A 136,775-nucleotide genomic window follows, 5' to 3' on the forward strand; every position below is an offset into this window, starting at 1 on the left:
TTGTTTGAAGTCAGTAGGTCACATGACCAAGGGGCTATTGAAATGTAACATTTTGAAACATTAATGTAAAATCGTGTGAGATGAAAATGGACAAACTAAAGAGTGTGCAGTATAGAAGGATAGGCAGTGGACATCTGAACCTTGTTTGAGTCAAGTAGGTCACATGATCAAGGAGCTATTGAAATTTGAATGTAAAAAAATGTGTGTACGTTGTTTATACTCCCTAACTAATTAAACTAGGAATACACAATGCTGCTCACATTTCCACATGTTTATTAGCTTTGGAAAGCAAATTAATGTCCAAATTGTGAAAATAAGACCTGTGTAATGTTGTGCGCAATTTTTCAAACATCATCATATTTGGAGTCTGTGGCTCAAGTGGTTTGAAAGCTCGCATATCCGTTGAATATCCAACCTGAAACTGTTTTTACCACGGTCCAGTACCTTAGGATGCAACAACTGGCAAGGAGGATAACAGAATTCTGAGGCAAAATCCTCAGACTACTGATGACCAACCGAGTGAACGAGCTAGAAAGTTAGCTAGTACTAAAGTTAGTAAATTAGCTGCTCAGCTGGGAAGAAACGGTGCGTGGGCTAATGAGAGCTATGACACTTTTCAGTAGTAAAACCTGTTTGTGTTTCCAGGAGGTGGAAATGGAGTCCCTAGAGAAAGCACAAACTAGATGGGTGTCAGGAGTGGGGCAGCAGTATTATCATAAGGAGACGTATACTTGGAAAACGGAGGAGGAATGGAGGGAAAAAGAGAGGGAGAAGAGGTCTAAGAGAGAGAGGGAAGATGCAGGTGAGCTTGAGTTGGATAAAAATGGTGGGAAAAAAGGGAGATGGTTTGTTAAAGAAGAATGGTAGAAAGTGTAAGCGGAGGGAGCTGAAGACAGGAGAAGGGTGAAGTATCGGAGGTGGTAGGTGCAGTGAAGTTATCGGAGACTGAGGTATGCTCCAAGATCAGGAAAAGAAGAGTCTGTGACAGTAGGAGTGAAGTTTATGGAAAAAGTGGACTCTTGCCTTTTGGCTGATCCATTTGTGGTTTCACGGTGGGTGAAAAAAGAGTTGGGTCATGTGGAATCGGTGAGGGTAACCAGAAGTGGTCTTGTGATAATTGTTTGTGTTTCTGCTGGTCAGAGGGAGAATGCGCTTGGAGTAAAACGAATGGGGGCAAGAAAAGTGAATTGTTTCGTTCTCAAGAAAAGGGCACCAATGAAAGGAGTGATAACTGGGGTAGCGGTAAATATAAAAGTTGACCAGCTGAGGGGAAAGATTCCCGGTGTATGTGATGATCGTCGTTTGATGCGATACAGACAGGGTGGCGAGACTGGGGAAACAGGAGATTCATTGTCTGTTCTTTTGAGTTTTGAAGTTGAGTCTTTGCCCGACAAAGTAATATTAGGATATATAAGTTATCCTGTACGAGCGTATGTGCGGAATATATTACGATGTTACAAGTGTCAAGCTTATGGGCATGTGGCAGCAGTGTGTAGGAGGGAGGGTCCAAGGTGTGAGAAATGTGCAGAAGGGCATGAGACAAAGGAATGTGTAGTATTGGGAAAGTAGTGGAATATGTTAATTGTAGGGGTGCCCATGGAGCTGGGGATCAGAAATATCCTGTGCGAGAGAGGCAGGTTGAGGTTTCCAGGGTTAGAGTAGTGCAGAAGTTGTCATATGCTGAGGCAGTGAAGAAAGTAGAGGAAGATTGGTTAAGGGGGAGGAGTGGTGAGAGTAGTAGACATACCAGAACAGAGGAATAGACCAAAAAGTGATATAAGTTTTAGGAAGATTGGATTTTTAGCATTTATAGCAATGGTTATCAATTGTACTGCAGGGATGGATCGGAAGTCTCAGAAAATGGAGGTTGTGGTGGCAGCTGCAGAGAGCTATATGGGTGTGCGAGACTTGACATCAGAAGAGTTACAGGGTTTCTTAAGTGGTGTCCCATCCTTTCAGGTTGTTGGCCTGAGGTAGGACTAAATACATTTAATTAGTGGAGTAGGGTGGTGTTAATTTTATTTGATATAATTTTGAAATGAGTGAGTGTAGTGTTAGATGGTAGGGTATTTATTTAGTTAGTTAGTTTTTCAAGCAATGTATAAGGAGTTGTACTCCAGTCTAGTAGGTGGTGGTAATGCAACAAATTGGATGCCAACCGCCGTTAAACCTCATAGAAGATGTGTTTCCAGGAGGCTAACAAGAGCTTCAGCACATACGAGATAGCTGACGATCGCAGAAGAGCGGTGTTTCCATAAGTCGTGGGTTCAAAGATGTTTGCTCTGCTGAAAGATTTGGGAGCAGTTGAGGGACCAGCTAGTTTATGGAGTTGCCAATAAGGATCTGCGTGGCAAGATGTTAAGCGCGGCATATGGGGAGAATTTAACATGGGCAAAAATATTGGACATTTGTAACGGCTGTCTGTGGAAGTAGACCAAGGTGCAGCGAAGTTAGTGTTCATCTTTGAATTTTAATAAACGTAAGAACGCTATACACACAAAACAAGAAAACCGACAGCCAAACAGTCCTGTCAGGTGCAACACTAAACAGAAACAATCCCCCACAAAACCCAAAGGAAAAACAGGCTCCTTATGTGTGACTCCCAATCAGCAACAACGAACTACAGCTGTGCCTGATTGGGAGCCACACACGGCCCAAAACAAGGAAATACAAAAACATAGAAAAATGAACATAGAACGCCCACCCAATTTAACACCCTGGCCTAACCAAAATAAAGAACAAAACCCCTCTCTATGGCCAGGGTGTTACAACATTGTCAACAACTTCGAGTGCGCAGCCCAGAGTATCCATAAATTCCAGTAGACACTGACTCAGTTGAGAACCGATCAGTTGACCACAAAACAGTGGATGTCAGACCAGAGGGGAGAGAAGTCAAAGCCCTGTTTTCACTGTTTGGGGACAGGACATTCACAGCAGACCTGCCGTTACAAGGAGTTCCAATGCGGAGCCAGAAGACTGGACGTCTTGAAAGGGCTTACAGGGGGAGAGCTTCTATTCAATTCATGGGTCTTTATTGGCATGAGAAATATATGTTAACATTGCCAAAGCCAGTGAAGTAGATAATATGCAAAATGAAATAAACAATAAAAATGGACAGTAAACATTACACTCACAGAAGTTCCAAAAGAATAAAGACATTACAAATGTAATAGTATGTATATATACAGTGTTGTAACGATGTGCAAATGGTTAAAGTACAAAAGGGAAAATAAACATAAATATGGGTTGTATTTACAATGGTGTTTGTTCTTCACTGCTTGCCCTTTTCTTGTGCCAAGAGTGTCTGCAGGGAGCAGCGCGTTTTCTAAGCAACGCTCTCAAACAGCGCACTCTAATCCAGCGAAGGGGACAGGCTACTTGACAACAAATCAAGTTGAGGAGGCAGAACTGATATTGCCTGCAGGCTCCAGCAAAGTCGGAAATCACCAGTCAGAAAAAGACTTGGGACTTTTTAACTGTGTGTAGTGATCGTGAGTATGTGAAACCGTACATGGTCATAGTGAAATGTAACGGAAAAGATAAAGATGGACGTAGATACTGGGGATGCCATGTCTGTTATCTCAGAGAAGCTGTACAACAGCAGATTTAAGAAGCATAAACTGCAACCATGTGATGTTGTTTTGAGAACTTACTCAGCTCAGCCTATTCAGTTACTGGGACAGCTGGAGATTAAAGTGAAATGTGGTGCTCAGGTGTTACCACTACCTCTATTAGTGTCAAAAGGCAAGGGTCCTACGCTAATGGGGAGGAACTGGATTAAAATCAAATCAAATTTTATTAGTCACATGCGCCGAATACAACAGGTGTAGACTTTACAGTGAAATGTTTACTTACGAGCTCCTAACCAACAGTGCAGTTTAAAAAAATACAGATAAGAATAAGAGAGAAAAGTAACAAGTAATTAAAGAGTAGCAGTAAAAACGAACAATATATACAGGGGGGTGCCGGTACAGAGTCAATGTGCGGGGGCACCAGTTAGTTGAGGTAGTATGTACATGTAGGTAGAGTTTATTAAAGTAACTATGCATAGATGACAACAGAGAGTGGCAGTGGTGTGGAAAGGGGGGGGCAATGATGTTCAGGAGTCTTATGGCTTGGGGGTAGAAGCTGTTTAGAAGCCTCTTGAACCTCGACTTGGTAGCAGAGAGAACAGTTTATGACTAGGGTGGCTGGAGTCTTTGACAATTTTTAGGGCCTTCCTCTGACACCACCTGGTATAGAGGTCCTGGATGGCAGGAAGCTTGGCCCCAGTGATGTACTGGGCAGTTCGCACTACCCTCTGTAGTGGCTTGCGGTCGGAGGCCGAGCAGTTGCCATACCAGGCAGTGATGCAACCAGTCAGGATGCTCTCGATGGTGCAGCTGTAGAACCTTTTGAGGATCTGAGGACCCATGCCAAATCTTTTCAGTCTCCTGAGGGGGAATAGGTTTTGTCGTGCCCGCTTCACGACTGTCATGTTGTGCTTAGACCATGTTAGTTTGTTGGTGATGTGGACTCCAAGGAACTTGAAGCTCTCAACCTGCTCCACTGCTGCCCCGTCGATGAGAATGGGGGCGTGCTCGGTCCTCTTTTTCCTGTAGTCCACAATCATCTCCTTTGTCTTAATCACGTTGAGGGAGAGATTGTTGTCCTGGCACCACACGGCCAGGTCTCTGACCTCCCTATTGGCTGTCTCGTGGTTGTCGTGATCAGGCCTACCACTGTTGTGTCATCGGCAAATTTAATGGTAGTGTTGGAGTCGTGCCTGGCTGTGCAGTCATGAGTGAACAGGGAGTACAGGAGGGGGCTGAGCATGCACGCCTGAGGGACCCCTGTGTTGAGGATCAGCATGGCGGATGTGTTGTTACCTACCCTTACCACCTGGGGGCGGCCCGTCAGGAAGTCCAGCACCTCAAATTAGATTGGTCAAGAGTGAACCATGTGTCAGACCCAGCAGCTGTGCGATAAATATGCTGAGTTGTTTAGTGGTGAACTGGGTGTGGTAAAGGGAGTTATTAAAGCCAAAATTCAAGTGTCAGAGAAAGCTGTTCCAAAGTTTTGTAAGGCTAAACCTGTAAGGCTAGACCTGTGAGACCTGTGCCTTATGCACTCAGAGAGGCAGTAGACAAACAGCTTACAGAGCTAGAAAAACAAGGAGTGATCACACCCATAGAATACAGTGAATGGGCAGCGCCTATAGTTTACGTTCCAAAGATACATGGGGGTGACTGTAAATGCATGGGTGGATGTGGACCAGTACCCCTTACCAAAGAACCCAGCATCTTAGGATTCAACAGACTTTCTTCTTCCAGTCAACTTCAACATAGACCATACATCCCCCAGCTCAGTACCCCTGCCTATTGTAGAGCAGAACTGTCTCCATGCATTTCTCTATGGCAGACTTAATGACCCTACGTACTAAAGCTCTCTTCCTTTGGAAATCAACTAGATTCTCAGGAGTCATATTCCTACGCAACACTCTGTAAGTCCTATTTCTTTCTTGAATAGCCGCAGTGCACTCTTCAGTCCACCAAGGAACCACCTTCCTTTTCTCACCCACTTCACTCACTGGTACATATCATTTTGCAGCACTCAAAATCAGTGGTCACAAAGGCAGCACATATATCAACCGGCCTCTCTAAAGACAACTCTCCAACAAACTTTGAGCAATGATCACCAAACTTTTCGCAGTCCGCTTTATGAAATCACCATCTTCTGAATGGTGCCCTATCTGCAATAGTAACATCACAGTTCATGGTATACAAAATCAGGAAATGATCACTTCCAACAGTAGAATCATTCATTATATTCCATTCACACATTGATGCAATAGAGTTGGAAGCCATTGTGAGGTCCAGGTAGGATGTAACCCCTCTAACATCAACTCTTGTACCACATCCATCGTTAAGACATACTAATGTTCTTGATTCCATCATATCTTCCACAATAGTACCATTAGCATCTGTATGTGTGCTTCCCCATAAACTATTGAAGTCGCAGCACCATATCTCTCTATACAAGACCTTCTCTTATGAACGTGGCACAACCACCACCCTGTCCAATTGATCTATCAGATCTGATTTGAACAATAACCAGAAATAATAAAATCAAGATGTGGTCTAAGCCATGTTTCTTGAACACATATCACATCAGGTTTGATCTCTAAATCTATTACATATTTCTTGAACTCCTGACTGTTAGCAATAAGGCATCTGGCATTCCACTGAAGGATGACAAAAACCATAACTAACTATCATCATACTGAGACATTCCATCATTACTATTATTAGGAGTCAACATATCAACCATCATGGAGACAGTAACATCTGTTACTCCTAAAAACTCTGTTGCTGCTTCCACAATGATCTTCAACTTGGCAGTTCTTCCTTCCACAACGTTGTCATGTTGATCACCTTTCCAATGAAGGCTATGAAGTCAATCTGATTAACTATCAAGGCATCCTTTGAAACAACACATTTGTGAGAGCAAGATTTCTGAGCAGGTCTTGTATCCGTGTCTGGAACAACATAAACAACATTTCCTACAGTAGGTCCACTTATTCCAGGAGTAACCCTATTATCTCCATCATTCTGCCTAATAGTTCAACTAATCTGCCTTGCAGCCTCTGCATAAGAGACATTATGAGTGATTTTGTATCTTTGAACCTCTCTAGCCTCTTTCTGCACCTGGCATCCACCAAACTTGACATTGTTCCCACATTCACCATAATCATGTTCCCCTCCATAATTGACACATCTTTTCTTTCCTTTGGACAGAGCCGCTACATGTCCCATTCTTTGGCATTTAAAACACCTTAATGGAGGTGGGACAAACTAACAGTGAAAGCCAGGAAGCCCATCTGTACTTTCTTAGGTAAAACCTTCTCAAACATGAATAATACTGACAGGCTTTCACTTCTCCGCCCCTCTTTCTTACTGAACAGCCTTTTGGCTTCAACCACTATGCCCCCCTATATATTTTATTTTACATAATCTATGGACATAGATAGTGGAACCCCAGAAATGACCCCCCTCAGCTTAGCCGAATCTCCAGGGCCATGACTTGTGATTTTCTTCCCCATGAGCGTTTTCATTTTCAGAATCTTCCCTTGCTGAAGATGGTCAGCACAGAATATTAACGGTCTACCATTACCAACAAACCGGGCTAATGTGACTTACCCTATCTCTTTCTTAATGGCATTGGGTAATCGAAAAAGGTGCATATTAGACCATGTGGTCGCATCAAACACGATTACAACTTTCCACTCCGACACGTCATTACTTTTGTTTTTCACTACCTTCACCCTCTTCACGTTCTCAACACTAGAACTGCCACTGCGTTCAGCAGCGCTTATAGCAGGGCCGTTCACTACCTTCACCCCCTTCACGGTCTCAACGCTAGAACTGCCACTGCGTTCAGCAGCGCTTATAGCAGGGTCGTTCACTACCTTCACCCCCTTCACGGTCTCAACACTAGAACTGCCACTGCGTTCAGCAGCGCTTATAGCAGGGCCGTTCACTACCTTCACCCCCTTCACGGTCTCAACGCTAGAAGTGCCATGGCGGTCAGCAGCGCTTATAGCAGGGACATTCTTTTTCCTTTTCACCACAGACCATCCAAGTCCATGACTTTCATCATCCCCACCCATACCGTCAGAACTATCATCCATGTCGACCACAGTCCAGCACAGCTGTTGCTACAACAATATAGAACAATGGATTCTATTTTGAAGTCAAACCTTGCACGTCCCGGTAGCTGCAGTTGCTATCACTGAGGTATACAGAACGATTCACTCTGCACTCTAATTACTATTACTCTACCTAGTTCAACAATTCATAAAGAAATGTGGAAATGTTCATCCTGTTTTTCTTGTTTTTCAAGCGAAACCATTTCCCTTTTAAGGGAGTATGCGAGCATGTAGAGTAGAAGTGGTGCTTCCTCTTGACAACTCTTTGCTTCTTGGTCGTAGGCATGAACATATTCTAGTAAGTAAGTAAATACATTGTGAAAATGTTAAAAAACGATATATTATTAGCTAGCTGGCTGGCTACAGCAGGCCACTGTGTGTAGGCTAATGAGCTGGTTGTTAGCTAGCAAGCCAACTTTTCATACTATAGCTAAGTGAAATATCATCAGCTAGTGCTGTCCCCGACTAAAAAAAACTTGGTGGACCAAGAGTTGTCTGTTCTTCGTATTTTTTCATATATAGACTCATCCTATGATTTCATAAAATCAACTATATGTAGACTACTGAGCTCGTCTGATGCTTTAAGCAGTACGATTTCAAAATGAAGACACGAATTACTAAAGAGGGAGCCAGAGATCAATATAGCCTAACCAGAATTAAAAAAATACTGTTCCCGACCCTCCTCCTCCCGGAGGAGCTGCTGGCCTTAGCAGATTCTGCCATTATGCTTCTGAAGTTGCCGGTGATAGGCTACACCAGCAGTCGGCAACCTTTTCCATTCGGAGTGCCAAGTTATCGTACCATTTCTATTGATCTGTGTGTTCTGCTGATTGATTATTGAAAGGGAGAGAACTGGAAAGATTTTTGAAATAGGCTACGTTGAGGAACTATTGTCATTCTCAATGGATTTAAAAACAGACTTTGTTTATTTGCTGTTTGAGGCAAAGAAAACATTACTTTGATAAGCTCTATAGTGATGGTGAGTTAAGACAATAAGAAACATTATCGGCCTTCCCTGTGGCTCAGTTGGTAGAGCATGGTGTTTGCAACGCCAGGGTTGTGGGTTCGATTCCCACGGGGGGCCAGTACGGGGGGGAAAAAAACATATGAAATGTATGCATTCACTACTGTAAGTCACTCTGGATAAGAGTGTCTGCTAAAATGACTAAAATGTAAATCCCCAAATAGGCATATTTAAAAGCCTACATTTGCGCACACGCCAGGTAACCTAGGCCTACCTGGCGGATGGAGGGGGGGGGTCAACGCCAGGTAGGCCTACTTCTATGTGTAATTAGGTGCATGTCCTTACTCAAGATTGACAGAAGCGCTCCAAACAAAAGACCTTGGGCAGGTTGTGGGATGACATGAAAATATTCCCCAGTTTTAGTCCCTAGAGAGGAGAACTAAGAAGACAGACAGAGCGATAATAGTCAGGCTGTCTAATTGTAATAAAATGAAGCCTGTTTCTTTGATGTCTGTCTTCAGATATGGAGAGCTGTGAAAGCCTGTCTGCAGATGAAGAGGTCCCAGTAAATGTCCCAATAGACTGCTTGCACATCCTTTAATGCCATGGGTTGTATGTCTACTTATGTTAGCAAATGTTGTATACAACAATACAGTTGAAAGTCACACACAATTTAATGTAGGCTACAAATGTATTACACTGTAGCAGGCCAATCCTTCTCCTGGAGGTATGCTGTGTGTGTAGGCTTCTGTTCTAGCCCAGCACTAACACACCTGATTTAACTTATCAAATCTAATGAGTTGATAATAATGTGTATTATTGTTGGGCTGGAATAGAAGTCTGCTCACACAGTAGATCAGGGAGTGGAGCAAGGTTGGCCACATCTGGTATGGACTTTTTTAGTAATAAAGCCTCCCTACTAAGATGTCTAACATTTACAAACAAGTTTGATTATTTGTACATTTTGAAATTATAGTTTGATTAATTCAATGGTAATTCATTGACGTGAAGTGTCAATGTTCATCCATGTGTCAATGTTCAGTCAATGTTCGTTTCTCTTTGCTTATTTGAGCTGTTCTTGTCATAATATGGACTTAGTGTTTTACCAAATAGGGCTATCTTCTGTACACCACCCCTACCTTGTCACAATACAACTGATTGTCTCAAACGCATTAAGAAGGAAAGAAATTCCACAAATTAACTTTTAACAAGGCACACCTGTTAATTGAAATACATTCCAGGTAGCTACCTCATGAAGCTGGTTGAGAGAATGCCAATAGTGTGCAAAGCTATCATCAAGGCAAAGGGTGGCTACCTTGAAGAATCTAAAATATATTAGATAGATTTGTTTTTTGGTTACTACATGATTCCATATGTGTTATTTCATAGTTTTGATGTCTTCACTATTATTCTACAATGTAGAAAATAGTAACAATAAAGAAAAACCCTTGAATAAGTAGGTGTGTCCAAACTCTTGACTGGTACTGTATATATTTAACAAACCAAAAAATACATTATGACCCTCACACCAAATACAGAATATGCCCCACCGCATTTGATATGATGCATTGGTGGAGGAAGCCCTGGCGTTCTTCAACATGTTCACCACATTGTCCTGAATGCCTAGACATGACAATTTAAGCCTCTCAAGGGAACAAGCCCAAAGCTGGCAGCGGCGTAGGTCCGGATGCCAGAACGTCCCCCGAGCCTGAGCGAGCAGGTCGGGTCTTAGCGGCAGCTGCTATGGGGTCCCGGAGAGGAGGGACAACAGGAGGCTTAACTATGGTCGTCTCGGCTAGCATGGGGCTATCAGGAGCAGACAGTGGCCCTTAAAACTGACCCTGTCAAGCAGGGGCGGAAATCGCGGGGGGACGGGGGGGACACGGGGGGGACACGACCCCCCCTCCATCCATATCACTGAAACATAACTATGTAATTTAAATAATATTAATAATACGCAATGAAAGCAATTGTGCTGATTATAGACACTTAATAGCGCGTTTTTAAGTTTCAAAAGATTGCGACCCCCCCACCCTTTTCCTCACAATGGTTTGATCCACTGGCAAGGTAACAGAGGGGTCGTAGCAACTGTCTGAAAGGCACTCAATGAACGTAACTGACGTGAGGTTAATCCAGTCAATCGCGCACACACACTAGCTGAATATGCAGAGCTAGCGCGCAAATATGAGCTATTAAGCTAGCTAGTACCTATTCCATTTATGTGGCCTCGTCAAAGATGGAATCTTTGCTATCGTCAATTTATTCCGAGATCAGCATGCAGATGATGTAAGTTAGTGCTTCAAAGTCCCTGTGATAAGGTTAGCGATAAACTGAAGTCCAAACTGAACAGAACTACACTCTCTTCTACCATTGTCTTAAATATATATAATGGTCTCGTTGCAAAAGCTAAATTGTCGCAAGGGAACTTTTATTTATTTATTTTATTTAACCCGGGTAGCAAAGATTTTAGCAAACACCACTGAAACTGAATTGGTGCTCGCTAGCTTTGCAAATTCAGCTATTGTTGGAAGCCAGCCAATATGAAAGAAACTATTAAAATTACAAAAGGTTGCAGCATATGTTGTGTAAATGGTGAACTCATACAGCTGTCAACTCTTGTCATTTTAATCCGTTTCACATTTGCTAGCTACCTTTTAGATCGAAGCCCAAATAGAATGATAAAAGATAAGATGATAGAAGCCCATCTCCTACTGTAAATAACCTACACACTGTGTGTGTGTGTAGCCAGCCAGCCAGGTAGAAAAATGGCAGAAAAATAAAAGACAGACATCAGAGTATTTTTCAGTACACCAAAACGCAAAGTAAGAACCCTAGTATCTCAAAGACTAGTTGATAAAATGTTCATAAGAAAGAAATGAAATTCTAATGGAAATGTTTCACAATGATGTCATTAGGCAGAGCAGGCAACAGATGGCACACAGACAGCAGAGTTGGGGACAGATATGCAGGGACAGGGAGTCTCAGGTAAGTTTGTTGAGTCTTTGTTTGGCAACATTATGAAAGGTTCTCCATTTTTTTTACTTGTAAAATAGGAACATAATTGGAAAATGCCATGGATACCCCCACTCTCAACTTAAACTGGTGACTGAACTAAGATTTGTTAAAGGCAATGGTATTGCTGTTGTGAGTAGTTGTGTAGTTTTGGGTACGGCAAACACCTTATTTCTTTGGTTCCTCAATATACATTTATACATTTACCATATTACAATGTAGGCTATGTGTTACAGCACTACTTTTGGTGTCCCCCTCAGGAATTGCTCTTGAGAAAATTTCATGTAATTGTCCCCTCCAAAGTTGATATCAGATTTTCGCCCCTGCTGTCAAGCGTAACTGTGATCAGGGGAAATGGTGGGAACGCATAACGTGTTGTTGCGGGCCAATCGTGAGCGAGGGCTTCCAAACCCAGAGGGCCTGGAGGGTTCGACATCGAGAACCAGCTAAGGCAATGAGTGTTCTCCTGAGATGTAAACCGCTCTCCTGAACCGTTCCCATAGCTGTAACACCACCTGAGGGTGTAGACTCCAGTCCACCTCCGGTGGGCCATTTCTCGAAAGCATGTCCACTGCCTGGTTCAAGATGTGTGCTGGCTGGTTGAAGATGTGCGCTGGCTGGTTCAAGATGTGCGCTGCCAGCAGTGACGAGCCCACAGCAAGAGCTCCCGAGCCATTTTGCGGAGGTGCGGTCATCTCAGTACCCCCTGGTGATTAATATACGCCACTACCATGGTGTTGTCTGATCTGACCAGGACATGGTTCCGCTCAATGTAGTGCAGGAACTGTTGGAGTGCATGGCGAACTGCCCAGAGATCCAGCACATTGATGTGCTTGCCACTCCATGGGGGCTCCAGCGTCCGCTCACTGCCATGCCTCTGAACACTGCCCACCAACCCGCTAGCGAGGTATCGGTGCACATTAGCTCTCTGCAGTGGACTCTGTTCATTATCACTCCCTCCAACAGGAAGGAGTGTGAGTGCCATTTCAACAGAGTCCTCACACACGCATTTGTCACCGATAGCGGACGATGTCTGGGTCGTCTCCAATAGAAACGCTCGTTTATTATTTGCTTTTGGATCAATGATTATGGTCTGGTTATATATAGCTACAAATTCCCTTTTGTTTGCGTTGGAAATTATAACGGTAGCGTGGCCGAGTGGTCTAAGGCGCTGGATTTAGGCTCCAGTCATTTCGATGGCGTGGGTTCGAATCCCACCGCTGCCAGAATATTTTAATGTTTTTTTCTTTCTCAACCAGGTCGGGCAATGTATTACGAGTTATATGCTTTTTATCGTCCAGGTAAACTACAAAATATGTGACAAGTGTCTGGACTGTTGCAAATACCGGTGATAGTGGTACATGACGCACCCATTTCGTGGTAGAACGGCCATGACAAAGACCTGTAGTGCCATTTTGTGGCGTTTCATAGTCATTACATTTCAAAGAGAGTCCACTCGAGGGCAGCTGCTTGTTGACAATAGCATAATTTATTTGTTCCTTAGTTAGAAAGACTTACCTCTAAGAAATAAGTCTGTATAAGAAACATATTCCCGAAATAAAGTATAGTACCTGTATTTACATTCATGAAAAGCTGTTATGATTAATATACATATTATTCATAAAATAATCCAAATTAAAATCAACTCTTTGCAAAGTTCTTCAAGTGAATCCCTCTAAATGAGAGATCAATGATCAGGGGGCCCAACGAGCAGCTCACCATGTTAGGGTTAAATCTATGCGAGGCTTCACTGGGCTCTGCTGAGAGTGTTGCCTGGCCACAAACTGCAGCTTTTGGATGGCCAGCTGAGTGTCCTCCAGTGAGATGTCCAGATGCCAGACGGCCCTGACAAAGCCTCCAATGTGGGGGAACATGAGTACCCGTACCCCCTGCCCCATAGCGGCCTGCTCGCCTTCCCCCACCCCAGCCATCAGGGCACAGAACTCTGTTGGGGTCAACGAGGCATCCCGCAGACGAAACCGCAGGATGTTGGTTTCCACAGCAGCCATGTCGACCTCGTAGAGAGGCGGGTCGCACTCCAACAGAGCTACACACACACACACACACACACACAGGTTGACAGAGTGGTCAAGAATATATGATGAAATAGAAACGTCCACGTGTGTGTCTTGCAGGTGTACATTTGTGTGTTTGTGTGCCCACCCTGTGCGAAGGTCCTGGCATGACGGTGGTCTTCCTCCAGCCTGTTGATCATGTCCCCCAATGCCAGCTTGCCAGCGGCTGCCAGAATTCCCACCTGGCGCAGCCCTCCGCCCAGGGCTTTACGACAACGCACCGCCCTGGAAATGAAGTCCTGAGGGCCAGCCAGCATGGTGCCCACTGGAGCACCCAGACCCTGCAACACACAGGATCATACGCAGGAGCATACGCAGGATCACACAGCAGGTAACATACAGCAGGTAACACACAGCAGGTAACACACAGCAGGTAACATACAGCAGGTAACACACAGTGTCTGTCTCACAAATACATAACTCCAGCTGATGGTGTGTGTGTGTGTGTGTGTGTGTGTATGTGTTCTGACCTTGGACAGGCAGACGCTGACGGTGTGTGTGTTTTGTAGGATTGTAGATGGGGCGACTTTCTGGGCAATGGCTGCATTCATCATTCTTGCTCCGTCCATGTGTACAGCCAGTCCATATCTGTCTGCTAACACCTTTACCTGAGGGCGAGACACACAACAAAGCAGTTACACCATACCTCTCTGCAAGACTCTCGAGCACTAACCTGAGGGATACACAACACACACTCACCTCCTGCAGGAAGGGTAGGGGCAGCACACGGCCTCCCTGTATGTTGTGTGTGTTCTCCACACACACCAGGCGTGAGCGGGGGTAGTGGGCGTCGGGGTAACCATGGCGAATCTTGGACTCCAGCTGATCCAGGTCAAAGGTCCCGTCAGGTAGATTGGTCACCATGGTGGAGTGGACACCAGCCAGCTGACACACACATTACAATCACATGTGTTTTTAGTGTGCACTTTAAGTTTGTGTGTGCAGTGGCTGTGTGTGTAATCTGTGTGTGTTCACTATACCTGAGCACTCCCTCCCTGCTCGTAGATGTGGAGGTGTGACAGATCTCCAACAATCATCTCATCTCCTCTCTCTCTGCAGTGCACCATTACTGGACAACATTTAAACACATCCAAAAAATATTACACAATTACTACTAAGGTGATCCACCTTATGCACAGCCATGTAGAACGATCAGCTGTAAACCCATTGCAGATCCATCTCCTCTCACCAACACAACTGAACAACACACACACACACACACACACACACACACACACACACACACACACACACACACACACACACACACACACACACAGCTGGTTATTCTCTCACCTGCTATTAGGTTTGCCATGGTTCCAGATGGGACATAGAGAGCTGCCTCCATCCCAAACACCTCTGCAGCCATCTTCTGGAGCTCTGTACATGCCCATCCAAATTTGCCAAATTAAATCAGGTTCATAAAAATGGAAAGGATGCATCATAAAATGATACAAACAGGTCCATGTCAGTGCAATCAGATCACAGTACCACACTAATGAATTATGCAGTGTGTGCACCCCATGCACTTCACTACAGAATGGGTATTGCACTGTTTTACATACTTTTATTGATCGGCCAGAACTTTGATCGGTGAAAGATCAGTATAAAATAATCAGGTCATAATGATGAGCACCTTCTTACAAATCAGATCTTCACAAATGATTGTTAAGCAACTCCATATGCTTGCCAAAACTCATGCCTCATCTAATTTCTCTGACCATTTACTGTTGGATCCTCCCCGAATACATCATCCCCAACCTCGGCCTCTGCCATGGCCTGACGCATGGCCGCTCCAGGCTTGGTCACTGTGTCGCTACGGAGGTCCACTGTCCGGGTAGAGGATGCCCCGGCCAGGGAAGGGTCCACTGGTTTAGCGGTCTCGTAGTAGAGTCGAGAGGGTCCTCGTCCAAGCCCCACGGGGAACACATGGCGATGTTTTGGTGAGATGACACCCCGGTTTACACAGTGCAACAAGGCACGGGCCAGAATCGTTAACGTTTTTAAAAACATGTTTGCTGTCGTTTTGAGCACCGCAGAAAACCAGTTCACTCATCCATTGTTTTAGCTGTGAACTTTGGATCGTTGTATTCGACAATCATTGATTCGAACTCCAGTGGCTGTCAGGCCAGAGTAATGGAAAAGGATCATAAATATACCAGAAGGTGGCGCCACAGAACATGTATTTTACTCCACCAGCCCACAACACAGAAAGCGTTCATTGCCATGATCTAACCCTGGGTTTAATGTCTATGAATTGAACTTCTCTTCATGCAAAAACAATGCCACAAAGCAAATACATGTATGCCATACATTAATCTATATTATTCCCCAAGCAGTTAACATCTCATCCAGTCGTGTGGTTAGATGTGAGTATATATTTGATACTTTGTTGTTGTAATATAGCTTTGAAACTTCAAATTGTTGCTTACTATAAGGAATTACGGATGTGCCTTTCTAGCTGAGAGAGGAGGGTTTTCCGGTCAAAGTTTCCTTTGTGAGTCGAAGTGGTGCACCACTAAAGCCAAAGGCGTTTACCCTCGTTAACATCATTAATAACAAAAATGATAAGTAGCTAACGAGAACACGCATGAATTTAAATAATAAAGTCACGACACAGAAAGATACCTTGCAATTTGGTTAAAAGCTACAGGCTCCACCGCGTGACTAGACTGACAGGTAGCTGCCAGCATTAGATGCTAAGCTAACTATTTATTGTAGCTAACTGTCTGAAGCGGGGAAGGTGGACTTGTCTACCTATCTTTACTGTCGATATATTCGCATAAAACCAATTTCTGTTTGCTGCTGTGGAAGTATTGGATTTCGTTATTCAATAGTTCTGCGTTGGACCATTCCGGTGAGCTCCCACTACGTAACTAGCTAGTTTGCTAGATAGCTAACGTTAGCTATTTTATTGTTGCTAAAGGGTATTGTGTAACATTAGATACGTTATTTGCTAGCTAGCTGCCACATGAGCCGATGACAGCTGTCGTGACATCCGTGGTTAGCGCAATAGCTAACTGTGGATTTGGTTATCTAATCATACACATTGCCCTTGATACCGACGTTTTAACTAAGTTGTCAGGCCATCATGTTGCACCATACATCTACATACACACATACATAGATAGCTGACCAGGTCCGTGTAATAATAGTTTGTATTCATGTCATGAATGATGATCTGCATCAAGATGGGGATGGAACAAATTATTGATGAATAGTAGGCCTAACTGTAGCAATGTGCTTGGACTAAAGACACTCTCTTTCCCTTCCTCTCCTAAAGCACTCATCCCAACTGTGCTGAAATGGAAAAACCCTCCCATTTGTTTTCAAGTATTTAGAGGAACAGGTAAGTTCACATTTCCTGTTAAACATCCAGTCCCATCACTAATTTCCTGTTGTCAGAACAGAGCGTAGCCAGATCTCTATTTACCTTCCACTGATGAATGTAACTTATAGATATAGCTATAATACATCACATTTCTCCTGAGACAAGCTTGTGACAGATGAAGACTGCTAACAGTCAGTGTTCCTATTCATTAGTAGCTGTTTTGCACTTCTAAGATGCAAAACCCACATTCTAGCCAGGTGGGAGGCGTGCCTGCTGTGTTACTTTGTGAACGTGATGAGCACAGATCTGCACAGAGTAGTGTAGGCGTGCAGTTGGAGGAATGCCAGAGAACTGTCCCTTCCCAATGCCATTATGTCAGCACAATGCACTACATGTTTCAACAATAACCCTCATACAGGAGAGGTGCTGGCAATGCCAAAACAACCATCAGAGATCCAGATCATATCTTTTTGTGATAATGTATCAAATGAACCTGATATTGATGTTTGCGTGTTATATAAGATATCTTTGTTGCTGTGAGAACTTGTGTGCTCAAGGATTGTGATCAACGACATGGTGACAACACATTCACCTCCAAAACTTGACTATGTTCTGAAAATACATTGTTATTATGACATTACGCCACCTATTGCATTGATTGTGATGTGTTCTATTGTGACTCTACCATATCTTGCATTGCAACATTATTCAAGTTCTACTGCTGCACCTCATCCACACTCAAGAAAGTTGAGTTCTTGACTTGCATTGTGATGCATTGCATTGTGATGCATTGCATTGTGACATTTATTGTGTTTTGCTGCATTATGACATCATCCACCAAATGTTTAGTTCTTAGATTACATTGTGAAGTATTTCTTTGTGACACACCGTTTTAGCCTATTTGAGTTCTACTCAGTGGTGTAAATTACTTTTACTTCACTACTTTTACTTCACTATATTCCTATAGAAAATATTGTCCTTTTTTTCTCCATACATTTTCCCTGACACCCAAAAGTACTTGTTACATTTTGAATGCTTAGCAGGACAGGAAAATGGTGAAATTCACACACTTTTCAAGAAAATACGTGGGCATCCCTACTGCCTATGGTCTGGCGGACCCAATAAACACAAATGCATATTTTGTAAATAATGTTGGAGTGTGCCCCTGGCTATCCGTAAATTGTAAAAATAAGAAAATGGTGCTGTCTGCTTTGCTTAATATAAGGATTTTTAAAATGTATTTATACTTTTATTTCTACTTTTGATACTTAAGTATATTTAAAGCCAAATAATTTTAGACTTTTACTCAAGTAGTATTTTACTGGGTGACTAACTTACTTGAATGACTTTCTATTAAGGTATCTATACTTTTACTCAAGTATGACAATTGGGTACTTTTTCCACCGCTGGTTCTACTACTGCATAGGGCTGGGAATTGCTAGGGACCGCACGAAACAATATTATCATGATACTTGGGTGCTGATGTGATATGTATTGCAATTCTCATATTTCTATATGCATTGAGATTCAATACTGTGATTTTATTGCAGTTCTATGGTCCAAACATATTGCTCACCATATGTCTACTGCAGAGGGATGAGAGAGCCATGAGAAAACGATTTTTGATCAGTCATGGAAATAAAAGTGCTGAAGAAAATGTGGCTCCCTATTTAAAAAGATGATGTAGAACAAGCTATGAAGGAAAAATACTGTAGTTTCAGTGCAGGTACAGCCAGCTAGCGCAAAGATGATATTGTCAAACTATACGATATATCGGCAAAAAATAATATAGTTAAATATAATTCCAGTTCGCTGCAGCTAGCGACTGGAACGAGCTGCAAAAAACACTCAAACTGGACAGTTATCTCCATCTCTTCATTCAAAGACTCAATCATGGACACTCTTACTGACAGTTGTGGCTGCTTTGCGTGATGTGTTGTCGTCTCTACCTTCTTGCCTTTGTGCTGTTGTCTGTGTCCAATAATGTTTGTACCATGTTTTGTGCTGCTATCATGATCTTGTCATGCTGTGTTGCTGCCATGCAATGTTGTTGTTTTAGGTCTCTCTTTATGTAGTGTTGTGGTGTGTCTCTCTTGTCATGATGGGTTTTGTCCTATATTTTTAATCCCATCCCCCGTCCCCGCAGGAGACCTTTTGCCTTTTTTACTACTGCATTGTGGCATCACCCCATGCTCGAAAACGTGGCCTACAATATAAGTCTTTCAATGGACTGTCTTTGTCTCCCACATATCACTAAAGGGTTAAACGTAATTCTCTCTAAATTGACCTGTTTCACTGACTTTTTGAAGCTGTTGCTGCTTGTCAAAGATCTAGTTCATGATAGCCTCAATTACATCAGTGAGGGAACCACCGGGTGAGGCGGTCGCTGATGAGGTCATTTGTGGTGCTGGGGTGGAGGGGAAGGTTCTACAGTTATGCAATAGGAGATTGGATGATTCGATCAGACTCAATGTGCTGTAATAAACCATAATAAAGGTCAATTACGTTTTGTTGTGGTAAATTGGGTGGAAATGCCTCATGATGTGAGGTCTGAAGGACGACACAGAGTGTTTCACTGTGGAAACGCTGTAGAGATTGTCCAGAAGAGGTTTTTTGGTTGGGGTGTGTCGTCTGACTGGAGACGACTTCCTCAGGCTGCTGGAACACTCAGAAGACAGAAATTCTCTCTGGCCATATGAGTGTTGTGGTTTTTCTCGAGCCAGTGCCAGGAAACTGCTCCTTATGGTCACATCAACACTTATCTCAAATCACATTTTATTGGTCACATACACATATTTAGAAAATGCTATTGCGGGTGTAGCGAAATGCGTGCTTCAACATCTGCATTGCTTGCTGTTTGGGGTTTTAGGCTGGGTTCCTGTATAGCACTTTGACATCGGATGATGTAAAAAGGGCTTTATATATACATTTGATTCCTAGTTCAAACAGTGCAGTAGTATCTAACAATTCACACATCTAAAAGTAAAATAATGGAATTAAGAAATATATAAATATTAGGACGAGCAATGTCGGAGTGGCATTGACTAAAATACAGTTGAAGTCGGAAGTTTATATACACCTTAGCGAAATACACTTAAACTCAGTTTTTTACAATTCCTGACATTTAATCCTAGTAAAAATTCCCTGTCTTAGGTCAGTTAGGATCACCACTTTATTTTAAGAATGTGAAATGTCAGAATAATAGTAGAGTAATTTATTTCAGCTTTTATTTCTTTCATTACATTCCCAGTGGGTCAGAAGTTTACATACACTCAATTAGTATTTGGTAGCATTGCCTTTAAATTGTTTATCTTGAGTCAAATGTTTTGGGTAGCGTTCCACAAGTTTCCCACAAAAAGTTGGGTGAATTTTGGCCCATTCCTCCTGACAGAGCTGGTGTAACTGAGTCAGGTTGGTAGGCCTCCTTGCTCGCACACATTTTTTATCAGTTCTGCCCACACATTTTCTATAGGATTGAGGTCCGGACTTTGTGATGGCCACTCCAATACCTCGACTTTGTTGTCCTTAAGCCATTTTGCCACAACTTTGGAAGTATGCTTGGTGTCATTGTCCATTTGGAAGACCCATTTGTGACCAAGCTTTAACTTCCTGACTGATGTCTTGAGATGTTGCTTCAAAATGTCCACGTAATTTTCCTCCTTGATGATGCCATCTATTTTGTGAAGTGCACCAGTCCCTCCTGCAGCAGAGCACCCCCAAGCTTCACGGTTGGGATGCTGTTCTTTGGCTCGCAAGCATCCCCCTTTTTCCTCCAAACATAATGATGGTTATTATGGGCAAACAGTTCTATTTTTGGTTCATCAGACCAGAGGACATTTCTCCAAAAAGTACGATCTTTGTCCCCATGTGCAGTTACAAACCGTAGTCTGTCTTTTTTTTATGGTGGTTTTGGAGCAGTGGCTTCTTCCTTGCTGAGCGGCTTTTCAGGTTATCTTGATATAGGACTTGTTTTACTGTGGCTATAGATACTTTTGTACCTGTTTCCTCCAGCATGTTCACAAGTCCTTTGCTGTTGTTCTGGGATTGATTTGTACTTTTCACACCAAAGTACGTTCATCTCTAGGAGACAGAACGCGTCTCCTTCCTGAGCGGTATGACGGCTGCGTGGTCCCATGGTGTTTATACTTGCGTACTATTGTTTATACAGATGATCGTGGTACCTTCAGGCGTTTGGAAATTGCGCCCAAGGATGAACCAGACTTGTGGAGGTCTACAATTTTTTTCCTGAGGTCTTGGCTGATTTCTTTAGATTTTCCCATGATGTCAAGCAAAGAGGCACTGAGTTTGAAGGTGGGCCTTGAAATATACTGCTCAAAAAAATAAAGGGAACACTTAAACAACACATCCTAGATCTGAATGAAAGAAATAATCTTATTAAATACTTTTTTCTTTACATAGTTGAATGTGCTGACAACAAAATCACACAAAAATAATCAATGGAAATCCAATTTATCAACCCATGGAGGTCTGGATTTGGAGTCACACTCAAAATTAAAGTGGAAAACCACACTACAGGCTGATCCAACATTGATGTAATGTCCTTAAAACAAGTCAAAATGAGGCTCAGTAGTGTGTGTGGCCTCCACGTGCCTGTATGACCTCCCTACAACGCCTGGGCATGCTCCTGATGAGGTGGCGGATGGTCTCCTGAGGGATCTCCTCCCAGACCTGGACTAAAGCATCCGCCAACTCCTGGACAGTCTGTGGTGCAACGTGGCGTTGGTGGATGGAACGAGACATGATGTCCCAGATGTGCTCAATTGGATTCAGGTCTGGGGAACGGGCATCAATGCCTTCCTCTTGCAGGAACTGCTGACACACTCCAGCCACATGAGGTCTAGCATTGTCTTGCATTAGGAGGAACCCAGGGCCAACCGCACCAGCATATGGTCTCACAAGGGGTCTGAGGATCTCATCTCGGTACCTAATGGCAGTCAGGCTACCTCTGGCGAGCACATGGAGGGCTGTGCGGCCCCCCAAAGAAATGCCACCCCACACCATGACTGACCCACCGCCAAACCGGTCATGCTGGAGGATGTTGCAGGCAGCAGAACGTTCTCCACGGCGTCTCCAGACTCTGTCACGTCTGTCACATGCTCAGTGTGAACCTGCTTTCATCTGTGAAGAGCACAGGGCGCCAGTGGCGAATTTGCCAATCTTGGTGTTCTCTGGCAAATGCCAAACGTCCTGCACGGTGTTGGGCTGTAAGCACAACCCCCACCTGTGGACGTTGGTCCCTCATACCACCCTCATGGAGTCTGTTTCTGACCATTTGAGCAGACACATGCACATTTGTGGCCTGCTGGAGGTCATTTTGCAGGGCTCTAGCAGTGCTTCTCCTGCTCCTCCTTGCACAAAGGCGGAGGTAGCGGTCCTGCTGCTGGGTTGTTGCCCTCCTACGGCCTCCTCCACGTCTCCTGATGTACTGGCCTGTCTCCTGGTAGTGCCTCCATGCTCTGGACACTACGCTGACAGACACAGCAAACCTTCTTGCCACAGCTCGCATTGATGTGCCATCCTGGATGAGCTGCACTACCTGAGCCACTTGTGTGGGTTGTAGACGCCGTCTCATGCTACCACTAGAGTGAAAGCACCGCCAGCATTCAAAAGTGACCAAAACATCAGCCAGGAAGCATAGGAACTGAGAAGTGGTCTGTGGTTACCACCTGCAGAACCACTCCTTTATTGGGGGTGTCTTGCTAATTGCCTATAATTTCCACCTGTTGTCTATTCCATTTGCACAACAACATGTGAAATTTATTGTCAATCAGTGTTGCTTCCTAAGTGGACAGTTTGATTTCACAGAAGTGTGATTGACTTGGAGTTACATTGTGTGGTTTAAGTGTTCCCTTTATTTTTTTGAGCAGTGTACATCCACAGGTACACCTCCAATTGATCAGAAGCTTCTAAAGCCATGACATCCTTTTCTGGAATTGTCTAAGCTGTTTAAAGGCACAGTCAACGTAGTGTATGTAAACTTCTGACCCACTGGAATTGTGATACAGTGAAATAATCTGGCTGTAAACAATTGTTGGGGAAATTACTTGTGTCATGTACAAGGTAGATGTCCTAATCGACTTGCCAAAACTATAGTTTGTTAACTCGAGATTTGTGGAGTGGTTGAAAAACAAGTTTTATTGACTCCAACCTAAGTGTATATAAACTTATGACTTCAACTGTAGATATGAAATGAGTAAAACAGTATGTAAAACGTTCTGCTAGAAGCAGAGCTGCAATGTCTGTCGGCACGATCTTTCCAGAGTGCTGTATGCTGCCACACCCAGACAGACATGGGGAGAGGGGCATTGAGGGAGACTGAGACAGATTAGTAGGTTGAGCCTTGGTAGAGCAAGACAACCCCCCCCCCCCCAAAAAAAACATATCAGCAATAACCTGAGGTTAACACAGAGATGGAGATATTGAGAGTGAAAATGAGTAAGTGTGTGTGAGCGAGAATGAGGGAGGGAGAGGGAGAAAGAGATCCTCAGACAACACAACCTCATTGACAGGCTAGGCCTGCTTTGTTCTAGTGGCATTCCTTGCTGCAGTCCAGGGGTAGAAAACACACTCTCATGAAAACAAACAGAATCGACCCTGTAGTGTTATCATTCTGTCTTTATGTAAACCATTCAGAGGTCAGTGTTTCTGCTCAGATTTTCTTCAGCAGAGGTAAGGGGGGTCTGATTTTGTAACATGTCATTCTGATCTTGAAAGCACTTTTCCACAGGAAAATTAAGAAACAAATATTTATTGCGCCGCTGCTTTAGTCATTCCATGTCATTTCAGCAACCCATGACTAACTGCATTGCTTTAATGGAGGACTGGCTTGAATTGTGAGGATGACCACTCAATTTATTTTGTCATGAGCAAAAGCAATTTTTTAATTTTTTAAAATGTATTTATTTATTTTAATCCAAAGTTGAGAAGGAAAGGTTTTGATCCACGCGGGGCTCCCGAGTTGCGCAGCGGTCTAAGGCACTGCATCTCAGCGCAAGAGGTGTCACTACAGACCCTGGTTCGATTCCAGCCTGTATCACAACCGGACGTATTTGGGAGTTCCATAGGGCGGCGTGCAATTGGCCCACCGTCGTCCGGGTTAGGGTTTGGCCGGGGTAGGCCGTCACATCACAGAATGAAGAAGCAATATGCCATGCCGCAGATCCATCCTACTAGTCAGACATAGAGAACTGATACTGTATACTGGTTGTTGGGGTGGGATTGAGGGTGGCTTTTGATAATTTTACTGGATTCCTTATGTCTTATTCTTAGGAAGAATTATAGTCCAAATCAGATGTTCTGTACTATATTTAATATTATATGAATCCTATAAATTCAAATGGCCAATTTTGGCACCATAAATTCTTCATTTCTCAGATTAAATAATTGAACAAAATGTTTAATTTAAGGAATCCTAATCTTATCTGTTTCTAACTACAACTATTTTGGCAAAATTTGAGATGGGGGGGTGTAAATCCTCTCTTGTGCTTTTTGAGGTCCAACGACCCTAAAGGGCAGGTATTCCCAAACTACACGCAATGCCGTCGGGGATACGCCAAATAAAAATGTGATTCACCTTGACATTTTCTAACAGCCCATTTATATTTTTGTTCGGGGCTATACATTTGGGTAAGATTTTTACCAGCATTACTACACCTGCACCTGTCGACGACACAAGTTGATCTGCTTCCATAAGCACATCCCAATGCTAGCATCAGTAATTCTACATTTGTTGTTAGCCCAGCTAGTATGGACACTGACAGTTGTGAATCTGATGCAGCCAAAGAGCTACTTCCCCCTTACCCAGGAAAGCACCGAACAACAGACAGGGACGTTGGACCATCGAAGAGGCGCAAATATGATGAGAACTACATTGATTTGTGGTTCACTTACATTGGGAGTAGTGCCTTTCCTCAACCACAGTGTGTTTATATGTGCAAAAGTACTATCTCGCAACTCGATGAAACCTTCACTCTTGCGCAGATATTTAGAAACAAAACATGCCAATTTGAAAAATAAGCCACGGATATTTTTGAGCGAGAATTAAGACGGCTTTCAAGTAGTAAGACATGTATATAAGCAACGGATACCATTAATAAGAAGGGGCTAGAAGCGTCTTACATGGTGAGCTACCGAGTGGCTAGGACAGGCAAGCCACATACTAATGTGCAGGACTTAATTCTTCCTGCTGCCGCAGATATGGCTGGGACAATGCTGGGGGAAAATGCCCAAAATCTATACAGACAATTTCTTCATCTACCACACTGTTTCACAATGCATCAGTGACATGGCAGGAGATGTTTTGAAACAATTACTGCTTCGCATACATGCCAGTGAATTCTATGCATTACAGCTGGATGAGTCAACAGACGTGGCGGGCCTGGCACATGTCTGTTACGCTTATGGGGGGTCAATTAAGGAAGACATCCTCTTCTGGAAACCAGGACAACAGGAGAGTATATTTTTAAAGTACTGGACAGCTTTGTGACATCAAATGGACTTTAGTGGTCAAGATGTGTTGGTATCTGTACTGATGGCGCAAAAGCCATGACAGCGCATGCAAGCAGTTGCTCCCGACACCACTTGGGTACACTGCAGCATCCACCGAGAGGCTTTTGCTGCCAAGGGAATGCCTGACAGCTTGAAAGACGTTTTGGACACTACAGTGATAATGGCTAACTTTGTTAAAGCAAGGCCCCTGAACTCTCGTGTATTTTCTGCATTATGCAATGATATGGGCAGCGACCATGTAACGCTTTTACAACATACAGAAGTGATCTGGTTATCAAGGGGCAAAGTATTGACACATTTATTTTTTTTATTGAGAGAAGAGTTTAAAGTTTTTTTTACTGACCATTTTCACTTGTCTGACTGCTTGCATGATGACGAGTTTCTCACACGACTGGCCTATCTGGGTGATGTTTTTTCTCGCCTGAATGATCTGAATCTAGGATTACCGGGACTCTCCGCAACTATATTCAATGTGCGGAACAAAATTGAGGCTATGATTAAGAAGTTGGAGCTCTTCTCTGTCTGCATTAACAAGGACAACACACAGGTCTTTACATCATTGTATGATTTTTTTTGTGTGCAAATGAACTCCAGCTTACGGACAATGTCAAATGTGATATAGCGAAGCACCTGAGTGTGTTGGGTGCGCAATTACGCAGGTACTTTCCTAAAACAGATGACCCAAGCAACTGGATTCGTTAACCCTTTCATGCCCTGCCTCCAGTCCACTTACCGATATCTGAACAAGAGAGCCTCATCGAAATTGCAACAAGCGGTTCTGTGAAAATGTTATTTAATCAGAAGCCATTGCCAGATTTCTGGATCCTGCCTTTGCAAATCTCGCTGTTAAGACACTGATGTTCTTTGCAACCACGTACCTATGTGAGAGTGGATTCTTAGCCCTCACTAGCATGAAAACTAAATACAGGCACAGACTGTGTGTGGATAAGGATTAAGAATGAGACTCCAATACAACCCAACATTGCAGAGTTATGTGCCTCCTTTCAAGCACACCCTTCTCATTAATCTGTGGTGAGGTATTCACAATTTTCAATGAACAAATAATATATGTAAGATGGTTAAATAAAGAACAAAATTATTATTATTATTTGTGCCCTGGTCCTATAAGAGCTCATTGTAACTTCCCACAAACCGGGTTGTGACAAACTCACACTCATTCTTATGCTTAATGTGTATGTGTGTGTGTGTATGTATGAGAGTGCGCTGTCCCTGGTGCTGGAGGGGGTAAGCAGCTGGAGGTTGAATGTTTGAAGGGGTACGGGACTATAACATTTTTGGGAACCACTGCAATAGGGGGACGACCCTATATGGTAAAGACTGCGCTGAAGTCAACCATAACTTCAACAAGTGTCAGAGGTCAATAGAAACGCAAGATGCTAATTCCTCATGATGGTTGACTTTATAATCCTTAGCCTGCAGCCATGCATTCTTAAGTTGGGTGTTCTTTCTGTGTCTGAGAGTTCCATAATTGCACAAGTGTTCTGGTTACTACCTCTCAGCCCTGAGCAACAGATAGGAGAGTAGACTACATCTATCCACCCTAACCCTCCGCCATAGTCTTTACAGATCTGGTCATGATGGGGAGGGTGGGCAAAATTGGTCTTGGACAGCCACAGATTTTATTCCTACCCCAGGTCAAATACACACCTCATAAAACTAAGTGGTCTAAATGTAAATCCAATATCAAGCTAAACGATATCATAACCACCATCGATAAAAGACAATACTGTGCAGCTGTCTTCATCAACCTGGCCAAGGCTTTCGACTCTGTCAATCACCGTATCCTTATCGGCAGACTCAACAGCCTTGGTTTCTCAAATGACTGCCTCGCCTGGTTCACCAACTACATCTCAGACAGAGTTCAGTGTGTCAAATCGGAGGGCCTGTTGTCCGGACCTCTGGCAGTCTCTATGGGGGTACCACAGGGTTCAATACTCGGGCCAACTCTTTTCTCTGTATATATCAATGATGTCGCTCTTGCTGCGGGTGATTCCCTGATCCACCTCTACGCAGATGACACCATTCTGTATACATTTGGCACTTCTTTGGACACTGTGTTAACAAACCTCCAGACAAGCTTCAACACCATACAACACTCCTTCTGTGGCCTCCAACTGCTCTTAAATGCTAGTAAAACGAAATGCATGCTTTTCAACCGATCGCTGCTCGCACCCGCCCGCTCGACAAGCATCACTACTCTGGACGGCTCTGACTTAGAAAATGTGGACAACTACAAATACCTAGGTGTCTGGCTAAACTGTAAACTCTCCTTCCAGACTCATATTAAACATCTCCAATCCAAAATTAAATCTAGAATCAGCTTCCTATTTCTGAACAAAGCCTCCTTCACTCATGCTGCCTGCCAAACATACCCTCGTAAGACTGACTATCCTACCGATCCTCGACTTCAGCGACGTCATTTACAAAATAGCCTCCAACACTCTCCTCAGACTGCATCCAATTTGCTATCACAGTGCCATCCATTTTGTCACCAAAGCCCCATATACCACCCACCACTGTGACCTGTATGCTTTCGTTGGCTGGCCCTTGCTACATATTCGTTGCCAGACCCACTGGCTCCAGGTCATCTACAAGTGTTTGCTAGGTAAAGCTCCGCTGTATCTCAGCTCACTGGTCACCATAACAACACCCACCCGTAGCACGCACTCCAGCAGGTATATTTCACTGGTCATCCCCAAAGCCAACACCTCCTTTGGCCACCTTTCCTTCCAGTTCTCTGCTGCCAATGATTGGAACAAATTGCAAAAATCACTGAAGTTGGAGACTTATATCTCCCTCACTAACTTTAAGCATCAGCTATCTGAACAGCTTACCGATCGCTGCAGCTGTACACAGCCCTTCTGTAAATAGCCCATCCAATCTACCTACCTCATCCCCATATTGTTTTTATTTACTTTTTTGCTCTTTTGCACACCAGTATTTTTACTTGCACATCATGATCTGCACATCTATCACTCCAGTGTTAATTTGCTAAGTTGTAATTACTTCGCTACTATTGCCAATTTATTTCCTTGCCACCTCACGCCAATTGCACACACTGTATATAGACTTTTTCTATTCTGTTATTGACTGTACGTTTGTTTTTTCCACGTGTAACTGTTGTTTTTTTGTCGCACTGCTTTCCTTTATCTTGGCCAGGTCGCAGTTGTAAATGAGAATTGGTTCTCAACTGGCCTAACTGGTTAAATAAAGGTGGAAAAAAAAGCTGATAAGCTAAATCAAGTGTTTTAGTGACGGGGTGGAACAAAAGCCTGGATACCCTGCAGTTTCTTGGACCAGAGTTCCCCACCTCGTTGAAATGATCTTTTCTGCGTAGGACCATTTTCAAACCTAACCAACCTCCATTTTTTAGGTCTCTCTGTCATCCTGGCAACACTGGAGCCACAGGATGGGACGGAGCCAAATACCGGCATCATGGTTGTTGCTGTAGCACCCGGCTCCGCACCTAGCCCGTGGAGCGAAGCAGTGACTAATGAGCTTCAGGAGATGACTCTGCAGCCCGCCTCCAACGACATGCCTGTGCGGGACAGGAAGAATGGTGAGTTGGTGTCCCAGGGAAAACGTTCCCTATTCCCCTATACAATTCTCTTCTTTCATCAACTTTCAGACATACCGTATCAAGCATACCATCAAATAAATTCAGAACTGATTCCATAATTTTCCTTAGTTCACTCTCCTATGTGTTACACCCTATGCAATGCACTGCCTTCTGTTTAAATTTCCATTAATTACATTTCCATTTAGAGGTGGGGGAAAGAAAATCTCACTTTTCAATGTAAACACACCAGTACATTTGCATATGTAAAAGGAACAGATTACATACAGGTAATCTTAATAGGGCTTTGTGCCATCACTAGCCTCCATAACAGCTTTAATGCGCCTTGGAATAGATTCTACAAGTGTCTGGAACTCTATTGGAGGGATGCGACACCATTCATCCATGAGAAATTACATAAATTGGTGTTTTGTGCTGGTGGAAAATGATGTCAGGCGCCACTCCAGATTCTCCCATAAGTGTTCAATCGGGTTGAGATTTGGTGACTGAGACACACACCCTTTAAACCCCCTATGTACCTTTTTGAGACCCCTCTTTCAAAGTCACTGAGATCTCTTCTAGCCATGGTAGCCATAATAATGGGCAACTGGGCATTTTTCTACATGACCCTAAGCATGATGGGATGTTAATTGCTTAATTCCTGAACCACACCTGTATGGATGCACCTGCTTTCAGTATATGTTGTAACCCTCATTTACTCAAGTGTTTTTACTTTGTTTTGGCAGTTACCTGTAAGTGTTGAGGTGGGGAAAAAACTGTGTTTTCATGAAAAGCAGAAGTTCAGTATGAGGTGTTTCTGTACAGCTCTCCCAGCCATGTACCAGTGGACAGCTTACATCTCCACAGGAGAGGGTTTAGAGAGATGGAGATTAGCTGGTCAGATGAGGATGAAGGAGATGGAGGGTATGAATGATGTCATAGGGCAGTAGGGAGTAAAGGATCATTGCTGATACTGAGACTGGTAGTGTTCATGATGATGGAGTTGCTGTATTGATTCGTTATCTGCTATTGCTGTTATTGTGACTAGGTCCCTAGATTGTATCTCATTGAGACAGCTAATTTTAAGGGGAGTGAAATGGTCTAAGTTACAATAAGTTTGCTTAACAAGATTTGCTTAACCTGTTGGGGCTAGGGGGCAGTATTTGCACGGCCGGATAAAAAACGTACCCGATTTAAACTGGTTACTACTCTTGCCCAGAAACGAGAATATGCATATAATTAGTCGATTTGGATAGAAAACACTCTAAAGTTTCTAAAACTGTTTGAATGGTGTCTGTGAGTATAACAGAACTCATATGGCAGGCCAAAACCTGAGAAGATTCCATACAGGAAGTGCCCTGTCTGACAATTTGTTGTCCTTCTGTTGCATCTCTATTGAAAATACAGCATCTCTGCTGTAACGTGACATTTTCTAAGGCTTCCATTGGCTCTCAGAAGGCGCCAGAAAGTGTCTGCTGTCTCTGGGCGAAGAACAGCAGGAGAATTTGTGAGTGGTCAGCCTGGGGACAGTGACACTGGAGATGCGTGTTCATGAGAATTCTCCATTTTTTTCTTTCAGTCTTTGAATGAATACAACGTCGCCCAGTTAGAATATTATCACTATTTTACGAGAAAAATAGCATAAATTGATTTTAAACAGCGTTTGACATGCTTCGAAGTACGGTAATGGAATATTTTGACATTTTTTGTCACGAAATGCGCTCGCGCGTCACCCTTCGGATAGTGACCTGAACGCACAAACAAAACGGAGCTATTTGAATATAACTATGGATTATTTGGAATCAAAACAACATTTGTTGTTGAAGTCCTGGGAGTGCATTCTGACGAAGAACAGCAAAGGTAATCCAATTTTTCTAATAGTAATTCTGAGTTTGGTGAGCCCCAAACTTGGTGGGTGTCAAATTATCTAGCCTGTGATGGCCTAGCTATCTACTCAGAATATTGCAAAATGTGCTTTCACCGAAAAGCTATTTTAAAATCTGACACCGCGATTGCATAAAGGAGTTCTGTATCTATAATTCTTAAAGTAATTGTTATGTATTTTGTGAACGTTAATCATGAGTAATTTAGTAAATTCACCGGAAGTTTGCGGTGGGTATGCTAGTTCTGAACATCACATGCTAATGTAAAAAGCTGGTTTTTGATATAAATATGAACTTGATTGAACAAAACATGCATGTATTGTATAACATAATGTCCTAGGAGTGTCATCTGATGAAGATCATCAAAGGTTAGTGCTGCATTTAGCTGTGGTTTTGTTTTTTGTGACATTATATGCTTGCTTTGAAAATGGCTGTGTGATTATTTTTGGCAGGGTACTCTCCTGACAATCTAATGTTTTGCTTTCGCTGTAAAGCCTTTTTGAAATCGGACAATGTGGTTAGATTAACGAGAGTCTTGTCTTTAAAATGGTGTAAAATAGTTATATGTTTGAGAAATTGAAGTTATAGCATTTTTTAGGTATTTGTATTTCGCGCCACGCGATTCCACTGGCTGTTGACTAGGTCCCACCTCGCCCAGACAGGTTAAGAACCAGATGGGAGTCTCAGTGAAGGCCAGGATGGATAGACCCTCCCTGCAAAGTGAATTACAATGCTAGAAGTTTGAGGTTTAGAGTTGACCCCCCCCAGCCCTAGGGCACCACTCCCCGTTTTAAGCAATCCCTACCTGGGCTAATAAATCTTCATACAGGGCATGCTGGCTGGCTGCTAGTTGCAGACATGTTGTAGCAGGACCTTCCCAGTCTCTTATTTGACAACATAGTGGAAGAGAGACGGAGGAATGTTAGCAAGGCTATCAGTCCATTACATCGATCTAGTATACCATCTTATTTCTCTCTGAACGGCAGCTTTGACCCACCACATCAATGAAACCCTATTTACTCTATGGGATGCACCCTCCTATCTAGTCTATGACAATCTTGATGCACTGTGCACGGCAGCTATGAGGTTGGTGCTCTCTCTCTTCCAAGTAGAGTTATGCAATCTCTCATTCCACGTGTAAAACCAAGCTCATGCAGTTCTCTAGCTCACGAAATGTTGACCCTGAGGACCTGCATATTTGCGCTATAAATTGAGCCCAAATTGAGCTTGTTTCTCAACATAAGTACCTTTGGTGTCTGGATTGAAAACAAGTTATCCTTCGTAATGCATATAGAAAATCTGACTAAGAAGCTAAGATCCAAGATAGTTTTTTTATATCGAAATAAATCATGCCTCAGTATTGAACATAGGTGAAAGATTGCTCAAACAACACTTCTCCCTGTATTGAATTTTGGTGATATTGTTTACATGCAACCTCTGTTTTGAAACCCTTGGACGCAGTCTACCATTCAGCAATACGTTTTATCACGGGACAATTTTAGGACTGATCATTGTAGTCTGTATAAAAATGTGGGATGTACCTCTGTCTTTAAGAAGAGAGCTGCTTTCTCTATGTATTTACAATCAATCTTACAGAAACTCCCTTCATATGTAACTTCATTAATGAACTTAAGAATCATAAGTTACCAAACCCGTTCTCATGAATGGATAACACTAGAGATCCCTCCAGTCTCCACAGATCTGGGAATATCTTCATTTAGTTTTTTTGCCCCTAATTTGTGGAACAGAGTTCACTGCAGTTACATGTGCTGGTGCCACTCAGGCAGTTTAAATGATTGATTGAGGACCTCTATGTAGTTGAATTTACATTTTTTTACATTTACATTTTAGTCATTTAGCAGACGCTCTTATCCAGAACGACTTACAGTAGTGAATGCATACATTTCATACATTTTTTTCCCGGTACTGGTCCCCCGTGGGAATCGAACCCACAACCCTGGCGTTGCAAACACCATGCTCTACCAACTGAGCCACACGGGACCAATTTAATTGCTAATGTTATTGTGTGCTGAATTACATTGTTCTATACACATATATAGTACCAGTCAAAAGTTTGGACATACCTACTCATTTAAGGGGTTTTCTTTATTTTATGATCTACGTTGTAGAATAATGGTGAAGACATCAACACAATGAAATAACAATATGGAATCATGTAGTAACCAAAAAAGTGTTAAACAAATCAAAATATATGAGAGATTCTTCAAAGTAGCCACCCTTTGCCTTGATGACAGCTTTGCACACTCTTTTGACTGGTACTGTATGTGTGTTTTATTATTCAGTTTTTATTGTAATGTATACAGGGCTCTCTTGTAAAATAGATTTTTAATCTCAGTGTGACTCCGTTTAAATAAAGTAGAAATAAAAAACGTAGTACCTTGCTTTATAGAGGAGAGGAGGGCTGAGGAAGGGTTTTGTGTGGGCTCAGCACTCGGCACACTGTGTGTGTGTGTGTGTGTGTGTGTGGGCCTAGACGTCAGAGAAACAAAGGAGGAAAGACTGAAAGAAAAGAGCAAATGTTGCTTTACTTCAGCACTTTCTGATAGTATGGCCCTGAAGGAGAAAGGTGATAGCAATGTTTTCTGCTCGTGTTAGGGGCTTTGTTTAGAACGGTGTTTTTCCATGAATTGCATTTTGGCACATTTGAAAAATACTTTATTAACGGCTTTTACTGTTAGGAGAAAATGCAACCTTTTGTTGACTGGTTAAGGAGGGTCAGTTAGTTGGCAGCAAAATGGACCAAAATATGCATCACTATTTCTAATGTACTAGAACTTGGTGGAGAGCGTGGGAGAACCGGGTGTAATAACGGAGAGTAGGGGAGAACAGGGTGTAGTAACAGAGTGGGGGAGAACCGGGTGTAATAACGGAGAACCGGGTGTAGTAACAGAGTGGGGGAGAACCGGGTGTAGTAACAGAGTGGGGGAGAACCGGGTGTAGTAACAGAGTGGGGCTGGTCCATTGTTTGATTGGTCTAAATGTCTAACCTTATTTTTCCAGATATAGACAGAATATATTTGAATAAAATCAACTACATATGCATTGAGCTTGTCTGATGCTTTAAGCACACCATTTGATGAAATAATTAAGACAAACAAAGGACGGAAAAGCCCGATGGTCACCCATGACAGCGAGTGCCTGTGAGACTGGCGAACGTTGTCTCGCTCTCCTCCCTACTGCAGCGAAAAGGCACCACAGCACAGCAAGTGTTTATTGCGCTGTCCGTGCTGAAGCAGCAACATTTAGTTTCTTACTTGTTTCTGACTGAAAAAATCTGTTCCCTCAACCCTTGCTCTCTTTATGTGAAACGTGTAAGCATCGCATACATGTGACAATAGGGCCTGACCTATAGCCCATCACAATCACATCGATAAATTGGTTATGTACAAACTCCGAACATAGTAACATGTGACAGCAAAACGGATGTGGAGGACGTGAAAAAGAAACTCGAAATGGGTGAATGTTTACTGGTTGCTCAGGAGGGAAAGGGTTGCGTGAGAAGGGTTGCGTGAGTGTGCCAAACAGTTGCTGTAGATTACAATATTATAATTTTTTCTGGCTATTTCGAACAGAGAAAAATGGCATAAAAATTGATTTTAAACAGCGGTTGACATGCTTCGAAGTACGGTAATGGAATATTTAGAATTTTTTTGTCACGAATTGCGCCATGCGCACGACCCTTATTTACCATTTCGGATAGTGTCTGGGACGCACGAACAAAACGCCGCTATTCGGATATAACGATGGATTATTTTGGACCAAACCAACATTTGTTATTGAAGTGGCAGTCCTGGGAGTGCATTCTGACGAAGACAACAAAAGGTAATCAAACTTTTATAATAGTAAATCTGATATTGGTGAGTGCTAAACTTGCCGGGTGTCTAAATAGCTAGCCCGTGATGGCTGGGCTATGTACTTAGAATATTGCAAAATGTGCTTTCACCAAAAAGCTATTTTAAAATCGGACATATCGAGTGCATAGAGGAGTTCTGTATCTATAATTCTTAAAATAATTGTTATGCTTTTTGTGAACGTTTATCGTGAGTAATTTAGTAAATTATTAGCAAATTCCTCCGGAAGTTTGCGGGGGTATGCTAGTTCTGAACGTCACATGCTAATGTAAAAAGCTGTTTTTTGATATAAATATGAACTTGATTGAACAAAACATGCATGTATTGTATAACATAATGTCCTAGGTGTGTCATCTGATGAAGATCATCAAAGGTTAGTGCTGCATTTAGCTGTCTTCTGGGTTTTTGTGACATTATATGCTAGCTTGAAAAATGGGTGTCTGATTATTTCTGGCTTGGTACTCTGCTGACATAATCTAATGTTTTGCTTTCGCTGTAAAGCCTTTTTGAAATCGGACAGTGTGGTTAGATAAAGGAGAGTCTTGTCTTTAAAATGCTGTGAAATAGTCATATGTTTGAAAAATTGAAGTTTTTGTATTTTTGAGGAATTTGTAATTTGCGCCACGCCTATCATTGGATATTGGAGCAGGTGTTCCGCTAGCGGAACGTCTAGATGTAAGAGGTTAAACCCCCCCCAAAAAAGATGTAGATGTACTATTGTAAAGTGGTTGTTCCACTGGATATCATAAGGTGAATGCACCAATTTGTAAGTCGCTCTGGATAAGAGCGTCTGCTAAATGACGTAAATGTAATGTAAAATGTAAATGAGAACTTTGTTCTCAACTGGCCTACCTGGTTAAATAAAGGTGGAAAAAAATAAATAATAATTGTTCTCAATCCAAATATGGGTGCTAATAGGCGCGAATCAGACAGGTGTCTTGTGCAACGTAAAAATGTGACTGCTCGTCTAAAGAAATCTCGGTCGACCAATAGCCTGACTACCAGTCGACTAAATGGGGTCAGCCCTAATGGAGAGAGTGGGAGAATCAGGGTGTAATAATGCCTTTTGGTTACGTAGGTGGTTTGAAAGAGGGGGAGGCTAGGAGGAGGAGTGGGGAATGAAAAGGAGTCATCCAAAATATGCAGAATTGCATAACTCTGTAGAATAGAGGGAAGGAAAGAGAGGGAGAGAGGAAAACAGCTAGAGACTGGAGGGGAGAAGTGTTAATGCTTGAGAGGCCAAAAGGGGACCTGTGATGAAGATTAGATCAGCAAGCACCAGTGTTTTCCCTTGTTTTCTGCCTGAGCAACAACAGCATTGAGTCACGTTCTGCCTGCAGCCTGCCTTTTTAAAGAAAAAAAAGTAGGAGTCGCCCTAGAGAGGTGAAGAACTCAGGGCTGGACTTGGATTGAATCCAAGGAGCAATAAGAAAGAAAATCTTACTGCCTCACACACAGGCCTACACACACCCTTTCTGTCAGGGCGTCCACACACTCGCACACAGGCACAGCAGGCTAGGGTTGGGTGCAGCCAGTGTTTAGAAGACGTGGGGTGTACTCACACACACACAAACACTCTGTGTATGTGGATCTTGTGGAGAAATCCTGCTACAGAGAAGGGCGGCATCAAACTTTCTTGTTCTTGGAAACGCGACTCTGCCGGCAGCCTCTCTTTTCTGATGTTCTCTTTGGAGTATGGATCGCTAAAATTTAGGGGAGGTTGTACTTAATCCTTCTAGTGAAGAGGGACATGGCTATACAGTCAGGTAAAGATCTCTCTCTTTGCTGAGTATTTGTTTATATCAGCTTTTTGTTGTGGGTGTTGTCATGTGTGTGTGTGTGTGTGTGTGCGTGTCATAGCGGCAGTTTTAACTTTAACCGAGTGTTATATGTTAATGGCCAGGCCCTCCATTGTGTATTTATTCCTCTGTCACAGCTTCCTGTTAAAGTTTCACAGCCACTCTGTAGGCCAATTGAACAGAGGAAAATAACTGTAATCATACTGAATCACTCTGCCGTAGCCAGACAGCATTATTTTGGTTTTACACTATCATTTGACTCGAATATAAAATGACAACATGTATTTCCATTTAGATTTCCATCACATGTATTTCTGCTTCTGTGGGAACGGTGACTAAATAAATAAATGAATGCAATTCTGGCATGTGTGCCTGTATGCTCTGGTGTTTTCTGTGGTAATGTAACCTGACAACTATTCTACCTGTTTGAAAGTAGAAAGATCACGCTGTAAAAGAAGCCCAGATGTGGCAGGGGAACCCGGAGCTGGGGTGCCCTGGTGGGGCTTCCCCGCTATGAGGGGGGGTGGGGTGAGCTGGGCTGGGATGGATGGACATATGGATGGAGGGTGGGTGGGCAAGTCAGTGGGGATGATGGATTTGACTGTTCTCTCTGAGACGACAGCACTTCATTGAAAGCAGCTGGCCTGGCTATGACTGTCCACTCCTGCAGGATAGATCTGGGACCCTGATCCATGTCCCAGCTTTTCTGACTGTTGTGAAATTTGGGTTGGGACTGCAGAGCACAAATGAGCTAGACCTGCAACCCCCAGAGAGGTTGTCTGACTGGCTGGCTCCTGGGTATTGTGGAGCCCAGCCCAGCCCAGCTCAGGGTTTGTCATGTTAAGTATGCTAGCTCCAGGGTTGTTTAGGGTGTGATTGACTGGGACTGTCTGGCCAGTCTGGCAGGTCATCAGTCTTGTCCTGTCTGTCTGTCTCACACCTGGCAACAGAGCAAGGTGGGGTATGTTAACGCATGACTAAAGGTGTGGCTCAGGGGTCTAAACTACTAGAGCCTGGAGAGAATGGGGGGAATAGTCAACGGGTTCTTTCAGAAAATATTCTGTCCATTTAACATGTCTTGTCCCCGTGCAGTGCAAGCCTAGGGATTTTTCATGGTTAGAGGAACAACATTTATTTGGGGATATCAATTCTTATAGCCCGCCTGCGGTTAGAACATTCCATTAATGTCATCCATGTGAAAAGGGACGTTATCATTTGTAGGCTTCAGGCTACATAATTACATAAATGTACACAAAAACACACGTTGTATGGAAACTTGGAAAGTACCCTAGAGATGTCCCTCTCCCACATTCTGTCCCCCTTTCTCGTTGCTCTCCGTGTGGGTACGGTGTGATCGGAGGCAGCCTGGAGGCTGTGAAGATTTCTAGCAGCAGTGGTAGGCTGTGGAGGAGCTGTGTGGTTGAGTTTATGTAATGGGGAGGGAAGAGTGCCAGCACCCTGGCAGGGATAGGAGGAGGAGAGGAGAGAAGAGGGGATGAAACAAAGAGAGGAGAGGGTTGAGGAAGAGGTCCTAGAGGGGTCTCGGCTTAGCTAATGCAGGTGAAACACACCGCTGTCTCTGTCATCCATAGATTTTCCGCAGATTTAAGTCAAAACTGTAACTAGGCCACTCGGGAACATGCAATGTCTTCTTAGTAAACAATTCCAGTGTAGATTTTGTCTTTTGTTTTAGGTTGTTGTCCTGCTGAAAGGTGAATCTGTCTCCCAGTGTCTGTCGGAAAGCAGACTGAACCAGGTTTTCCTTTAGGATTTTGCCTGTACTTAGCGCTATTCCGTTTATTTGTATCCTAAAAAACTCCCTAGTCCTTGCCAATGACAAGCATACCCATAACATGATGCAGCCACCACCATGCTTGAAAAAATATAAAGAGTGGTACTCCGTGTTGTGTTGGATTTGCCCCAAACATAATGCTTTTTATTCAGGACATAAAGTTAATTTCTTTGGGGGGGTACAACGCTACAATCTTGGCACACGGATATACGTCATCAGATATGTCATCAGTGTGCAACAGAACATTGTACTGTCTACACTCTGTTTGTTGTTTATATTAAAACATTTTAATTAAATCGATTTTAATCAGAACTAAAGTTTTGTTGCTAAGGATCCCACGATGCGGTTAACCTTTACGGCTGGGACTGCAAGCTTGTGTTCCATTTATTTTTTTTGCGTGGATTCCGCGAGTGCAAGCTGGCAGGTGATTTACTTACCGTTGAAGTAGAGGCTAGTGCTCTGGCTGGAATCCATGCAACACTGGAAAAATTGTGTGAGGAGGTAGCAGGGCTGAGGGGGAGTTTGGAGTTTAGCCAGAGTGAAATTCTCACGCTCCAAGGAGAAAACAAGGCACTCACAGCCAAGGTAAAAATCCACGATTCCAACATGGATTGTCTACTCAGGGAAAACAGGGTGATGAAGGAGTCGCTACTAGACATACAAAGGCGTAGCATGCGTGAAAATCTTTTTTTTCTTCTGAAATTCCTAAGGACGCATCCAATAATCCAGAGGGCGCGATCAGAGAATTCATGCAATCCGCCTTGAAACTTCCTATAGAGACTAAACAAGGTGGCTTTCCACCGAGTACACAGACTTGGAGGGACAAGAGCAAGGGTCCCTGACCGATCATCGCAAAATTTGAACACTACCAACAAAAGGAGCTGATCAAAGCAGGGGAAGGGAGCTAAAAGGGACCAAATTCGGTCTCAATTACCAATTTCCAAGGGAGAGAAACGAACGTCGTAAGAGACTGTATCCGGTACAAAGGCAAGAAAGGGAGAAGGGTAAGCGTGCCTTTCTCATTGTAGACAAGCTCTTTATAGATGGACATCTATTCTGAGACAGCTCCATAACACTATGACTGTACTATATTCTACAGGGACTTCAGGTTACGAAAAAAAGAAAGTATGGGAACTGTAAAAATATCCGAACACTATGAAGTGGATATGAACACGCACGTACTCAATTACATGCTCGCTTACACATACGGACTTACACACACACACACACCTGATCTCGCTCTCTTCTCTCACTCTTTCTCTTTTCTCTTCTCTCCCTGTCTCTGTTGTCGAACTGTTTTATAATTTAATGTGTTTATTCTTTATATTTTTTATGTATTTGTCAACAACCTTATATATGTTTACAACAAGCAAGGGGAAGATATCAGAATATAGGCATTGGGGAATAATAACATATTGTACGGAATACATTTGTACTGTAGTGAAGCAGTCTCTAGAGTAATGCAATGTAATTCTTGATCATGTGAAACATCAATTGCTATTGAAATGCTGGGATGTGTTTTTCAATGATGTTAAAGGTAATTATGATGCAACTATGACGGTGATACGATATGGATTACAGTTATCATCATGAATATTAAGGCTATACACACTACATGTTACACACAGACACTCAACCATGCAAATTGGCGGAGTTGTTATTTATTTGGACATCACACGTTATAGACTTACTCTAAAACAGACATCGTACACACTCTCACTAAATCACAGCCAAAGTCAAACATATCAACCTAATCAGATTTACTACACACATATCTTGTCTCAATTTTCTAACATCTGTGGCATTGGCTCACAGGCAAACAGGCAAGGGAATAAAGCAAATACTGCTAGAACCTATTTCTTGAATTCTAAATATCAGACATTTGAAAGCTCATATTTTGACTGTCATAATACCTCTGATGGCAGTAACTTTACAAGCACTAATTATGGTCAATTTATACTGAATAGTATCTAGTTATTGGAATTGGTGAAATAAGTATAGCCAGTTATAATTGTAACGGTTTAGTAGATTATAAAAAAATATCAGTCTTTACATGGCTGAAAGAAAAGGAATATAACATATACTCTTTACAGGAAACTCACTCTACATCCTTAGATGAAGTTGCATGGAAAAAGGAATGGGGTGGTGACATTTTCTCTCATGGACAAATGATCTCAAAAGGTGTGATATTAATTAACAAAAATGTTGATTTGAATGTGCATATAGTCAGGAATGATTCGCAAGGAAGGTGGATCTTTTTGAAAATGAAAGTGGACAAAAAAGAGATTTGGCTCATTAATCTATATGGTCCAAATCAGGATGATCCATACTTCTTCAAAAACATTTATACCAATTTATTGAACTTACAGGCAACAAAAATCGAATCATTATGGTAGGAGACTATAATACAGTGTTACGTACCTCAATGGACCGTAAAGGTAATCACTCGACAAACTATCATCACCGCGCCTTAGGGAAATCACAAATATTATGGACACATTAGAAATAGTGGATATTTGGAGGCTAAAAAAACCCTGACCTTGTGAGATATACACGGAGGAGACTTAATCAAGCTAGTCGTCTTGACTACTTTCTTGTCTCTTTCTCGCTTGCATCAAAGGTTCAAAAAGTTTTAATAGGAGACAGAATGTGATCGGATCATCATCCAATTGGCATTCACATAACTCTTATAGATTTTCCATGTGGATGGAGATATTGGAAATGTAATCAAAGTTTACTGGAGGACAACTTATTTTTAAATAAGACAAAATCATTAAAAAAGAAAATCCAGTATAATATAGGTTCAGCAAATCCCCTTATGGTTTCGGATACCTTTTTAAATGTACTTTCAGAGGTCATTCAATTCAATATTCATCAATAAAAATAAAAATCTGGCTAAAGAGACAAGACTAAGAAGGGAAATCCATGAGCTAATAGTACAGGTAGATGGCAATAAAAATGATACTACAGAGATACAAAACAAGTTAGAGGAAAAACAAAAAGAACTTGAGGAACTTATTCAAGAACGATCTAATATAATCAATTACAAAAATAAAGCAAACTGGATGGAATATGTAGAAAAATGCACAAAATTCTTCCTGAATCTCCAATACAGGAATGCTAACAAAAATTATTTGCAGAAACTCGTTACTGAAGACAGAGTCCTCTATGATTCTCCAAATGATATTTTTTAAAAGGAGGCTAATTATTTTAGGCAGATGTTCTCTTTTCCATCTCATCCTCTCCCACTGAATGAAGATTACGGTAAGGAATTATTTCCAAATAATATAAAAAAAATGGAAAATTAACAAATGTACAGAAAGATAAGTGCGATGGCCAAATTATAGAGAAATACCTTTTTGAGGCTATTAATTCCTTTTAATTCTGGAAAAACCCCAGGGCTTGATAGCATACCGGTAGCGGTATATCAAGTCTTTTTTGATATACTAAAAGCTCCATTGTTAGATTTGTTTTAACTACTCCTATAAAAATGGTAGTCTGTCAGGTTCTCAGCAGGAAGGTCTGTTTTCTCTATTATTATAACAAGACCCAGATGGCAAATATAAAGACACAGTCTGTATAAAAAACTGAAGGCCCCTTACTGGAGGCCCCCAATGTTGTGATGCGAAATGCATAGCACTCAGAATTAAAGGGGTTTTACCAGGTATTGTTCATCCTGATCAGCCTGGATTTTTTTCAATTTTGGTAATTATCTTATAAAATGTGTTTAAAATAATGTATAGCAACCCCAGGTGTAAAATAGTAAATAACGGCTACTTCTCAGAGTTTTGAATTGTCAAGAGTTAAACAAGGGTGTCCGCTGTCACCATATCTATTCGTTATGGCCATTGAAATGCTAGCTATTAAAATCTGATCCAATAACAACATTAGAGGATTAGAAATACAAGGCTTAAAAACAAAGCTGTCCATGTATGCCGATGACTCTGGTTTTATATTAAGTCCGCAAGCTAGATCCCTGTAATGTCTCATGGAAGATCTAGATCATTTTTCTGGACTAAAACCTGTGTACAATATTACATATTGGATTTAAAAAAAATACAACTTTTACGTTACCCTGCAGTTAACCTATGAAATGGGCTGATGGTGAAGTAGACATACTTGGTATTCATATCACAGAAGATATAAATAAGCTCTCCACAATTAATTTCAATAGATTTGTAACAATAGACAAGATCCTGCAACCATGGAGAGGTAAATACGTGTCTATTTATGGACAAATTGCCCTGATTAACTCCTTAGTCATATTTCAGTTTACTCACTTACTTATGGTGCTGCCTACTCCTGATGATTCGTTTTTCAAATCATATGAGCAAAAAATATTTCGCTTTATCTGGGATGCTAAATCAGACAAAATAAAGCGTGCCTTTCTATATAATGAATATGAATTGGGTGGGTTGAGATTATTAAATATAAAAGCACTAAACCTCTCTCTAAAAGCTTCACTTGTTCAAAAGTTTTACTTGAACCCTAAATGGTTCTCACGTAGATTACTAAGAATAGCTCATTCATTGTTTAAAAATGACCTTTTTGCCTTTGTGCAGATTTCCATGTTTAATTTTCGATTAATTGAAAATGATACCTTTTTCAAAGTATCTCTCTTTTTCAAACAAGCATTGCAGAGCTGGCTACAATTTCAATTTCATCCCCCTGAAAAGATAACAAATATTATGGTTGAACTCAAATGTGCTGGTTGATAAAATACCTGGATTTATGGGAAAGATGTTTGAAAAGAGTATTTTGTTCTTAAATGATATTGTAAATTGGAATGGTAGAGTAATGTCCTTCATGGAGTTATCCAATTGTATGGGAAGGTCTGCTCAATCCAAAAGTATAACCAATTGATTAAAGCATTACCCCAAAATGGAGGAGGCAGGTGGCAGCAGGAGGAGGTAGGGAACTGGTCTGTCTGCCCAATATAACGGATCAAAACTGGCGAAGGAATAAAAATAGCATAAATAGGAAAGTATTCCAGTTTCATTTGAGGACCAGGATGTTGACAACTGTGCCATTCAGATTGCAAAATAGTTGGGAAGAGATTTTTGATTCCATGGTACAAGGTGTACGAGTTGAACACTTAAACAACACAATGTAACTCCAAGTCAATTTCACTTCTGTGAAATCAAACTGTCCACTTAGGAAGCAACACTGATTGACAAATTTCACATGCTGTTGTGCAAATAGAATAGACAACAGGTGGAAATTATAGGCAATTAGCAAGACACCCCCAATAAAGGAGTGGTTCTGCAGGTGGTGACCACAGAGCACTTCTCAGTTCCTATGCTTCCTGGCTGATGTTTTGGTCACTTTTGAATGCTGGCGGTGCTTTCACTCTAGTGGTAGCATGAGACGGAGTCTACCACACAAGTGGCTCAGGTAGTGCAGCTCATCCAGGATGGCACATCAATGCGAGCTGTGGCAAGAAGGTTTGCTGTGTCTGTCAGCGTAGTGTCCAGAGCATGGAGGCGCTACCAGGAGATGTGGAGGAGGCCGTAGGAGGGCAACAACCCAGCAGCAGGACCGCTACCTCCGCCTTTGTGCAAGGAGGAGCAGGAGGAGCACTGCCAGAGCCCTGCAAAATGACCTCCAGCAGGCCACAAATGTGCATGTGTCTGCTCAAACGGTCAGAAACAGACTCCATGAGGGTGGTATGAGGGCCCGACGTCCACAGGTGGGGGTTGTGCTTACAGCCCAACACCGTGCAGGACGTTTGGCATTTGCCAGAGAACACCAAGATTGGCAAATTCGCCACTGGCGCCCTGTGCTCTTCACAGATGAAAGCAGGTTCACACTGAGCACATGTGACAGACGTGACAGAGTCTGGAGACGCCGTGGAGAACGTTCTGCTGCCTGCAACATCCTCCAGCATGACCGGTTTGGCGGTGGGGTCAGTCATGGTGTGGGGTGGCATTTCTTTGGGGGGCCGCACAGCCCTCCATGTGCTCGCCAGAGGTAGCCTGACTGCCATTAGGTACCGAGATGAGATCCTCAGACCCCTTGTGAGACCATATGCTGGTGCGGTTGGCCCTGGGTTCCTCCTAATGCAAGACAATGCTAGACCTCATGTGGCTGGAGTGTGTCAGCAGTTCCTGCAAGAGGAAGGCATTGATGCTATGGACTGGCCCGCCCGTTCCCCAGACCTGAATCCAATTGAGCACATCTGGGACATCATGTCTCGCTCCATCCACCAACGCCACGTTGCACCACAGACTGTCCAGGAGTTGGCGGATGCTTTAGTCCAGGTCTGGGAGGAGATCCCTCAGGAGACCATCCGCCACCTCATCAGGAGTATGCCCAGGCGTTGTAGGGAGGTCATACAGCCACGTGGAGGCCACACACACTACTGAGCCTCATTTTGACTTGTTTTAAGGACATTACATCAAAGTTGGATCAGCCTGTAGTGTGGTTTCCACTTTAAATTTGAGTGTGACTCCAAATCCAGACCTCCATGGGTTGATAAATTGGATTTCCATTGATTATTTTTGTGTGATTGTGTTGTCAGCACATTCAACTATGTAAAGAAAAAAGTTTTTAATAAGATTATTTCATCCATTCAGATCTAGGATGTGTTATTTTAGTGTTCCCTTTATTTTTTTGAGCAGTGTATAAAACAACGCAAGATTCAAGACTTCGTGCTTTTCAGCTAAAATTATTACATAGAATTCTTGCCACCAGCAAAATGTTAAATATTTGGGGCATAAAATCATCGACGCTCTGCAGTTTTTGTTGTGAGGATACAGAATCAATAGACCATTTATTTTGGTATTGCCCTCAGGTAGCCTGTCTCAGGTTCAGGAATGTCTGAAAATGCATAGCATTGATCTAAAATTGACCCTAGACATAGTACTGTTAGGTGATCTGGAGAGACCAGGTCAGTCAATTACTGATATACTAATACTCTTAGTAAAAGTATTTATCTTTAACTTCAATCTGTGGATTCTATTCGATTAGAAATATTTAAATTGTATGTTAAACATCACAGCATAGTTGAAAGATAGGTGTTGCATAGAAACTCGAAGAGGGTGGCCAGCAGAGAGTGATTGGACAGGCTGAGAGAAGCTGAGGGTTGGGATGTGGAATTGGAGACAAGTGGGAGTGGAGTTGCTGTGCGGTAGATAGAATGATGGTCAAAGATAAAAGTACAAAACATTTCAAAATAAAAAGTACGTTTGAATGACACTCGGGGGCAGTGTGTTTACAACTTATGCTGGTTGGCCTGAGGCTGATACCGTGCAGGAGTTTGTACACATGCATAGACACACACTCTCATTCAAATAAACAAGAACACACACATACATGTAATAGTGCCAGACATGCACACAAACATATTCAGTTGGCATTGCTGTTATGATTTTAGTTGTCTTTGATGTCCTTTGTTTTGTGTTTTTTTAATTTTGCATTGTTTGCTGTTTTTTTTCTGTCTTTTTTCTCTTTAGTTCATTCTCTTGGGTGTTGGTGTATTGGGGGGTTCTTGTGGGTGGGGAATGAAATTAATTGTGTTTTTATTTTTGGGGGGGACTGTGGGAGGGGTCTCAGATGGTTGAGGGGCAGCTATTGGGGAACTGTGGGGGGATCTTGGAGGGTTCAGGTTCACGTTTTTTGGCCTAGTGGCAGATCTATCAACGTGACCTTGAGCAGGGCATTGACCCTGGATGCTTCTGTGTGTCTCTCTGAATGGGAGTCTGTTGGATGACTGGTATGATGTAGTTTTTGACCGGCTTCACTGCAAGTATATTGTATGTTTCTGATATTCAATAATTTAAAAAACAAGTTCATTTCTTTGGCATATTTTTTGCAGTTTTACTTTATGCCTTGTTGCGAACAGGATGCATGTTTTGGAATATATTTATACTGTACAGGCTTCCTTCTTTTCACTCTGTCATTTAGGTTATGTGACTTGTTAAGCACATTTGTACTCCTGAACTTATTTATGCGTCCCATAATGAAGGGTTGAATACTTCTTGACTCAAGACATTTCAGCTTTACATTTTTAATTAATTTGTAGACATTTAAGAAAACATTCCACTTTGACATTGTTGTATTGTGTATAAGCCAGTGGCACAATCTCAATTAAAAACTATTTTAAATCCAGGCCGAAACGCAACACAATGTGGAAAAAGTCAAAGGGTGTGAATACTTTCTGAAGGCACTGTATATGTACATGGGGTTAACCCTTACTTTAACCCTTAATCCTAAACCTAACCCTAATTATGACCTTAATTGTAACCCTAAACCTATCCCCTAAGCCTAAAATAGCCTTTGTCATCGTGGGGATTTCTGGTACCCACGACGATTCTCTCACACTCACACTCATACACACAAAAAGGCTTTTTACTGTTGCATATCACCGTGCTTCATTAGATACAGCTTTGATTTGTTATCCAATAAAGTCCTGGAGTAATACAAATTCTGAGCACAACTAAGCAGTCTCCTGGGATAGGTTGTCCCCTTAAGCTATAGTAGCTGCTATATCAGCCAACCACAGCCTGTTGCTCTTGGCAACCGCTGCTACAGTTGAAGTCGGAAGTTTACATACACCTTAGCCAAAGACATTTATACTCAGTTTTTCACAATTCCTGACATTTAATCCTAGTAAAAATGCCCTGTCTTAGGTCAGTTAGGATCACCACTTTATTTTGAGAATGTGAAATGTCAGAATAATAGTAGAGAATGATTTATTTCAGCTTTTATTTCTTTCATCACATTCCCAGTGGGTCAGAAGTTTACATACACTCAATTAGTATTTGGTAGCATTGCCTTTAAATTGTTTAACTTGGGTCAAACGTTTCGGGTAGCCTTCCACAAGCTTCCCACAAAAAGTTGGGTGAATTTTGGCCCATTCCTCCTGACAGAGCTGGTGTAACTGAGTCAGGTTTGTAGGCCTCCTTGCTCGCACACACTTTTTCAGTTCTGGCCACAAATTTTCTATAGGATTGAAGTCAGGGCTTTGTGATGGCCACTCCAATACCTTGAGTTTGTTGTCCTTAAGCTATTTTGCCACAACTTTGGAAGTATGCTTGGGGTCATTGTCCATTTGGAAGACCCATTTGCGACCAAGCTTTAACTTCCTGACTGATGTCTTGAGATGTTGCTTCAATATATCCACATAATTTTCCCTTCCTCATGATGCCATCAATTTTGTGAAGTGCACCAGTCCCTCCTGCAGCAAAGCACCCCCACAACATGATGCTGCCACCCCTGTACTTCACGGATGAACCAGACTTGTGGAGGTCTACAATTTATTTTCTGAGTTTTTAGCTGATTTCTTTTCATTTTCCCATGCCGTCAAGCAAAGAGGTACTGAGTTTGAAGGTAGGCCTAGAAATACTTACAGTTATACCTTCAATTGACTCAAATAATGTAAATTAGCCTATCAGAAGCTTCTAAAGACATGACATCATTTTCTGGAATTTTCCAAGCTGTTTAAAGGCACAGTCAACTTAGTGTATGTAAACTTCTGACCCACTAGAATTGTGATACAGTGAATTATAAGTGAAATAATCTGTCTGTAAATAATTGTTGGAAAAATTACTTGTGTCATGCACAAAGTAGATGTCCTAACCGACTTGCCAAAACTATAGTTTGTTGGCAAGAAATTTGTGGAGTGGTTGAAAAACAAGTTTTAATGACTCCAACATAAGTGTATGTAAACTTCCGACTTCAATTGTATCTATACAGCGGACAGATGTACAGTACCAGTCAAACGTTTGGACACACCTTCTCATTCCAGGGTTTTTCGTTATTTTTACTATTTTTTACATTGTAGAATAATAGTGAAGACATCAAAACTATGAAATAACACATGGAATCATGTAGTAACCAAAAAAGTGTTAAACAAATCAAAATATATTTAATGTTTGAGATTGTGAAAAGTAGCACCCTTTGCCTTGATGACAGCTTTGCACACTTGGCATTCTCTCAACCAGCTTCACGAGGCAGTCACCAAGAATGCATATCAATTAACAGGTGTGCCTTGTTAATTTGTGGAATTTCTTCCCTTCTTAATGCATTTGAGCCAATCAGTTGTGTTGTGACAAGGTAGGGGTGGTATACAGAAGATAGCCCTATTTGGTTAAAGACCAAGTCCATATTATAGCAAGAACAGTCCATTACTTTATGACATCAAGGTCAGTCAATCCGAGAGAAAAAAATCTAACATTTTGAAAGTTTCTTCAAGGGCAGTAGCAAAAACCATCAAGCGCTATGATGAAACTGGCTCTCATGAGGACCACCACAGGAAAGGAAGACCCAGAGTTACCTCTGCTGCAGAGGATATGTTCATTAGAGTTAACTGCACCTCAGATTGCAGCACAAATAAATGCTTTACTGAGTTCAAATAACACACATTTCAACATCAACTGTTCAGAGGAGACTGCGTGAATCAGGCCTTCATGGTCGAATTGCTGCAATGAAACCACTTCTAAGGACACCAATAAGAAGAAGAGACTTGCTTTGGTCAAGAAACACGAGCAATGGACATTAGACCGGTGGAAATCTGTCCTTTGGTCTGATGAGTCCAAATGTGAGATTTTTGGTTACAACTGCTGTGTCTTTGTGGGACACACAGTAGGTGAACAAATCTCTGCATGTGTAGTTCCCACCGTGAAGCATGGAGGAGGTGTGGGGGTGCTTTGCTGGTGACAATGTCAGGGATTTATTTAGATTTCAAGGCACACTTAACCAGCATGTCTATCACAGCATTCTGCAGCGATACACCATCCCATATGGTTTACACTTAGTCCCAACTCTCATTTGTTTTTCAGCAGGGCAATGACCGAACACACTTCCAGGCGGTGTAAGGGCTATTTGACCAAGAATGAGAGTGATGGAGTGCTGCATCAGATGACCTGGCCTCCACAATCACCCGACCTCAACCCAATTGAGATGGTTTGGGATGAGTTGGACCGCAGAGTGAAAGAAATTGCAGCCAACAAGTGCTCAGCATATGTGGGAACTCCTTCAAGACAGTTGGAAAAGCTTTCCAGGTGAAGCTGGTTGAGAGAATGCCAAGAGTGTGCGAAGCTGTGAAGGCAAAGGGTGACTATTTGAAAGTATTTAGATTTTTTTTAACACTTTTTTGGTTACTACATGATTCCATGTGTTATTTCATAGTTTTGATGTCTTCACTATTATTCTATGTTGTAGAAAATTGTAAAAAATCTATTAACCCTTGAATGAGAAGGTGTGTTCAATCTTTTGACTGGTACTGTACATCCACATTCACACAAACACGCTCACATGCGCAATATAAACTCGCAGAGGTAGACATTCATAAATATTCACACACATATGTTGGTATATCAAACATACAGTGCAGGATCTATTTTCACTGGGAAAATGTTCTCCCGCTTCTATTGTCCATCCACACACCGTGTCTGTCTCTATACAATAGACTTTACCTAGTGAATTATAGTAAACACTCTCCTGAACATTATAGTTGATTCATCTGACTGAGAGGTCGTTGTGGACTTGTCTTTGTTATTATGCGTCATCCAGAAGGAGATGAATTGTGTTGATAACAGAGGGGTGTAAACCGTGCAAGGTTTGGGCCTCTCCTCCTCACTTTACTTAAAAGTCATTGTATCTTATCAGTTAGTCTATCAATGCCTACACATGATGATCAAATCAAAGTTTATTTGTCACGTGTGCCGAATACAACAGGTGTAGACCTTACAGTGAAATGCTTATTTACAGGCTCTAACCAATAGTGCAAAAAAGGTGTTAGGTGAACAATAGGTAGGTAAAGAAATAAAACAACAGTAAAAAGACAGGCTATATACAGTAGCGAGGCTATAAAAGTAGCGAGGCTACATACAGACACCGGTTAGTCAGAATGATTGAGGTAGTATGTACATGTAGATATGGTTAAAGTGACTATGCATATATGATGAACAGAGTGTAGCAGTAGCGTAAAAGAGGGTGTGGTGGGTGGCGGGACACAATGCAGATAGCCCGGTTAGCCAATGTGCGGGAGCACTGGTTGGTCGGCCCAATTGAGGTAGTATGTACATGAATGTATAGTTAAAGTGACTATGCATATATGATAAACAGAGAGTAGCAGCTACATAAAAAGAGGGGTTGGGAGGGACACACAATGCAAATAGTCTGGGTAGCCATTTGATTACCTGTTCAGGAGTCTTATGGCTTGGGGGTAAAAACTGTTGAGAAGCCTTTTTGTCCAAGACTTGGCACTCCAGTACCGCTTGCCATGCGGTAGTAGAGAGAACAGTCTATGACTGGGGTGGCTGGGGTCTTTGACAATTTTTAGGGCCTTCATCTGACGCCGCCTGGTGTAGAGCACCTCGATGGCAGGCAGCTTAACACCAGTGATGTACTGGGCCGTACGCATTACCCTCTGTAGTGCCTTGCGGTCAGAGGCCGAGCAATTGCCGTACCAGGTAGTGATGCAACCAGTTAGGATGCTCTCGATGTTGTAGTTGTAGAAGCTTTTGAGGATCTCAGGACCCATGCCAAATCTTTTTAGTTTCCTGAGTGGGAATAGGCTTTGTCGTGCCTTCTTCACGACTGTCTTGGTGTGTTTGGACCATTCTAGTTTGTTGTTGATGTGGATACCAAGGAACTTGAAGCTCTCAACCTGCTCCACTACAGCCCGTCGATGAGAATGGGGGCGTGCTCGGTCCTCCTTTTCCTGTAGTCCACAATCATCTCCTTAGTCTTGGTTACGTTGAGGGATAGGTTGTTATTCTGGCACCACCTGGCCAGGTCCCTGACCTCCTCCCTATAGGCTGTCTCGTCGTTGTCGGTGATCAGGCCTACCACTGTTGTGGTGTTTGCAAACTTAATGATGGTGTTGGAGTCGTGCCTGGCCATGCAGTTGTGGGTGAATAGGGAGTACAGGAGGGGACTGAGCACGCACCCCTGGGGAGCTCCAGTGTTGGGGATCAGCGTGGCAGATGTGTTGCTACCTACCCTCACCACCTGGGGGCGGCCCGTCAGGAAGTCCAGGATCCAGTTGCAGAGGGAGGTGTTTATTCCCAGGATCGTTAGCTTAGTGATGAGCTTTGAGGGTACTATGGTGTTGAACGCAGAGCTGTAGTCAATGAGTAGCATTTTCACATAAATGTTCCTTTTGTCCAGGTGGGAAAGGGCAGTGTGGAGTGCAATAGAGATTGCATCGTCTGTGGATCTGTTAGTGTGGTATGCAAATTGGAGTGGGTCTAGGGTTTCTGGGATAATGGTGTTGATGTGAGCCAATACCAGCCTTTCAAAGCACTTCATGGTTACGGACGTGAGTGCTACAGGTCTGTAGTCATTTAGGCAGGTTGCCTTTGTGTTCTTGGACACAGGGACTATGGTGGTCTGCTTGAAACATCAGTCAGGGACTCAATCAGGGACATGTTGAAAATGTCAGTGAAGACACCTGCCAGTTGGTCAGCACTTGCCCGGAGCACACGTCCTGGTAATCCGTCTGGCCCCACAGCCTTGTGTATGTTGACCTGTCTAAAGGTCTTACTCACGTCGGCTACGGAGAGCGTGATCACACACGCAGACCCTTTACCATCCTAATGTTACATAAGACTCAACAAGTAAGAGGAGTATTAAAGGGGCAATCTGCAGTTCAAACAATAACAAAGTGAACACCCCACCACTGTGTCACAGCTGAGAGATGGGGCTGGAGAAATGTAACCACTTTCAAATTCATAGACAGAGAGCAATGGATGCAAGGACTGACCATTCGTGATATCAAATATTATCGTTTTAACCATGTTTTGAGGCTATACAGTGTTTGTTTACAATTATTATTGTTTACCAAGGGTGTTAAACAAACATGTTTATATTTTGGATTCTGATGGGTTTAGACAGTTGAACTAAGCTCATGAAGCATTCCTAAGTTATATTCTACAAGAATCAATGGCTATATATCAAAAATGGATGTAGTAATCACAGGCTGGCCCTTCGAGTGATAGTGGTTCTGCAGCGATAGTGATCAGAGATGGGGATCGCTGCTCTTCTATAGACACACTCCAGAAGATGTGACTGTATTACTAGTTACTCTAATACTGTACCACCAGTGAGAGGCTGACTACGCTTGATGTAATGTTTCCAATAAATCTACAATAAATACCTTGGAACTAATGCTACAGCAATATACCACAGTGTGGAGTCTGCCTTTTTTGCTGCACCAACTCAGTGAGGCCTCTGTTAAGAGAAGAGGACAGAGGTGAAGAGATGATTGAGGAAATAGAAACAAATGACTAAAGAGACATTAACACTTGTAATTTGATAAATAACCATAACAAAATGAATTTGACTTTGCTGCTCTCTGTTCTCTTTTAAATTGTTATCCTATACGACAGAATGACATGAATCATCCTCTTTCCGAATGATTCAATCTGTTCTTTTCTCTTCGTCACATGTAACCGGAACCATGTTCCAGACTGCATGCCTGCTGGTGCTTTAGGGGCTAGACCGTAACTGTAAGGGGAATGATATGGCATCTGTTTTCTGTGAATTAGGCTAGGGGCTTATGTGGTGCAGAATGAAGTGATCTCAGATGTCTGTTATATTACAGAACTATTACCAAAACAGAGCGCCTGTAAAAGGAACGCCCTTTCTCTATTTCCTTTCTCTTTCTCCTCCTCTCCTTGTCTTTCTCTCTCACTGCTAACCTAACTAGCTGAACTCAGCCTCACCTCATTCCCTCCCTCACTCTCTCCCTTCCTCGCCCACTCTCCCTTCCTTGCTCGCTCTCTCGCCTTTTCTCGCCCTCTCTCTCCCTTCCTTGCCCTCTCTCTCCCTTCCTTGCCCTCTCTCTCCCTTCCTCGCCCTCTCTCCATTCCTCTCTCTCCCTAGACCTCACCCTCCCTCTCTCCCTCCCTATCTCTCTCTCTCGCTCTCTCTCTCTCTCCTCCCTCCCTATCGCCCTTTCTCTCTGTCTCTCTGTCTGTCTCTCTCGCTCTCGCTCTCACTGTCTGCCCCGCCGTCTGGGTGTCCGTCTACCCCGCTGTCTGTGTGTCTGTCCTTTGCTCTCTCTTACTCACTCTGTTTGCTGAATAGTGAGGCGTGTTGTTTTGAGGAGTCACAGTGTGGACACTGATCATGTGTGCTTGCTATCGCTCACCATCAAACCCTTCTGTTTACTCTGCATGGTATTATCCACAAGGTGCTGTCTTAGACTGTGACTTTACAACTTGAGTTAGCGTATATCTGGTTTCTTTTAGTTTTCTTATCATCCATGTTTTGCTTACCTTGTAAAACAACACACCACTTAGGTGAACAGATTTCCTCATATATAATCCCACCTGAACCACCCCTAACAGGTAATGAACCCACAACCAGGGTCTTTGTTGGCTTCTGTTAGTCCTGCCTAACCACATACAATCCCCTCCTCTGTTTATTTGTCCCAACACTGCTCACATTATGCAGCTGGATTTTTATTACACACATTTGTTAGATATTGGCTCCAGTGTTGCAGCGACAGTGTTGTTATTGAGATCCAATCTGTTCAGCAATGGATACAGAGACTGACTGAACAGAGCGGTGCTAGGACTATAGATTGTTGTAAGGGAAGGGCATCCCAGAGTCACAGAACATAAACACTTGGTATGCAGTGAATTCCAAGGGAGAGAGAAACCGGAAGGGCAGAAAAAAACCACCTGTTTAAGCTGGAGGAATTTTAACGACTGCCTTTATGTTCCCTAGTCACTCCCTTGTTTTGAGATCTGTTTTCTGGATGAACGGCCCGTACCGCCCAACTTGCTTGTAGCCGTCCCACCCTTAACAGAGCTGGTACACACGCACCCGAATGCACACATGTAAGTACGTGTATGGAGGGAAATGAGGTTGTGAAAGGTGGGAGGTTATTGGTCTGGCTCTGTCTCTCCAGGAGTTCCAGCCTCCTCCTCCTCTTCCTCCTCCTCTTCCTCCTCCCCAGGACGGGGCCGATCCAGCAAGGTGACTTTGGTGTGGGGGAGTCAGTGGCAGTGCCCGACCGCTCGTTCCTTCACGCTTCCCCTGGATGTTTGAGTCAATTAATTACTCAGAACTCCATAGAAATACTATATCCTGCTGAAACAACATAGAAGAGGGTTTCACTGAGGGTGCTGTGTGGCTGTTTCCTTCGCTGAATGCACCCTGGGTAAGATCGCCTTAATGACTCAAATGTCAAAACAAACATTGGATTGACAGGGGCCCCACTTTGCCTCATACAATGTTAGGGGTAGGTGGGAAACACTAGGCCTCAGATAATCTCTTCAATACGCCCAAGTGTGAGGCTTTGCGAGACTATGCCTGAGGGGTCTTCCAAGACCCTTAACATGCCGTAGTTCCCAAACCGACTGGTCAGCAATAATTCATTTTGAAATTGGGTAGTGCCATCTCTGTCGCTGTATTCTAGCATGGGATGTAGGAGTTGCCGCAACTCACTGCAAAATGGCATGAGGTATTCCATTGCAGTTGTTCTACTACACAAAGTTTGCAAATCACACAAAGAGCCATAGATACTCAATGTATGAATATGTTCCATCATAGAGTAAAATATACAGTACTGAGAGAAATGGAAAGCCGGTTGTACTTCAAGGTCATTGTCATCACTGATTGGATAAAGTCTCCTGCATTTTAACTATGAATGATGACTCACCAAAATCATTAACATGATCGCTGTGTGTTCTAAATGTCTCAAGTAGGTCATCAGAATAACGTGTTGTTTATTAACAAAACCCTTTTCTCTGGTTGGAGACTGTGTCTGTAGGTTGAGCTGTGAATGGGAGGGGGGAGGTACAGTACCCATCAAAAGTTTGGACACCTACTCATTCAAGGGTTTTTCTTTATTTTTACTATTTTCTACATTGTAAGATAATAGTGAAGATATCAAAACTCTGAAATAATACATATGTAATCCTGTAGTAACCAATAAAGTGTTAAACAAATCAAAATATATTTTAGATTCTTCAAAGTAGCAACCCTTTGCCTTGACAGCTTTGCACACTCTTGGCATTCTCTCAACCAGCTTCACCTGGAATGCTTTTCCAACAGTCTTGGAGTTCCCACACATGCTGAGCACTTGTTGGCTGCTTTTCCTTCACTCTGCGGTCCAACTCATCCCAAACCATCTCAATTGGGTTGAGTTCGGGTGATTGTGGAGACCAGGTCATCTGATGCAGCACTCCAACACTCTTCTTGGTCAAATAGCCTTGACATAGCCTGGAGGTATGTTGGGTCATTGTCCTGTTGAAAAACAAATGATAGTCCCACTAAGCGCAAACCAGATGGGATGGCGTATCGCTGCAGAATTCTGTGGTAGCCATGCTTGTTAAGTGTGCCTTGAATTCTAAATAAATCAACGTCAGTGTTACCAGCAAAGCACCCCCACACCATCGCACCTCCTCCATGCTTCACGGTGGGAACCACACATGCAGAGATCATCCGTTCCCCTATTCTGCGTCTCACAAAGACACGCTGTCACCAAAATCTCCAATTTGGACTCATCAGACCAAAGGACAGATTTCCACCGGTCTAATGTCTTTTGCTCGTGTTTCTTGGCCCAAGCAAGTCTTCTTCTTATTGGTGTCCTTTAGTCGTGGTTTCTTTGCAGCAATTCGACCATGAAGGCCTGGTTCACGCAGTCTCTGAACAGTTGATGTTGAGATATGTCTCTTACTTGAACTCAGTGAAGCATTTATTTGGGCTGCAATTCCTGAGGCTGGTAACTCTAATGAACATATCCTCTGCAGCAGAGGTAACTCTGGGACTTCCTTTCCTGTGGCGGTCCTCATGAGAGCCAGTTTCACCATAGCTTAATAGTTTTTGCAACTGCACTTGAAGAAACTTTCAAAGTTCTTGAAATGTTCCGGATTGACTGACCTTCATGTCTTAAAGTAATGATGGACTGTCGTTTCTCTTTGCTTATTTGAGCTATTCTTGCCGTAATATGGACTAGGTCTTTTACCTAGTAGGGCTATCTTATATATACAGTTGAAGTCTGAAGGTTACATACACTTAGGTTGGAGTCATTGAAACTCGTTTTTCAACCACTCCACAAATTTCTTGTTAACAAACTTCAGTTTTGGCAAGTTGGTTAGGACATCTACTTTGTGCATGACACAAGTAATTTTTCCAACAACTGTTTACAGACAGATTACTTCACTTATAATTAACTGTTTCACAATTCCAGTGGGTCAGAAGTTTACATACACTAAGTTGACTGTGCCTTTAAACAGCTTGGAAAATTCCAGAAAATGATGTCATGGCTTTAGAAGCTTCTGATGGTCTAATTGACATCATTTTAGCCAATTGGAGGTGTACCTGTGGATGTATTTCAAGGCCTACATTCAAACTCAGTGCCTCTTTGCTTGACATCATGGGAACATCAAAAGAAATCAGCCAAGACCTCAGAAAGAAAATTGTAGACTACAAATCTGGTTCATCCTTGGGAGCAATTTCCAAACGCCTGAAGGTACCACATCTGTAAAAACAATAGCACGCAAGTATAAACACCATGGGACCACGCAGGCATCATACTGCTCAGAAAGGAGACGAGTTCTGTCTCCTAGAGATGAACGTACTTTGGTGCGAAAAGTGCAAATCAATCCCAGAACAACAGCAAAGGACCATGTGGAGATGCTGGAGGAAACGGGTACAAAAGTATCTATATCCACAGTAAAACGAGACCTATATCGACATAACCTGAAAGGCCGCTCAACCAGGTCTGCTCCAAAATCACCATAAAAAAAGTTCCAACTGCACGTGGGGACTAAGATCGTACTTTTTGGAGAAATGTCCTCTGATCTGATGAAACAGAACTGTTTGGCCATAATGACCATTGTTATGTTTGGAGGAAAAGGGGGGGGGGGGGCTTGCAATCCAAAGAACATCATCCCAACCGTGAAGCACGGGGGTGGCAGCATCATGTTGTGCGGGTGCTTTGCTGCAGGAGGGACTGGTGCACTTCACAAATAGATGGCATCATGAGGAAGGGAAAATTATGTGGATATATTGAAGCAACATCTCAAGACATCAGTCAGGAAGTTAAAGCTTGGTCGCAAATGGGTCTTCCAAATGGACAATGACCCCAAGCATACTTCCAAAGTTGTGGCAAAATGGCTTAAGGACAACAAAGTCAAGGTATTGGAATGGCCATCACAAAGCCCTGACTTCAATCCTATAGAATATTTGTGAGCAGAACTGAAGAAGCGTGTGCGAGCAAGGAGGCCTACAAACCTGACTGTTACACCAGCTCTGTCAGGAGGAATGGGCCAAAAATTCATCCAGCTTATTGTGGGAAGCTTGTGGAAGGCTACCTGACACGTTTGACCCAAGTTAAACAATTTAAAGGCAATGCTACCAAATACTAATTGAGTGTATGTAAACTTCTGACCCGCTGGGAATGTGATGAAAGAAATAAAAGCTTAAATAAATCATCCTCTCTACTATTATTCTGACATTTCACAGTCTTAAAATAAAGTGGTGATCCTAACTAACCTAAGACAGGGAATTTTTACTAGGATTAAATGTCAGCAATTGTGAAAACTGAGTTTACATTTATTTGACTAAGGTGTACGTAAACTTCCGACTTCAACTGTACCACCCCTACCTTGTCACAACACAACTGATTTGGCTCAAACGCATTAAGAAGGAAAAAATTTGACAAATTTAACTTTTACCAAGACACACCTGTTAATTGAAATGCATTCCAGGTGACTACTTCATGAAGCTGGTTGAGAGAATGCCAAGAGTGTGCAAAGCTGTCATCAAGGCAAAGGGTGGCTACTTTGAAGAGTTTAAAATATATATTGTATAACACTTTTTTGGTTACTACATGATTTCACTACAGCATACCACCCAGCATCCCGCTGCTGCCTTGCTTCTGAAGCTAAGCATGGTTGGTCCTGGTCGGTCCTTGGATGGGAGACCCAGATGCTGCTGGAAGTAGTGTTGGAGGGCCAGTAGGATGCACCCTTTCCTCTGTTCAAAACAAAATATCCCAATGCCCCAGGGCAGTAATTGGGGACATTGCCCTGTGTAGGGTGCCGTCTTTCAGATGGGACGTTAAATGGGTGTCTTGACTTTGTGGTCTCTAAAGATCCCATGGCACTTATCGAAAGATTAAGGGGTGCTAACCCCGGTGACCTGGCTAAATTCCTAATCTGTCCCTCATACCATCAGTCACCTAATCATCCCCAGCTTACAATTGTCTCATTCGTTCCCCTCCTCTCCCTGTAACTATTCCCCAGGTTGTTGCTGTAAATGACAATGTGTTCCCAGTAAACATACCTGGTAAATATTTTTGGGTTATTTTTTTTATTTATTTCATTGTTTCGATGTCTTCACTATTATTCTACATTGTAGAAAATAGTAAAAATAAAGAAAACCCCTTGATTGAGTCGCTGTGTCAACTTTTGACTGGTACAGTACTGTATGTGGGCAGAGATTCAGATTGTAACTGAATGAATGGTAACAGCTGCGTGGGAGAACTATATCACTAACACCACCACGTGCACGCGCGTATGTCGTGACTGAGGAGCCGCAAGCAGAGCAGTCTCTCTCTGGGCTCGCCTTCTGCTGCTGCCCTCTTTCTCTCATCCCTCGTTCTCTCTTTTTCATCTTTGGCTTTACCCTGTCGATTTCCACCGTCTCATTGGACACCTTAGTGGAGCAGCTCTATCGTTTCTAGCTGACTGTCACGACGAGAGAAAACGAGGGAAGGATGGAGAGACAGAGAAGAAAATGGACGTTCTGACCTGGAAGACAGAAGACGGCACAAGCTTTCTTGAATCAAATCACATCCCCTCTTTTGATAGAATTTTCAAGCTACTTTTTCTTAATCAACCTTTGACAAGCACAGTCAGAATTTATCTGGACAAGCAATGAATAAGACTAACGTCTTCTCCCTGCCTCGACGTAGGTGAAAGGAAAGCCAATACGATCTTGATTTCGTCTATTGCAGACGAGACCTCTTTTTAGAGACCCCCCTGCCTTTCGCTCCATATCGGTGGCCACCGCTATATCAGCGTCCATTCAAGACTTGAACGACGACACCTCTTTATGAAAATGAAATGTTTACAAAGATAATTAATAGCAAGTCTAAATGATAATGCTGGACACCAACCACTTCCTGTCCTTTGAGCCCGCCCCCTTGGACTATGTTCCAATGGGGGAAGAGCTGGACAAGCAGGACTTGAGGATGGATTACGGGAGACATACTTATCACAGCCTAAAAAAAGGTGGGTGGGGTTAGACGACTAAAAGAAGGTGGGTGGGTGGGGTTAGACGACTAAAAGAAGGTGGGTGGGTGGGGTTAGACGACTAAAAGAAGGTGGGTGGGTGGGGTTAGACGACTAAAGAAGGTGGGTGGGTGGGGTTAGACGACTAAAAGAAGGTGGGTGGGTGGGGTTAGACGACTAAAAGAAGGTGGGTGGGTGGGGTTAGACGACTAAAAGAAGGTGGGTGGGTGGGGTTAGAAGGCTAAAAGAAGGTGGGTGGGTGGGGTTAGACGACTAAAAGAAGGTGGGTGGGTGGGGTTAGACGACTAAAAGAAGGTGGGTGGGTGGGGTTAGACGACTAAAAGAAGGTGGGTGGGTGGGGTTAGACGACTAAAAGAAGGTGGGTGGGTGGGGTTAGACGACTAAAAGAAGGTGGGTGGGTGGGGTTAGACGACTAAAAGAAGGTGGGTGGGTGGGGTTAGACGACTAAAAGAAGGTGGGTGGGTGGGGTTAGACGACTAAAAGAAGGTGGGTGGGTGGGGTTAGACGACTAAAAGAAGGTGGGTGGGTGGGGTTAGACGACTAAAAGAAGGTGGGTGGGTGGGGTTAGAAGGCTAAAAGAAGGTGGGTGGGGTTAGACGACTAAAAGAAAGTGGGTGGGGTTAGACGACTAAAAGGTGGGTGGGTGGGTGGGGTAAGAAGACTAAGAAGGTGGGTGGGTGGGGTTAGACGACTAAGAAGGTGGGTGGGTGGGGTTAGAAGGCTAAAAGAAGGTGGGTGGGTGGGGTTAGACGACTAAAAGGTGGGTGGGTGGGGTTAGACGACTAAAAGGTGGGTGGGTGGGGTTAGACGACTAAAAGAAGGTGGGTGGGTGGGGTTAGACGACTAAAAGGTGGGTGGGTGGGGTAAGAAGACTAAAAGAAGGTGGGTGGGTGGGGTTAGACGACTAAAAGAAGGTGGGTGGGTGGGGTTAGACGACTAAAAGGTGGGTGGGTGGGGTAAGAAGACTAAAAGAAGGTGGGTGGGTGGGGTTAGACGACTAAAAGGTGGGTGGGTGGGGTAAGAAGACTAAAAGAAGGTGGGTGGGTGGGGTTAGACGACTAAAAGGTGGGTGGGGTAAGACGACTAAAAGAAGGTGGGTGGGTGGGGTTAGAAGACACTCAGTGGAGAGGGGAGATGTGATTTGTGTGTTTGTCATTTTAGATGTAGCCTCCCCCTAGATGTTATAATTCCCAAGTTTATTGTCTAGCAAAAGCTTTGGGTTTGGTTCGGTTCTGTATGGTGACCAGACTTCTGTCAAGCTTCATACATCCTCTTCATACATCCTCTTCTTGCTCCTTTCTTATTGATGCGTGCCGTGAACCATAATAAGTCATTGGCTTCGGCCATTCCTTATATAACTCCCTGGTTGTGATGTGTAATGATCAAGCTAATGTCCAAATGGTGAGGTCATTGGATGATTACTGTGCTTTCCAAATAGAACTGTTCCAATGGCCATGCCAAGTGTGTGTGCGCATGTGAGTTTATAAGGGAGACTTCTAGGTGTGTGTGGTGTGTGTGGGAAAGGGGAAGGGATACCTAGTCAGTTGCAGAACTGAATGCATTCAACTGAAATGTGTCTTGTGCATTTAACCCAACCCCTCTGAATCAGAGAGGTGTGGGGGGGGCCTTATTCTGGGAACAGTTGTTACTGGGGCTTAATTGCCTTGCTCAAGGGCAGAACGTCAGATTTGGGGATTTGAACCAGCGACATTTTGGTTACTGGCCCAACGGTCTTAACCGTGTGTGTACACACGCACGCACACAGTAGGTGTGGGCTATGCTGTGCCAGGTCTGGAGGCCCTTTGGGGACAGTGGCAGACATATTTAATTAGACCTAATGACACATGAGCACACTGTTGGCCCTCCTCCCTGTTCTTTTGTCTCTCTTTTTCTCTCTCACACTCTCTGCATTCTCTCATCTTTCTTCTCTCTCAATTCAATTCAAGGGGCTTTATTGGCATGGGAAACATATGTTAACATTGCCAAAACAAGTGAAATAGATAAACATAAGTGAAATGAACAATACAAATTAACTGTAAACATTACACTCACAGAAGTTCCAAAATAATAAAGACATTTCAAATGTCATATTGTCTATATACAGTGTTGTAACGATGTGCAAATAGTTAAAGTACAAAAGGGAAAATAAATATGGGTTGTATTTACAATGGTGTTTGTTCTTAACTGGTTGACTTTTCTTGTGGTAACAGGTCACAAATCTTGCCGCTGTGATGGCACACTGTGGTATTTCACCTAATAGATATGGGAGTTTATCAAACTTGGGTTTGTTTCAAATTCTTTGTCGATCTATGTAATCTGAGGGAAATATGTGTTTCTAATATGGTCATACATTTGGTAGGAGGTTAGGAAGTGCAGCTCAGTTTCCACCTCATTTTGTGGGCAGTGTGCACATAGCCTGTCTTCTCTTGAGAGCCAGGTCTACCAACGGCGACCATTCTCAGTAGCAAGGCTATGCTCACTGAGTCTGTACATAGTCAGAGCTTTCCGTAAGTTTGGGTCAGTCACAGTTGTCAGGTATTCTGCCACTGTACTCTCTGTTTAGGGCCAAATAGCATTCTAGTTTGCTCTCTCTCTGCATTCTCTCTCTATCCTCTCTCTCATCTTTCTTCTGTCTCTCTGCATTCTCTCTTGTCTTTATTCTCTCTTTCAATTCAATTCAAGGGGCTTTATTGTCATAGGAAACATGTTAACATTGCCAAAGCAAGTGAAGTAGATAATAAACAAAAGTAAAATAAACAATAAAAATTAACATTAAATATTACACTCACAAAAGTTGCAAAATAATAGACATTTCAAATATATGTGCAAAGTACAAAAGGGAAAATAAATAAACATAAATATGGGTTGTACTCTGCATTCTCTCTCTCTCAACTTTCGTCTCTTGCGCTCTCTCTTATCTCGCTTTCTCTCTCGCTTTCTCTCATCTTTCTTCTTTCTCTTCTCTCCTTATTCTTCCCTCCTCTCTAACTGTGGATGCCTGGGGCCTGTATTCTAATAAATAGTATTTTTCTCGTCCTACTTCCTCCATGACTACAGCAGATCCAGAGGGATCTTCATGGTGGAACTTAGAACTGTGCCCCTTGATTTCAGATGTCAGTGGTCCAGAAGGAATGACGACATGGATGGAAAGGAGAGGTGTGGAAGAGTATTTAGATTTAGGTCTGGACTGAAGGGACAGGGAAGCAGGACACTCACTTAGCCTGAGTCCTTTCAAGAGATGTGTGACTCAAACTCAAAGTAGTTTAGGTGGTTAGGGGTCAGCAATGGTGGAAAAAGTACCCAATTGTCATACTTGAGTAAAAGTAAAAATATCATAATATAAAATTACTCAGTCACTCAGTAAAATACTACTTGAGTAAAAACTAAACGTTTTTGGTTTTAAATATACTTAAGTATCAAAAGTAAATATAATTACTAAATATACTTAAGTATCAAAAGTATAAATCATTTCAAATTCCCTATATTAAGCAAACCAGATGGCACCGTTTTCTTGTTTTTTACATTTCTAGATAGCCAGAGGCACACTCCATCGCTCAGACATAATTTACAAACGGAGCATTTGTGTTTAGTGAGTCTGCCAGATCAGAGGCAGTAGTCATGACCAGGGATGTTCTTTTGATGAGTGTGAATTGGACCAATTTTCTGTCCTGCTAAGCATTTCAAAATGTAACAAGTACTTTTGGTTGTCAGAGAAAAGGTATGACGTAAAAAGTACATTCTTTTCTTTCAGAATGTAGTACAGTAAAAGTTGTAAAAAAATATTAATAGTAAAGTACAGATACCCCAAAAAACTACTTATGTAGTACTTCAAAGTATTTGTAAGTACTTTACACCACTGGGGGTCAGGTCAGTTGTTCTGACTGGAAGACTGATAAGGACCTGCTTACTTCCCTTAATTGTTGCAAGACTTGCAGTACCAACAATTCTTTCTGCATTCTTCACATTGATGCATTGCATACCAACCACGTTGGCTTGATAATACAGGCTGCTGTGAAGAATGCATAGTAATAGGTCGACCTAAGAATGGCAGTGGTAAAACAGTCTGCTGACAGAATTACTGCCTGCATATATATCTCTCTCTCTTTCGCTCTCTCTTTCGCTCTCTTTATCTCGCTCTCTCTCTCTCTCGCTCCCCCCTCTCATCGCTCTCTTTATCGCTCTCTCTCTCGCTTTCTTATCTCCCTTCTCTCTCTCTTTCACTCTTCATCTTCCCCAATATCTCTTTCGCACTCTCTCGCTCTTTCTCTCTCTCTCTCTCTCTCTCTCTCTCTCTCTCTCTCTCTCTCTCTCTCTCTAGTTCCCCCATCTCTCTGTTTTGCTCTCTCTAGCTCACCCCTCTCATCACTCTCTTATCTCCCTTCTCTCTTTCTTTTGCTCTCTTTCGCATTCTCTATCTCTTTCACTCTTTATCTTCCCCAATATATCTTTTGCACTCTCTCGCTCTCTTTCTCTTTCGCTCTCTTTATCTCGCTCTCTTATCTCCCTATCTCCCCATCTATCTCGCTCTCTTGCTCTCTTTCACACTATCTCTCTCGCTCTTTCGCTATCTCTTTATCTCTCTCTAGCTCCCCATATCTATCTCTTTATCTCTCTCTAGCTCCCCATATCTATCTCTTTATCTCTCTCTAGCTCCCCATATCTATCTCTTTATCTCTCTCTAGCTCCCCATATCTATCTCTTTATCTCTCTCTAGCTCCCCATATCTATCTCTTTATCTCTCTCTAGCTCCCCATATCTATCTCTTTATCTCTCTCTAGCTCCCCATATCTATCTCTTTATCTCTCTCTAGCTCCCCATATCTATCTCTTTATCTCTCTCTAGCTCCCCATATCTATCTCTTTATCTCTCTCTAGCTCCCCATATCTATCTCTTTATCTCTCTCTAGCTCCCCATATCTATCTCTTTATCTCTCTCTAGCTCCCCATATCTATCTCTTTCGCTCTTTATATCCTCTGTCTCTCGCTTTCGCACTCTCTTTCGCTCTCTTTTTATCTCCCCCTCTATCTCTCTCTTGCTCTCTCTCTCTTTCTTTCGTTCTCTGTTTATCTCCCCTCTATCTCTCTTTCGCTCTCTTCCACCCCCCGTCTAGCTCTCTCGCTTCCCCCCCTCTATCTCTCTCAATTCCATTTTTCAATGTAAGGGCTTTATTGGCATGGGAAACATATGTTAACATTACAAAAGCAAGTGAAGTAGATAATACAAAAAGTGAAATAAACAAGAAAAATGTACAGTAAACATTCCAAAAGAATAAAGACATTTCGTGTGTCATTGTCTATTTACGATGTGCAAATAGTTAAAGTACAAAAGGTAAAATAAATAAACATAAATATAGGTTGTATTTACAATGGTGTTTGTTCTTCACTGGTTGCCCTTGTGGAAACAGGTCACAAATCTTGCTTCTGTGATGGAACACTGTGGTATTTCACCCAGTAGATAAAGGAGTTTATCAAAATTGGGTTTGTTTTCAAATTCTTTGTGGATCTGTGTAATCTCTCTCTCCCTTTATCTTACCCTCTATCTCTCTCTTGCGCTCTCTCACAGACACACATACATTCTCTGTGGGTTTTAATAAGTGCACTGCACAATCAACAACTGAGAGTTTAGAAACAGGAAGTTTGTAATAAATGCCACCATACTCCACCCTCCCTTTGCCCTCTGCCACAGCTTTTCTTTAAGAGTGAGGGAGGAAACGAAAGAGAGAGGGAGTGGGTTCTGTCCATTGAGTCCTGCTCTAGCTGTCTACTCCAGTGTTTGTTGACACAAGGATACCCTCTCTGCCGTGCGAATGGATGGTTCAGTGTAGGATGGCAGTCTGGGCCTGAAACTCTAGTTTTGAAGATGTGGTTGTTGTTTCCATGCTGGCAGTTGCTGACTCTCCTCTATCCCTCTCTCTCTGTTGTCATGCAGTCCTCCAGCTCAAACTACAGCAGAGACGCACCCGGGAGGAGCTGGTCAGCCAAGGGATCATGCCACGTAAGTAGTGCCAAAACTCTATTCTTATCTCTAGAGTCTAGACCAGCAAATATAATAGAATGTCACCCTCTGCATTCTTGAACAGCACAGTGTCTGTTCCTGGTCCCCTTGGACTGACAGGCCTGTTCTGTTGTTGTAATTTGCATTGTGTTGTTGTAATTTACATTGTGTTATGTTCTGTGGTGGTGGTGTTGTTATCAAGTGGGCCAGCCAGCTTCCCCTTCTGTGTCCACATCCTGTTATGTGTTCTGTTCAGCAGCTGAAGAGACTGAGGAGACTCAGTGTTCAGCTGTTGATAGGAGGAAGTGCACGGGCTACTTCTTACAGGAGAGAGGCACTGATTGCGTTGCGTCGTGCCTAAGAACAGCCCTTAGCTGTGGTATATTTGCAGTCAGTGCCTCTCTCCTGCATACCACACCCCCCAGGCCATATTGTTTTCGTGTATAACCTGGCCATAAGATGGGCCTCTCTCTCCCCTGTGCTTCCAGTCTTATTACACAACAGCAACGGGCCAGGAGAACTAGGTGTCTCTACGGTGGCCTAGCTCAGACATACAGGACTTGATTCCAGATTAGTCCAGATTACTGAGGGTCAGGTTGTCTTCTTGTGGAGGAGGAGGCATTACCAACCAGCCGTTTAAAAGGGACTTCTTATGACCATGGCCCAAAGCTATAGCAGAACTGCTTTACCGCCAAGGCTCTGTAGAGTTAATAGACCGTAATGTGCTCATGCCATGGATTTACAGTCGCAGTGCAGTTGGCGCTATAAAGCAGACTGAATTAAACAGAAGGCTGGATCCTCCATGAACTATTTGCATGTATTTGTAGGCAAAAGTCGACTTGATTTGATTAGTTACATCACAGGAGTCCCAGTCTGCGACCCTCCTAGTTGACCTCCTAACCTCCGGCTTGACCCCTTCTGTACGCCAGAATTGCGTCCCTCAATAAACACACACTCAGCAGGGCCAGACGTCACTGTTTGACAGTTGAGCTGATTTAAGGCTTCACATTGGGCAAAAGGTGATGATGAAATCTGCAGTGTCCCTCCAACATCCTGTTCAACCATCCTGTGTGTGTGTGTGTGTGTGTGTGTGTGTGTGTGTGTGTGTGTGTGTGTGTGTGTGTGTGTGTGTGTGTGTGTGTTTTCCAACTTCTGAATGATGTGACACACACAGGCATGCTGAAGACCCATACAGTTGAAGAGAGTGATAAGTGTAGAAAGTCCCTCTCTCAGAAAGTCATCCCATCACTCTTCTCTCAGCTCTCACATGTCCTCCTTAAATCTCCTGGCTGTGCTGTAATTCACATCTTTATTGATAGTTCTATGGGTTCTCATGCGTACACCTCTCTTATACTATAGCAAGCCGTTCCTCCTTCACTGTTCTGCTGAAACAGGTCACTCACTAGTCAAGACAAAAACATACTGTTCTGTTTTCTGTTCTTACTGTTTGGTGGATAGAACTCCAGTGACTTTTTCATATAGAGAGTTCTGCTTTGTGCGTGTGTTCCTCAATATCAGCTCTCGCACTGTCTCCACTAGTGATTTACTCTGTACTCATTTGTTTGAGTTTTCATTCACGGTCGTTCCCTCTCCTTTATTGTTTTCTCTCTTTCCCTCACCACAGCACTGAAGAGTCCGGCAGCCTTCCACGAGCAGCGGAGGAATCTGGAGAGAGCTAGGGTAAGTCTTGTAGTCTCTCCAGCACTTTTTCTCTCTTTAGTTCAACAAGTGCAGTCTTTGTTGAAGCGCATCCTCTCCCTCTCTCTCTCTCCATCTCCTGTCCCTCTCTCTCTCTCCATCTCCTGTCCCTCTCTCTCTCCATCTCCTGTCCCTCTCTCTCTCCATCTCCTGTCCCTCTCTCTCTCCATCTCCTGTCCCTCTCTCTCTCCATCTCCTGTCCCTCTCTCTCTCCATCTCCTGTCCCTCTCTCTCTCCATCTCCTGTCCCTCTCTCTCTCTCCATCTCCTGTCCCTCTCTCTCTCCATCTCCTGTCCCTCTCTCTCTCCATCTCCTGTCCCTCTCTCTCCATCTCCTGTCCCTCTCTCTCTCCATCTCCTGTCCCTCTCTCTCTCCATCTCCTGTCCCTCTCTCTCTCCATCTCCTGTCCCTCTCTCTCTCCATCTCCTGTCCCTCTCTCTCTCCATCTCCATCTTCTGTCCTTCTCCCTCTCTCTCTCCATCTCCTGTCCTTCTCCCTCTCTCTCCATCTTCTGTCCTTCTCCCTCTCTCTCTCCATCTTCTGTCCTTCTCCCTCTCCATCTTCTGTCTTTCTCCCTCTCCATCTTCTGTCCTTCTCCCTCTCCATCTTCTGTCCCTCTCTCCATCTTCTGTCCCTCTCTCTCCATCTTCTGTCCCTCTCTCTCCATCTTCTGTCCCTCTCTCTCCATCTTCTGTCTCTTTCTCTCCATCTCCATCTCCTGTCCCTCTCTCTCCATCTCCATCTCCTGTCCCTCTCTCTCTCTCTCATCTCCTGTCCCCCTCTCTCTCTCATCTCCTGTCTCTCTCTCTCTCTCTCTCTCATCTCCTGTCCCTCTCTCTCTCTCTCTCTCATCTCCTGTCCCTCTCTCTCTCTCTCATCTCCTGTCCCTCTCTCTCATCTCCTGTCCCTCTCTCTCTCTCCATCTCCTGTCCCTCTCTCTCTCTCTCTCGATCTCCTGTCCCTCTCTCTCTCTCTCGATCTCCTGTCCCTCTCTCTCTCTCTCGATCTCCTGTCCCTCTCTCTCTCTCCATCTCCTGTCCCTCTCTCTCTCTCTCTCTCCCTCTCTCCATCTCCTGTCTCTCTCTCTCTCTCCCTCTCTCTCTCTCTCTCTCTCTCTCCATCTCCTGTCCCTCTCTCTCAATCTCCTGTCCCTTTCTCCCTCTCCTGACCCTCTCTCTCCATCTCCTGTCCCTCTCTCTCAATCTCCTGTCCCTCTCTCTCAATCTCCTGTCCCTTTCTCCCTCTCCTGACCCTCTCTCTCCATCTCCTGTCCCTTTCTCCCTCTCCTCCCTCTCCTCTCTCGCCTGTCCCTCTCCTGTCTCGCCTGTCCCTTTCTCCTCTCATCCATCTCTCCTCTCCTCTCTTCCAGACTGAGGACTATCTGAAGAGGAAGATCAGGAGTCGTCCTGAGCGCTCAGAGCTGGTCAGGATGCACATACTGGAGGGTGAGTCACAGCGCCCCCTCGCTGATCACCACAGAACTACACCCCCACACACTACTTCTCTAGAGGCAGTGCGCCAAATATACCGCATCTGTTTGTGCTGATCTACACTGAACAAAAATGTAAACGCAACATGTAAAGTGTTGGTCCCATGTTTCATGAGCTGAAATAAAAGATCCCAGAAATGTTCCATACACACACAAACCTTATTTCTCAAATTCTGTGTGTATGGAAAATGTGTTTACATTTCTGTTTGTGAGCGTTTCTCCTTTGCCAAGATAATCCATTCAACTGACAGGTGTGGCATATCAAGAAGCTGATTAAACAGCATGATCATTACACAGGTGCACCTTGTGCTGGGGACAATAAAAAAGGCTATTCTAAAATGTGCAGTTTTGTCACACAACACAATGCCACAAATGTCTCAAGTTTTGAGGGAGTGTGAAATTGGCATATTGTGACTGCAGGAATGTCCACCAGAGCTGTTGCCAGCGAATTTAGTGTTCATTTATCTACCATAAGCTGCCTCCAATGTCGTTTTAGAGAATTTAGCAGTACATCTAACCGGCCTAATACTGTGTCTTTTTGTTCCTCTTCACACAGAGACGTCAGCGGAGCCGTCTCTGCAGGCCAAGCAGCTGCAGCTGAAGAGGGCCAGGCTGGCTGATGACCTCAATGATAAGATCTCCCACAGACCTGGTCCTATAGAGCTCATCCACAAGAACATCCTGCCTGTAGACCTGGACTGTCCTCTGCAGCACTCACTACTGGGTATGGACACACACTGTCCACTGCAACACACACACACACACACAGAATGTCCACTGAAACACTCACTTCTGTTCTAGGTATGTACCCATTGTTATTGTCCAGTGTAACATACATTACAGATCAAGTATACAACACTACTTCTCATTGCAACACTTTACTGGGTACATACACAATATAAGTTCCAGTATGTACACAGCAACACCTTAGTCAACTGGGTAGGAGCGTCCTTCCTGTGCACAGTCCACTGCAACACGTTTACTGGCCAGGTGAATTAGTCCTCTCACTCAGACAAATTTAACCAACCACTCCCAAACTCCCTTATCTTCAATTAATCACTGTTCATGGTTCACGTTCAAATCTTCCTCAAATGTTATCATTGCAATACATACATTTCACAATACTGGACTGGTGTGGGGACATTGTTATTGCTAAATCCTTGTGCTGGAGAGACTGTGACCACTTCCATCATTAGTCATTCTGGTTTGGCCATCGCCTCTTTTTGTATTACCAATTACTATTCCCTCTGTTTGAAATACAGTTGATGTTTGTTGTAGTGAGACTCAACCTCACAACTAATCAACTTGTTGTTGTAGACGATCATTTGTTTGGCGAGAAGAACGGCAAAATAGAAGTTTAATAAATGTCTCTCTCAGATTCTCCAAAGGGTGCAGGAGAATCCTCATTGGACGAGGACAGCAGTGATGCATTTTCTCCGGGTACACTAGCCAATCACGACTCTCCACTGGGTCCACTCTCCCAGCTCTCCCACTCTGACATGCTCACTCAGAACAGGGACATGTCCCCCTCACAGGTAGTAGGTTGAAGTCTTATTTTTGTACAGTACGTATAGCCACATAATGGCGATAGCCACTGGTATTCCTGCAAGTTACATAGACAAGTAATCACAGGAGTTGTCCCATTGTTGACACTTAAACTAATCAATCAGATGTTTTCTCAGTTTCTTACCCAGGTCCCACCACCACCTCCGCTGTTGGTGAATGGCCAAGAATCATTGCCACCTCAGAAGCTGACCAATGGGACAGCGATGCCGGTAGCTTCCCGCCCTGCTACTGGTCAGACCAAGGTGAGAGACATCCCCTGTCGTTTGTCTATCAGAGTATCATGGAATTTAATACTTTGTGTATACAAGCAATCATATCTTACTTACTATTTCTCCATCTCCCACTCTTCCACCACTCCCAGTCGAAGCCCAGTTCGGAGCGGGCCACCCAGAGGCCTAAGAAGGCCAAAGACAACAAGCCCAAGATGAAGAAGCTGAAGTACCACCAGTACATCCCTCCGGACCAGAAGGCTGACCGGGAGCCTCCCCCTCAGCTGGACTCCACCTACACCAAGATCCTCCACCAGCAGCAGCTCTTCCTCCAGCTGCAGATCCTCCACCAGCAGCAGCAGCACTATAACTACCACACCATCCTCCCAGCACCACCCAAGTGAGTGTGTGGGGGGAAGAGGTGTGAGTGTGGGTGTGAAAGAGGTGTAGAGTGTGAAAGGGGTGTGAGTGTGGGTGTGAAAGAGGTGTGGAAGAGGTGTGGGGGGTATGGAAGAGGGGTGTGGGGGGTGTGGAAGAGGTGTGTGGGGGGTGTGGAAGAGGTGTGGGGGGGGTGGAAGAGGTGTGTGGGGTGTGGAAGAGGTGTGTGGGGTGTGGAAGAGGGGTGTGGAAAGGTGTGTGTGTGTGGGGGGGAAGAGGTGTGTGGGGGGGGAAAAGGTGTAGGGTGTGTGGGGGGGAAGAGGTGTGTGTCTCTCCAGAAGTCCCCACAAGAATAGTAAACAAACAAACATTTGACCAACTGGGGACATTTTGTTGGTCCCCACAAGCTCCTAAACCTAATTCTAAACCTAAGCTAGGGTTAAGGTTAGGTTTTTGGCTTAAAGTTAGCGTTAGGGTACGGGTTAAAATAATAGGATTTTGAACTGAATTGTATGGCCCCATAAGGTTAGCTGCATAAGACTGTGTGTGTGGACTGACTCATCTGTTGTTTCTCTCTCCTCAGACCACCTGCAGAGCAACTACCTTCAACCAACCCCACCCCCTCCCTTTTGCACAGTGTTCCCCCGACGACCCCTGCCCCTTCCAATCAGAATGGGTCCAGTCGTCAGAGCCAAACCCCTGTGGGAGGGACCAAACCTTTGACGCTACCAGCCAACCTGGATGACTTCAAAGTGAGTAGATAGGTGGATACATAGAAACAGAAGACACTAACTACTGGGAATGTATTTATTTCAGATCAGTGTAGATAAAGAAAGGGAGATTAGAAGAGAACCACATTAGACTATTGATATGCACTTTTAGACAGAGAGACACAGACGGAGGGAGGGAGAGGGAGAGAGAGAGAGGGAGGGAGGGAGAGGGAGAGAGAGGGGGAGAGAGAGGGAGGGGGAGGGAGAGAGAGGGGGAGAGAGAGGGAGGGAGAGAGAGGGGGAGAGAGAGAGAGGGAGGGAGAGAGAGGGAGACGGAGAGAGACGGAGGAGACGGAGAGAGAGCGAGACGGAGAGAGGGGGAGACGGAGGAGACGGAGAGAGGGGGGGAGGGAGACGGGGAGAGGGAGAGAGAGGGAGACGGAGGAGACGGCGAGAGAGGGAGACGGAGAGAGAGAGGGAGACGGCGAGAGAGGGAGACGGAGAGAGAGAGGGAGACGGCGAGGGAGGGAGACGGCGAGGGAGGGAGACGGCGAGGGAGGGAGACGGCGAGAGAGGGAGACGGCGAGGGAGACGGGGAGAGAGAGGGAGACGGGGAGAGAGAGGGAGACGGGGAGAGAGAGGGAGACGGGGAGAGAGAGGGAGAGAGGGAGAGGGAGACGGAGGGAGAGAGGGGGAGACGGAGGAGACGGAGAGAGGGGGGAGGGAGACGGGGAGAGGGGGGGAGACGGAGAGAGAGGGAGACGGAGGAAACGGAGAGAGAGGGAGATGGAGGAGACGGAGAGAGAGGGAGACGGAGAGGGAGGGAGACGGAGAGAGAGGGAGACGGAGGAAACGGAGAGAGAGGGAGACGGAGGAAACGGAGAGAGAGGGAGACGGAGGAAACGGAGAGAGAGGGAGACGGAGGAAACGGAGAGAGAGGGAGACGGAGGAGACGGAGAGAGAGGGAGACGGAGAGAGAGGGAGACGGAGAGGGAGGGAGACGGAGAGGGAGGGAGACGGAGGAGACGGCGAGAGAGGGAGACGGCGAGGGAGGGAGACGGCGAGAGAGGGAGACGGCGAGAGAGGGAGACGGCGAGAGAGGGAGACGGCGAGAGGGGGGGGAGACGGCGGAGACAGAGAGAGGGGGGGAGACGGAGAGAGGGGGGAGACGGAGGAGACGGAGGAGACGGAGAGAGGGGGGGGAGACGGAGGAGACGGAGAGAGGGGGGGGAGACGGAGAGAGAGGGAGACGGAGGAGACGGAGAGAGAGGGAGACGGAGGAGACGGAGGAGACGGAGAGAGACGGCGAGGGAGGGAGACGGCGAGGGAGGGAGACGGCGAGGGAGGGAGACGCGAGGAGGGAGACGGCGAGAGAGAGGGAGAAGGAGACGGAGAGAGAGGGAGACTGAGGAGACGGCGAGAGAGGGAGACGGCGAGAGAGGGAGACGGCGAGAGGGGGGGGAGACGGCGGAGACGGAGAGAGGGGGGGAGACGGAGGAGACGGAGAGAGGGGGGAGACGGAGAGAGGGGAGGAGACGGAGAGAGGGGGAGGAGACGGAGAGAGGGGGGGAGACGGAGAGGGAGACGGAGAGAGAGGGAGACGGAGGGAGACGGAGACGGAGAGAGAGGGAGACGGAGGAGACGGAGAGAGAGAGAGGGAGACGGAGGAGACGAGAGAGAGAGAGAGGGAGACGGAGAGAGAGGGAGACGGGGAGGGAGGGAGACGGAGAGGGAGACGGGGAGAGAGAGGGAGACGGAGAGAGAGGGAGACGGAGGAGACGGAGGAGACAGAGGGAGACGGAGGGAGACGGAGGGAGACGGAGAGAGAGGGAGACGGAGGGAGACGGAGAGAGAGGGAGACGGAGGAGACGGAGAGAGAGGGAGACGGAGAGAGAGAGAGAGAGAGGGAGACGGAGAGAGAGGGAGACGGAGGAGACGGAGATAGAGGGAGACGGGGAGACGGAGGAGACGGAGAGAGAGAGAGACGGAGGAGACGGAGGGAGACGGGGAGACGGAGGGAGACGAGGGAGACGGAGGAGACGGAGAGAGAGGGAGACGGAGGAGAGAGAGGGAGACGGGGAGACGGAGAGAGACGGAGAGAGAGAGGGAGACGGAGAGAGAGAGGGAGACGGGGAGAGAGAGGGAGACGGGGAGAGAGAGGGAGACGGGGAGAGAGAGGGAGACGGGGAGAGAGAGGGAGACGGGGAGAGAGAGGGAGAGAGGGAGAGGGAGACGGAGGGAGAGAGGGGGAGACGGAGGAGACGGAGAGAGAGGGGGAGGGAGACGGGGAGAGGGGGGAGACGGAGAGAGAGGGAGACGGAGGAAACGGAGAGAGAGGGAGATGGAGGAGACGGAGAGAGAGGGAGACGGAGAGGGAGGGAGACGGAGAGAGAGGGAGACGGAGGAAACGGAGAGAGAGGGAGACGGAGGAAACGGAGAGAGAGGGAGACGGAGGAAACGGAGAGAGAGGGAGACGGAGGAAACGGAGAGAGAGGGAGACGGAGGAGACGGAGAGAGAGGGAGACGGAGAGAGAGGGAGACGGAGAGGGAGGGAGACGGAGAGGGAGGGAGACGGAGGAGACGGCGAGAGAGGGAGACGGCGAGGGAGGGAGACGGCGAGAGAGGGAGACGGCGAGAGAGGGAGACGGCGAGAGAGGGAGACGGCGAGAGAGGGAGACGGCGAGAGGGGGGGAGACGGCGGAGACAGAGAGAGGGGGGGAGACGGAGAGAGGGGGGGAGACGGAGGAGACGGAGGAGACGGAGAGAGGGGGGGAGACGGAGGAGACGGAGAGAGGGGGGGAGACGGAGAGAGAGGGAGACGGAGGAGACGGAGGAGAGAGAGGGAGACGGAGGAGACGGAGGAGACGGAGAGAGACGGCGAGGGAGGGAGACGGAGGAGGGAGACGGCGAGGGAGGGAGACGGCGAGAGAGAGGGAGAAGGAGACGGAGAGAGAGGGAGACTGAGGAGACGGCGAGAGAGGGAGACGGCGAGAGAGGGAGACGGCGAGAGGGGGGGGAGACGGCGGAGACGGAGAGAGGGGGGGGAGACGGAGGAGACGGAGAGAGGGGGGGAGACGGAGGAGACGGAGAGAGGGGAGGAGACGGAGAGAGGGGAGGAGACGGAGAGAGGGGGGGGAGACGGAGAGAGGGGGGAGACGGAGGGAGACGGAGAGAGAGGGAGACGGAGGGAGACGGAGACGGAGAGAGAGGGAGACGGAGGAGACGGAGAGAGAGAGAGGGAGACGGAGGAGACGGAGAGAGAGAGAGGGAGACGGAGAGAGAGGGAGACGGGGAGAGAGGGAGGGAGACGGAGAGGGAGACGGGGAGAGAGAGGGAGACGGAGAGAGAGGGAGACGGAGGAGACGGAGGAGACAGAGGGAGACGGAGGGAGACGGAGGGAGACGGAGAGAGAGGGAGACGGAGGGAGACGGAGAGAGAGGGAGACGGAGGAGACGGAGAGAGAGGGAGACGGAGAGAGAGAGAGAGAGAGGGAGACGGAGAGAGAGGGAGACGGAGGAGACGGAGATAGAGGGAGACGGGGAGACGGAGGAGACGGAGAGAGAGAGAGACGGAGGAGACGGAGGGAGACGGGGAGACGGAGGGAGACGAGGGAGACGGAGGAGACGGAGAGAGAGGGAGACGGAGGAGAGAGAGGGAGACGGGGAGACGGAGAGAGACGGAGAGAGAGAGGGAGACGGAGAGAGAGAGGGAGACGGGGGAGAGAGAGGGAGACGGGGAGAGAGAGGGAGACGGGGAGAGAGAGGGAGACGGGGAGAGACGGAGAGAGAGAGGGAGACGGAGAGAGAGGGAGACGGAGGAGACGGAGAGAGAGGGAGACGGAGAGAGAGGGAGACGGAGGGAGACGGAGGGAGACGGAGGGAGACGGAGAGAGAGGGAGACGGAGGAGACGGAGAGAGAGGGAGACGGAGAGAGAGAGAGGGAGACGGAGGAGACGGAGAGAGAGGGAGACGGAGAGAGAGGGAGACGGGGAGACGGAGGAGACGGAGAGAGAGAGAGACGGAGGAGACGGAGGGAGACGGGGGAGACGGAGGGAGACGAGGGAGACGGAGGAGACGGAGAGAGAGGGAGACGGAGGAGAGAGAGGGAGACGGGGAGACGGAGAGAGACGGAGAGAGAGAGGGAGACGGGGAGAGAGAGAGGGAGACGGGGAGAGAGAGGGAGACGGGGAGAGAGAGGGAGACGGGGGGGAGGGAGACGGGGAGGGAGGGAGACGGGGAGGGAGACGGGGGGAGGGAGGGAGACGGGGAGGGAGACGGGGAGAGAGAGGGAGACGGAGAGAGAGGGAGACGGAGGGAGAGGGAGAGAGAGGGAGACGGAGGGAGAGGGAGACGGAGGGAGACGGAGGGAGACGGAGAGAGAGGGAGACGGAGGAGACGGAGAGAGAGGGAGACGGAGGAGACGGAGAGAGAGGGAGACGGAGGAGACGGAGAGAGAGGGAGACGGAGGAGACGGAGAGAGAGGGAGACGGAGGAGACGGAGAGAGAGGGAGACGGAGGAGACGGAGAGAGAGGGAGACGGGGAGACGGAGGAGACGGAGAGAGAGAGAGACGGAGGAGACGGAGGGAGACGGGGAGACGGAGGGAGACGAGGGAGACGGAGGAGACGGAGAGAGAGGGAGACGGAGGAGAGAGAGGGAGACGGGGAGACGGAGAGAGACGGAGAGAGAGAGGGAGACGGAGAGAGAGAGGGAGACGGGGAGAGAGAGGGAGACGGGGAGAGAGAGGGAGACGGGGAGAGAGAGGGAGACGGGGAGAGACGGAGAGAGAGAGGGAGACGGGGAGAGACGGAGAGAGAGAGGGAGACGGGGAGAGAGAGGGAGACGGGGAGAGAGACGGGGAGAGAGACGGGGAGAGAGAGGGAGAGAGACGGGGAGAGAGGGAGAGAGACGGGGAGAGAGAGGGAGAGAGAGAGGGAAACGGGGGGAGAGAGAGGGAGGGAGAGAGAGAGGGAGACGGGGAGAGAGAGGGAGACGGGGAGAGGGGGAGACGGGAGAGAGAGGGAGACGGGGAGAGAGAGGGAGACGGGGAGAGAGAGGGAGAGAGAGAGGGAGACGGGGAGAGAGAGGGAGACGGAGAGAGAGAGGGAGACGGAGAGAGAGAGAGAGGGAGACGGAGAGAGAGAGGGAGACGGGGAGAGAGAGAGGGAGACGGGGAGGGAGACAGAGAGGGAGGGAGACGGAGAGAGAGAGGGAGACGGGGAGGGAGACGGGGAGAGAGAGGGAGACAGAGAGAGAGAGGGAGACGGAGAGGGAGACGGGGAGAGAGAGGGAGACGGGGAGAGAGAGGGAGACGGGGAGAGAGAGGGAGACGGAGAGGGAGACGGAGACGGGGAGAGAGAGGGAGACTGGGAGAGAGAGGGAGACGGAGACGGGGAGGGAGACGGGGAGAGAGAGGGAGACGGGGAGAGAGAGGGAGACGGGGAGAGAGAGGGAGACGGGGAGGGAGAGAGAGGGAGACGGGGAGGGAGAGAGAGGGAGACGGGGAGAGAGAGGGAGACGGGGAGGGAGAGAGAGGGAGACGGGGAGAGAGAGGGAGACGGAGGAGACGGAGAGAGAGGGATACGGAGGAGAGGGGGAGAGGGGAGACGGGGAGGGAGACTGGGAGGGAGAGGGGGACGGGGAGGGAGACGGGGAGAGAGAGGGAGACGGGGAGAGAGAGAGAGGGGAAGGGAGAGGGAGACGGGGAGAGAGAGGGAGACGGGGGAGACGGAGAGAGAGGGAGACGGAGGAGAGGGGGAGACGGGGAGGGAGACTGGGAGAGAGAGGGAGACGGGGAGGGAGACGGGGAGAGAGAGGGAGACGGGGAGGGAGACGGGGAGAGAGAGGGAGACGGGGAGAGAGAGGGCGACGGGGAGAGAGGGGGAGACGGGGAGGTGGAGAGAGGGAGACGGGGGGAGAGGGAGAGAGGGAGAGGGAGAGAGACGGGGAGGGAGAGAGCGGGAGGGGACGGGGAGAGAGAGCGGGAGGAGACGGGGAGAGAGAGAGACGGGGAGAGAGAGAGACGGGGAGGGTGGGAGAGAGAGACGGGGAGAGAGAGACGGGGAGGGTGGGAGAGAGAGACGGGGAGAGAGAGAGTGACGGGGAGAGAGAGAGCGGGAGGAGACGGGGAGAGAGAGAGCGGGAGGAGACGGGGAGAGAGAGAGCGGGAGGAGACGGGGAGAGAGAGAGCGGGAGGAGACGGGGAGAGAGAGAGCGGGAGGAGACGGGGAGAGAGAGAGCGGGAGGAGACGGGGAGAGAGAGAGCGGGAGGAGACGGGGAGAGAGAGAGCGGGAGGAGACGGGGAGAGAGAGAGCGGGAGGAGACGGGGAGAGAGAGAGCGGGAGGAAACGGGGGAGAGAGAGAGCGGGAGGAGACGGGGGAGAGAGAGCGGGAGGAGACGGGGAGAGAGAGAGCGGGAGGAGACGGGGAGAGAGAGAGCGGGAGGAAACGGGGAGAGAGAGAGCGGGAGGAGACGGGGAGAGAGAGAGCGGGAGGAGACGGGGAGAGAGAGAGCGGGAGGAGACGGGGAGAGAGAGAGCGGGAGGAAACGGGGAGAGAGAGAGCGGGAGGAGACGGGGAGAGAGAGCGGGAGGAGACGGGGAGAGAGAGAGCGGGAGGAGACGGGGAGAGAGAGAGCGGGAGGAGACGGGGAGAGAGAGCGCGGGAGGAGACGGGAGAGAGAGAGAGAGACGGGGAGGGAGAGACGGGGAGAGAGAGACTGGGAGGGAGAGAGCGACGGGGAGAGAGAGACGGGGAGGGTGGGAGAGAGAGAGAGACGGGGAGAAAGAGAGAGACGGGGAGAAAGAGAGAGACGGGGAGAAAGAGAGAGACGGGGAGAAAGAGAGAGAGAGAGAGACGGGGGGAGAGAGAGAGAGAGACGGGGAGAGAGAGAGAGACGGGGGGAGAGAGAGAGAGAGACGGGAAGAGAGAGAGACGGGGGAGAGAGAGAGAGACGGGGAGAGAGAGAGAGACGGGGAGAGAGAGAGAGAGAGACGGGGAGAGAGAGAGAGAGAGACGGGGAGAGAGAGAGAGAGACGGGGAGAGAGAGAGAGAGACGGGGAGAGAGAGAGAGAGACGGGGAGAGAGAGAGAGACGGGGGGAGAGAGAGAGAGACGGGGAGAGAAGGAGAGAGTTAGTGCATCTCTGTCAAGTCTTAGGCCTGTACATGCTTAATGGTAGAATCAGAGGGGACTCTTTAGGTCGGTTTACTTACTGCTCAGCTCTTGGGACAAGTGTAGTCGATTATGCCATCACTGACATTGACCCCTCCTCCATTAGTGCATTCACTGTCAGATCACAGTCAGATCAACGTGTTTCTAAAGAAATTAACCGGCAATACTCAATCAAAAAAACAGCCCAATAAACTCTACAACATAAACCCATCGTACAGATGGGCTCCAAACAGTGCAGAGAGATACATTGAACTCAAATGAAATGATGAACTCTATACAGTTTTTCAATAACTCACAGTACCAAAACAATAAAGATGGTGTCAATTCGGCTACTCAAAACATCAACTAAATATACCAAAAAGCAGCATCGAAAGCAAATTTGTGAAAACCACAGAAACAAAAACCAAAATGTTTCTGACAAATGGTTTGATAATGAATGTAAAACAATTAGAAAACACCTTAGACAAATGTCAAACAAAAAACATAAGCAGCAAAACAACCCAGGGCTACGATATGAATACTTTGAAACTCTGAAACAGTATAAACAAACACTGAAACGCAAGAAATTGAATTATACCAACAAGACACTTGATGAAATTGAAAACGCAATTGACCAATATCAGTTCTGGGACATGTGGAACAATTTAAGCTTATTTTGATAATCTATACAAAAACATCTCACAAAAAGACTTACAACAGAACCAATTAGAAATTAAAGAAAAATTTAACATCCTTGAATCAGTCATTAAAAGCAACCAAAATCCATTATATTACCCAATAACCCAACAAGAACTAAATGAAAAGTTCAAATCTATTAAATCAAAGAAGGCTTGTGGTCTAGACAACATCAGAAATGAAATGCTGAAAAACAGCACACCTGAGTTGCAAAATGCTGTTCAAGAATTCAAACCTTTGCTCAAGAAAAAAATTTAATAAGTAAATGTCAAATTGGCATTCTCCCTAACCATCGCACTACTGACCATATATACACCTTACACACACTAATTAATAAACACGTCCACCAAAAAAATGAGGGCAAAATCTTTGCTTGCTTTATTGACTTTAAAAAAGCATTTTATTCTATTTGGCACGAAGGGCTATTCTACAAAATTCTACAAAGTGGGCTTGGTGGTAAGGTGTATGACTTAATAAAATGTATGTACACAGAAAACAAGTGTGCAATAAAAATCAAAAACCAAAGAACATAATTATTTTCACAACGTCGAGGTGTGAGACAAGGCTGCAGTTTGAGTCCAAATCTTTTCAACATTTATATCAATGAATTAGCAGACATGTTGGACCATTCTCCAGCCCCAGGACTCACACTATTTGACACAGAGGTGAAATACCTGCTATATGCTGATGACTTGGTACTTCTATGACCAACCAAAGAAGGTCTTCAACAGAACATTAATATTCTAGAGCAATATTGCCATAATTGGGCCCTGGCAGTAAATTTCCCAAAAAACGAAAATCATGACTTTCCCCCCCAAAAAAACAGATGTCAGAAACACAAATATAAATTCACCCTGAACAACACCATCATTGAACACACTAAAAAGTACACCTACCTTGGTCTGACCATATCTGCATCGGGAAACGTTAATATGGCAGTGAATGCACTCAAAGAAAAAGCCCGTAGAGCATTGTATGCAATAAAAATGAAATTATTCAAAATCAACATCCCTGAATTTGGACCAAAATATTTCAGTGTAATCCTACCAATAGCGCTTTACGGAAGTGAGGTTTGGGGGCCACTCAATAAAGTGGACTTTAAAATGTGGGACAAACATCCAATTGAAGACCCCTACATGCAGAAGTCCAGAGAAATACACCAACTAATGCATGTAGGGCAGAATTGGGCCGCTTTCCAGTAATAATGAAAATACAGAAAAGATCATAAACATTTTGGCTACATCTAAATTCAAGTCCAAATTCAAGTCTGCAATTTAAAGCACTTCAAACCCAAGAGCTGAGCCCAGAAACGAGCCCTCTCAGTCAGCTGATGTTGGACCTCACCAACCAAGCTGACACCAGCACTGCTTCAAAAGAAAGAATTCAAATAAACAAAATCATGAACCAATCAAAAGACTCATATTTACAACATTGGAAAAACAAAACAAAATCCCAAAGCCGACTAAATTGCTATCTGACCCTAAACAGAGAATATGAATTGGCTGATTATCTCTACTCTGTCAGAGATACGAAGCAGAGACAGATCCTTACCAAGTACAGGCTGAGTGACCACCGATTGGCCGATTGGTTGTAGTACTGATGTAATGGTGAAGATGACCGTTGTTTAGTTAGTTATAAGTTATAGTTTCATTTTCCATATTTAGATTTTTATATTTAATTTTGTATTATTATTTACTGCCATTTTATATTATTATTTGTAATTGTTTATAATTTTATTACAATGTATATTATATACATTGTTGCTTTGGCAATATTGACACAATGTTTTTCATGCCAATAAAGCAGCTTGAAGAGCGAGCGAGACGGAGAGAGAGAGAGAGAGACGGACAGATGTAATGGATCAGAATCATAACTGTACTTCTACCTCTCTCCTCCAGGTTGCTGAGCTGAAACAGGAGCTGAAACTACGGTGTCTGACCGTGTCTGGCACCAAGATGGACCTGATCGAGAGGCTGAGGAACTACCAGGAGCAGAACGGTGGAGGTCGAGCTGGTGTTACTGCTACTGTAACCCCTAAACCCAGCCAACCAACCCCACCGCACGCCTCAACCCAACCTGCTGGCTCCACCAGCCCTCCCCCCCCCCAGGCCAGAACTAATCCCCACACCCACCATTCAGGAGAGGCAGCAGGGAATATACCCGCTTTCTCATTGGCTCAGAGTGCCGCTCCGGCCTGTATTATGAGGTTTGGCAGTACGAGCTCCTCCCCTCCAGTCTCCCCCACCCCGTCAGAACGGTCTCTGGCGGTGATGAGCCCCGACGAGACCAGCTGTAATGGAGACGTGTTCGGGGAGATGGTGAGCTCTCCCCTGACCCAGCTCAGCCTGCACCCCTCTCCACAGCACCCCTCCCCAGCCTCCATCAAAGAGGAGAACCAGGGTCACTTATCCACCTGCAGCCTCTCCCAGTCCCGGCCTTCTCCCACCGAGCTTCAGCCTGCCGCCCCACCTCAGGAGCCCCTAGCCGGGGCAACCATGGAGGCCTCCCCCTTGGACAAGGACCAGATGCTCCAGGAGAAGGACAAGCAGATTGAGGAGCTGACACGCATGCTGAGGCAGAAACAGAGGCTGGTGGAGAACCTCCGCTCCCAATTGGAGCAGGGGAAACAGACTGGAACAGTGAGAGAGATGGAGGGAGAAGAGATGGAGGGAGTACAGGGAGGGGTGGTGAACAGTTATGCCCAGGAGGCCCAAACCACCCCCATCAAAGCCTCTACCATCCTCCATCTCTCTCTCACCAACACAGACATGGTGAGGGTCAAGAAGGAGGTAGAGACAGAAGAAGGGATGGAGGGAGTGGACGAGGCTCAGCCGACACACTGCTCTCAGCAGAACCTGCTCAAACTGCAGCAAATCCCCCGGATACAGGTTGAACAACAGACACAACAACTGAAACAACAGCAGACACAACAACCACAGATACAACTACTACAGACACACTCACTACAACAACAACAACAGACACAGACACAACAGCATTCCAAAGAGCTCCAGCAACAACAGACACAGCAGATGCAGAAGCCTTCGGCCCAGTTATTATTCCAACAGCAGCTGATCATCCAGCAGACTCAGCAGAAACAGCTCCAGCTGCAGGCCAAACAGCTGCAGGCCAAACAGCTGCAGGCCAAACAGCTGCAGGACAAACAGCTGCAAGTGCAGCAGAGACAGTCCCAGAGACAGCAGCAGAACAAACAACTGAGTCAGACAGTCACCCCACAACAGGTACATTCAATCATTACAGCTCTCGATCGTACAGTCTGTAGATCTACAGTATAGGAATACACGCCGCTGACAGTCGCCACACATCAGGTCCATATTTCATATTTAACGGAATAAACTTGTCTGAAACCTGAAGACTTTAGCTCAACAGGCAAACAGTCTGGCAAGCAGGAGAGACAGGTTTCAAACCTAGTCTCTTCCCCTTCTCTGTCTTGTGTCTGGGCCCTGTGTTTGAATATGCCTCTTTCCTACTCTATTCTCTTCAGGTCACTCCAGTCTTCATCAGCCAACAGAATGGCACCCAGGTCCCCGCCCAGACCTTCTCATTGGACCTCCTCAAGTCGGGCACCACACCCACCCTGGTCACCGACGGCAATGGCAACCACTACCTGATAGCACTGACCAATAACAGTGCAGAGGGCCAAAACGGCGTGACCTCATTGGGCAAAACCAGTGGATCGCAACGCATCACACTGCAGGTACAGTACAATTACACTGTAAATCTGCTATTAAGTGTTACAGGTCTCTATGTTGGTGACATGATTGTGTAAGATGGTATCACAGTGCAGTAAAGTTGCCCTTTTTACTCTAGCGATTGCAGTCAACTCCAAGCAAGCTCCCCAGCCAATTGCCAGCTGAGATACTGAGCCCCGTTACCCAATCAAAACAACAGTTACAACCAGGCCCTGTCAACCAGTCAATCAAAAAGGTATTCAAATGACAAAATATTGTGACAGAAACAAGGTTGTCTCACACACACACACATACACACAATATTAGCAGTCACCGTCTGTAAAAAAGGATAGGGGGTAAACCTGTATGGGTGCTGTCTTGACTGACTTGTCACACATCACTGTCAACCAACACACTGGAGATCTTTAGGGTTCTTTAATGGGTAACTAGGTAGTGGTTCTACAAGGTAGAAAATATATATATTTTTAACCTTTTATTTAACTAGGCAAGTCAGTTAAGAACAAATTCTTATTTACCATGACGCCCTACCCCGGCCAAACCCTAACCCAGACAACGCTGGGCCAATTGTGCACCGCCCTATGGGACTCCTAATCACGGCCGGTTGTAATACAGCCTGGAATCGAACCAGGGTCTGTAGTGACGCCTCTAGCACTGAGATACAGTGCCTTAGATTGCTGCGCCACTCTGGAGCCCAAAGATGCCCCTTTTACATATTATTGTGTACTATAGTAGGTTATGTATGGCTATACACAGATGGACCTGAAATATGCATACAGTATAATCTAAGATATATATTACCATACAGTATACAATACTAATACCATAATACAACTCTAATAAGTTGCCACAGTTACAAGCAGGCTGTACAATACAACAAACTGCATAGAGTAAATGCAATAATAACAGGACATATATTCTTGTATCTCAATCATAAATATAACTGCAATGTAATGTGTGTGTGAACCATAGTAAATAGTTAGCCTGGCTAACTAGCTAGTAGCTAGAAGCATCGCCATTGCGTGCAGCATACTGTGTGATAAAACACAGTTCCTGGACTATTAGATGCGCGCACAAATAACGTTAAACATGGTGCAACTTGTCGTCTTGTTGCTTCTGTGGCGAACTCACAAACTGCCTGTCTTCAACGCAACTCACTAACGAGGGGGGATTTACAATTAGCAGGCTAAAGAGAAAGTCTCTGATTGGATAGAAAATTAGGGGTGACTGAGGAGCTGTCGGGCATTCTAACTAAAGGGACTAGGGGTGCGTAGGGAAATACTCAATATGAATGAGTGGCCGTGTTAGCACCTTCTTAAAATGATAACAAAAATCAAGACTGGCCTTATTTAATTTCCTCTTCCTCTTCCCGCTCTCGTTCTGGAACTGAAGGTGAGTCTACATCTGGAAACAAATGGCATAACCAATGGAGTGCCAGAGCCCACTCAGTCTGTCTCCGCCCCGCCCAATCTCCATCCTTTCTTTGGCGAGGTGTCCAACTTGTCTGAAAGCCAAAGCACCTCTCCCCCCTCCCTCAAGGTAAGATATATTCTGCAATGATCATTCATGGCATGTCAACGTCATCTCATATTTGATTTTTCATTCGTCTCCATGTTTTTATTCTTTCTCTGTAGCCTATTTCCTTTCCCCTTCCCTCTTCCTTTCTTTATTCTCTGCTTCCACCCTTTCAGAGAGAAGTGTGTCCGACTTTTGACCGGCACACTTTGTTCACCCCTCCCTCTCCTGAACAGACCTCTTTCTCCTTCACTCAACGCCCCAAAGTATGTCCTTCACTCCTCCCATCTCCCTCTGCTCATGTTTATTCATGTCTTTCCTCTTTTCTTCTCTTACTTTCTCTTCTCTCGTTTTCTCTGTCCATCTGTATGCGTCGGTCTCGTCTCAAATTTGCTCAAAGTATTTTGGTAATTTTATAGTACTGTACATGTTTGACGATTTTGTTTAAACAACCATGAGTACTGTAAACTGTTCAAAATATATGTCCTCTTCTCCCAGGAGAACGGGCTGAGTAGTCAACAGATGGACGATCTGTTTGACATCCTCTTGAAGAGTGGAGGTAAGAGAACATAGCAGTTCACACAACATAACACTCACATATACAGTACCAGCAAAAATAATTGGATACACCTACTCATTCAAGGTTTTTCTGAATTTTTCACTATTGTCTACATTGTAGAATAATAGTGAAGACATCAAAACTATGAAATAACACATGGAATCATGTAGTAACCCAATTGTTTTTAAACAAATCAAAATATATTTTGCATTTCAATTAACAGGTGTGCATTCTTAATGCGTTTCAGCCAATCAGTTGTGTTGTGACAAGGTAGGGGTGGTATACAGAAGATAGCCCTATTTAGTAGAAGATCAAGTCCATATTATGGCAAAAACAGCTCAAATAAGCAAAGAGAAATGACAGTACATCATTACTTTAAGACATGAAGGTCAGTCAATCCGACAAAAAGGTCCAAAAGTGTGAACGTTTCTTCAGGTACAGTCACAAAAACCATCAAGCACTTTGATGAAACTAGCTCTCATGAGGACCACCACAGGAAAGGAAGACCCAGAGTTACCTCTGCTGCAGAGGATAAGTTCATTAGTTACCAGCCTCAGAAATTGCAGCCCAAATAAATGCTTCACAGAGTTCAAGTAACAGACACATCTCAACATCAACTATTCAGAGGAGACTGCGTGAATCAGGCCTTCATGGTCGAATTTCTGCAAAGAAACCACTACTAAAGGACACCAATAAGAAGAATAGACTTGATTGGGCCAAGAAACACGAGCAATGGACATTAGATCGTGGAAATCTGTCCTTTGGTCTGATGAGTCCAAATTAGCGTTTTATTTGTTTTGTTCCAACCGCCATGTATTTTTGAGACGCAGAGTAGGTGAATGGATGATCTCCGCACGCGTGGTTCCCACCGTGAAGCATGGAGGAGGAGGTGTGATGGTGCAGGGGTGCTTTGCAGGTGATTTATTTAAAATTCAAGGCATACTTAACAAGCATGGCTACCACAGCATTCTGCAGCGATACACCATCCCATCTGGTTTGTGCTTAGTGGGACAATCATTTATTTTCCAACAGGACAATAACCCAACACACCTCCATGCTGTGTAAAGGCTATTTGACCAATGAGGAGAGCGATGGAGTGCCGCATCAGATGACCTGGCCTCCACAATCAACCGACCTCAACCCAATTGAGATGGTTTGGGATGAGTTGGACCACAGAGTGAAGGAAAAGCAGCCAACAAGTGCTCAGCATATGTGGGAACTCCTTCAATGCTGTTGGAAAAGCATTCCAGGTGAAGCTGGTTGAGAGAATGCCAAGAGTGTGCAAAGCTGTCATCAAGGCAAAGGGTGGCTATTTGAAGAATATAAAATCAATTTTATATGTGTTATTTCATGGTTTTGATTTATTCAATTTTTTTCTACAATTTAGAGAAGAGTTCAAATAAAGAAAAACCCTTGAATGAGTAGGTGTGTCCAAACTTTTGACTGGTACTGTATATCTTCATGTCTCACTGCCAGTACATGAGCAAACCCATTTGTTTTGATCATTGTTAAAATTAATGCTTTTTATTTTTTCTTCCCCAACCAGAAATCTTTGGATTCCGAGCCAACCCAGACCCTTCCCTGGCCCAAATCCACTCCGACCCCCCCAACCCTCCCTCGTCCCCTCTCCACATCTCGCCGTCCACCACCCCTCCGGAGCCCTCCCTGCCCGCTGTGCCTTCCCAGCAGCCCTTGCCATCGCCCTGCTCATTGCCCTGCACAAGAAGTGGTCGTCTGGAGGACTTCCTTGAGAGCACCACGGGCACACCCCTCCTGGGGGTGGAGCCTGACTGCGGTCTGACTTTGATTGACAACCTCCACAGCCAAATGCTGAGCACCCCCAGCATCCTGGACCATCCCCCCTCCCCGGTGGACATGGACACTAGCGACCTGGGCTTCTCCACCCACCCGGCAGGGCTTGACTTCGGGGACCCAGTCCTGGACAGCATGGACTGGCTGGACATCTCTATGGGTGGTGGAGGTGGGAGGACGAGTCTCGCCCCTCTGTGCCCCCACACGCCCCCCAGTGTGTTCTCAGCGGACTTCCTGGACAGCTCGGACCTCACTCTGCACTGGGACTCCTGTTTGTAGCTCTTACGGAGTGAGGAGTACGCATACAGTGTACAGGCTCTCTCTGTCTTACTCGCTAAGCAGGTCCACCACTCTGGAGGTACACTGAGACGGGGAGTCTTGTCCTGGGTTCACTCTGCCTTCTCGTCATGCTTGGACAGGCTAGAGAGCAAAACTGACTTTAGATCAGAGGCAGTGTGTGAAGGGAATACTGTGGAGTTTAGTCACGCTCTGACACATCCTTCTGGTGACAAAGGGTAACACATGTAAAAGGCAGCCCCGATGTGTCAGTGGTGCCTTTAACTTTGCACTTACGCTGAGACTGTTGATTGGTGAAAAGTTGTAATGAACAAACCTCATTGGTGCAAACCAGGGGTGCGTTCAGTACGAAAGAATGGTGTTAAGTTTTCTCCATCAAATCATTTAACTCAACGGAAACTGTACTCCACTAAACTGTCAGTTGAAGAACAGTGTGATTATGTTGGCCCAGAGGGAGATTGTAAATGGTGTGTGCTGCACGGGTTTTACGATTTTAAATGGTCACACCCATATTGATCATGCCACACCCACCAAACGAGAGCAAACACACCTCAAAGACTTTTGAAGAACGGTACACACCGTTTTGGGGAAGCGTGTCATTCAGTACAAACTGTCACGCAATGGAGGAAACGTTAAATTGAACGCACCCCAGTTGATAAAATGAACCTCATTGGAGGAGGCAGTTACTGGAGGTGTGTGCTAGACCACTATGCATTTCTGTATATGAGGTGTGTATTATCGATTATCCATATTTTTCTTCCCGGTTGCTTAGAATAGCAGGTTGGGAATAAAGGGGTCTCAGTTTCCAAACAACTTTTTGATGGAAAAAAAATATATATATAAAAATAAAACTTAAATGAAAACTTGAATGCGTCTTTGTTTTATTTTTATAAACCTTTTACATTGTAAATTATTTGTTGACTGTATTTTTATTTTAGCAGGGAATCCCATTGAGACCAAGGCCTCTTTTTCAAGGGAGCCGCGGTTGAACACAATTTATAACTCTTCAGCTGCTATACGTGCAGCTGAACACACCATTGGGTGCAGACTGCCTGCCCAACAGGACACCCACAACTCCAGGTGTCGCAGGAAGTCCAGGAAGATCATCAGGGACCCCAGGCACGCCCTGTTCTCCCCGGTTCAATCACTCAGACACGGGCAGCACAGGAGCATCATGGCAAAAACGGAGAGTGGCTAATAGTTTCTACCCTCAGACCATCAGGCTGCTGAATCACCACTAGTCAGTTAGCTCCCCTGTTATTCCCCCTATGGACTTTCTCTGCCCCCACCTCAATGACATTCATCACTTTTGCAGTTAATATGTATATTATTACAATTTATTGTTTTTAATTTCACTTGGTCCTCAGACCCCCTCAATGGTCATGCTGCTCCTCCTGTGGTCATTCTCTCCCTACCCCCTCAACAGTTCTTACTATGCCTGCACCCCAATGGACATTTTCATTATTTTATTTAACTTAGTCCTGCATGTTGGAGCCCGACGCCTAAGATTTTCACTGTACCTTGCAATCACATCTGCAACCCTGAACAAGTGACTATCAGTTATACCAAATTTCTATCAACATGTTAAATGTGCAACCGGAGGGGAAAAAATCTAGATCACCTGTACTCCACACACAGAGACACATACAAAGCTCTCCCTCGCCCTCCATTTGGTAAATCTGACCACAACTCTTTCCTCCTGATTCCTGCTTACAAGCAAAAATTAAAGCATGAAGCATCAGTGACTCGGTCTATAAAAAACTGGTCAGATGAAGCAGATGCTAAACTACAGGACTGCTTTGCTATCACAGACTGGAACATGTTCCGGGATTCTTCCGATGGCATTGAGGAGTACACCACATCAGTCACTGGCTTCATCAATAAGTGCATCGAGGACGTCGTCCCCACAGTGACTGTAAGTACATACCCCAACCAGAAGCCATGGATTACATTCGCACTGAGCTTAAGGGTAGAGCTGCCGCTTTCAAAGTGCAGGACTCTAACCCGGAAGCTTACAAGAAATCCTGCTATGCCCTGCGACGAACCATCAAACAGGCGCGAGCTGCCCAGTGACACGAGCCTACCAGACAAGCTAAATTCTTCTATGCTCACTTCGAGGCAAGCAACACTGAGGCATGCATGAGAGCATCAGCTGTTCCGGATGACTGTGTGATCACGCTCTCCGTAGCCGACGTGAGTAAGACCTTTAAACAGGTCAACATACACAAGGCTGCGGGGCCAGACGGATTACCAGGACGTGTGCTCCGGGCATGTGCTGACCAACTGGCAGGTGTCTTCACTGACATTTTCAACTACCACCATAGTCCCTGTGCCCAAGAACACAAAGGCAACCTGCCTAAATGACTACAGACCCGTAGCACTCACGTCCGTAGCCATGAAGTGCTTTGAAAGGTTGGTAATGACTCACATCAACACCATTATCCCAGAAACCCAAGACCCACTCCAATTTGCATACCACCCAAACAGATCCACAGATGATGCAATCTCTATTGCACTCCACACTGCCCTTTCCCACCTGGACAAAAGGAACACTTATGTGAGAATGCTATTCATTGACTACAGCTTTGCGTTCAACACCATAGTGCCCTCAAAGCTCATCACTAAGCTAAGGACCCTGGGACTAAACGCCTCCCTCTGCAACTGGATCCTGGACTTCCTGACGGGCCGCCCCCAGGTGGTGAAGGTAGGTAGCAACACATCTGCCATGCTGATCCTCAACACTGGAGCTCCCCAGGGGTGCATGCTCAGTCCCCTCGTGTACTCCCTGTTCACCCACGACTGCATGGCCAGGCAGGACTCCAACACCATCATTAAGTTTGCAGATGACACAACAGTGGTAGGCCTGATCACCGACAATGACGAGACAGCCTGTAGGGAGGAGGTCAGAGACCTGGCCGGGTGGTGCCAGGATAACAACCTATCCCTCAACGTAACCAAGACTAAGGAGATGATTGTGGACTACACGAAAAGGAGTACCAAGCACGCCCCCATTCTCATCGACGGGGTGGTGGAGCAGGTTGAGAGCTTCAAGTTCCTTGGTGTCCACATCAACAACAAACTAGAATGGTCCAAACACACCAAGACAGTCATGAAGAGGGCACGACAAAGCCTATTCCCCCTCAGGAAACGAAAAAGATTTGGCATGGGTCCTGAGATCCTCTACAGCTGCAACATCGAGAGCATCCTAACTGGTTGCATCACTACCTGGTACGGCAATTGCTCGGCCTCTGACCGCAAGGCACTACATACGGCCCAGTACATCACTGGGGCTAAGCTGCCTGCCATCCAGGACCTCTACAGAGGAAGGCCCTAAAAATTGTCAAAGACCCCAGCCATCCCAGTCATAGACTTTTCTCTCTACTACCCGGAGTGCCAAGTCTAGGACAAAAAGGCTTCTCAACAGTTTTTACCCCCAAGCCATAAGACTCCTGAACAGGTAATCAAATGGCTACCCAGACTATTTGCATTGTGTGCCCCCCCCCAACCCCTCTTTTACGCTGCTGCTACTCTCAGTTTATCATACACGCATAGTCACTTTAACTATACATTCATGTACATACTACCTCAATTTGGCCGACCAACCAGTGCTCCCGCACATTGGCTAACCGGGCTATCTGCATTGTGTCCCGCCACCCACCAACCCCTCTTTTACGCTACTGCTACTCTCTGTTCATCATATATGCATAGTCACTTTAACCATATCTACATGTACATACTACCTCAATCAGCCTGACTAACTTGTGTCTGTATGTAGCCTCGCTACTGTATATAGCCTCGCTACTGTATATAGCCTGTCTTTTTACTGTTGTTTTTTTTCTTTACTTACCTATTGTTCACCTAATACCTTTTTTGCACTATTGGTTAGAGCCTGTAAGTAAGCATTTCACTGTAAGGTCTACACCTGTTGTATTCGGCGCATGTGACAAATAAACTTTGATTTGATATTAAACACAGATTCAGATTCAAACTTGGTAAAGTATCTGTGGTACTGGATATGGCCACTGGATGGTGACATTATCATTAAAAAATACCACCCTCAGATCAACTGCGCTTGTCTGTTTTTTTATTTATTGAAACTATGCACACTCACTTTCACACTCATTCACTCCCTCACTATTTTTCCATTTTGCTGTCAGTAATTCACTCACCCTCTAACTCGTTTCCATCCCTCCCCCCCCCACTTCTCTTACACAACGCCATACTGTTTCTGTTCATGACACATGTCTTCTAGCCTAAAATAGAAGGGAAAATTAGAAATGTAGTCACGGGTTCAGGGTAGAGAAGAGGAACAGGAATGGGGTGGGAGGCTCCTATATCAGTCTGATATGATAGTGTATGTCCCAAATAGCACCCTATTCCCGATACAGTGCACTACTTTTTACCAGATCCCAATAGGCTCGGGTCAGAAGTAGTGCACTCTATAGGGAGCCATTTTAGATGTACCCTGGTATCCTTACCTTGACTCCTCCCAAATGAAATACATCTCCCTCTAATCTCTTCAGTTAGTTTGGGTGCGCGTCATTTTGTTTTGTCATTTCTGCTTTTTTACTCGCTCTCCTTACAGTGTTTATGGGGTTTCAGTGTGCATTCTAGACCCTCCCTCTCTACACAGCATGCTGCAGACGTTGCTAATAAATTGCATCACCCTTCTGTTTCAGTACATGCAATTTGCGATGATGGCATGTTTTAACAATGATCTTAAGATTATTTTGGGAGGCCCAGAATGATACCCACATCCTGTTAAATTACCAAAAATGTTTTATTGAATATTTACAACATGCAATATTCTTGCAGTGAAGACGCTCAACAACTACATCATATTAGTCATCTAACAGCCTCCCATCCAGAGAGACACACAGAAGCCAACAGGGTCAACGTCCTGCTCAAGGGCACGTCGACAGATCTCCCACAAAGTAAAAAATGGGGACCCGAACCAGCGATCCATCAGCCACCGGTCCAAGCTCCCAAACGCCAGGCCTCCAGCCCTCTAAGACCCTCCCCACAGTTCCCCAAGAGCTGCCCCTCAACCATCAGAGAACCCCCCTCCACAGTTCCCTAGAAAAATTGTAATAAAATATCATCCCCCCCCCCAGTGCACCAACAACATGAACAAACGAGAAAAAAGAGGGAAAAAAATGTAAAAAACAAAAGACATCAAGGAACCAAAAATCACAACAGCAAGGCCAAATGAATATGTTTGAGTGCACGTGTGGCACTATTTACATGTGTGCGTGTCTGTGAGTGTGCATTCGAATGAGAGTGTGTGTATATTTCATGTGTACAAACACCTGCACGGCATCAGCCTCAGGCAAACCGGCATTAACTGTAACATCACTGCCCCTCAGTGTCATTGAAACGGACTTTTATGTTTTATTTTGACTCTATTTTTTAAACTTTTGTCTTTGACTGTCATTCTATCCCCGGCCCAGCAACTTCACTCTCACTTGTCTCCAATTCCACATCCCAACCCTCAGCTTCCCTCAGCCCATCCCACCTATCTCTGCTGGCCACCCTCTTTGGATTTCTTTGCACCATATATCTTTCAACTATGCTGTGATGTTTAACATACAATTTCAATCTATCTAATTGAATAGAATCCACAGATCGAGAGTTGAATATAAATACTTTTACTAAGAGTAAATTGACTGACCCGGTCTCTCCAGATCTCCCAACAGTACTACGAAGTCTTGAATCTTGCGCCATTTTATATATCAACTCATACACCCTGTACCATGGAATCGGTACATCAAATTCTCCTCAACTATTTTGCAATCTGTATGGCACAGCTGTCAACATCCTGGTCCTCAAATTAAACTGGTATACTTTATGCAATCTTTATTGCTCTGCCAGTTTTGATCCTTTAAATTGGGCAGACAGACCAGTTCCCTACCTCCTCCTGCTGCCACCTGCCTCCTCCATTTTTGGGGTAATGGTGTAATCAATTGGTTGTAATCTTGGATTGAGCAGACCATCCCATACAATTCTGACTGTGAGAATCAGGCCTTCATAGTCGAACTGCTGCAAAGAAACCACTACTAAAGGACACCAATAATAAAAAGAGACTTGCTTGTGCCAAGAAACAAGAGCAATGGATGATCTCTGCATGTGTGGATCCCGGCGTGATGCATGGAGGAGGAAGTGTGATGGTGTGGAGTGCACACTTAACCAGGCACACTTAACTAGCATGGCTACCACAGCATTCTGCAGCGAAACACCATCCCATCTGGTTTGCGCTTAGTGGACTATCATTTGTTTTTCAACAGGACAATGACCCAACACACCTCCCGGCTGTGTAAGGGCTATTTGACCAAGAAGGAGAGTGATGGAGTGCTGCATCAGATGACCTGGCCTCCACAATCACCCAACCTCAACCCAATTGAGATGGTTTGGAAGGAAAAGCAGCCAACAAGTGCTCAGCATATGTGGGAACTCATTCAAGACTGTTAAAAAAGCATTCCAGGTGAAGCTGGTTGAGAGAATACCAAGAGTGTGCAAAGCAGTCGTCAAGGCTACTTTGAAGAATCTCAAATATAAAATATATTTTGATTTGTTTAACACTTACTATATGATTCCATATGTGTCTTTCATAGTTTTGATGTCTTCACAATTATTCTACAATGTAGAAAATAGTCAAATAAAGAAAAACCCATGAATGAATAGGTGTGTCCAAACTTTTGACACAACACATGGAAGAAGTTGGGAACCACCAAGACTCTTCCTAGTGCTGGCCATCAGGCCAAACTGAGCAATCAGGGGACAAGGGTCTTGGTCAGGGAGGTGTCCAAGAACTCGATGGTCACTCTGACAGAGCTCTAGAGTTCCTCTGTGGAGCTGGGAGAACCTTCCAGAAGGACAACCATCTCTGCAGCACTCCACCTATCAGGCCTTTATGGTAGAGTGGCCAGACGGAAGTCACTCTTCAGTAAAAGGTACATGACAGCGCACTTGGAGTTTGCAAAAAATGCACCTAAAGACTATCACAACATGAGAAAAAAATATTCTCTGGTCTGATGAAACCAAGATTGAACTCTTTGGCCTGAATGCCACATCTGGAGGAAACCTGGCACCATCCCTACGGAGAAGCATGGAGGTGGCAGCATCAGGCTGTGGGGATGTTTTTCAGCGGCCAGGACTGGGAGACTAGTCAAGATTGAGGGAAAGAGGAACGGAGCAAAGCACAGAGAGATACTTCATGAAAACCTGCTCCAGAGCACTCAGGACTGGGGTGAAGGTTCACCTTCCAACAGGACAACGACCCTAAGCACACAGCCAAGACAACGCAGTAGTGGCTTCGGGACAAGTCTCTGAATATCCTTGAGTGGCCCAGCCAGAGCCCGGACTTGAACCCGATCGAACATCTCTGGAGAGACCTGAAAATAGCTGTGCAACAATGCTCCCCATCCAACCTGACAGAACTTGAGAGGATCTGCAGAGAAGAATGGGAGAAATACAGGTGTGCCAAGCTTGTAGCGTCATATCCAAGAAGAATCAAGGCTGTAATCACTGTCAAAGGTGCTTCAACAAAGTACTGAGTAAAGGGTCTGAATACATGTAAATGTGATATTTCAGTTTAAAAAAAAAAAAAAATGTGCAAACATGTTCTTTTGCTTTGTCATTATGTGGTATTGTGTGTAGATTGATGAGAGGGGGAAAAAGATTTAATCAATTTTAGAAAAAGGCTGCAATGTAACAAAATGAGGGAAAAGTCAAGGCGTCTGAAATATACTGCTCAAAAAAATAAAGGGAACACTTAAACAACACATCCTAGATCTGAATGAAAGAAATAATCTCATTAAATACTTTTTGTTTACATAGTTGAATGTGCTGACAACAAAAACACAAAAATAATCAATGGAAATCCAATTTATCAACCCATGGAGGTCTGGATTTGGAGTCACACTCAAAATTAAAGTGGAAAACCACACTACAGGCTGATCCAACTTTGATGTAATGTCCTTAAAACAAGTCAAAATGAGGCTCAGTAGTGTGTGTGGCATCCACGTGCCTGTATGACCTCCCTACAACGCCTGGGCATGCTCCTGATGAGGTGGCGGATGATCTCCTGAGGGATCTCCTCCCAGACCTGGACTAAAGCATCCGCCAACTCCTGGACAGTCTGTGGTGCAACGTGGCGTTGGTGGATGGAGCGAGACATGATGTCCCAGATGTGCTCAATTGGATTCAGGTCTGGGGAACAGGTGGGCCAGTCCATAGCATCAATGCCTTCCTCTTGCAGGAACTGCTGACACTCTCCAGCCACATGAGGTCTAGCATTGTCTTGCATTAGGAGGAACCCAGGGCCAACCGCACCAGCATATGGTCTCACAAGGGGTCTGAGGATCTCATCTCGGTACCTAATGGCAGTCAGGCTACCTCTGGCGAGCACATGGAGGGCTGTGCGGCCCCCCAAAGAAATGCCACCTCACACCATGACTGACCCACCGCCAAACTGGTCATGCTGGAGGATGTTGCAGGCAGCAGAACGTTCTCCACGGCGTCTCCAGACTCTGTCACGTCTATCACGTGCTCAGTGTGAACCTGCTTTCATCTGTGAAGAGCACAGGGCGCCAGTGGTGAATTTGCCAATCTTGGTGTTCTCTGGCAAATGCCAAACGTCCTGCACGGTGTTGGACTGTAAGCACAACCCCCACCTGTGGACGTCGGGCCCTCATACCACCCTCATGGAGTGTTTCTGACCATTTGAGCAGACACATGCACATTTGTGGCCTGCTGGAGGTCATTTTGCAGGGTTCTGGCAGTGCTTCTCCTGCTCCTCCTTGCACAAAGGCGGAGGTAGCGGTCCTGCTGCTGGGTTGTTGCCCTCCTACAGCCTCCTCCACGTCTCTTGATGTACTGGCCTATCTCCTGGTAGCGCCTCCATGCTCTGGACACTACGCTGACAGACACAGCAAACCTTCTTGCCACAGCTCGCATTGATGTGCCATCCTGGATGAGCTGCACTACCTGAGCCACTTGTGTGGGTTGTAGACTCCGTCTCATGCTACCACTAGAGTGAAAGCACCGCCAGCATTCAAAAGTGACCAAAACATCAGCCAGGAAGCATAGGAACTGAGAAGTGGTCTGTGGTCCTGTTACGCACGCCTCTAGAAAGAGGGAACGCAACACCCTACTACAACTTAACTCTCCGTGGTGTGAAAGAGGTATGGACTGTAGGTGTGAGTAAGGATGACAAATAGGCAGAGAATACCGTTTACAGGGAATTTATTCCTTCACATGGTAAGTTTGGGGAAAAGGGGCTGGACGGAACCAAAGCAAAGAAAGTAAATATCAAAGCCCCCTCTCCTACCTTACCTGTGTGAAGGAATAAATTCCCTGTAAACGGTATTCTGCAGGTAGGTCCCCACCTGCAGAACCACTCCTTTATTGGGGGTGTCTTGCTAATTGCCTATAATTTCCACCTGTTGTCTATTCCATTTGCACAACAGCATGTGAAATTTATTGTCAATCAGTGTTGCTTCCTAAATGGACAGTTTGATTTCACAGAAGTGTGATTGACTTGGAGTTACATTGTGTTGTTTAAGTGTTCCCTTTATTTTTTGAGCAGTGTATATATATATATATATATATATATATATATATATATTATATACATTACGATTATTTAATCAAGGAGAGTCAAAACATATTTAAATGAGAAGAACAAATGCTTATTTACAATGACGGCCTGAAGTCCCATACGTACGTACATGTGATTAAAATACAATGATTACATACAATGACTACAAAGGCACGAGAAATAAAAAATAAAAACTTTAGTCAAACAATTTCTGTTCTGTATCTCTTGGGATATTATATACAGACTACTGAGAGCCAGAAGACCACTATCAGATCAAGATGCAGACAGTGCCCCCAGTATTGCCCCCACTCTCCCTGCCTTCCCATAGGTACTACTGCTCCATGTTAGTGCAGCAGACAGAGCCATCCCTGCTGGACCCAACAGAGCCCCCACGGTCGCCCAATTCCCCAGGACTGACTGGTAATAATCCCCCTCCTCCAGCTGCTGCTCCTGGTTTCACAGCTCCCATTTTTTTATTATTATGATAAAACATGTTTAACCCTTTTTTTACCAGGTAAGTTGACTGAGAACACGTTCTCATTTACAGCAACAACCTGGGGAATAGTTACAGGGAGAGGAGCGGGGATGAATGAGCCAATTGTAAACTGGAGATAATTAGGTGACCGTGATGGTATGAGGGCCAGATTAGGAATTTAGCCAGGACTCCAGGGTTAACACCACTACTCTTACAATAAGTGCTATGGGATCTTTAGTGACCACAGAGAGTCAGGACACCTGTTAAACATCCCATCTGAAGGACAGCACCCTACACAGGGCAATGTCCCCAATCACTGCCCTGGGGCATTGGGATATTTTTTTAGACCAGAGGAAAGGGTGCCTCCTACGGGCCCCCAACACCACTTCCAGCAGCGTCTGGTCTCCCATCCAGGGACCGACCAGGACCAACCATGCTTAGCTTCAGAAGCAAGCTAGCAGTGGGATGCAGGGTGGTATGCTGCTGCCAACCGAGCCGTTATCAAGGCTACAAGTAATGCCACAGTAAGTGCTGCTATAAGAAATGCACATTTTACAAGCCCATATTTGTACACAATTAGGAGTTCAGACAATTTTCCAATGATGGTTTCCATGAGGTGTCCCAAACCTCCACATGCAACAGTGGTCGCTATCAGAACTGCAGTCACCTCCGTAGCATTCAGCTCAGTCATCCCAACCCTCCTAATTCTCCTAGAGGCAGTTTTGGCCAGTTGTCCTACTATCATTGGCAGAAACAACATCAGAGGAAATCCTATATGAAGAGTCATTAACATGTAATGCTCATGATAGGCCCCTAATTCTTTTATTTTAATGTCTCCTGGTGGAGGCCCAAACCGGTCACCTGCTGCCACTGTGGAGGATAGCAAGTAGCTTCCAGGTACTCCAGACGTAAATCCCAGCACTGCTGCTATTACAGCGTCACGAAAAGCTATGTGGGGGAGATTCATTAATACTTATTAATAACTACTAGGCGTCCCAACCCAAAGCTACCCCAAACTACCAAAAACAGCGACCACAAATGACCCAAAACAGCTAGCACAAACTACCCTAAACAAGTAGCACAAACTACCCTAAACAAGTAGCACAAACTACCCAAAACAAGTAGCACAAACTACCCAAAACAAGTAGCACAAACTACCCAAAACAAGTTGCACAAACTACCCAAAACAAGTACCCAAAACCACTAACACAAACTACCCATAACAACCATGAAACTACCGAAGACAGCCTCAAACTACCAAAAACAACTACACCAAACTACACAAAACAGCTACAACAAACTACACAAAACAGCTACCACAAACTACACAAAACAGCTACAACAAACTACACAAAACAGCTACAACAAACTACACAAAACAGCTACCACAAACTACACAAAACTACTACCACAAACTACACAAAACTACTATCACAAACAACTAAAAACTACAGTGATAGCTATTTTAGGTAGTTGAGGTTGTTTTGGATAATCAGTAGGACCCATAACGCTAAACGGTTAACTAATGTTACTAAAAGCATCATCATCAAGTCTCCTGTTCAACAGTTGAGTCCTTTAACTCGGTCCTAGATCAATAGACAGAGCCAATGATAATGACCTAAAATGCTCAAGGAACGGTCTTATCACCATGGGGTGTTATCAACCAGCCAGCAGTCAACATTTAACTGAACATGTCTAGCTTGATCATGGAGATGACACCTAGGTTTTTTTTCCATTTGTTTTCTCCTTTATTTAACCAGGTAGGCCAGTTGAGAACAAGTTCTCATTTACAACTGTGACCTGGCCAAGATAAAGCAAAGCAGTGCGACAAAAACAACAACACAGCGTTACACATGGGATAAACAAACATACAGTCAATAACACAAAAGAAAATCTGTATACAGTGTGTGCAAATGAAGTAAGGAGGTAAGGCAATAGTTACAGGGAGAGGAGCGGGGATGGCGAAGTCTGTCACATAGTGGTGAAGTAATTACAATTTAGCAGTTAAACATTGGAGTGATAGATATGAGGATGTGCAAGTAGAAATACTGGTGTGCAAAAGAGCAGAAAAACAAATATGGGGATGAGGTAGGTAGTTGGTTGGATGGGCTATTTACAGATGGGCTGTGTACAGCTGCAGCGATCGGTAAGCTGCTCTGACAGCTGATGCTTAAAGTTAGTGAGGGAGATATAAGTCTCCAACTTCAGTGATTTTTGCAATTCGTTCCAGTCATTGGCAGCAGAGAACTGGAAGGAAAGGCGGCCAAAGAGGAGTTGGGTTTGGGGATGACCAGTGAAATATACCTGCTGGAGCGTGTGCTATGGGTGGGTGTTGCTATGGTAACCAGTGAGCTGAGATAAGGCAGAGCTTTACCTAGCAAAGACTTATAGATGACATGGAGCCAGTGGGTTTAGCGACGAATATGTAGTGAGGACCAGCCAAAATCGAGCATACAGGTCGCGGTGGTCGCGGTGGTGGGTAGTTTATGGGGCTTTGGTGACAAAACGGAGGGCACTGTGATAGACTACATCCAGTTTGCTGAGTAGAGTGTTGGAGGCTATTTTGTAAATGACATCGCCGAAGTCAAGGATTGGTAAGATAGTCAGTTTAACGAGTGTATGTTTGGCAGCATGAGTGAAGGAGGCTTTGTTGCGAAATAGGAAGCCGAGAGCAGTTGAAGGCCACGGAAGGAGTGTTGTATGGCATTGAAGCTCGTTTGGAGGTTTGTTAACACAGTGTCCAAAGAAGGGCCAGATGTATACAGAATGGTGTCGTCTGCGTAGTGGTGGATCAGAGAATCACCAGCAGCAAGAGCGACATCATTGATGGTGTGGAGGCTGTGCTTTGGCAAAGTGGGTGGGGTTATATCCTACCTGTTTGGCCCTGTCCGGGGGTTTCATCGGATGGGGCCACAGTGTCTCCTGACCCCTCCTGTCTCAGCCTCCAGTATTTATGCTGCAGTAGTTTATGTGTCGGGGGGCTAGGGTCAGTCTGTCACATCTGGAGTATTTCTCTTGTCTTTTCCGGTGTCCTGTGTGAATTTAAATATGCTCTCTCTAATTCTCTCTTTCTCTCTTTCTTTCTCTCTCTCGGAGGACCTGAGCCCTAGGACCATGCCTCAGGACTACCTGGCTTGATGACTCCTTGCTGTCCCCAGTTCACCTGGCCGTGCTGCTGCTCTAGTTCCAACTGTTCTGCCTGCAGCTATGGAACCCTGACCTGTTCACTGGATGTGCTACCTGTCCCAGACCTGCTGTTTTCAACTCTCTAGAGACAGCAGGAGAGGTAGAGATAGTCTCAAAGATCGGCTATGAAAAAGCCAACTGACACTTACTCTTGTGTTACTGACTTGTTGCACCCTCGACAACTACTATGATTATTATTATTTGACCATGCTGGTCATTTATGAACATTTGAACATCTTGGCTATGTGCTGTTATAATCTCCACCCGGCACAGCCAGAAGAGGACTGGCCACCCCTCATAGCCACATTTGATTTGATTTGATGTATGCAGAAAAGAGTTGGCCCGAGAATTGAACTCTGTGGAACCCCCATAGAGACTGCCAGAGGTCCGGACAACAGGCCCTCTGATTTGACACATTGAACTCTATATGCCTCGCCTGGTTCACCAACTACTTCTCAGTCATTTGAGAAACCAAGGCTGTTGAGTCTGCCGATAAGAATGCGGTGATTGACAGAGTCGAAAGCCTTGCCTAGGTCGATGAAGACGGCTGCACAGTATTGCCTTTTATCGATGTCAGTTATGATATCGTTTAGGACCTTGAGCGTGGCCTGAGGTGCAGCTCGGAAACCAGATTGCATAGTGGAGAAGTTACGGTGGGATTCGAAATGGTCGGTGATCTGTTTGTTAACTTGGCTTTCGAAGACGTTGGAAAGGCAGGGTAGGATGGATATAAGTCTGTAACAGTTTGGGTCTATAGTGTCTCCCCCTTTGAAGAGGGGGATGACCGCGGCAGCTTTCCAATCTTTGGGGATCTCAGACGATACGAAAGAGCGATTGAACAGGCTAGTAATAGGGGTTGCAACAATTGCGGTGGATAATTTTAGAAAGAGAGGGTCCAGATTGTCTAACCCAGCTGATTTGTAGGGATCCAGATTTTGCAGCTCTTTCAGAACATCAGCTGTCTGGATTTGGGTGAAGGAGAAGCGGGGGAGGCTTGGTCCAGTTGCTGCGGGGGGTGCAGAGTTGTTGGCCGGGGTTGGGGTAGCCAGGTGGAAAGCATGGCCAGCCGTAGAGAAATGCTTCTTGAAATGCTCGATTATCGTGGATTTATCGGTGGTGACATTGTTTCCTAGCCTCAGTGCAGTGGGCAGCTGGGAGGAGGTGCTCTTATTCTCCATGGACTTTACAGTGTCCCAAAACTTTTTGGAATTAGTGCTACAGGAAGCACATTTCTGTTTGAAAAAGCTAGCCTTAGGTTTTCTAACTGACTGAGTATATTGGTTCCTGACTTCCCTGAAAAGTTGCATATCGCGGGGGCTATTCGATGCTAATGCAGAACGCCACAGGATGTTTTTGTGCTGGTCAAGGGCAGTCAAGTCTGAGGGGGAACCAAGGGCTACATCTGTTCTTAGTTCTAAATTTTTTTAATGGGGCATGCTTATTTAAGATGGAGAGCAAAGCAAATTTAAAGCGTAACCAGGCATCCTCTACTGACGGAATGAGGTCAATATCCTTCCGGAATACCTGGGCCAGGTCGATTAGAAAGTCCTGCTCGCTGAAGTGTTTTAGGGAGCGTTTGCCAGTGATGAGGGGTGGTCGCAGACCCATTACGCACGCGGGCAATGAGGCAGTGATCACTGAGATCCTGGTTGAAGACAGCAGAGGTGTACTTAGAGGGCAAGCTGGTCAGGATGATATCTAAGATTTACAGATTTAGGGTTGTACCTGGTAGGTTCCTTGATAATTTGTGTGACAATGAGGGCATCTAGCTTAGATTGTAGGATGGCCGGGGTGTTAAGCATGTCCCAGTTTAGGTCACCTAACACTATGAACTCTGAAGAGAGATGGGGGGCGATCAACTCACATATGGTGTCCAGAGCACAGCTGGGGGCTGAAGGGGGTCTATAACAAGCGGCAACGGTGAGAGACTTGTTTCTGGAAAGGTGGATTTTTAAAAGTAGAAGCTCAAATTGTTTGGGCACAGACCTGGATAGTATGACAGAACTCTGCAGGCTTTCTCTGCAGTAGATTGCAACTCAGCCCCTTTTGCCAGTTCTATCTTGTCGGAAAATGTTATAGTTTGGGATGGAAATTTCAGGATTTTTGGTGGCCTTCCTAAGCCAGGATTCAGACACGGCTAGGACATCTGGGTTGGCGGAGTGTGCTAAAGTAGTGAATAAAACAATCTTAGGGAGGAGGCTTCTAATGTTAACATGCATGAAACCAAGACTTTTACGGTTACAGAAGTCAACAAATGAGAGCGCCTGGGGAATGGGTGTGATGCTGGGGGCTGCAGGGCCTGGGTTAACCTCTACATCACCAGAGGAACAGAAGAGGAGTAGGATAAGAGTACGGCTAAAGGCTTAAAGAACTGGTCGTCTTGTGCTTTCGGAACAGAGACTTAAAGGAGCAGGTTTCTGGGCGCGAAGAATAGATTCAAGGCATAAGGTACAGACAAGGGTATGGTAGGATGTGAGTGCAGTGGAGGTAAGCCTAAGCATTGAGTGACGATGAGAGAGGTTTTGTCTCTAGAGGCACGATTTAAGCCAATTGAGGTCACCGCATGTGTGGGGGGTGGAACAAAAGGGCTAGCTAAGGCATATTGAGCAGGCTGGAGGCTCTACAGTGAAGTAAGACAAAAATCACTAACAAAAACAGCAATAGACAAGGCATATTGACATTAGGGAGAGGCATGTGTAGCCGAGTGATCATAGGGTCCAGTGAGTAGCTAGGCGAGCGTTAGGCACGGCGATTCAAACAATTTGCAGGCCGAGGCTTGCAGGCTAGCAGATGGGCCTCAGGGGGACGTCGCAAAGGGAGAGCCTGTTGAAACCCCCTTGGACGGTTACGTCGGCAGAACAGTCGTGATGGATCGGCGGGGCTCCTTGTCGGCAGCAAAAGGTCCAGGCCAATTGGAAAAAGAGGTATTGAAGCCCAGGAATTGTCTGATGGATCTCTTCGGCTAGCCGGGAGATGGGCCTAGCTCGAGACTAGCTCCAGGCTAACTGGTGCTTGCTTCAGGACAGAGAAGTTAGCCAGGAGTAGCCACTCAGATAGCAGCTAGCTAGCTACGATGATCCGGAGTAAAGGTTTTAGAGCTTGCGGTAGGAATCTGGAGATGTGGTAGAGAAAAAATAATCCGATATGCTCTGGGTTGATATCGCGCTGTTCAGACTGGCAGGAATTGACGGGCTGAGGCTGGCAGATGTCCGAGTTAACAGTGATGTCTGCTAGTAGTGTCTAACTGACTACTAGCTAGTAGCTAGTTAGCTGGCTAGCTTCAGAAGGGGCTTCCGGTTCTAAAGTATAAAAAACAGCAGATCCGTACCAGGCGGGTTGCAGGAGAGTATGTTCAGTCCGTAGATAGAAATTGAGATTAAAAATATTAAAAATACAAACGAAGAAAAACGATATATACACGGGACGGGACAATCAAAACAGACATCCGACTGCTACGCCATCTTGGAACTCATATTCGATGGACATTAGACCGGTGGAAATTCGAGATTTTTGGTTCCAACCGCCGGGTCTTTGTGAGACCCGGTGTGGGTGAACGGATGATCTCTGTATGTGCATTTCCCACCGTAAAGCATGGAGGAGATGGTGTTATGGTGTGGGGGTGCTTTGCTGGTGCCACTGTCTGTGATTTATTTAGAATTCAAGGCACACTTAAAATCAAATCAAATGTTATTGGTCACATACACATGGTTAGCAGATGTTAACCCTTAATCTTGTAAAAATAGCCTCCTCTCTTCCTTCGCTTCCTGCCGTCCTCCCCTCCTTGACTTTCCCCTGTACTTGAAGTAAATGCCTGCCTTTAGTATCTCTATTCCAATGCTCCTGCCATCTCTGCACCATCACTGTCCATATCATGCTTTTTGCCTCAGCCTTGCTCATTGAAACTACAACATCCACATCCCCACTACTAAGTGCTTGTTCACCCAGTACATCAGCTGCCTCATTCCCCTCCATCCCCACATGGGCTGGGACCCAAGTAAAACTTGTCTGTATACCCATCTGTCTAACCCTGCCATTGGTTTGTACTACCTCATAAAGTAGGTATTGTCTGCTACATGAGCTAAAGTTCTGGAGACTCATTAACACTGCAGAAAAACACAATTTTGACCATTCAGGTCCTTTAAATGCTCTACCCAGAACCTTCCGGGGTGTCTATGACGGAGGCGGAGGAGCAGGAGGTGAAGCTGTGGGCTAAGCCTCTCCTCTTCCTGTTTAGTACAGGAAGTATCACAGCTGAGAGACAGTACAATGCCAACACAGCCACGATTACGCCGCACTGCGCCGTTTGCACGCTTTACATGCCCTACCAGGTACACACACACACAATGCTGGCTCCCTGAGTGCCGAGACGTCGTCAGCCCTCAACTCAAAGGAACTGGAGAGGAGAGGATAAGTCCACAGGCCCTGGCTGCCGATAATTAAAAGCTACACTCTACAGGCTCTTATAAAGCCTGCCTGGGTCCTAAGCTTTAGATCATACAATACAGACATCATAGATCATGCAGCACACACACACAGAGAATGGCCTCTTTGAATGTGGCTCACGTGGATAAACAGCTCAGAGTGAACCGGAGGTGGCAAAATGTTTAATCGTGTGGATTTAGCATGTTCAAGTGTGGAAAGAAGATGTGGGGTAAATGGGAAAGTTTGAGGGCTCGTGATATGTGTGAATGTGTATGCCTGTGTAACCGGTGTGAAATGGCTAGCTAGTTAGTGGTGCACGCTAATAGCGTTTCAATCGGTGACATCACTCACTCTGAGACCTTGAAGTAGTTGCTTCCCTTGCTCTGCTTTTGTGGAGCGATAGGTAACGATGCTTCATGGGAGGCAGTGGTTAATGTGTTCAGAGGGCCCCTGGTTTGAACCCAGGTAGGGGTGAGGAGAGGGACGGAAGCAGCACTGTTACATTGATGCCGTTGACCCGGATCACTGGTTGCTGCGGAAAGGAGGAGGTCAAAGGGGGGGTGAATGTGTATGCCTGTGTAACCGGTGTGAAATGGTACTTAGCGCTGTGCACTAATAGCGTTTCAATCAGTGACGTCACTCATTCTGAGACCTTGAAGTAGTTGTTTCCCTTGCTCTGCAAGGGCCGTGGCTTTTGTGGAGCGATAGGTAACGATGCTTCGTGGGAGGCAGTTGTTGATGTGTTCAGAGGGTCCCTGGTTCGAGCCCAGGTAGGGGCAAGGAGAGGGACGGAAGCAACACTGTTACACCTGTGTATGTGCTTCCGTGTGTGTTTGTATATATGAGTACCCCTGTCTTTTCACTCACACACGGACTCCTTGGACTCCTTAATTTCCTTAATTTCTGGGTTTGGCCAGTCTCTCCCTGATGTGATGGAATGCCTTTCTCATCAAATCACATTTCACAGATGTTAATGTGAGTGTAGCGAAATGCTTGTGCTTCTAGTTCAGACAGTGCAGTAATATCTAACAAGTAATATAACAATTCCCCAACAACTACCTAATACACACAAATCTAAAGGGGTGAATGACAATATGTGCATGTAAGTAAATGGATGAGCGATGGGTAAGCGACATAGGCAAGGTGCAATAGATGGTATAAAATACAGTACATACATGTGATATGAGTAATGTAAGATACAGTTGAAGTAGGAAGTTATCATATACTTAGGTTGGAGTCATTAAAACTTGTTTTCAACCACTCCACAAATTTCTTGTTAACAAACTATAGTTTTGGCAAATCAGTTAGGACATCTACTTTGTGCATGCCACAAGTAATTTTTCCAACAATTGTTTACAGACAGATTATTTCACTTATAATTCACTGTATCACAATTCCAGTGGGTCAGAAGTTTACATACACTAAGTTGACTGTGCCTTTAAACAGCTTGGAAAATTCCAGAAAATTATGTCATGGCTTTAGAAGCTTCTGATAGGCTAATTGACAGTTTTTTTGTAAATTGGAGGTGACCCGTGGATGTATTTCAAGGCCTAACTTCAAACTCAGTGCCTCTTTGCTTGACATCATGGGAAAATCAAAAGAATTCAGCCAAGACCTCAGAAAAAAAATTGTAGACCTCCACAAGTCTGATTCATCCTTGGGAGCAATTTCCAAATGCCTGAAGGTACCACGTTCATCTGTACAAACAATAGTACGCAAGTATAAACACCATGGGACCACACAGCCGCCATACCGCTCAGGAAGGAGACGCGTTCTGTCTCCTAGAGATGAACGTACTTTGGTGCGAAAAGTGCAAATCAATCCCAGAAAAACAGGAAGGACTTTGTGAAGATGCTGGAGGAAACAGGTACAAAAGTATCTATACAGTAAAATGTGTCCTATATTGAAATAACCTGAAAGGCCGCTCAGCAAGGAAAAAGCCACTGCTCCAAAACTGCCGTAAAAAAGCCAGACTACGGTTTGCAACTGCACATGGGGACAAAGATCGTACTTTTTGGAGAAATGTCCTCTGGTCTGATGAAACAAAAATAGAACTGTGTTAGAGCCGATTTGGACATATTTGTATACAGAGCTCCATGTACATTTGTGTAAATATATGAAATATTAATGTACGTGATGAAATATTAGGTACGTACCTTTATGATTTATATTTACCTGATTGAGATGTATTCATTTGTTGTTAGTGTAACTTGGTTTTTGGCCCCCCCTCTTGCCCATTCATTGTATGTTAGGATAAAAGCAGGAAGTTGGGCCTTTGGGAGGGGGAGTCCTAGCTAGACGCGGGAACGGTATAGTTTTTTGACCATACAGACATACAAACAGGTCATGTTATGTATTTTCCATGTCAAGTAATCTATGATTTAAGTTGATTGGAGAATCTTTTTTTCTGTTAGATATAAGAAGAATACAACTTTTTGTTGCACCATATCACTGGATCTCATTGAATGTTTTGGCCGTTTGGAATCCTTGAGTGTGGACTGTATTCGTTCGAAACAACCCCGCTTCAGGCTTAGGCAGTGGCTATGGTAAAGAGGAAAGGAAGCCATGGCCATAATGACCGTCGTTATGTTTGGAGGAAAAAGGGGGAGGCTTGCAAGCCGAAGAACATCATCCCAACCGTGAAGCGCAAGGGTGGCAGCATCATGTTGTGGGGGTGCTTTGCTGCAAGAAGAACTGGTGCACTTCACAAAATAGATGGCATCATGAGGAAGGGAAAGTTATGTGGATATATTGAAACATCTCAAGACATCAGTCAGGAAGTTAAAGCTTGGTCGCAAATGGGTCTTCCAAAAGGACAATGACCACAAGCATACTTCCAAAGTTGTGGCAAAATGGCTTAAGGACAACAAAGTCAAGGTATTGGAGTGGCCATCACAATGCCCTGACCTCAATCGCATAGGGGCCAGAACTGAAAAAGCATGTGCGAGCAAGGAGGCCTACAAACCTGACTCAGTTACACCAGCTCTGTCAGGAGGAATGGGCCAAAATTCACCCAATTTATTGTGGGAAGCTTGTGGAAGTTTACCCAAAATGTTTGACCCAAGTTAAACAATTTAAAGGCAATGCTACCAAATACTAATTGAGTGTATGTAAACTTCTGACCCACTGGGAATGTGATGAATGAAATAAAAGCTGAAATTAATCATTCTCTCTACTATTATTCTGACATTTCACATTCTTAAAATAAAGTGGTGATCCTAACTGACCAAAGACAGGGAAGTTTTACTAGGATTAAATGTCAGGAATTGTGAAAAACTGAGTTTAAATGGTTTTGGGTAAGGTGTATGTAAACTTCCGACTTCAACTGTATGTAAGCATTATTAAAGTTGGGGACCCGCTTGCGCATACATACGCACCCAAAAAATGTATACAGTACCAGTCCAAAGTTTGGATACACCTACTCATTCAAGGGTTTTTCTTAATCTTTACTATCTTCTACATTGTAGAATAATAGTGAAGACATCAAAACTATAAAATAACACATATGGAATCACGTAGTAACCAAAAAGGTGTTAAACAAATCAAAATATAAGTAGCCACCCTTTTCCTTGATGACAGCTCTGCACACTCTTGGCATTCTCTCAACCAGCTTCACGAGGTAGTCACCTGGAATGCATTTCAATTAACAGGTGTGCCTTGTTAAAAGTTCATTTGTGGAATTTCTTCCCTTCTTAATGCGTTTGAGCCGATCAGTTGTTTTGTGACAAGGTAGGGGTGGTATACAGAAGATAAGCCTATTTGGTAAAAGACCAAGTCCATATTATGGCAAGAACATCTCAAATAAGTAATGAGAAACGACAGCCCATCATTACTTTAAGACATGAAGGTCAGTCAATGTCGAACTTTGAGTGTTTCTTCAAGTGCAGTTGAAAAAAACATTGAGCGGAAACTGGCTCTCATGAGGACCGCCACAGAAAAGGAAGACCCAGAGTTACGTCTGCTGCAGAGGATACGATCATTAGAGTTACCAGCCTCAGAAATTGCAGCCCAAATAAATGCTTCACAGAGTTCAAGTAACAGACACATCTCAACATCACCTGTTCAGAGGAGACAGTGAATCAGGCCTTCATGGTCGAATTGCTGCAACAAAATCCATCTGGACAAGAGGAATCGAGAGCATCCTGTTGGGCTGTATCACCCCCTGGTACGGCAATTGCTCCGCCCTCAACCGTAAGGCTCTCCAGAGGGTAGTGAGGTCTGCACAACGCATCACCGGGAGCAAACTACCTGCCCTACAGGACACCTACAGCACCCGATGTCACAGGAAGGCCAAAAGGATCATCAAGGACAACAACCACCCGAGCCACTGCCTGTTCACCCTGCTATCATCCTGAAGGCGAGGTCAGTACAGGTGCATCAAAGCTGGCACCGAGAGACTGAAAAACAGCTTCAATCTCAAGACCGTCAGACTGTTAAACAGCCATCACTAACATTGAGTGGCTGCTGCCAACATACTGACTCAATCTCTAGCCACTTTAATAATTAAAAATTGGATGTAATAAATGTATCACTAGTCACTTTAAACAATGCCACTTTATATAATGTTTACATACCCTACACTACTCATCTCATATGTATATTCTGTACTCTATACCATCTTGCCTATGCCGTTCGGCCATCGCTCATCCATATATATTTTTATGTACATATTCTTATTCATTCCTTACACTTGTGTGTATTAGGTAGTTGTTGTGAAATTGTTAGATTACTTGTTAGATATTACTGCATGGTCGAAACTAGAAGCACAAGCATTTCGCTACACTCGCATTAACATCTGCTAACCATGTGTATGTGACAAATAAAATGTGATTTGATTTGAAATCACAACTAAAGGACACCAAAAATAAGAAGAGATTTGCTTGGGCCAAGAAACACAAGTAATGGACATTACACAGGTGGATATCTGTCCTTTGGTCTGATGAGTCCAAATTTGAAATTTTTGGTTCCAACCGGCGTATCTTTATGAGACGCAGAGTAGGTGAACGGATGAGCTCCGCATGTGTGGTTCCCACTGTGAAGCATGGAGGAGGAGGTGTGATGGTGTGGGGGTGCTTTGCAGGTGACAATGTCAGTGATTTATTTACGATTCAAGGCACACTTAACCAGCATGGCCAACACAGCATTCTGCTGCAATACGCCATCCATCTGGTTTGCGCTTCGTGGGGCTGCCATTTGTTTTTCATCAGGACAATGACCCAACACCTCCAGGCTGTGTAAGAGCTATTTGACCAACAAGGAGAGTGATGAAGTCCTGCATCAGATGACCTGGCCTCCACAATCACCCGACCTCAACCCAATTGAGATGGTTTGGGATGAGTTGGACTGCAGAGTGAGGGAAAAGCAGCCAACAAGTGCTCAGCATACTGTATGTGGGAACTCCTTCAAGACTGTTCAGGAAAATCATTCCAGGTGAAGCTGGTTGATAGAATGCCAACAGTGTGCAAAGCTGTTTGAAGAATCTAAAATATAAAATGTGTTTTGATTTTTTGAATACTTTTTTGGTTACTACATGATTCTATGTGTTATATGCATTGTGATTCAATACTGTGATTTTATTGTGATTCGATGTTCCAAACATATTGCTCACCATATGTCCACAGCAGAGGGACAAGAGAGAGCCATGAGAAAGCAAGTTCTGATCAGTCATGGAAATAAAAGTGCTGAAATCAAATGGCTCCCTATTTTAAAAGATGGCTATGAAGGAAGAATACTGGAGTTTTGGTGCAGGTACAGCAAACTAGCGCAACAATTATATTGTGATATTGTCAAAACGATACATCATCCAAAATAATATCCCGATATGTATGGTGAATTAACGTAACAATGAATTCCCTCTTATGGTGAATTTACCTAGAATCAATGCATCGTTTGGAACCTTCATTTAGAATGACCATGGTGAGAGTACGTAGTCATTGCAAATAAGAATTTGTTCTTAACTGACTTGCCTAGTTAAATAAAGGTTAAATAAAGGTTAAATAATAAAATAATAAAGAGTTGGGTTGATAGGGAGGGTGTCACGATTGTAATATCAATTAATTGACTCTTGTGTCATTGTCATAACCGCCCTGGGCTCCAGCCCTAACACAATGGGACAAGGTGGAGATGTAATCGGGAAAATTTTGTGAACCAATTACAGGAATTGCCCATCATTAATTGATTGGGATCCCACAGGATCACAGTGATGACCGTGGGCTTTAACCCGGAGAGAAATCATCTGTGGTAAAACCGTTGCTTGGGGCTGTAGATTGCAGTAGTCTTCTTCACATTTTGCTGGTTATATTCATTGATCTCATTTCCCCCCTATAGGTACAGTACTTCCCCAACACCCCCACTAGCAACTACTAACTCCATCACCACCACCTCAGCACAGAGAACCAAAGTACTGAGTCTCTTCTCTGCTCCAAGGTTTGGACTTAAAGCTGTGATCGTTCATTAATGAACGAGTTATTAACAACCTCATTATCAACGTCTGCATGGTGGGGTTGAGGGAGGTGAGGGGGATTGGATGGGGAAGCTCGAGGGGACTCTCTTGGTGGTGTTTTGGGATGTTTAAGGGCTCCTCTCTCCCAACACCCACTCACCGTGTTGAACTGACATGACAGACCACCCTCCCTCACCATCCCCCCACCACATACACACTCATACACAGTCACTTTGATCCGTTCACACACGTTCACCCATATCTCCCAGTCCTTCCTACTACTCCCTGCAGCTAGTACAATCAGTTCACACACTCATATAAAGAAACCATATGAAATCTCCACCATTATCACCTTGGCCCACCTTGTGTCCCGTGGAATCAAAGTGAGGTCAGACTCCCCTACTCTCTCTGCCCTTTCAGCCCCATCTCATGGAGTTGTCCTTCTATCTCTCTGCGGCTGGCTGGTATTAAACTAACTTTCCCTCAGAGAGAGAGATGTCAAAAGGGTTCAATGCTCATTCAGGCACTCCTACTTCAGCTGAATGTTTAACTGGGAGGAAGCAGAGACGTGTGTGTGTGTGTGTGTGTGTGTGTGTGTGTGTGTGTGTGTGTGTGTGTGTGTGTGTGTGTGTGTGTGTGTGTGTGTGTGTGTGTGTGTGTGTGTGTGTGTGTGTGTGTGTGTGTGTGTGTGTGTGTGTGTGTGTGTGTGAGAGAGTTTTATAGACTTCTGCACATCACTCGTCAAAAGCCCAAGAGAGAGGAGAGAGACAAAGAGATGGTTACTATGTAGCAGAGAGAGGAGAAAGAGAGAGACAAAAAGAGAGAAAGAAAGAGACAGAGAGAGAGAGCGAGCGAGACAAAAAGAGAGAGGTTTGGGATGTGGATACTGGACATGACCATATAGTGACAGCGAATGACATTCAAACAGAGTTAATCAGAGACTGAAGATCATTAACAGGAGAAAGACAGGAGGAAGATGAGTGAAACGAAAGAAAAGGTAGAGTCAAGGGACCCTGGAGAAGCCTGAGAAGAGGAGCGTTGCAGATAATAGTGGGAATCTACACTTTACAGTGATTATTTCTGAGGAAACAGGATTGCTTCAGGATTTATGGAAATAGATGCTCACTATTAATACCAACTAGTCCAACTGTCAGCCATCTACTTCTGATTACCATTGCAGTTTTGGGAGACCTTCAGTGCAGTACTGTACATAAAGTCCTGTATGGGCTGAGTATTATAAGAGTGGAGGTGCAGTGAGAGAACTCAATGTATCTTTGGTCAAAAGTAGTGCTCAAAACTAATATTTAACTATTCATAAATTACTTTCAATCCCTTTATAAAGTAAACTATAATGTAAAGTGTTACCCAACATATTGCAAAGCAGCACTGTTGAGTTACAGTGTTGATAACTTGCTCTGTGACTTTTGCCACAAATTGAGATGAAAAGCAACACAAACATATCACAGTAAGCCTGCCCACCGCCTGAGACCAACTGACCTTTACACACACACACACACACACACACACACACACACACACACACACACACACACACACACACACACACACACACACACACACACACACACACACACACACACACACACACACACACACACACACACACACACACACACACACACACACACACACACACACACACACACACACTTCATAACCTTATTTGTTTGTGTGTTTTAAAGAGACAGAGAGCTAGATACAGAGCGCTAGAGACAGAGAGCTAGAGACAGAGAGCTAGAGACAGAGAGCTAGAGACAGAGTTAGACAGAGAGCTAGAGACAGAGAGCTAGAGACAGAGAGCTAGAGACAGAGAGCTAGAGACAGAGTGCTAGAGACAGAGAGCTAGAGACAGAGAGCTAGAGACAGAGAGCTGAAGACAGAGAGCTAGAGACAGAGTGCTAGAGACAGAGAGCTAGAGACAGAGAGCTAGAGACAGAGAGCTGAAGACAGAGAGCTAGAGACAGAGTGCTAGAGACAGAGAGCTAGAGACAGAGAGCTAGAGACAGAGAGCTAGAGACAGAGAGCTAGAGACAGAGAGCTAGAGACAGAGAGCTAGAGACAGAGAGCTAGAGACAGAGAGCTGAAGACAGAGAGCTGGAGACAGAGAGCTGGAGACTGAGCTCTAGAGAAAGAGATCGAAAGAGAGCTTTAGAGAGATCGCTAGAGACAGAGCGCTAAAGACAGAGCGATAGAGACAGAGCGCTGGAGACAGAGCACTAGAGACAGAGAGCTAGAGACCTAGAGTTAGACAGAGAGCTAGAGACAGAGCGTTAGAGACATAGAGTTAGACAGAGAGCTAGAGACAGAGAGCTAGAGACAGAGAGCTAGAGACAGAGAGCTAGAGACATAGATACAGAGCGCTAGAGACAGAGCATTAGAGACAGAGAGCTAGAGACAGAGACAGAGAGCTAGAGACAGAGAGCTAGAGACATAGAGTTAGACAGAGAGCTAGAGACAGAGTTAGACAGAGAGCTAGAGACAGAGAGCTAGAGACATAGAGTTAGACAGAGAGCTAGAGACAGAGTTAGACAGAGAGCTAGAGACAGAGAGCTAGAGACATAGAGTTAGACAGAGAGCTAGAGACAGAGAGCTAGAGACAGAGAGCTAGAGACAGAGAGCTAGATACAGAGCGCTAGAGACAGAGAGCTAGAGACAGAGAGCTAGATACAGAGCGCTAGAGACAGAGAGCTGGAGATAGAGAGCTAGAGACATAGAGCTAGAGACTGAGCTCTAAAGAAAGAGATTAAAAGAGAGCTTTAGACAGAGTGCTAGATACAGAGCGCTAGAGACAGAGCGCTAGAGACAGCGCGCTAGAGACCGAGAGACCGAGAGCTAGAGACCGAGAGCTAGAGACAGAGAGCTAGAGACAGAGAGCTAGAGACAGAGCGCTAGAGACAGAGAGCTAGAGACAGAGTGCTAGAGACAGAGTGCTAGAGACAGAGTGCTAGAGACAGAGAGCTAGAGACGGAGAGCTAGAGACGGAGAGCTAGAGACGGAGTGCTAGAGACGGAGTGCTAGAGACGGAGAGCTAGAGACGGAGTGCTAGAGACGGAGTGCTGGAGACGGAGAGCTGGAGACGGAGAGCTGGAGACGGAGCGCTGGAGACGGAGAGCTAGAGACGGAGCGCTAGAGACGGAGAGCTAGAGACATAGAGCTAGAGACGGAGTGCTAGAGACAGAGTGCTAGAGACAGAGTGCTAGAGACAGAGAGCTAGAGACAGAGGGCTAGAGACGGAGAGCTGGAGACGGAGCGCTGGAGACGGAGAGCTGGAGACGGAGCGCTGGAGACGGAGAGCTAGAGACGGAGCGCTAGAGACGGAGAGCTAGAGACGGAGTGCTAGAGACGGAGCGCTAGAGACGGAGAGCTAGAGACGGAGAGCTAGAGACGGAGTGCTGGAGACGGAGAGCTAGAGACGGAGAGCTAGAGACGGAGTGCTGGAGACGGAGTGCTAGAGACGGAGAGCTAGAGACGGAGAGCTAGAGACGGAGTGCTAGAGACGGAGAGCTGGAGACGGAGCGCTGGAGACGGAGAGCTGGAGACGGAGCGCTGGAGACGGAGAGCTAGAGACGGAGCGCTAGAGACGGAGGGCTAGAGACGGAGAGCTAGAGACGGAGAGCTAGAGACGGAGTGCTAGAGACGGAGCGCTAGAGACGGAGGGCTAGAGACGGAGTGCTAGAGACGGAGAGCTAGAGACGGAGAGCTAGAGACAGAGAGCTGAAGACGGAGAGCTGGAGACGGAGAGCTAGAGACGGAGAGCTGGAGACGGAGAGCTAGAGACGGAGAGCTAGAGACGGAGAGCTAGAGACGGAGCGCTAGAGACGGAGGGCTAGAGACGGAGTGCTAGAGACGGAGAGCTAGAGACGGAGAGCTAGAGACGGAGAGCTGAAGACGGAGAGCTGGAGACGGAGAGCTAGAGACGGAGAGCTGGAGACGGAGAGCTAGAGACGGAGTGCTAGAGACGGAGAGCTAGAGACAGAGAGCTGAAGACGGAGAGCTGGAGACGGAGAGCTAGAGACGGAGAGCTGGAGACGGAGAGCTAGAGACGGAGAGCTGGAGACGGAGCGCTGGAGACGGAGGGCTAGAGACGGAGAGCTAGAGACGGAGCGCTGGAGACGGAGGGCTAGAGACGGAGAGCTAGAGACGGAGAGCTAGAGACGGAGAGCTAGAGACAGAATCATACTACACCGGCTCCGACGTTCATCGGATGTGGCAGGGCTTGCAAACTAATACGGACCCCAAAGGGAAGCGCAGCTGAGAACTGCACAGTGACACGTGCCTACCAGACGAGCTAAATAACATCTATGCTAGCTTCGGGGCGAGTAACACTGAATAATACATGAGAGCATCAGCTGTTCAGTATGACTGTGTGATCACGCTCTCTGTAGCCGATGTGAGTAAGACCTTTAAACAGGTCAACATTCACAAGGCCGCTGGGCCAGACGGATTACCAGGATGTGTACTCTGAGCATGCGCTGACCAACTGGCAAGTGTCTTCACTGACATTTTCAACCTCTCCCTGTCTGAGTCTGGAATATCAATATGTTTAAAGCAAACCACCATAGTCCCTGTGCCCAAGAACCCTAAGGTAATCTGCCTAAATAACTACCGACCCGTAGCACTCACATCTGTAGCCATGAAGTGCTTTTAAAGGCTGGTCATGGCTCACATCAACACCATTATCCCAGAAACCCTTGACCCACTCCAATTTGCATACCTCCCAAACAGATCCACAGATGATGCAATCTCTATTGCACTCTACACTGCCCTTTCCCACCTGGACAAAAGGAACACCTATGTGAGAATGCTATTCATTGACTACAGCTCAGCGTTCAACACCATAGTGCCCTCAAAGCTCATCACTAAGCTAAGGACCCTGGGACTAAACACCTCCCTCTGCAACTGGATCCTGGACTTCCTGACAGGCCGCCCCCAGGTGGTAAGGGTAGGTAACAACACATCTGCCACGCTGATCCTCAACATGGGGGCCCCTCAGGGGTGCGTGCTCAGTCTCCTCCTCTACTCCCTGTTCACTCATGACTGCACAGCCAGGCACGACTCCAACACCATCATTAGGTTTGCTGCTGACACAACTGATCACCGACAACGATGAGACAGCATATAGGGAGGAGGTCAGAGACCTGACCGTGTGGCGCAAGGACAACAACCTCTCCCTCAACGTGATCAAGACAAAGGAGATGATTGTGGGCTAAAGGAAAAGCTCCTTGGCGTCCACATCACCAACAAACTAACATGGTCCAAGCACACCAAGACAGTCGTGAAGACGGCACGACTAAGCCTATTCCCCTTCAGGAAACTGAAAAGATTTGGCATGGGTCCTCAGATCCTCAAAAGGTTTTACAGCTGCACCATCGAGAGCATCCTGACGGGCTAATCAAATGGCTACCCAGACTATTTGCAGTGTAATTTTGACATCGATGACAGGACTGTATAAATCCTCTACACTGATTCTGAGTTGTATGTGACTGTAGTCATTTTACTTTATGCATCTCATGTTCATTTCTTTGCTACATTTTCTGCATCTTTAATTTAGTGTCTTATTGCACACATATTCCAAAACATATTCGATGTTTTGGAATATTTTTATTATGTACAGAATTCCTTTATTTCACTCTATAATTTAGGTTAGTATTGTGGAATAACTAAAATGTTGTTGATCCATCCTCGGTTTTCTCCTATCACAGCCATTAAACTCTAACTGTTTTAAAGTCACCATTGGCCTCTGAGAAATCCCTGAGCACTTTCCTACCTCTCTGGCAACTGAGTTAGGAAGGACGCTTGTATCTTTTTTTAGTGAATGGGTATATTGATACATCATCTACAGTGTAATTAATAACTTCACCATGCTTAAAGGGATATCTAATGTCTGCTTTTTTTTACCCATTTACCAATAAGTGCCCTTCTTTGCGAGGCATTGGAAAACCTCCCCGGTCTTTGTGGTTGAATCTGTGTTTGAAATTCATGTTCTACCGAGGGACCTTGCAGATATTGGTATGTGTGGGGTACAGAGATGAGGTAGTCATTCAAAAAACATGTTAAATACTACCAATAAGCCTCATTGTTCACCTCACCATTCTCCCAACAGTCTGATTTCACACGGCTAGAATTCTCTTGGTGCAGGGAGGTGACACACAGTGATACTGTATGATCGGTTGGTAGAAGAGCCAGGAAGCGATATAATTGGTTGGTTTAATGAAGTCCTGGAAGCTGCGATATTGACATTTACCTGAAAGGTTTCAGGTCGAACAAAAAAACAAGTTGAGCAGAGATCGATGTTATGACTGGAAATTGATTTTATGCCTTGTAATGGTGCCTTTGGAATTCTTTTCCATTCTAAGTCATGCTCAATTTCAACCCATGAAACTTCACATGTCACCTCCCCAGTCTTTGTGGTTGAATCTGTGTTTGAAATTCATGTTCTACTGAGGGACCTTCCAGATAATTGTATGTGTGGGGTACAGAGATGAGGTAGTCATTCAAAAAACACGTTAATCACTATTATTACACACAGAATGAGTCCATGCAACTTAGTATGTGACTTATGTACATTTATTATTTAGGCTTGCTGTAACAAAGGGGTTGAATATTTATTGACTCCAGATATTTCAGCTTTTCATTTTTAATTAATTTGTAAACAAATTCTGAAAACATAATTCAATTTTGACATGATGGGGTATTGTGTGTAGGCCAGCGACACAAAATCTCAGTTTAATCAATTTTAAATTCAGGCTGTAAAAGTCAACGGGTGTGAATACTTTCTGAAGGCAGGGTATCTATTCCATGGTTGTTATTCTGATTATTCTTAGGACATTTCAGATGAGGAAGGAGGGATTTCATTATGCGGGATGGGAACAGAGACGAAGAGGGAGGGGAGATTTAGGTCGATTTTAGGTTAATTTCCGGTTATTTAGAGAAACTGAAAAGAGGATGGAAGAACAAATAAACTGTTGTAGCTAGCTAGGTCTCCATCCAATTGGCCACAGATTTACATGCAAAGATATAAAAAAAATGCATAAAAACAATTTTCCCACCAAAGACGGGTTTCCATCAAATTGACTTGCACACAAAATGTACCTTTTCGCTTAAGTTTTCATGTAACCTAATAAACTGCATGGTTGCCCGAGTCGTAGTGGGAGGACCACACACCATAACATTGTGTGACTCCAAGTTTATTTCAATATGATGATTATTATATCAATATTTGCACATAAAGGTGTTTCCACTGCATAATTAATTTTACAGACACAAAAGATCCCACCATGTGGAACAAACAACTTATCTGTCCGCATTTATACAACTGTTCCAAAACTTCCTGTTTCCATCACAGCTGTCGTGATTTTGTTTTATATGGTATGACTTCAATCACATATAAACTGTGGCTGGAAACGAGGTTAGTAACACACACAGAAACACACACACACACCCAGGAATGATAAACTGTGGTAGTATGAAAGCATTTGAACCAGAGAGACTACCACAGACAGACACACACACACACACACACATTAAGCAAATGTCAACAAGAACACCAACAGGTTCTCATCTTGACAAACAGAAGCAAACAACTAAATAATTTCACACTTCAAATTAAAAAAAATCGAATCAAATGTTATTTGTCACATGCTCTGAATACAATGGCTGTAGACTATTGTGTGAGAGTATCAGTGTATGTGTGTGAGTGTGTGTATATACACTTACGGTACAAAACATTTCCATGACGTAGACTGAACAGGTGGATCTAGGTGTAAGCTATGATCCCTTATTGACGTCACCTGTTAAATCCACAACAATCAGCGTTGATTTATTACATTTTTTATTTAACCAGTTAGGCCGGTTGAGAACAAGTTCTCATTTACAACTGCGACCTGGCCAAGATAAACCAAAGCAGTGCGACCAACAACAACAACACAGAGTTACACATGGGATAAACAAATGTACAGACAATAACACAATAGAAAAATCTGTATACAGTGAGTGCAAATGAAGAAAGGAGGTAAGGCAATGAATAGGCCAATAGTGGCAAAGTAATTACAATTGAGCAATTTACACTGGAGTGATAGATGTGCAGATGAGGATGTGCAAGTAGAAATACTGGTGTGCAAAAGAGCAGAAAAACAAAAACAAATATGAGGATGAGGAAGGTAGTTGGATGGGCTATTTACAGATGGGCTGTGTACAGCTGCAGCGATCGGTAAGCTGCTCTGACAGCTGACGCTTAAAGTTAGTGAGGAGATATGTCTCCAACTTCAGTGATTTTTGCAATTTGTTCCAGTCATTGGCAGCAGAGAACTGGAAGGAAAGGCAGCCAAAGGAAGAGTTGGCTTTGGGGATGACCAGTGAAATATACCTGCTGGAGCACGTGCTACGGGTGGGTGTTGCTATGGTGACCAGTGAGCTGAGATAAGGCGGGGCTTTACCTAGCAAAGACTTATAGATGACATGGAGCCAGTGGGTTTGGCGACGAATATGAAGCGAGGGCCAACCAACGAGAGCGTACAGGTCGCAGCGGTGGGTAGTATATGGGGCTTTGGTGACTAAACGGATGGCACTGTGATAGACTGCATCCAATTTGCTGAGTAGAGTGTTGGAGGCTATTTTGTAAATGACATCCACGAAGTCGAGTATCGGTAGGATAGTCAGTTTTGCGAGGGTATGTTTGGCAGCATGAGTGAAGGAGGCTTTGTTGAGAAATAGGAAGCCGATTCTAGATTTAGCTTTGGATTGGAGATGCTTAATGTGAGTCTGGAAGGAGAGTTTACAGTCTAGCCAGACAGCTAGGTATTTATAGTTGTCCACGTATTCTAAGTCAGAACCGTCTAGAGTAGTGATTGTAGTCGGAAGGGCGGGTGCGGGCAGCGATCGGTTGAAGAGCATGCATTTCATTTTACTAGCATTTAAGAGCAGTTGGAGGCCACGGAAAGAGTGTTGTATGGCATTGAAGCTCGTATGGAGGTTTGTTAACACAGTGTCCAAAGAAGGGCCAGAAGTATACAGAATGGTGTCGTCTGCGTAGAGGTGAATCAGAGAATCAACAGCAGCAAGAGCAACATCATTGATGTATACAGAGAAAAGAGTCAGCCCGAGAATTGAACCCTGTGGCACCCCCATAGAGACTGCCAGAGGTCCGGACAACAGGCCCTCCGATTTGACACACTGAACTCTGTCTGAGAAGTAGTTGGTGAACCGGGCGCAGTCATTTGAGAAACCAAGGCTGTTGAGTCTGCCAATAAGAATACGGTGATTGACAGAGTCGAAAGCCTTGGCCAGGTCAATGAAGACGGTTGCACAGTACTGTCTTTTATCGATGGCGGTTAGGATATCGTTTAGGACCTTGAGCATGGCTGAGGTGCACCCATGTCCAGCTTGGAAACCAGATTGCATAGTGGAGAAGGTTCAGAGGGATTCGAAATGGTCGGTGATCTGTTTGTTCACTTGGCTTTCGAAGACTTTAGAAAGGAAGGGCAGGATGGATATAGGTCTGTAAAAGTTGGGGTCTCGAGTGTCTCCCCCTTTGAAGAGGGGGATGACCGCGGCCCCTTTCCAATGTTTAGGAATCTCAGACGATATGAAAGAGAGGTTGAACAGGGTAGGAATAGGGGTTGCGCGGCAGATAATTTTAGGAAGAGAGGGTCCAGATTGTCTAGCCCAGCTGATTTGTAGGGATCCAGTTTTTGCAGCTCTTTCAGAACATCAGCTGTCTGGATTTGGGTGAAGGAGAAGCTGGGGGGGGGGGTGTAGAGTTGTTGGCCAAGGTTGGGATAGCCAGGTGGAAAGCATGGCCAGCTGTAGAGAAATGCTTATTGAAATTCTCAATTATCGTGGATTTATCGGTTGTGACAGTGTTTCCTAGTCTCAGTGCACAGTGGGCAGTTAGGAGGAGGTACTCTTATTCTCCATGGACTCCAATCCCAAAACTTTTTGGAATTAGTGCTGCAGGATGAAATTTCAGTTTGAAAAAGCTAGCCTTTGCTTTCCTAACTGACTGCATGTATTGGTTCCTGACTTCCCTGAAAAGTTGCATATCGCAGGGACTATTCGAAGCTAGTGCATTACGCCACAGGGTGATTTTGTGCTGGTCAAGGGCAGTCAAGTCTGGAGTGAACCAAGGGCTTTATCTGTTCTTAGTTCTACATTTTTTGAAAGGAGCATGCTTATTTAAGATGGTGAGGAAAGCACTTTTAAAGAACAACCAGGCATCCTCTACTGACGGGATGAGGTCAATATCCTTCCAGAATACCCGGGCCAGGTTGATTAGAAAGGCCTGCTCACAGAAGTGTTTTAGGGAGCATTTGACAGTGATGAGGGGTGGTCGTTTGACCGCGGTTCCACAACGGTCACAGGCAATGAGGCAGTGATCACTGAGATCCTGGTTGAAAACAGCAGAGGTGTATTTAGAGGGCAAGTTGGTCAGGATGATATCTATGAGGGTGCCCATGTTTACAGATTTGGGGGTTGTACCTGGTAGGTTCCTTGATAATTTGTGTGAGATTGAGGGCATCTAGCTTAGATTGTAGGACAGTTAAGCATATCCCAATTTAGGTCACCTAGCAGTACGAACTCTGATGATAGATGGGGGACAATCAATTCACATATGGTGTCCAGGACACAGCTGGGAGCTGAGGGGGGTCTATAACAAGCGGCAACAGTGAGGGACTTATTTCTGGAGAAATGGATCTTTAAAAGTAGATGCTCAAACTGTTTGGGCATAGACCTGGATAGTATGACAGAACTCTACAGTATATTGCAATTCCGCCCCCTTTAGCAGTTCTGTCTTGATGGAAAATGTTGTAATTGGGGATGGAAACGTCCACATTTTTGGTGGCCTTCCTAAGCCAGGATACAGACACGGCTAGGACTTCAGGGTTGGCGGAGTGTACTAAAGCAGTGAATAAAACAAACTTAGGGAGGAGGCTTCTGATGTTAACATGCATGAAACCAAGGCTTTTAAGGTTGGAGAAGTCAACAAATGAGAGAGCCTGGGGACACACAGGGCCTGGGTTAACCTCTACATCAGAGGAACAGAGGAGGAGTAGGATGAGGGTACGGCTAAAGGCTATAAGAACTGGTCGTCTAGTGCCTTGAGAATAAAAGGAGCAGATTTCTGGGCATAGTGATAGATTCAGAGCATAGTGTACAGACAAGGGTATGGTAGGGTGCGGGTACAGTGGGGTTAAACCTAGGCATTAAGTGACAATGAGAGAGGTTGCATTTCTGGAGGCGCCAGTTAAGCTAGGTAAGGTCTCTGCATGTGTGTGTGGGGGGGGGGGGGCTATCTGAGGCATGTTGAGCAGGACTTGGGGCTCCGCAGTAAAATAAAACAATGAGAGCAGCCCTAAACAACAGTATATAAGGCATATTGACATTAGAGAAAGGCATAAAGCGATCACAGGTGTTGATTGGGAGAGCTAAGACAACAGGGAGTGAGACAACAACAGATAAACAGCTAGGACAACAACAACGGGTAAATGACGATGAATGGGCAGAGAGGGTCAGTTAGCTACACACAGGGCCTGAGTTCGAGGCTGGGGCCAACAGATAAACAGAATAAAGTACCATGTTAATGAAGAGTCCAGCAGGCATCAGCAGTGTAGCCGAGTGATCATAGGGTCCAATGAGCAGCAATAGATGAAACAGGGAGCCGTTCGGTAGTCGATTACTACGCTAGGCGAGCGGGAGACATGGCATTCAGGAAGCTAGCAGGCCGGGGCTAGCAGATGGATCATCACCAACATCCACAACGCAGAGGCCGGTTGAGAGCACATCGGCCAAATTACGGCAGCAGACCAGCAGTGATGAGTCGGCGGGGCTCCATGTCGACAAAGGGTCCAGGTCAATTGGCAAGAGAGGTATTGTAGGTTGTGTACTTCGTTTGCTAGCCGAGAGATGGGCCTAGCTCGAGGCCAGCTCAAAGCTAACTGGTGCATGCTTCTGGACAAGGGCGTTAGCCACAATAGCCACTCGGTAGCAACTAGCTAGCTGTGAAGATCCAGTGTAATGATCCAGAGCTTGCGGCAGGAATCCAGTGATGTAGTGGAAAAAAGCAGTCCGATATGCTCAGGGCTGATATCGCGCTGTGCAGACTGGCAGGTATTATCCGGGCTATCCGGGCTAAAGTGGCTGGCGTCCGAGCTAAAGGTAAAGACCGCTAGCAGTGGCTACCAATGACTAAATATCTTGTAGCTAATTAGCTGGCTAGCTTCCGATGGAGGTTCCAGTTATAAGGTCTAAAAAAATAGCAGATCCGTACCACATTGGGTGAGGCGGGTTGCAGGAAGGTATATTTAATTCAAAAATGGAAAAAAAGAGATTGAAATATAATGAAATGTATATAAAAAATTTTTTTAAAAGACAATATTTACATGGGGCGAAAACAAACACGTCTTACTGCTGCGCCATCTTGGAAGTGGTTGATGAAGGGGAGGAGACAGGATTTTTAAGTCTTGAGACAGTTGAGACATTGATTATGTTTCAGGAATCACTGTAAGACCCAGATGCAGACACGTCAAATTGACAATGGTTTAATATTCCAACAGGGGCAGGCAATTAACAGGTCATGTCAGGCAGGGTCAGTAAACCAGAGGTGGGGCAACGGTTCCGGACGGCAGGCAGGCTCAGGGTCAGGCAGAGTGGTCAGGCAGGCGGGCTCAGAGACAGGACAGGCAAGGTTCAAAACCAGGAGGGCGAAAAATAGAGATTGGGAAAAGCAGGAGCTGAGACACAAAAACGCAGGTTGACTTGACGAACTGGCAATGGACAAACAGAGAACACCGGTATGAATACACAGGGGATAATGGGGAAGATGGGTGACACCTGGACGGGGGTGGAGACAATCACAAGGACAGGTGAAACAGATCAGGGTGTGACATTATGTATGTGTGCCATTCAGAGGGTGAACGGGCAAGACAACAGATTTAAGTGCCTTTGAACGGGGTATGGTAGTATGTGCCAGGCGCACTGGTTTGAGTGTGTCAAGAACTGCAACGCTGCTGGGTTTTTCACGCTCAACAGTTTCCTGTGTGTATCAAGAATGGTCCACCACCCAAAGTGCATCCAGCCAACTTGACAAAACTGTGGGAAGCATTGGAGTCAACATGGGCCAGCATCCCTGTGAAACGCTTTCAACAGCTTGTAGAGTCCATGCCCCGACGAATTGAGTCTGTTATGAGGGCAAAAGGGGATGCAACTTAATATTAGGAATGTGTACCTAATGTGTTGTACACTCAGTGTATATTCTTGTGAGTGTGCATATAGCAGTGCAAGATAGGATCAGTGCAGATAGTCCAGGTAACCATCACAGTCTGTTGTTGTGCTCTTGAGCAAGGCACTTACTTAACCCTATTGCTCCTGTAAGTCGCTCTTGACAAGAGCATCCACTAAATAACAAAATCTAAACATTTAAAATGTATTTAGCAGTCTTATGGCTTGGGGGTAAAAGCTGTCTCAGAGCCTGTTGGTCCGAGAGTCGATGCTCCGGTACTGTTTGACGGACGGACCTTCCTCAGACACCGCCTGATATAGAGGTCCAGGATGGCAGGGAGCTCAGGCTCTGTGATGTACTGGGCCATCTGCACCACCCTATGTAGCGCTTTGCGGTCGTGGTTCATTTGCCATACCAAGTGGGGATGCAGCCAGTCAAGATGCTCTCAATGGTGCAGCTGTAGAACTTTTTGAGGATCCGAGGGGCCATGCCAAAACTTTTCAGGCTCCTGATGGGGAAGAGGTGCTGTCGTGCCCTCTTCACCACTGTGCAGTGTGTGTTGACTATGTTAGGTCCTTAGTGTTGTGGTAGCCAAGGAATTTGAAGCTCTTGACCAGCTCCACTAGAGCAACATCAACGTGGATGGGGGCATACTCTCCGCTCCTTCTCCTGTACTTCATACCAAACACTGGTGTGAAAGAGAAAAGGAGGCGAGTGGAGTAGGAAAGAAGGAAAGACATGGGGGAGTTAGATAGTGAGCAGCAAAGACAAAAGAAGAAGAAACGGTTAGAGAAGGGACTCACAACCATACAATGCCATTGGGAAGTACGTTCCAGCCTTATTCCAAAATTGATTAAATTGTTTTTTCCCTTCAACAATCTACACACAACACCCCATAATGACAAAGCAAAAACACTTTTTTCAAATTTTTGGGCAAATTTATGAAAGTAAAAAACCTCAGAAGAATCACATTTACATAAGTATTCAGACCCTTTACTCAGTACTTTGTTTACCTTTTGCAGTGATTACAGCCTTGAGTCTTCTTGGGTATGACTCCACAAGCTTGGCACATCTGTATTTAGGGAGTTTCTCCCATTCATCTCTGCAAATCCTCTCAAGCTCTGTCAGGTTGGATGGGAAGCGTCACTGCACAGCTATTTTCAGTTCTCTCCAGAGATGTTCGATCAGGTTCAAGTCCGGGCTCTGGCTGGGCCACTCAAGGACATTCAGAGACTTGTCCCGAAGCCACTCCTGCATTGTCTTGGCTGAGTACTTAGGGCCGGTGAACCTTCACCCCAATCTGATGTTCTGAGCTCTCTGAGCAGGTTTTCATTCAAGGATCTCTCTGTACTTTGCGCCGTTCATCTTTCCCTCGATCCTGACTAGTCTCCCAGTCCCTCCCGCTGAAAAACATCCCCAAAGCATGATGCTGCCACCACCATGCTTCAACATAGGGATGGTGCCAGGTTTCCTCCAGATGTGACGCTTGACATTTAGGCCAAATAGTTCAATCTTGGTTTCATCAGCCCCAGAAAATCTTGTTTCTCATGGTCTGACAGTCCTTTAAGTGCCTTTTGGCAAACTCCAAGCGTGCTGTCATGTGCCTCTATTACTGAGGAGTGGCTTCCGTCTGGCCATTCTACCATAAAGGCCTGCAGAGATATTTGTCCTTCTAGAAGGTTCCCCCATCTCCACAGAGGAACTCTGGAGCTCTGTCAGAGTGACCAGAAGAAACGGTGCCTCGACACAATCCTGTCTCGGAGCTCTACGGACAATTCCTTTGACCTCATGGCTTGACTTTTGCTCTGACATGCACTGTCAACTGTGGGACATTATATAGACAGGTGTGTGCCTTTCAAAATCATGTCTAATCAATTGAAATGACCATCTGTTGACTCCAATCAAGTTGTAGAAACATCTCAAAGATGATCAATGGAAAGATCTTGAGCTCAATTTCGAGTCTCATAGCAAGCGGTCTGAATACTTATGTAAATAAGGTGTTTCAGTTTTTTATTTGTAATACATTTGTAAAAATGTCTAAAAACCTGTTCGCTTTGTCATTATGGGGTATTGTGTGTAGATTGCTGAGGATTTGTATTTATTTAATCAATTTTAGAATGAGGCTGTAACATAACAAAAAATGAAGGGGTCTGAATACTTTCCGAATGCACTGTATATGGGGAAACATAAACCCTACATTTAGAAACAGACAAATCTATGTTATCAATTCTGGGAAAATAAGCCTCAACGTCCACCTCGGCATTCTCCCAACAGTCTGGGTTCACACGGCTAGATTTATCTTGGTGCAGGGAGGTGACACACCAGAACATGTATGATTGGTTGGTAGAAGAGCCAGGAAAATATATAATTGGTTGGTTTAATGATGTCCTGGAAGCTGACATATTGCCATTTACCTCAAAGGCTTCAGGTCAAACAAAAAACAAGTTGCGCAGAGATCTATGTTAAGACTGTGGAAATTGATTTTATGCCTTGTAATGGTGTCTTCAGGATTCTTTTCCAATTCTAAGTCATGCTCAATTTGAACCCATGAAACTCCACGTCTTTGCAGTTATTAACATACGATTTTGTCTGTCTGTCTGTGACTCTGATACCGTAGCATCATAAAGGTCAGCATTAACAGCTCCAACATTGATCTGATGTTTGTTGATGTTGGGTCCCGTCCACACTAGCTCAAGCCAGGCATCATTTCCCTCTCCCGTTGGTCTGAGCCATTGCATAATGACTGCTGTAGGTCCTACAGTGTAGGTCACAGCCCCTTTATACCACCATGTTTACCCATCAGGCTACAGATCAATCACTGAAACAACATTACCCAGCTGGAGGCCAGCCAACTGCTTTCACACCTGGGGGAGGGCAGAAAGAGAGAGAGAAAGAGAGAGAGAACGAGAGAGAACGAGAGTGAGAGAGGTGGAAGAGAGATAGATATGATGATTCTCCCTCCCTTATCATCAGGATCCCTTCCAATAAATGTTTTAAAAAAGAACCGGGTCATGGTTGATTTGCATCTGTTCTGTTGATTCAGGGAGGGCGGCTGTATAAATTACTAATCAAACCCGGCTAAGGAGAGTGACAGTTATTCTCAGTAGACCTTGGAGAAGCTCATTCACTTCTATAAATCATTCTGTCCGGTTAAATGGAGGAATATGAGCTGGTTATTTGCATCTCCTTTCATTTAAAAAAGGTCAGGTCTGACAGGAGGTCCGCAGAGTAACCAGGCACGCAGTGTAACGTGTGTGTGTGTGTGTGTGTGTGTGTGTGTGTGTGTGTGTGTAGGTGTGTTAGACACACTAAAGGCCTATCTTTGGTCTTTCTTCTAATCATAGGCTTTTGTTAATCAGCTCTTTATTTTCATTCACTTCTTTTTCTTTGTACCTTTTATTCCTGTATTTACATTCTTCTTTCTCTCACTCTTTTATTCCCACGAGTCAGTCAGTCACACACTAACTGTTTTTCAGTGAGTCCTCCTTTCCTCTGTCTAATACCTCTATATCCTCTCCTCTCCTCTCATGGCATCTCCTCTTGTTTCTTCTCCTCTCCTCTCATGGCATCTTCTCTTGTTTCTTCTCCTCTCCTCTCATGGCATCTCCTCGTTTCCTCCCCTCCTCTCTCATTGCATCTCCTCCTCTCTCATAGTATCTCCTCTTGTTTCCTCTCCACCTCCTGTCTCCTCTTGTTCCTCATCTCCTCTCACATGGCATCTCTTGTTCCTCTCCTCCTCTCTCATGGCGTCTCCTCGTGTTTACTCTCTTCCTCTTGCATGGCATCTCCCCTTGTTTCCTCTCCTCTCTCATGGCATCTCCTCCTGTTTCTCTCCTCTCTCATGGCGTCTCCTCTTCTTTCCTCTCCACCTCTTGCATGGCACTTCATCTGGTTTCCTGGAACCAGTGAATCTCTGTTTCAACAGAACCAGGGAATCTCTGTTTCAACAGAACCAGTGAATCTCTGCCTCATCAGAACCAGTGTGAATCTCTGTTTCAACAGAACCAGTGTGAATCTCTGTTTCAACAGAACCAGTGTGAATCTGTTTCAACAGAACCAGTGTGAATCTCTGTCTCAACAGAGTGTTTATTCTACGGTATCCTTTTATCTTCTGATATTCCAGAGGCTCTGTAATTAAAGGCTTTAATTGTTTCTCCAACAAATCAAATCAAAATAACATTTGATTTGTCACATGCGCCAAGTACAACAGGTGTAGACTTTACTGTGAAATGCTAACTCATGAGCCCTTTCCCAATAATGCAGAGAAGAAAGTAGAAAAATTAGCAAATAAGAATAGAAAATAGTAACACAATAGATAGCAATAGCGAGGCTATACCCGGTACCAAGTCAATGTGCAGGGGTACGAGGTAGTTGAGCTAACATGTACATGTAGGTAGGGGTAAAAGTGACAAGGCAATCAGGATAGACAATAAACAGAGCAGCAACAGCAGCAGAGTGTGTGTGTGTGTGTGTGTGTGTGTGTGTGTGTGTGTGTGTGTGTGTGTGTGTGTGTGTGTGTGTGTGTGTGTGTGTGTGTGTGTGTGTGTGTGTGTGTGTGTGTGTGTGTGTGTGTGTGTGTGTGTGTGTGTGTGTGTGTGTGTGTGTGTTGGAGTGTCAGTGTAGTATGTGTGTGTGTGTGTGTGTGTGTGTGCGTGTGCGTATGCGTGTGCGTGTTGGAGTGTCAGTGTAGTATGTGTGAGTGTTTGGGTCTAGTGAGCCAGTACAAAAAGGGTCAATGCAGGTAGTCCAGGTAGCCATTTGATTCAGCAGTTTTATGGTTAGGGGGGTAAAAGCTGTTCAGGAGCCTTTTGGTCACAGACTTGGTGCTCTGGTATCGCTTGCCGTGCGGTAGCAAAGTGAACAGTCTAGGGCTTGGGTGGCTGGGGCCTTCCTTTGACACTGCCTGGTATAACACAAACCACTTACCATGTCATGGATAAGCATGACTGTCATTAAAAAGTCTTAAAATACAAAGTCATATCCACATTAACAACAACACCTTCAAGCCTCACGATTTCTTTATTGGGCAGAGACAACGGGCATACAGTTGAATTCGGAAGTTTACATATACCTTAGCAAAATACATTTAAACTCACTTTTTTATTTAATCCTAGTAAAAATTCCCTGTTTTAGGTCAGTTAGGATCACCACTTTATTTTAAGAATGTGAAATGTCAGAATAATAGTAGAGAGAATGATTTATTTCAGCTTTTATTTCTCTCATCACATTCCCAGTGGGTCAGAAGTTTACATACACTCAATTAGTATTTGGTAGCATTGCCTTTAAATTGTTTAACTTGGGTCAAATGTTTCGGGTAGCCTTCCACAAGCTTCTCACAAAAAGTTGGGTGAATTTTGGCCCATTCCTCCTGACTGGTGTAACTGAGTCAGGTTTGTAGGCCTCCTTGCTCGCACACTCTTTTTCAGTTCTGACCACACATTTTCTATGGGATTGAGGTCAAGGCTTTGTGATGGCCACTCCAATAACTTGACTTTGATGTCCTTAAGCCATTTTGCCACAACTTTGGAAGTATGCTTGGGGTCATTGTCCAATTTGAAGACACATTTGTGACCAAGCTTTAACTTCCTGACTGATGTCTTGAGATGTTGCTTCAATATATCCACATAATTTTCCAGCCTCATGATGCCATCTATTTTGTGAAGTGCACCAGACCCTCCTGCAGCAGAGCACCCCCACAACATGATGCTGCCACCCCCGTGCTTCATGGTTGGGATGGTGTTCTTCGGCTTGCAAGCGTCCTCCTTTTACTTCCAAGCCTAACGATGGTCATTATAGCCAAACAGTTCTATTTTTGTTTCATCAGACCAGAGGACAAATCTCCAAAAAGTACGATCTTTGTCCCCATGTGCAGTTGCAAACCTTAGTCTGGACTTTTTATGCCAGTTTTGGAGCAGTGGCTTCTTCCTTGGTGAGCGGCCTTTCAGGTTATGTCGATATAGGATTAGTTTTACTCTGGATATAGATACTTTTGTGCCTGTTTCCTCCAGAATCTTCACAAGGTCCTTTGCTGTTGTTCTGGGATTGATTTGCACTTTTTGCACCAAAGTACGTTTATCTCTAGGAGACAGAACACGTCTCCTTCCTGAGTGATATGACGGCTGCGTGGTCCCATGGTGTTTATACTTGCGTACTATTGTTTGTACAGATGAACGTGGTACCTTCAGGCGTTTGGAAATTGCTCCCAAGGATGAACCAGACTTGTGGAGGTCTAAAAAAAAAACCTGAGGTCTTGGCTGATTTATTTTGATTTTCCCATGATGCCAAGCAAAGAGACACTGAGTTTGAAGTTAAGCCTGGAAATACATCCAAAGGTACACCTCCAATTGACTGAAATGATGTCAATTAGCCTATCAGAATCTTCTAAAGCCTTGACATAATTTTCTGGAATTCTCCAAGCTGTTTAAAGGCACGGTCAACTTAGTGTATGTAAACTTCTGACCCACTGGAATTGTGATACAGTGAATTATAAGTGAAATAATCTGTCTGTAAACAATTGTTGGAAAAAATTACTTGTGTCATGCACAAAGTAGATGTCCTAACCGACTTGCCAAAACTAAAGTTTGTTGACAAGAAATTTGTGGAGTGGTTGAAAAACGAGTTTTAATGACTCCAACCAAGTGTATGTAAATGTCCGACTTCCACTGTAGCTGGGTGATAATCATTCGCTTACAACATCTCTACCTCTTTACCGCTCATCATCGGGATTGCTCACTCTCTCTCTCTTCTTTTCACACTCTTCTTCTCGCTCTTCCTCCTTTTTCACTCTCCCTCTCTTTGTTCTTACCTCCCCTCGTTTCACTTTCTCCATACAAGTACTCTATATGACCTCTGAGTCCATACATGACGCTACGGTGTATGATCGGCCCTAATCTATGTGCGCTCTGTCACCTCCAGCCACATGGAAAATGGCCCAAGCCAATTCCTAAGAACCAGCCAGCCATTCCCCCTCTGAGGGGCCAAAATGTATCAGTCTTTTGCAGTATCCAGAGGACTGACTATTAAATGTGTGATAGAATAATCCTACAGCAGCCATGTTTGGCATCTCAAACTTTTCCTCTGAATAGAACTCTGATGCCATCTATATGTATGGTCTCTGTGGTAACTTGTATCTGGACAGGGTGAACTTTACATTATTCTATGCAAAAGGGTTTTATTGTCCTCTCAGGAATTCTGTCTTATTTACATTGGTCTCATCCGTCACACAAGCCTTTAGATGGTGTGACACCCTATAGTGTATTCCTATATTTTTCTACCTGACAACTTTACAGTTTTTACTTTTTAATTACTGTTTATGTTTTTAGTTTTTCCCTCACTCAACTTTTTTTCATTCAACTTTTCCACTCCGGACGTTTTATCTGGACATGGTTCGTCAGGACCTCCAACAGCCGAAGCTAAGTAACATTAACATGATGCCTTCTAATTGCAGTCGCTGTACTCATAAAATACAGGAGAACGATCGCCTTACGGCGAGGATAGCTGTGCTGCAAGCCCAGCTTCAGACGCAATCGTTAGGCAAGGGTAATTTCTGTGTGGGAAAGGATGAAACAGCGTCTGTGCCACCAGTAAGTACAGATAGTAACGTTAGTATAAATCCCCTCGCACGGTCCCCGCAGCCGGACAACTTTCTCATGGCTTCTGGAGGGAAATGCTGTAGGAATGCTCAACCGGTGTCGCTCATTCAGCCGACAGAAACTTTCAACCGGTTCTCCCCATTAAGCAGCGAGTCGGAGTCAGAGGCCGAGCCTTCTCTGGTCTCTACTCCTCCTGTTCCGGGGTCTGAGACGCCGTTAGCTCTGACAAATTGAAAACCCTAGTCATTGGCGACTCCATTACCCGCAGTATTAGACTTAAAACGAATCATCCAGCGATCATACACTGTTTACCAGGGGGCAGGGCTACCGACGTTAAGGCTAATCTGAAGATGGTGCTGGCTAAAGCTAAAACTGGCGAGTGTAGAGAGTACAGAGATATTGTTATCCACGTCGGCACCAACGATGTTAGGGTGAAACAGTCAGAGGTCACCAAGCGCAACATAGCTTCAGCGTGTAAATTAGCTAGAAAGATGTGTCGGCATCGATTAATTGTCTCTGGCCCCCTCCCAGTTAGGGGGAGTGATGAGCTCTACAGTAGTCTCACAACTCAATCACTGGTTGAAAACTGTTTTCTGCCCCTCCCAAAAGATAGAATTTGTAGATAATTGGCCCTCTTTCTGGGACTCACCCACAAACAGGACCAAGCCTGGCCTGTTGAGGAGTGAAGGACTCCATCCTAGCTGGAGGGGTGCTCTCATCTTATCTACGAACATAGACAGGGCTCTAACTCCTCTAGCTCCACAATGAAATAGGGTGCAGGCCAGGCAGCAGGCTGTTAGCCAGCCTGCCAGCTTAGTGGAGTCTGCCACTAGCACAGTCAGTGTAGTCAGCTCAGCTATCCCCATTGAGACCGTGTCTGTACCTCGACCTAGGTTGGGCAAAACTAAACATGGCGGTGTTCGCCTTAGCAATCTCACTAGAATAAAGACCTCCTCCATTCCTGCCTTTATTGAAAGAGATCGTGATACCTCACATCTCAAAATAGGGCTACTTAATGTTAGATCCCTCACTTCAAAGGCAGTTATAGTCAATGAACTAATCACTGATCATAATCTTGATGTGATTGGCCTGACTGAAACATGGCTTAAGCCTGATGAATTTACTGTGTTAAATGAGGCCTCACCTCCTGGTTACACTAGTGACCATATCCCCCGTGCATCCCGCAAAGGCGGAGGTGTGGCTAACATTTACGATAGCAAATTTCAATTTACAAAAAAACCCTGACGTTTTCGTCTTTTGAGCTTCTAGTCATGAAGGAAAAAAGGAAACCGCACACTGCTCTTGATAGTATCACTGATATTTAATAAGCTTACGTATCGGCCTAAGGGCCTTCGTCAGAGCTTTTGTGAATTTTCTGAAAACAGCACCTCTATGTAGACCTAGCCCCACCCACATCCGTTCCACGTATGGAAAGGGGTTGGAGGCAAAGGAAAAATAAATAAGTGCTACCAAACATAACAATATGCATTTCACAAATATTACAAAGTGTATAGATAAGACGCATTGAATACGTCCATAAAATCACAATGAGGACATAGCAAGTTTTCATTAATCATTGGGTACATCATACGAAAAACATCAGAGTAATCTTAAATAGGGAGCTTCTAGTCATGAAATCTATGCAGCCTACTCAATCACTTTTTATAGCTACTGTTTACAGGCCTCCTGGGCCATATACAGCGTTCCTCACTGAGTTCCCTGAATTCCTATCGGACATTGCAGTCACAGCAGATAATATTCACATTTTTGGTGACTTTAATATTCACATGGAAAAGTCCACAGACCCACTCCAAAAGGCTTTTGGAGCCATCATCGACTCAGTGGGTTTTGTCCAACATGTCTCTGGACCTACTCACTGCCACAGTCATACTCTGGACCTAGTTTTGTCCCGTGGAATAAATGTTGTGGATCTTAATGTTTTTCCTCAAAATCCTGGACTATCGGACCACCATTTTATTATGTTTGCAATCGCAACAAATAGGTGTCCTGGAGGGCAGGTAGTTTGCCCCCGGTGATGCGTTGTGCAGACCTCACTACCCTCTGGAGAGCCTTAAGGTTGAGGGTGGAGCAGTTGCCGTACCAGGCAGTGATACAGCCCGACAGGATGCTCTCGATTGTGCATCTGTAAAAGTTTGTGAGTGTTTTTGGTGACAAGCCAAATTTCTTCAGCCTCCTGAGGTTGAAGAGGCGCTGTTGCGCCTTCTTCACCACGCTGTCTGTTTGGGTGGACCATTTCAGTTTGTCCGTGATGTGTACGCCGAGGAACTTAAAACTTTCCACCTTCTCCACTACTGTCCCGTCAATGTGGATGGGGGGGGCGCTCCCTCTGCTGTTTCCTGAAGTCCACGATCATCTCCTTTGTTTTGTTGACGTTGAGTGTGAGATTATTTTTCTGACACCACACTCCGAGGGCCTTCACTTCCTTGAAAAATTGCAAAGGATGGGAGACCCAGAGTGTAGGCGCGGAACGCACAGAGACTTCAAAGTGTTTAAAAAATCATCACAGAGTAATTATTTTAACCTAAATAATTTAATAAAGACATTTATAGTAGAATATTATGGGGAATGAGAATGAGAGGGCTACTTACACCGTTTTGGGAAAGGATCACAGCAGTGATTGAATGAGGGTAATCCGTCTGGCCCAGCGGCCTTGTGAATGTTGACCTGTTTATAGGTCTTACTCACACCGGCTGTGGAGAGCGTGATCACACAGTCATCCGGAACAGCTGATGCTCTCATGCATGTTTCAGTGTTACTTGCCTAGAAGTGAGGATAGAAGTTATTTAGCTTGTCTGGTAGGCTCGTGTCACTGGGCAGCTATCGGCTGTGCTTCCCTTTGTAGTTTGTAATAGTTTGCAAGCCCCGCCACATCCGATGAGGGTCGGAGCCGGTGTAGTACGATTCGATCTTAGTCCTGTGGAGAATGCTTTGCCTGTTTGATGGTTCGTTGGAGGGCATAGCGGGATTTCTTATAAGCTTCCGGGTTAGAGTCCCACTCCTTGAAAGCGGCAGCTCTACCCTTGAGTTCAGTGAGAATGTTTCCTGTAATCCATGGCTTCTGGTTGGGGTATGTACGTCCAGTCACTGTGCGGATGACGTCATCGATGCACTTATTGATGAAGCCAGTGACTGATGTGGTGTACTCCTCAATGCCATCGGAAGAATCCCGGAACATATTCCAGTCTGTGCTAGCAAAACAGTCCTGTAGTTTAGCATCTGCTTCATCTGACCACTGTTTTATAGACCAAGTCACTGGTGCTTCCTGCTTCAGTTTTTGCTTGTAAGCAGGAATCGGGAGGATAGAATTATGGTCAGATTTGCCAAATTGAGGGTGAGGGAGAGCTTTGTACGCATCTCTGTTGTCACAACATCCACAGAAGGTGGCGCCTCTCCTCGGTCGAGCGGCGCTCGGCGGTCGTCGTCGCCGGCCTACTAGCTGCCACCGATCTGTGTTTCAGTGTCTATTAGTTATGTCTGTTTTTTGTTTGCACCTGTTTTGTGTTTGTCATTAGTGGGGGGGTATTTAGTCTGTCTGTGTTTAGCTAGGATTTGTGCGGGATTGTTCGTTGTTACGTGTGGTGTTACTTATATTATATAGGCATTAGGGTTGCCGGGCTGCGCCCCGTCTGCCTTTTGAGCGGAGCTTCTTTTTGTCATTTTTCCTGACTGTTATGCTCCCAGCCGTATGTGAAACTTACCCGTGGATTTATTAAATTAAGATTGTTCCAACGGACCTCAGTCTCCTGCGCTTGACTCACTCCTTAAACTGTTCATTCCGCTCGTGACAGAATCCCGCACCACTTATGGAGTAAGCAGGGACAGGAACATTGTCAATGGAGGAACAAGTCGGCCAACATGCCAGCCTCCTCCAGCGACTGGGCACGGCCATGGACCAGGTGCTGACCCGATTGGAGAGCTGGGAGCGAGTCGCTTCATCCCCCCCACCAGGACCAATTCATCACCCTGCGCCCCTACCGAATCCAACCGAACCCAGTACAAGCGGGATACAGATAATGGCTCCCAGGGAGTTCGATGGGACGGCCGCCGGGTGCAAGGATGGGACGGCCGCCGGGTGCAAGGGGTTTTTGCTCCAGTTGGACCTGTACCTGGCGACCGTCCGGCCCTCTCCCTCCGATGAAGAGAGGGTGAGCGTCCTCGTCTCGTGCCTCACGGGTAGAGCCCTGGAATGGGCCAACGCCGTCTGGGAGGGCCCAGACTCAGCAAAGGACAACTACCCAGAGTTCGCTCGCCGCTTCCGGGCGGTATTCGATCATCCC

At 45.3% G+C, this 136,775-nt stretch overlaps 2 protein-coding genes and 1 non-coding gene across 8 annotated transcripts; 2 read left to right on the forward strand and 1 right to left on the reverse strand.

Annotated features, from left to right (window-relative positions):
- The first annotated feature begins 12,807 nt into the window (after positions 1-12,807).
- On the forward strand, positions 12,808-12,889 carry trnal-uag (transfer RNA leucine (anticodon UAG)). The gene has a single exon. It is a non-coding gene; the product is annotated as a tRNA-Leu (tRNA).
- A 241-nt stretch (positions 12,890-13,130) lies between these two features.
- Positions 13,131-15,970, reverse strand: tha1 (threonine aldolase 1). The gene is made up of 7 exons (XM_014207320.2): positions 15,460-15,970; positions 15,035-15,118; positions 14,719-14,807; positions 14,438-14,623; positions 14,209-14,346; positions 13,827-14,019; positions 13,131-13,710 (listed from the first exon to the last, which is right to left on the reverse strand). The coding sequence occupies exons 1-7, from the start codon at positions 15,749-15,751 to the stop codon at positions 13,379-13,381; spliced, it is 1,314 nt and encodes a 437-aa protein (XP_014062795.2). The 5' UTR covers positions 15,752-15,970; the 3' UTR covers positions 13,131-13,378.
- Positions 15,971-15,974: 4 nt separating this feature from the next.
- On the forward strand, positions 15,975-88,394 carry LOC106608977 (myocardin-related transcription factor A). 6 transcript variants are annotated; one of them, XM_014207289.2, is made up of 17 exons: positions 15,975-16,107; positions 17,022-17,087; positions 28,993-29,178; positions 65,671-65,736; positions 67,361-67,416; positions 68,804-68,879; positions 69,480-69,647; positions 70,301-70,461; positions 70,606-70,731; positions 70,851-71,098; positions 71,660-71,828; positions 81,531-82,874; positions 83,138-83,350; positions 83,464-83,580; positions 84,735-84,881; positions 85,356-85,416; positions 86,963-88,394. In XM_014207289.2, exons 3-17 carry the CDS (start codon positions 29,055-29,057, stop codon positions 87,505-87,507), a joined length of 3,621 nt encoding a protein of 1,206 aa, XP_014062764.2. In that variant the 5' UTR covers positions 15,975-16,107; positions 17,022-17,087; positions 28,993-29,054; the 3' UTR covers positions 87,508-88,394. The 6 variants fall into 6 exon arrangements, with proteins under 6 accessions (XP_014062764.2, XP_014062754.2, XP_045579815.1 ...); XM_014207279.2 differs by lacking the exon at positions 15,975-16,107 and adding an exon at positions 16,293-16,595; XM_045723859.1 differs by lacking the exon at positions 15,975-16,107 and adding an exon at positions 16,295-16,595 and having other exon boundaries at positions 70,301-70,458.
- Positions 88,395-136,775: the final 48,381 nt, after the last annotated feature.

Source organism: Salmo salar, chromosome ssa01 (genome assembly GCF_905237065.1).
Source record: "Salmo salar chromosome ssa01, Ssal_v3.1, whole genome shotgun sequence".
Lineage (NCBI taxonomy): Eukaryota > Metazoa > Chordata > Actinopteri > Salmoniformes > Salmonidae > Salmo > Salmo salar.

Bases quoted from the DNA above. Each gene is read 5' to 3' on its own strand.
- LOC106608977 (XM_045723838.1), top strand. From the start codon at position 59,586: ATGATAATGCTGGACACCAACCACTTCCTGTCCTTTGAGCCCGCCCCC. The intron at 71,829-81,530 runs GTGAGTAGATAG...TCTCTCCTCCAG, and splicing joins CCAACCTGGATGACTTCAAA to GTTGCTGAGCTGAAACAGGA. The intron at 84,882-85,355 runs GTAAGATATATT...CTCTTCTCCCAG, and splicing joins CCTCTCCCCCCTCCCTCAAG to GAGAACGGGCTGAGTAGTCA.
- tha1 (XM_014207320.2), bottom strand. From the start codon at position 15,751: ATGTTTTTAAAAACGTTAACGATTCTGGCCCGTGCCTTGTTGCACTGT. The intron at 14,347-14,437 runs GTGAGTGTGTGT...TCTCGCCCTCAG, and splicing joins CCCTACCCTTCCTGCAGGAG to GTAAAGGTGTTAGCAGACAG. The intron at 14,020-14,208 runs GTCAGAACACAT...TGTGTGTTGCAG, and splicing joins TCAGCGTCTGCCTGTCCAAG to GGTCTGGGTGCTCCAGTGGG.